The 106,286-nt window shown below is 43.2% G+C and overlaps 5 protein-coding genes across 9 annotated transcripts; 1 reads left to right on the forward strand and 4 right to left on the reverse strand.

Annotated features, from left to right (window-relative positions):
* Positions 1-33,094: 33,094 nt before the first annotated feature.
* On the reverse strand, positions 33,095-50,306 carry EOGT (EGF domain specific O-linked N-acetylglucosamine transferase). Of its 2 annotated transcripts, none has more exons than XM_084214395.1 (17): positions 49,930-50,306; positions 49,395-49,441; positions 48,341-48,565; positions 47,891-47,991; positions 47,223-47,331; positions 47,042-47,136; positions 45,834-45,938; positions 44,654-44,760; positions 43,376-43,479; positions 40,821-40,913; positions 40,130-40,201; positions 39,495-39,581; positions 38,355-38,423; positions 37,471-37,532; positions 36,327-36,446; positions 35,278-35,380; positions 33,095-34,909 (listed from the first exon to the last, which is right to left on the reverse strand). In XM_084214395.1, exons 3-17 carry the CDS (start codon positions 48,548-48,550, stop codon positions 34,763-34,765), a joined length of 1,584 nt encoding a protein of 527 aa, XP_084070521.1. In that variant the 5' UTR covers positions 48,551-48,565; positions 49,395-49,441; positions 49,930-50,306; the 3' UTR covers positions 33,095-34,762. The 2 variants fall into 2 exon arrangements, with proteins under 2 accessions (XP_084070521.1, XP_084070520.1); XM_084214394.1 differs by having other exon boundaries at positions 48,341-48,570.
* Positions 50,307-51,027: 721 nt separating this feature from the next.
* On the reverse strand, positions 51,028-68,174 carry TMF1 (TATA element modulatory factor 1). Its single transcript, XM_084214412.1, has 17 exons — positions 67,950-68,174; positions 64,740-65,980; positions 63,775-63,878; positions 62,779-62,905; positions 61,785-61,890; positions 61,003-61,145; positions 60,147-60,313; positions 59,835-59,991; positions 59,287-59,379; positions 58,489-58,645; positions 57,503-57,695; positions 57,183-57,252; positions 57,007-57,099; positions 56,022-56,132; positions 55,352-55,498; positions 54,917-55,042; positions 51,028-54,071 (listed from the first exon to the last, which is right to left on the reverse strand). Exons 1-17 carry the CDS (start codon positions 68,089-68,091, stop codon positions 53,928-53,930), a joined length of 3,321 nt encoding a protein of 1,106 aa, XP_084070538.1. The 5' UTR covers positions 68,092-68,174; the 3' UTR covers positions 51,028-53,927.
* Positions 68,175-68,778: 604 nt separating this feature from the next.
* On the reverse strand, positions 68,779-81,560 carry UBA3 (ubiquitin like modifier activating enzyme 3). 4 transcript variants are annotated; one of them, XM_084214495.1, is made up of 18 exons: positions 81,507-81,560; positions 81,359-81,400; positions 78,474-78,594; positions 77,444-77,524; positions 75,820-75,902; positions 75,195-75,275; positions 74,554-74,597; positions 74,199-74,263; positions 73,227-73,382; positions 73,006-73,108; positions 72,431-72,544; positions 71,586-71,639; positions 71,130-71,166; positions 70,969-71,050; positions 70,366-70,466; positions 70,161-70,224; positions 70,006-70,060; positions 68,779-69,553 (listed from the first exon to the last, which is right to left on the reverse strand). In XM_084214495.1, the coding sequence occupies exons 3-18, from the start codon at positions 78,591-78,593 to the stop codon at positions 69,465-69,467; spliced, it is 1,329 nt and encodes a 442-aa protein (XP_084070621.1). In that variant the 5' UTR covers position 78,594; positions 81,359-81,400; positions 81,507-81,560; the 3' UTR covers positions 68,779-69,464. The 4 variants fall into 4 exon arrangements, with proteins under 4 accessions (XP_084070621.1, XP_084070619.1, XP_084070620.1 ...); XM_084214493.1 differs by having other exon boundaries at positions 81,518-81,551; XM_084214494.1 differs by lacking the exon at positions 81,359-81,400 and having other exon boundaries at positions 81,518-81,547.
* A 2,359-nt stretch (positions 81,561-83,919) lies between these two features.
* On the forward strand, positions 83,920-94,086 carry ARL6IP5 (ARF like GTPase 6 interacting protein 5). The gene is made up of 3 exons (XM_084214187.1): positions 83,920-84,253; positions 91,810-92,027; positions 92,342-94,086. Exons 1-3 carry the CDS (start codon positions 84,078-84,080, stop codon positions 92,512-92,514), a joined length of 567 nt encoding a protein of 188 aa, XP_084070313.1. The 5' UTR covers positions 83,920-84,077; the 3' UTR covers positions 92,515-94,086.
* A 2,277-nt stretch (positions 94,087-96,363) lies between these two features.
* On the reverse strand, positions 96,364-102,067 carry LMOD3 (leiomodin 3; the record flags this gene model as incomplete). Its single annotated transcript, XM_084214417.1, has 3 exons — positions 96,364-96,390; positions 98,531-99,946; positions 101,771-102,067. The coding sequence occupies 3 exons, from the start codon at positions 102,065-102,067 to the stop codon at positions 96,364-96,366; spliced, it is 1,740 nt and encodes a 579-aa protein (XP_084070543.1).
* Positions 102,068-106,286: the final 4,219 nt, after the last annotated feature.

Below are 106,286 nucleotides of genomic sequence, written 5' to 3' on the forward strand. Positions count from 1 at the left end.
CTATGCTAGGACTGACTAAAAGAAAAAAAAAATCATTAACTTTATTAGCAAGCCTTAAGAAAATGCTATCGAGCACATTTTCATACTCCTAGAATCTGAATTATGAACCAAAAACTTAATAGTGTACAGTATGACTAAAAGAGGCATCATGATTTTTTTTAAAATGCTTATAAAGATAAAAGGAAAAGGTACAAAATTATTGAAACAGTCAATGAAATGTTTTAGAAAGTTCAGCCTTAATTCTGGATTATATTATAAAAACCACTAGCAAAAAAGCTTTATATTCTCAGGTTTATTATTTATTAATTATTATTCTGTATTTTTTTAATTACTGAGACTGGAAGCTCATCTGTAGCACTCGTTAGATGCAGTGTCTAAGTGCCTATCCACTACACAGTTCTGAAATATTTGCACATCAAAACAGACTCTGGTTTTATACTTGGGATTCTAAAGCTTTGTAAAAGACACTGAAAAGAGTAAACTTTGAATCTCAATTTCTGGAGGAAACAGACTTTTTCTAGTCATCTAGAGTGTCCTTTTCTTCTCAAGGTGACCTTAAGTTTCAGATTTGTGAAATGGTTTCCCCTTGTGTTCAATCCTACAGTGCAATAAGTTTTAAAAATGACTATTTATCTTCTTTAATATATTAGTCATATACAGCAGGAGAAGCCTCTGTGGGGATTTTTGCTATCGGGTTTGCTCAAGCCCAAGTCAATGCTGATTTACAAAACATAACTTACCCTTAGTAACAAACAATCATGGGTATATTTATTGGAATAACATCTTGCCGTTCTCCTCCAGCAGTGTGTTTTGTTTATCAGTTCCAGTGCTGCAGATTGGGGGATATTTACAGTGACCAAGGCAATTTGAAAGTAATGCTTTTATGTTGCCCATCTTATTACAATTTTACAAGCCTGAATCGCTGGCATTTGGCAAAACAAATAGATGGTTCTGAAAAATGTTAATGAAATGCAAATTAGCCGGGCAGGTATAAGTTATATTTATGTCAGAGAAGTGAGAATTAGTGCATTGCTCAGAAACTGCCCATTGCAGAAGTTCTATTTAATGAAGCTTAAATTTTTTTTAGGTTTTGCCTTGCTAATCATGACCTCGGCTGCCTGCACCATGTAATGACAATAATGAATAAACATGCTGTGCTTATGAAGAACTAGAACCTAACAAGCTGATCAATTGTTAATTCTATAAAGTGACTAAAACGTGTCTCCACTATCAATAAGTAAATCAGCTTCTATTTGCAGTACTAATGCACCTTGTACATATCCTCCAGCTATCCTGCCCTTCTCTGTAATAATGTAATTATCAGTTTGGTCATATTTAAGTACAACCTGAATGAGATTTGATGTTATTTTTGTCTTGAGGGTGGAAAAATAGGAGGAAAAATTGTTTGGGTATTTAAAGAGACACAATACATTTATTTGGAGGATGCAGATTTTCCACTTGCCCTCCAATTAGTTAGAGAAAATTATTCGTTTGAAAGCCAATTATTTTACAGCATTATTCTTAAATCATACAGGCTATTATCAGACAGATATTCCAGAGAAGAAGGCCTTTTTATTATTAAAGCCCTTTTGCTCTAAGCCTCTGTAACAAAGACTTTAAACAAAAGACAACAGTGCTCATTAACTGTAACAGAAGATGTTTCTTCTGTTGGGGAAAAAAAAGCATTTAAAATAAGACTAATTTGGCTTTATTCAGGCTTTCTTTTTCCTCTTACATGAGGAAAGCACAGAAGGTAGATCAGATCTTTAGCCATAATACAATTATGTATATTCCAAATAGGCTAATTGCAAAGAGCTGACTGTCTCCACTACATTTCCAAGCAAGATTTAGCAGTTATAGTTTATCCATTGCTGAAGAACATGTTCAAGAAAAAGGATGTTTAACACATGCAAAACCCAGGAGTTTTGCTTGAATTATCTGTTTTCCTTCCCATTCCTAGAGCTGTCTGCAAAGACACTGGGGGGAAGCAGCTCCCTGTTCATCCACCCAAAACCACTCCCCACCTCAGTCTGGGGTGCAAGCAGTGAGGAAACCTCACCTGGAGCATTTCACAGGTGAGTGATACACACTGGGGGGTGAGCAATTGCGTTTAAAGAGGCTGCACTAATTGTATTTGAAGTGGCTGCCCCTTTTTCAGAGTTATAAACAGTGATTATTCTTAATGTTCACAGATTCTGTGACTATTCTTCTGTTGTTAAACTGAAATATATGTCACAAAAATACATTAGAAACATTGCAAGGAGGAAATGTTCTGGAGGGAAATGCTCTTAAGTGTGTGGATAAACTCAATGCACCAATTAATTTCAAACACTTCACCAAGTATCATTTCTCAGGTGGAAGGTTACACTCATTCTGCCAGAAGTTGTCCCACTTCACCCCAGATACATCTCTCCATGACAATTTGGTGTAAAAAAGGAGGGATAGTCCTTTTTACCTGCTACTCTCTTAAATTAAACAATCAGCACAGGTTTTTAAAAGGTATCTGAATTAACAAAGTTTTGTGCCTTCAGTGGTCCCTGAACATTAAAAGATCTGTTAGTAAACAAAAGCAGAATTCATAATTTCAGCAGCACACCAAAAATACAGGGAGAGTTTAGTTACTAAAATAATTATTTTGCTTTTTCCTCCTTCAGCCCCATTTAAGCCCATACACCACATAACTGGCAGGTATTTCCACAGTTAAACTCTTACTCCAGTAGTACTTTGCAGTTAAATAACCCAATTTCAATTACTCTGTGATGTGCTTCCAAACAATGAGATTAACTCAGAGGTTCAGAGGCACTGTTTAAGTGGGAAGTGTAACAGGAGCACACACACATGACAATCCCCCTGTATTCCACAAAATAACTATTCCTTTTTGAGACTCAGTGGCCTGGTTTATGTGCAGGTCCTCTCACTGCTGTAGATCTGTGTTTGGGGAAATTTTCATAGCACTTGACTTCTAACCACGGTGCTTCAGAGCCACTAAACTGCAGTGCTCAGCACAAGCAGGGACACAGCCAACACCAGACAGCCAGGATCAGGCTTTTTCACCTGCCTGGATCCGAGCTGGACCAATTCCAGTTGCATCCCAGTTTTCCTTGGGGAGGGAGCAGTGCCCCAGAGCAAGGCAGCCACAACACTTCTGTCTTTATGATGATCTCCTTCACACTTCTCTTACTTTTTCTAGGAATAAAGCAAATGGGTATCCTGAGTACAGCCCTGGCATTGCCACAGACCCTGGCACTGGCCAGAGGAGGAGAAAGCAGCAAAGAGGAAGAAATAAGCCCTCCTTCCTCCCTAGTAACCCTGCCTGCTGAGCATTAGCCAGGAAATGGGAAGGGAACCAGCAAGGAACACGGGCTCCTGAGTGCCCAGTGAAGAGACCATCAGCAGCAACCAGAGCTTCTCTATTTTCTTTTCAGAATTATCCTAGAATCATGGAATGGTATGGGCTGAAAGGGACCTTGGAGTTCCAAACCCCATCCCAGCATGGGCAGGGACACCCTCCACTATCCCCGGGTGCTCCAAGCCCCATCCAGCCTGGTCTTGTACATTTCCAGGGATGGGGCAGCCACAGCTTCTCTGGGCACCCTGTGCCAGGGCTTCACCACCCTTACTGTGAGGAATTTCTTCTCAATATTCAAACTAAACCTGTTCTCTTTCATTTTAAAGCCATTCCCCCTTTCCCTGTCACTGCAAGCCCTTGTAAATTATAGGGAACAGAGTCCCAAAGACTGATTTAAGCAGGGCACATTCACCCCCCTACTTGTGTCATAGAACCATACTTCCATTAAAGAACCCAACCACACCTGTTTAATAGTTTAAACATAACAAGAAGTTTCATTTAGGAGTCCAAGCTAAGTTAATTTTCCCAGGAAATTGTAATACGGATGCATTACATTAAATTCTGAAACGTGGCATTTCTCTTCCTGTCTCCAGCATTATTAGCATCTTACAGTGGCTTGAATTAAAAAAGAAACATTTATTTTATCACCCTGATACCAGCCCGCTGCAATATAACATTTTTGAAACAGGGAAATATCACAGCTTGGCATCATAAATTCAAGACTGCAACAAGATAAATCCTTCCCATTAATGTAAACCACTGTACTTCCCAATATATCTGCATCTGCAACACACTTGTGTTTGCTGACTATCATAAACACACATAACTCTCGGTGAATAATGGAAGCAGCAGGAAAATCCGAGGGTAACTGCTCTCCAGACTGAGGCAGCCACAGCCTGGTCCTACAAAGAGATTCACTCATGCAGGGATGTTCCTGCTTGTGCTCAACAGCATAAAATACCATCATGCTCACCACTGGAATCCTCACAGCACAGCAAAGGACATCGAGGCACTGCCACTCCTTAATTACACATGCACAGAATGGATGCTGGAGGCTTTATTAACTTGCAGTATATACAAACCCCAGAGATGCACAAAGGAGAGGTTGGGTACTCTATCAATTAAGAATTTCTGGATTTCTCACTCAATACTTAAGGTGACAGTGAATTGACACAGGAAAAAAAATAAAAGAAGCTCACTTAATTTTGTTGAAAAGAAAAATCACTTAGTGCTTCCTACAACAGCTCAATTTCCACCTTTTCCCCTTTACACTGAGATCAACACTCTGAAACTTGCTCCAAATGGGAATTTGGCACGCAGTTTAGGAAATGCAAACACATGAATTAATAACCTGAATTATGCAAATACGAACCTGAAATTTGCAATTTGTTTTAAAAAGCTGAAAGAACTCCTCTTAATTGGTTTATCCATGTCTAGGCATTACTCAAATGATTTTGGTTTAGAAGTTAGCAGCCTCTTGCAGGCTCAGAAAAAAACCCTACAAATACTTTAAGAGCTAAAGCACTGAGTTCTGCTCTCTCCTCTATAAGAAAGAGGTTTGTTGCTTCCAGAACTAGAAAGTCCAAGCTGATTCCATGTTCCTCAGCTCAAAGGGATGTAACACATGACTGAGTCATGCTTGGCAAGAGCTGGAGAACAAAAAAGGGGCAAAAGCTCTGCACTGGGGGTTGAGGAGTAAATTCTTTAACCACCTTTTACCATCCTGTAACACCAAGTGTGGGATTGCTGCCCCTTCATGTATTTATCCTTGTTATACCTCACAGCACATGTAACAAAACTGCTGTGGAAGGGGGAAGGAAACTTGTACTGGTGCTGTGCAGAGGGAAATATCCTTCTAGGAGAAAGACCTGACCCCAGCAGAGTTTTTATTCACTGATGTTCCCTGTAAAGTGTAGCTGAAATTGAAACACCACAGAAAGGGGAATAAAAACAACGGGTCACCTTTGGAGTCACCGAGATACCCGGTGCTACTTTCCCTCATTTGAGCTTTACTCTGGCACTGTTGTATCAAGTCTGAGAAAATCAGCCTTTCAGCTCACAGCCTTTCCAAAATAACTGCTGGAAAATATAAAATAGAGCAAAACGGGTGAAATCCGCAGCGCTTTGTTCCTCCTTACAAGCCTCTTCAGAATAGCAAAGAGGCTCCGGTGCTGGAGTCTGAGAGAATCCTGTCCTTGCAAGCACTCAGGATGCTCTGGCACTGCAAAGCAGCTCAGCCTGACCCCAGGTGAGAGCGAGCTGTGATCTCCTGATCTGCAGGGCTGGCACCGGCTTCAAAGCAGCCGCCTGCGTGATGGTTATCACCTTTTCAAAGGGGAAAAGAGATGCTGAAGGAGTTCTACTAGACCTTGAGAAAAGGAGTCCCAGGGCCATAAACTCTGAGAGAGAGACAAGGAAAATCCAATACCTCGGCTGAAAAGTATTTGTATAGGAAAGATCTTTTTATTCTGAGTGCGCTTCCAAAATCCAGGACAAAACATTATGCTCAAGATTTTCCTCCAGAGACTGGAATGAGGCTTAGGACTCAAAGGTATCTTGCTGCTCCATATTCATATTGACAGCAAGTTTAAAGGAATAAAAGATTGGTCTTAAAGAGTTATAAAATATTGGTAATCCAAAGAAAACAGTGTTTTGCACTCACAAATTCAAGTTTAGTTCTAGATTTAGAGCTCATTTTTTCAGTGGCCGACTGAGGTAGGTGGAATTACAAAACCACAATAATTTCAAGACATCATAAGAAACTTGATTTTACACAAGGCTGAGAATTAATTCCTTTCCATGAAGTATTTTATTATTTACTTCTCCATGTACAATTTTTTCCTAACACTGGAGGAGTACTGGCCAAATTCTGCCCTTTTCACTCTCAGCCCAGTCCTTAATTGGGAAGCTTTGCCTGAGAGAGGACAGCAGGTGCTGGCCTTCAATTAATAAAAGATTGGCATGGGGAGATCAGGGGCTGCTCCCAAGTACCACCAACCAGTTGCCAATTCAGATCCAACCCAGAGCAATCACATCTGGAAGGCAGCACAGCTAACACCTGCACCTGAGCTGGGAGACCAGGAGAACTGGTGGATTCTCAGCAATTTATATAAAACTCAGGGAAGTCAAGGTGAATTTTTTTTAATGCAATTTAAATAATATTCCCTAATCACCAGAGCTGGAGCAGCCTTCTAAACAGCTGAAGAAAAGGATTGTGGAAAAAGTGGCATGAACCCAGACAATCTCTGCACCCTGGAAAGGCTCTTCAGTGTTGGACTAAAATCTATCACCAAGACTCTTATTTCCTTTTGCCTGGGTTTTTCTTCAATAATTGGGAGATTTTAGCCATCAGAGTACGTCAGACCTGTGCCTGCCACAAGCCCTGAAGTCACTCAGACAAATATATCAATCATCAATATGAAACTAGAATGGAAAAAAAAAATCTGCTACAGCATCATCTAAACATAAGACACTAAGTAATAGCATTTTAAAAAAATCTATTTCACACAGATGAAAATCATTACAGTTCTCTAGAGACCCTCTCTCTCTCTGCAGCTCCCCGTGTCATTTCCTAGCTGGTAAAAATGTGCCACAGGATATCAAAAGACGGTTACATTCTTCTAATTTTAATATTCCTCTAATCCAATAATGGCTTGTTTACTGCTTTCTAATTTAAAGGTAATTCATTAGATGTATCCTGTCACGTCTTATTGGCAGTGAAGGCGTAAGGATCTTGCACAGAGCTCTGAGGCATGTCAGTCATATTGCTAATATTCCGTCTGGGTCCCCCAATGCAAAGGGCTATCGATGCAATGGCACCGATGAGGGACTCTCTGTGTGTGTGTGCCTACATACAAAACACAACCAAAAATATTGAAAGACTTCAGGGGTGAAGTCTGGACCCAAAAATTTATGTTTTAGCATTGAGAATTCTAGCAAACAGAAATAGAAGTGATTTGAGCGCAAATATTTGTGGTAGTCACAAAAGGGTCTTGCACAGCCTGTGGGGAAGCCCCTGCCTGACCTGCAGGGGAATTGGATGAGTCTGCAGCAAATGATGAAGGTTAAGGAAACATTAGACAGAAGAGGCAGCCTGAGCTCCAAAATGAACGTTTCAGGAGCCAGACCATGCCAGGCAGCATCTGTTGTGATTCTCCAAAAGCTACCCCGAGTTTTTGAGCAGCCCTAAGGCAAAGGGACAGGAACCGAGGCCGAGGGCTTCAGACCTGCTGGACCTTGGCAGCACGGAGGCACCGAGGTGAGGGTGAGAGCACAGCAGGAGCCTTTGGCACAGAAGGGCAAGGCTCTTTCCTGCCTCACCCGCCACGGCAGCATCCCCCTGGCTGCACGGAGTCCCTCCTCACCAGGGACTCTGTGCCACCTCCCCGGGAGCAGCTCCTCTCCGAGCAATCAGGCAAAGGAGAGCGATTCACTCCAGGTGAAAGCTCTGCCCAGGCAGCTCTCCTGCCACACGGGCTGGGAACTCTTGGGCTGTTTACACTGCCAGCAACCAGCTCAGCCACACCAGCTCCCCCTGTGCCAGGGCACTGATATGCCCATTTCCAATATCTCTTCCCAAGAAGTGAAACCTTTCACCAACCAGACTAACCACACAGGTGTGGCTGCTTAACGAGTTGTTGAGTGCCTCGGAGGAGGACACAAGGCTGAGAAACACAGTGACACTGTGCCAGGAAGCCTCGCCGTTCGCACAGACTGGCGTTATTCCCCTGGAGCACGGCAGGATCACCACTTTGGAAGCCAGTTTGGGTCAGTACGTGCCCAAACCCATCCCCTCATTGGCTGTCGGTGATGTCATGCCCGTGCATTAATCCCCGGTGACTGCAGGTTTAACATCACACGTATCACCCCATCTCTGCTCACGACAATGACCACGCGCCTTGGAGGAAATTACTCGAGCAGAGGACAAAGCAACTTGTTGAAACAAGCAAAGTCGCATCTCTTAAGTGATTATTTCCAGCTTTTCTTTTGTCAGAGTGAAGTTGCTGGGGTCAGGAGATGACACGTGCCCCGCTGAAAGGAGTGAGCATTGTTAGAGCTCTGTTTTAAAGAAAGTAAATCCTCCCACTCAAAGAGGTGGAAGTGCCAGTGGTGGGAAACCAACTGCTCTGGGAAAGGAAGGTATCTCAGGAGCTATAAAATCGGTAGCTGAAATTATAAACACTTTTTAAAAGAAGAAGAAGAAGAAGAAGAAGAGTGACATTTTAAGAGCAAGCGTGTCCCTTTGCTAGCGGCGCCCTCATCCCCGGAGTAATGGGGGCAGTAAATTAATTTGGCGCACACACCCCAGCGCAGACAGATTGAACTCCAGGACCGATCCTTGGAGTGTTCCGGACCGGCACTCTCGCAGCCGCTCTCCCGGAGCCTGCCCAGCCCCAGGGCTCGCTGCAGGCGTTCTGGGCACCGCCAACCCCGCAGGCACTGCCGGCTCGGGGGTACCCAGCGGGGGGATCCCTCTGCCCCCGGCCGGGCAGCCCCCGGGGCCTCTTGGGGAACAGATAAACCCCTGTCAGCCCCACACTGCGCTCCGAAACACAAGTTACCTGCCAGCTGGAGCGGTGCTCCTCTCCCAGCTGCCTCCCCCGGCGCGCATCACGCATCCCCCGCCCGGGACGCGCAGCGCCCAGCCCCGGCCCCGACAGCCGCGGGAACCCCGGCTCCAGCCCGGCCCGGCACCTCCCGGAGGGCAGCCTCAGCCTCAGCTCGGTGTTCCCGGCACCGAGCACCAGCCCGGGCAGCCGGAGCGAGCCCCGGCCGCAGCCCAGCCCAGCCCAGCCCCGCGGTGCCCCAGCCCCGCTCACCTAGCCGCCGCCTCGCCCGGGAGCGGCTGCGGAGGCAGGAGCAGCGTGCGGGGAAGGGGAAATCACCCACGGGGGAGCGGGCACAGCACCCGGATCTCAGGCTGCCAGGAGGATGCTCCGCACAGACTCCCGCACGTAGCGGCGCAGCGCCCAAAGTGGCTTTGGAACTCCCCTCCCACTCCTCCTCCTCCTCCTCCGAGCCTGGGGAGGAAGCGCGGTGTTACCGCTTCGGCGTCTCTCCCACCTCGGCGGAGCATCCTCCCTCGGCTCCCCGCGGTCCCTGACCCCGCTGGGAGCGCAGAGCCGGAGCTGCTCGGGCGAGCTGCCCTCTCCTCCCTCCTCCTTCCCTCCGCCCCGGGCAGCCGCCGCCGGGGAGGATCGCGCTGCCTTCCGGAGACAGAGCCCTCGCTCAGCCCGGGCTTTTCATCGCCTGACGGAGCCCTGACCTTATTTCAGCATCCGAGTGGTCGCTGCTCAGCCGAGGGAAGAGGCGTGAGATGTTTCCGTGCTCGCAGCCGGGCCGGAGTTCGCAGCATCTTTCGGAAGCAGCTGCAACTTGAGAAGGGAGCGGGGGCTGAGGCCGTAACCTCCCCGCTCCTCTTACCGCATGTCCACAGTCCTGCGGGTTATCAATAAATCATCATCTTCACAAATTTGGTTTAAATGTTCAAAATGAAAGCTGGTGTTTCCCTGGCTACAAAGTCGGGGTCACTTTGCCTTTCCAGCAGCCACCGGGAAACGGAGTCTCTCCTCCTTGCTCTGCCACTGGCTCTGCACAACCTTTATCCCACCACTTTACACCCTCAGATTCTCCCGTGGCTCTGCTGCTCACCTAAACAGTGACGTCCAAATAAATGCTTCGGGGGCTGTCAGCATTTAAATATGTGTGGGATCGAGTCTCATTTCTGTGAGAGAGGGCAGTGTCTCACCGTAGGTAACCACAGGGCTCAGTGCAACAGTAGGTTGATCTCGGCTGTATTACCTAAATCCTGTTGTGATGCAAATCGTCATCCTCCTGGACAAACATTCCTTTAATTGGAAGAATCACTGAAAAAAATGCCTTGTGGAGCAGAGCAAACTACTCCTATCACAGGAAAACCCTCGCTGGCTACTGCTGTGGAATGGTAAACTGCCTTTGCAGTTGTCTTTGTGCAAGTTCTCTAGTCCACATGTGAAAAGCAGTAAAAATCCCAGCAGCTTCCTCACCACCGTTCACAGAAAATTAATAATCCAGGAGCAGACTCTCACATCCTGGAAAATTCACTTAGTCTGAAAGAAAGGGTCCAAATCCCCAGCCTCAGCTCTCCCTCATCTCACGTTAGCACAATTCAGCTATGCTCTTTTAATCAGCAGGACTTGCAATATAGTCAAAATAGGAGGGAGCAAGCCCACAGCACAAGACCACATCTCTCCATCTCATTCCTTACCTGAGGAGCTTCTTCACCTGTCACCTTCTTGCCTACTATTCCTGACACTTAACACCCCTCCAGACCTCTAGTGAGCCTAGAAAAGGGGAGAGAGAAAAGGCAGGAAGGAGCTCCAAGGTTGCATAAAGAAATGTGAGATGCAGATGTGGGTAAAAGGGAGGGAACTGGATGTACTGATGGGAAATGGAAAGATTTAGAGGACAGGAGACACAAATTAGCAGGAAGAAAGGTCTCATCATGCTGTCTGGGGTACAGTTTGTTGAAAGTAGGCTGGTCAGGACATCAGGCAGGGATTATGTAGGATCAACAGCCCCCTGATATGTGGATGGAGCTGTTTCCCAGCTCTGGGTGCTTTACTGGGCTGCTGAGCCACAGGAGACAGCTCTCCCTGGCCTGGTGCTGTCCTGCGTTCATAATTCCTTCCCATCTCTTAGCCTCAGTTTTCTCATCCAGGCAGCAGAGACAGCCCCATTTCTAGCACTGGGTTGCTGTCAAAATGAATTAAGAGGTCCAAGGAGTACTTTGAAATGCAGATATTATGCTCACTAGTTCTAATGTCTCCAAAGTGGCCCCCAGATATCTCTAAATCCTCAACATATCCCTGATCAATTCCTGTTTTGCATAGGAGGAGGGCAGAGGGACAGAGGCTTTAGTCCATCCCTTTTATGTTGTGTTCTAAGGGTCCCCCCGACCTTGCCTCAGCTCAGGTTCCAGTTTTTGTCTGATCCCACCCAAAGCCACGTTTTGCTGGTGACACAGAACAAGCTCCATACATGCAGAGCCTCCCCACCTGATTATTAATTACTACCCAATTAGTAATAAATTACTACCCCCCAGACAGCTATCTCCTCTGGCATGTCAACACCCAGGCTCGAGCTCCCATCCCCTCCCTCACCCTGGAGCTGCACCCAAAATTCTGCATCCCCTGTGCCCTGCAGGGCCCTCACACAAAGCCTGGGAGCTGTGGGGCTGGGCTGAATCTCCCCCTGTATTTTCCTTGCCTTTGCAGGTGCACAGGGAAGGAGCAGGACACGGGAGCTTCTGGTGCCCAGGCCTGTGATCAAATTATCTCTCCCTCTGTCACACATCCTAATCATCACAGCTGGCGGCCATGCCAACAATATTAACGCTGCTGAGTAGCTTTCAGTTTTGCAATTAGCAAGGTTTTCTGCTTCCCTCAAATAAAAAAAAATAGGCTGGTGCTTCTTAGCACTGCATAAATGATACAGAGACATTCAGGGCCCACGTTCCTGCCTTGTTGAGATGAACCGACATTAGAAGTGCTGGAGATATTTTAAGTCTTCTGAAGATTAAAATGGTTACAAAGCTTATTATTTCTAAACATGTTTATCCTGCCTCTCTTTTTTGTTTGCAAAATTAGGCAAAGCACAGTTTAAACAAACAACTATTGTACTATTAAACATTGATTAAAGAAAAGGGTTCCATTTAAATTATTAAGTGGTAAGATAAAAAGCATCCCTTCTCTTTTGTACGTTACTTTATTCAGAAGTCAAACTTCTGTAGTCTCACTGAATGCTAATGAGCAGCATAATAATGCACAAGGGCAAGAGGGGGCTGAGTAATTAAAAACAGAGGCCAGAAATCAAAGGGCTTGAAATACACTTAAGAAAATAATTCAATTATACATTAGAAACCTGGGATAATCAAGACACATCCCACAGTTTCATTCATCATTATGCCCCAATTTTAGATCTCTTCTCCTTTGCCGTACGCAGGAAGCAGCAATTGGGACTTTCATGTGTGATGCCTCAGCTGGAGAGACAAAGGCAACGTGCACTCAGGTCCCTTCCTCATCTCTGCTCCTTGAAAAAGGCTTCACTTGAGTGAGTAGATTCTCACTCATCTGATTTAGGGAAATATCTTTGGTCACAGGATAATTCTGTGTTGGTTCTAAATTCTCTGCAGCTTGGCAATTAATCAACAAATCTCTGCACCCACCATTTTATCTGCCCTTCAAATCCATCTCCCACCACTCTCCTTGGCTCCTTCACCTCTTCCCGTGGCTTCAGGCTTGCCTGGTCATCCACAAAAACCTCTGCCAAGCAAAGCAGTGGGTAGGTTTGTCCAGCAAACCCTGTATGTAGCTGGGGTGGCATCATGAGACTCTGGGGTTTTCACACGACACAAGCTGTGTCAAAAGTCCTGATGTGGCTTTGCAATGTCACTTTTACAGGCCAAGGAGTCCCAGCACAGCTCCTGCTCTCCAGGATAGCAAAGCAGACTGTAACATTTATAAGAAATTCCAGTGCCATGTAATAAAACAAGGAAAAAGGAGAGAGTTTAGTCTTGTTCAGTGACTTTGGAGGATTTAAGCGATCTTGCCTTGTGCAGTCTGAATGCAATAAGCAATTATCAAACTTAGACTCATTGCACTGACTCCAGCTTGAAGGAGGGAACTGTAAGTGATGCATTGTCAGGCACCATGGAAAAAAACCAGAAAAAGTGAAAACTAGAGTTTCCATCTGACAAAGAAGAGCACTGTGTTCACAAGCTTTGCAGATGCACAAATTGTTACCTCCTTTCGGTACATAATTAAGGCAATGACAGGAAAAAAATCTTGGAAACAACCCAGAAAAGAAAAAAAATCAGGAATTTTAGCAAAACCAACAGTGAATTGCATATCAGCTTCCTGAGAAATCGGAGTCTGTCTCATTAGAATTTTTAAAGGTTTAAGCATAGAGACAATGAGCTGTCTCTAATGAGCAAGGGAGTCAAAGCTGACACTGCTGTGCTCCACAAGGCCAGAGGAGCCCAGAGTCCAGCACAGGTCACAACTTTGAACAGTGAGAAAGGGAAACAAGAACCTCAGGTCGAGTTTTTCAAAACTAGGGGTCTCAAAATGAAAGTTCTCACTCAGCAAATGAGGACTGTTTAGTGTGGTTCCAGCTATTACTGAGCTTTGCTGCATCTTCCACTCAGGAAAAAACAAAAGGCTGCATGAGAAGGGCCAATTTCAACCAGTGTATGACAGCAGCTGATGTGGTTGTCCCAAGATTTCCCCAGCCTCATCAGCCACATCTTCCTCAATCAGAAATAAAGCTCTTTTTGAGATTATTCAGCTTCTCTACCGAAAAAGATGCACACTCACTTGTTAAATAGGAGATCATTAAGACAAACAAACCAGCTCATAATGTCAGTGGAGCAGTGTTTGCCAAAGGTGGAGAGGGAAATGTTAAGACAGACATTAAATTTCAACCTACAGGGAGCTAGAGAGCAAAATATGCACTTTCCCCCATTTTTCTAATGAGGAATTAATTTTTAGAAGAGAAGACATAGTCAGACACGTTGCTAGATTTTGCAGAGGGAGTGACTGGAAGAGGGGAGCTGCAGCCAAGGGCAGAGCCTGAGCCACAGAGGAGCCCCAGTGCTCAATATTTGTTTCTCAAGTTTGTGGTTGAAATACTCTAACAGATATCTTAGTGACATCCTTTTCCCAGAAACAGTCTGGGGCAGTAATTCTGACAGGACAAATCAGCTGTAATGAATCTCTTTCCTCAGCACAGATGGGGCCTCGCTTTACTCACATGCGTTGCTCCTTCCACTCCCTAAGACTACATGGAGACAAGAGAAAGCAGCTCTGGCCTCTTATCTTACCTGCCTGAAACAATATAGTGGCAATCAATAAATGAACTACATTTTCTTTAAATATGCAATTACATGGAATAGATTATAGAAGTGACAACACCCAGAACAACTCCACAAACACAGAGCTGGGCTCTGATTTCTATCAATACCAGATGAAAGTCATGTAGTTGCTCATTTACAGCTCAAAGCTGCATTATTTTCCCTAACTCAGGCTCCATTGGTAGTCAGCTGAACACTCTAAAGCAGAAATACCAACTCATCTTGATATTCCTTCCACAGTAAATAATGATTTACAAAGGAGGGGGGGAAATCTCCCTTCCCCTCTCTCTTTCAATTCATTAAGCTCAACTGTGATAACCAGTGAGGCATACAGGAAAGGGTTAGGTATCTCTGCCTCTGAATATTTAATTCAGGACTAAATGTAATGCACAGCATCCTTGCACCCTTGGGAGTTCAGCAGCCAATATGCCAATGAATATATCCTGACAATAGTGATTTTTTCTGCACTTTGGAGGCATGAGTGACATTTGCTCACCACATATGTTACATCGGATGCTGAGGTCTACACTTGTGAGAAATTAATCAGAATCCATCTGTTTCCTTCTCATCCTGGACAATTTCATTACAACTTAACCAAAGATTATAGGATTCCCATGTCTGTGTCCCCAGCCCCCAGCCCAGTCTTGGTGTTTCTATACCGAATGATTAAAGCTGCTTAGTTTAAGTAAGGGCAGAATCAATCTTCCTTCCTGTAGGGAAAGGCATAATGCTCATGGGCAGGGTCCAAAATCTGCTCTAAATTACATGTAGGTAAATCCAGAATATCCCTACTGAATCAAAGGGTGTTCAGATTTATCATGGAGCAGGTTGGGGACCTTGATCTACCAGCACAAATTTCTGTTGGCTGATTTTGGTGGACATCAGGCTCAAAAGGGCACAAAGTCAGTCACTGCAGGTCCCTCTGTTACATTTTCATTTACCTGACCAGGTGGTGAAGGGGGATGGCTCAGCCCTTCTGTGGGGCTTAGAGGTACCATGACACTGTTGGGAAAAGAACGTGCTTAAAGGGCTTAAAATACTGCCTGTACTTAGGGGGCTCAGAAAATTATTTTGTATTTACTGGTACCTCTTTAATTCATTGGAGTAGCAAGGGAGAACCGGACAAAAAGATTGCTTGGACCCTGATTTATAATGCTGACATTTGCACAATGATGGATGAAGAGCTTGAAAGTGGGAGATTCTAGGAGTTCTTTGGACAAGGCACAAATGGCTTAACAAGCCCAGAAGCAGAAATATCCATGAGATTCTGGTACCAAATCACTCCATGACAGTTCCAAACATGAGGCTTCCTGAATGACAGGGAAGCCAAAGCTGTGAACCAAAAACAGAGGTTTCCATGACAGAAACTGGGCAGAGAGACACAGAGTGGGAGGCCTGGGAAAGCCCGCAAGGAGGAAAAGGAGCTCCAGTGCCAGGGAGCTGAGAGGCAGCTGCAGCACCAGGGGTCTGCAGTGCAGGGAGGCCAGACTTGATAGAGAGGGGCCAGGCTGAAGGATGCTGGCTGCACACAGTCGTGGCAGGTCCCAAAACCTTTTTACCACTCACCTGTGACTGGGGCAGAGAGAGCTCCAGCAAAGGAACTCACCCAGCAGTGGGAGGCGGAGGCTGAAGGCAGGTGAGATGTGCAAAGCAAAACACCATCAGCAGCCTGAGAGGGAAGCAGGAGAAGCTCCCTGAGCTGCTGCCTCCCCCAGTGCTCCCAGCCATTATTCCAGCTGACTTGCAGATACCTGATGGTTATTTTTGAAACGAAGGTGTGCTCAGAGCAGACTGTCACAGCCTGTCTGCTCAATCAGGAGCTACTTGAGCAGGTGGTTTTTTGCTGTAACACAATCACAGGATAGCAGGGCTGGAAACAGGACCTCCATTCCAGCTCCAGGGCTGGATACTTCCTTGCCAATGAGATATTGACACATTGGGAGATAGCTGTAAAAGCAAAGGAAGATCTTGCATAAATTAACTTATGCTATTTATAGACATGGAGAGCAGCCTATCCATGGGACCATCTGCTAATCTATGTCCCATGGCAATTAAAGTCAACATTTCACTATATCTTCTCCATCAAGGGCTGAGATTATGCACTGAACTCTTTTTTTTAGTATAACACTAACCTTGCATCTGTGCTGTTTAGTGTCTCTTTCCTACTTTCCATGGCACTTTCCATGTCCATTCTCTGAGTGCCTGCTGCAAGAAAGAAAATCTCAGAAGAATTATTTTTATTAATTTATAATGAAGGGGGAATAGTTTTCTCATGTTTCTCAAGAACTTCTCTGTTTTGATAACAAGAAAACAGACATTATGTACTAAATTAATGAATTTATATATTTGATACAAAGTGATATTCACACAATCAAATTTTATCAACACTTCTTGTTGCAAAGAAACCACATAGATTTTCAGAAGTAACTTATGATTTTGGACATTATGTTTTTATCCTACCCAAGATGCTTCCAAAAATTATCAAAAACCTGAGAGCAGACCTTTTTTCTTCAGACCACTTCATTTTCTTCAAGGAAAGCTGGAAGCCTGGAAAGTATGGCATCCAAACATTCTGCTTTAGAAAAAATGTAAAGACAAAATCCAACTGCAGTTACTGTACCACTTGTCCAGATTATAGATACAGAGAATTTCCTGAAGTAACTTGAAAGCTTGAGTCCTACTGCCTTATTCTCTATCTTTTTATACACAACCCATTTTTATTACTCCATGTAATTTTAATAATTTATACTGGCACCATCACTTTAGCAATTGCATTCACTACATTTAGCAATAAGAGTTTCTATAACAGCAAGGAAGAAAATACATAAGATTTGATTAGCAGAAGGGTTTGCAGAAAGGCAAGCTTACAGCAGGACTAAAGGGCTCCTGCTCAGGCCAAAGATATTATTTTACAGAAATAATTACAGAAATACATGTTTCATGGACACTAATACATTTGGTTAATTAAAAAAAATAATAATAAAGGCTTTCTTAGCTAGTGAATTGATCAATTACACAAATAAAAACTCGAGTAATGCTCCAGCTCTGTCACAGCTGATGTTACAGAAAGCTTCTCTCTTCCATCTGTGTGGGGATGTGTGTGAGGGAGGGAAAGAAATGGAAACATTAAGCAGAGACACAACCAATCCTTATCTCATGTTGGGCTGAAACCTCACTGCAGTCACCAGACAATCAGAATTATGTGAGCACAGAGCTTTCCCCAGTTTGTGCTGGCTGAGCCCCTCTGTGAGGAATGATCCCTTCCCTCCCAAATCTCTGGTTTCCACTTTCCATCACAGGATACAAAACCTGAGCTTTACATCCCCAACTGTCCTCCCAAGGGTTCAAACCCTCTGCCCAAAGCCTAAAGGTTATTATGCACAGTCCTAGAGGAGAAAACTGGTGTCATGCCTTTCCTAGAGGAGAAAACTGGTGTAATGCCTTTCCTAGAGGAGAAAACTGGTGTAATGCCTTCCCCCAGCACCTAAAAAGACACAACAGACCATTACTGGCTATGGGTATAACTCATAGAGAATATACCAGGGCAGAGATGTAAGTATTTGTGGAGAGGCTTTAAAGCCATTGTTGTCCATTTTTGCACATTAAAACCCACAAAGAGTTTTATTTAGAGCACTAAATCCTTTCATTTCTCTCTGGCTAGATTTTTTTACTGTTAAAATATTCATCATGCACTCCAAGAATCTCGATGCCAAGTATTTGTTTTATTTTTTTATAACCTTTTAAAATAGTTTCTTTAAAATATCTTTAAAAACCCACTGAAAATAATGGTTAATTGTAAAACAGAAAAGAGAGAAATGAGACATCAGGCACTGCTGAGACCTTGGTACAACAAAGGGTGGATTCCACAAAGTTCAGTGCAAAGGGCAAACAGAAAGGGCATTTTTTCAAAGTTGGAAGTTTTCAAAGTTAATTTTTTTCAGGTTTCACATAAGTAAATGTAACTTTCTCTTGCCAGTGGGGGTGGGGGATGGAGGAAAGCTCCTTTAAAGGGGATATTTGTGTCAAAGACTTACATTTACATTTCCCTTCAGATGAACAATATATTTTGTGAGGTGGGTGGCTGGCACTGAGGAAAATCAGTATTTCCTGCCTGAAAATTCCCTTCTAATCTTGCTACCCTGTAGGCTGAGCCCAGCTGATCCTGTAGCTTTTGGGATGGTGGCAGATCCGGCACCTATTCCTGGGCAGACCCTTTGGGTGGAGCCTGACAGAGCTCAGCTCAGAGCTGCGCTGCCCCTCACCCTGCAGCCTCCTCAGCCAGGGCTGCTGCAAGTGATCAGATGCAGTCTGGCAGCTGTGCAGCTCGGTTACAAATGCCTGGGAAGCATTACCTTCAGCTTCCAGAACATTGCTTTTAGTCTGGGGAGGTTCAGACACCTCCCCTCTCCTCGCCGTGAGACTCTGCTTTGTGCGCGGAGTCAACCTCATTCTCAACACCACAATTTGAACCATCACCTTCCCTTCTCTGTTCCCATCTGGGATTTAAATACTTCCACACGGAAAAAAAAAATTAATTTAACCTTCCTTCTTTCTGTTTCTTCCCGCAGAGGAAGGAGTCAGAGTGAGGCATAAACCTGAGAAATTGTCCCACATTTTACCAACTGCTTTGGCACCTCTCTGGCCACTGGTGCTCCTTGGAGGACACAACAGCATCTCCATGTGATTTCATAGAGAATTTGTGCCACCGCTTCTCTGTCCAAAGGGCTTCCATTCTGCATCTATATAAACATAGAAAGCAGAAGTTAATATTTACCAGCGATCGCATCCCAGGAACAAGGGATGTGCTTGTACATTGCTATTCCACCTGCTTTGTTTTCTCTCCCAGACACTGAGATTAATGAAAAAAAGGCAAGGCTGCATTTATAGACACTGACTACACTGTTACTGAGCACAGAACTTAACACTGGACGTCTGGGTCATTTAAAAAGTGGCCTGAATTCGTGAGAAAAAGCATTTGGTTTATTTATGGACAACAGAGGGATTCACTATATCATAGGCTTCCCAAGCAAAATGCTCCAGTTAAGGCAAAGTAAAGACATCCCACAACTGGGGAGGGAGCTTGTTCTTTTTCAGCAGATTGCTGGGTCTGTGGCATATTAGGTACCATTAATGGATTAAATAACTTTTATGAAACATGACCTGCTATTTCCACAAACAAGTCTCTTAACTTTACCACAAATATTTCCTCCAAACTCTTTGATTTTCATTTAGTGTCTATCTAAAAGGCTAAAGACCCAGGCACTCCACTCAGTTGCACTGACATTATCTTTTAATTAGCAGAGGTCACTTAATGCTTTTAGTGCAATCAACAGTTGCTTTCTTTCCATGATCAACTACAAGAGCACCACAGTTAATGCAGACTGATTAAAACTTGAAAATCCTTTCGTGCAGAAGTATCTCAGGACAAATATAATCAAGCTACTGCCTGTAGATCATTTTCCTTGACAGCTTTGATTGCAGCACCACCAGGAAGAACAATCCAGGAGCTGTGGGTAAAAGGCCTCTCTTGTCCCATGGGTCTCACTGATAAAGCCATGGGTGAGATTAATCCCCAGGGTTATCTCCACCTGCATCTGTTGGACATCCATTGAGGGCACCTAAAACCTTGTCTCAGTAGGAGGAAAACTAAAATTAGTGCTCACAGGTGGTTGATAAATGATTAGTAAAGCTCACACTGGAGAGATTGACACGACTTGCTGCTTGGCACTGCAGGTGAAAGCACACATGGAAAATAAGGCCCAGCCTTATTTTGTCTTGCAAATGTAACTCAGAATCCCTCAAATGAAGACGAAGCTGGAAGCCTTGTCTGATTTCAGTGGAGAAAGACCTGTTGGGTATTTGGTAGTGAGGACCTGGTCTGAAGTGAACAAGGTTTTTGGGAGCAGGGACCATGTTCAGCTCAAGAGAGGGACAAGTCTTCTATTTCAGAGTCACCTGTTAAGGGACAGATTTTAAAAGCTAAAGGCAGACAGATTGAGCTATTGTTTCCAATATCTAATAATTTTGTTAATCCTTATTATTTTGACCTGTGCACAAAGAAAATTATTCCAGGAAACCAACGGTAACCATTCCTTTTTAATCCCAGCATTAGATCTGCTACAGAGGTCGCAAAATCAGTAAAATGAGAAGAGCTCTTCCTGTGCCAGTTATAAATTAACCAAGGATTTTAATCTTGGTAGCTTTTCATTGCTAGACAAGGAACATATGTCAGAATATATATCACAAACAACAAAACCAGGATCAGGCCAGACAAAAATAGAGCAAGCATGTCCATTTAAAAAACAATTACACAGAGCTCCCTTGGAATGGCCATATACATCCCCAGACCAGCCACTTTCATCTCCTCTGCTGCATTTAGGTTATGAAAGGATTTAGTTTCCCAAGAAAAGAATTTGAGACACAAGGAAGGCAGGGCAATTTTAAATTAAACAGCATGACTATGGTAACATCTGCAATAGATTGGATGCCCTAAACACAGTGCAGGAGAGATCTGTCGCCTTATCTACGGTTTGGTAAATAATTTCTCCTACTTCAAGGGTCATTACATCTTCAGCTCTTTCTGTCATCTGTGATTCCACTGAGGGGCTGGAGAATAAAGTCTCTACAGGTGCTTGTGGTGCAAGTGAGCAGCTATAAATAACATCCTGGAGTTCTCTGTGCAGGGTATAAAAACCTCATTCCCAGCCTGACGTGCCTTCATTAGGCACCGGCTCCCAGCCCCACAGATCTCAGCATCTCCCAGCATTGGATTTGGCAGGTGGTCACTAAGCAGAAATATGAGCCATTAGGGAAAAGGTTTTTCTGCTCCCCCACATCCCCACAGGGCTCTCCAGAGAGAAATGGGGGTTTGGGGCGGGAGGAAATCCTGCCGAGTGGCGTGTTCCCAAAAGGGTGATTCAGCACAGAAACCTCCCTGTCCAGGGCTAGAGCCTGGGCTCCTCAGGTGGGGGAGGACAGAGCGTGGGGTGGGGGCAGATCCCCACCGTGGGATTGCTCACCCACATCTCCCCAGCCACCCCCAGGCACTGGCTGCAGCCAAGTGGAGCTTGAGGCTCCCTGGGAGCCACCTGGCTGTGAGCTGCCCCAGAGCCACACACCAGGGCTCCAGGGCAGGCTGAGGGGAGCTAAAACAAACCCCATCCTCTGCCTGGAGTGCAGGGCTCCAGGGCAGGCTGAGGGGAGCTAAAACAAACCCCTCGCTCTGCCTGCAGACTGCTTCCATCACTGGGAAAGAGATTTAAGGCTGGGGCTGCTCTGCATCTCCCTGCTGATCCCCAGAGAGACACGAGCTTGGTGCTGTACCAGCACAAAGAGGAGTCATGAAGAAAATAAAGGCTGTGGAGGGGTTCTCATGGTAGGGGTACCGGTTTTTGGAGAGTGCCAAAAATAAGAGGGTCACCCTAATTAAAGAGAAGGGGGGGAAATCCCAACCTGATTTCATGCACAGGGTATTAAAACTAAAAGAGCTGAGGAGAAGGTGAAGGGGCAGGCAGAGCTAGACACGTAAGCAGTGCACAGAGACCTCGTGGGACAAGGTTAGGACAGAAGTGACAGCTGGTCTGAAGAAATAGCATTTTAAGATCCAAAACTCTGTCAGGAAAATCCAACCCGTGCGGCCGATAGAAGAGTTCAATAAAAAATGGGCAGGCAGAGAAAGGACACAAGGTACATAAATACATGCTTATTCAATAAAGCAAGAAATGGAACAGCAAAATTGAGCAAACAAGGCTGCCTGGTGGTGGGAGACAGCCTGATTTATTTGCCTTGCTGAGACACAGCAGCGTGGAAAACACAGCAGGGAAACTGTGTTGTCTCGGTAGGAATTATTCAGCAAAGGAGGGTTAGGTCATGGCTAGAGCATCACAAAAAGCCTCTGCAAGCCAAGTTTCCACAGGAAGAAAAATCACACAGACCATGCATAATTGATGCAGATGTACCAGGAGTGCTGAACGCTCTGGAGATGGGGAGGAAAATTATTTAAAAGGGAAAAAAAAGTCAACAAATAGTTAATAATAAAGCAGGAGTGACTTCTAATTACCTGTACAGAACTGCCTACAGCCTGTGCCACAGTGACAAGCTGTTTCTTAGCAACTCAGAGGCAGCTTTTGGAAGGGCCCCTTCCAAGGAGGGAAGCTCCCACCTTCTGGGGACCAAAGTTCAGCAGTGAACTCTGCTGCACCATTAGGTTTTAGGGGCTGTGGTAGATTGCAGGGATGTATTTTACCTCCTGCAGGAGGAGAGCAGGCATCAAAAATATAAGATCTGGGATTGTGGGCAGGAATCAAGCAGCCCTGTAAAGGAGGAAACTGAGCTAATGGGTTTGGCATGAGGGACACCCAGGAGTTTCTGGCAGAGGAGGGGTGCAGCATCACCTGAGTCAGCAGCACAGAGAAAAGTGCAGATTCTCAGGGCCAGATGGTTTCACCCAAAAGCTCTGCAAGGAGAGAGCAACAGAGCTGCTAGTGCAGAGATCCTTTCCCATTAACCCACTCTGAGAAATGCTCAAGACAAATCCATTTCCCAGCCATGATTTTTTTTTCCTTGCCAAAAAAGCTGATTATTTTGGGAAGTCAGCAAAAGTTACACACATCATGCTGAACAACACATTTCTACAGAGCAAAATTCCACCTTTCTACAAGCAAATCTGAAAATAATATAAGAAACTAAAAAAAAAAAATCACATGATCTTTAAAATCATCTCAGGCACAGGCACTGGCAAGGGTCTGTTGATGAGCCAAAATATCCAGGGGAGAGGGAATATTGGCATGGCTCAAGAACTGGAGGAGACAGGCATAGGTGGTTAATTTTTAAGTGGATCAAAGACCTGCATCACCATTGATGTTTAATAAATTAATGAGATGGAAAAGTACACAAAGAATAAATGTCAAATAGCAGAGAGAAGCTAGGAAAATTGCAGGGGTCCAGGAAATCTGCATGAGCAGACATATAGAAAAATAAACACACCCAGAGCAACCCTATTCCTCCATAGACATGAGGATCACTGCTTCCAGTGATAATTAATAGTGGAAAAGAACAAAATTAAATGGAGCTGCTTACAACAGCTGGGAGAGTGGTGAGCAGAGGTGTCCCCATCCCCAGTGCCATCAGACCCCTCCTCTCAGGTAATCCCTGTGCCACTGCAGTCCCAGGAGGGATGAGTTTCCGTGGGTTTCTGTGTGGGCAGCGCCAGCCACCACCCCACACCTCAGACTGCAGGCAAAAGCCCAAAGGATAACCAAAAAATAACATCCAAAATAAGCAGTTGGGGTCTGGTTAACTCTAAGAGTAACAGAATATACTGGAGGTTAATTGACACTTACCCTCAAAGGAGAGAAACTTGGGAATTCTTCTCAGTAATGAGAAAAAGGAAAATAAAAAATCATTTGGGTGTCAGGAGTCTGAAAGTGATGGAAAGCTATTCTGGGACACAAAAAAAGCTGCATGGAATGTGCTGTACTAACTTCACAACATGTCAGTGTCCAGCAAGACCTTGCCCATGGTGGGATTTGCACAAGGACCTAGCCAGGATCTGCAGTTCCTTTTATCCTCCTTCACCTAATTGTTCCAAGCACAAAATTTGATAAGGCAGTGACTGTACTGGTGCATTGAGGAGAAGCCCTTCTCACCCAGCAGTGCTCTGATGTGCAATGCAGTGCAAATATTCTCCTGAAAGACACTTTAATAAAGCACTCTATTAAAAATACTCTGCCAGCAGAAGGGTATTGACTGTGTAAATATGATATTGGAGAGCTGGGAGAAAGTAAATATGGGAACAAGCAAACACTATTTTGTCAGGAGGGGGCAAACCCCCAAAGCCACAGAAATAAGCAAAATTGTTTATTATTTGCGAAACATGAGGTAAAAGTGTTTAGCCAGGCACTGAGTCAGTGGGATCTGGGATGTCCTCAGCCAAGTCCCTCCTGCTGAACACAAGCTCCTGCCTTGCAGGGTTTGTGCTTCCTCCTGCTGTCCCCAAAGTGACAGCAGCATCTTCAGCTGGTGGCATTGCACAAAGCTAATATTTAATGCTTTCAAATCTGATCAAACGCTTTCAAATAAAATGGAACTTACATTAAATGGCCAGAAAGCTGTCAGTTCTGGTTTTTAGTCCTGGACTCTCTCCTGAGTTCCTGACTCAAAAAGAAAACATTGTGGCTATTAAGTAAGTAAAGCTTGGTTTATCACACAGCATTTGAAAGTGTTTTCTTTGAAGCATGCACTAACAGGTCAAATATTCCCAACTTTTTCATGGTAAAAACATGAAACAGATAATGTCCAGGGCACTTTTGCAACCAAGGCTGTCAGAAGGAGGTTTGGAACATCTGTGCTCCTCTCAATTTACTTAACCTTAATTTCTTTTTTCTTAAGGGAGTGTTATAATATTCTGAACAGAACTATCTGTCCAGTTTTCTTTTGTTAGAGAAAGGCAGTGCCAGGAATGAGACACCTTCCAGAGCCTTCGTTTGGGATGCAGGCATTACCCAAGGAATTGGGGGATCACACATTTGGCAGGAGGCAGGCATTACCCAGGAATTGGGGATCACACATTTGGCAGGATGCAGGGATTACCCAGGAATTGGGGATCACACATTTGGCAGGATGCAGGCATTACCCAGAAATTGGGGGGGGATCACACATTTGGCAGGATGCAGGCATTACCCAAGGAATCTGGGGGATCACACATTTGTCAGGATGCAGGCATTACCCAGGAATTGGGGATCACTCACTTGGCAGGAGGCAGGCATTACCCAGGAATTGGGGATCACTCACTTGGCAGGAGGCAGGCATTACCCAGGAATTGGGGATCACACATTTGGCAGGAGGCAGGCATTACCCAGGAATTGGGGAATCACACATTTGGCAGGATGCAGGCATTACCCAAAGAACTGGGGGATCACACATTTGGCAGGATGCAGGCATTACCCAGGAATTGGGGGGATCACACACTTGGCAGGATGCAGGCATTACCCAGGAATTGGGGATCACTCATTTGGCAGCGTTTCAAACGCCGCGCCCGGGGAGCAAACAGATTGCTGCAAGAATTCCAGTCAGAGCCTCACTCACACCTCACAGTGCACAGACTCGTTTTTCAGCTGCAAACGTTCCTGTTGACAGCTATCCAACTTTGTAATTAGTGACAAGACTTAGCACTCCAGGTGCCCCTCCATCCAAGGGGTCCCCTGGCTCTCACCAGACACTTCTGCAGGGTGGGATGTGCTGCCCAAATGGATTTTCAGAGTCCCAGGAGGGGGACTCCAGGTCCCAGCAGGAACAGGGGGTCCACCACAACAAGAGCTGCAGTGTCCCATTCTCCCACCCTCCCTAAAGTGCCACTGAGCCACTTTCCCTCTCAGGGGAGCTCTGAGGTCGCAAAACAGCACATGGGGCATCACTTCAGCACATCCTCAGGCTTTGCTGGAGCTCTGGCTGCTCTGCTCCTCTCACTGCCCAGCCCCTCTCCCTGCTCCTCTCTGCTCTCCCCCAGGCAGGGGAGCTGGGGTGGGTGCTCTTGTATTTGCAGGGTTCCCAGACAAAGGAAGGGATGATGAATCTGACTCTATCTTCTTAGAAGGCTAATTTATTATTTTACGATATAATATTAAAGAATACTATACTAAACTATACTAAAGAATAGAGAAAGGATACTTACAGAAGGCTAGAAGATAATAATGAAAACTCATTACTCCTTCCAGAGTCTTGACACAGCTTGGCTGCGATTGGCCATTAAGTGAAAACAATTCACATGAAACCAATGAAACAATCACCTGTGAGTAAACAATCTCCAAACACATTCCAAAGCAGCAAAACACAGGAGAAGCAAATGAGATAATTATTGTTTCCCTTTTTCTCTGAGGCCTCTCAGCTGCCCAGGAGCAAAATGCTGAGTGAAGGGATTTTTCCAGAAAATATGACAGTGAGGGCTGGGGGATCAGCATCCCACCCTGCCCCTTCCCCTTCCCTGCTGGAAAGCTGCTGACACAGATCCACAAATAACTGATGGCATGAAGGTACCAGGGAGGAGGGTGTTTTGTAGAGCAGAACACAGGCTACTTAAATAATGAATTAAGAGGCATCAAAAATGCCTATGTAAAAGGACAGAGAGGGAAAGGCTGATATTTTAGACTATGCTAGACCACAATGAATAAATTATAAGAAAGGCTGAATACTTTACTAAGTATAAAGACATCTAGCAAAAGAAACCACTCTTTTCATCCCCCACTGGGTCCCAAATGAAGACAGAGCTGAGCAGGCTCAGCTGGTCGGTGAGGTTTTCTTTCCATGTACATTTTCATCTGGACTGAGGCAGTTTCATTTAACAGCATCCACGCTGTCTTTAAGCCTTTCACACCAGAGACAGGCTTGCTTATTTTTCTGACGCCGCTGAAGTTCTCCCAGTCATAACAAACCAAGAACACCCAGGCAGTGTGACAGAGATGAAGTGATGGGTAGGAGGCACATTTCATTGTGCTATCAAGGCCTGGGTGCAGTAATTGGTGAGGAAACAATTGGGAGCTGTCAGCTCACAGCACACGCCCCGGTGCTGACTGCTGCGCACAGCGCTGGATGGGTAATGAGTGATGGCCACTGTGGTCACCGCTGCCCCCTGACTGTGCCAGGCTCCCCCCAGAGCCCTGAGCAGCACAGCCATCCCTCCCTGTCCCTCACAGCCCCCTCAGTCCCCTCCTGCCCGTCCCAAGGGCTGGGGCAGGTTCCTACACCTGACGCGTGAACATGATGAGGATTTTAATTGCCTGCAAGGTGCACAACAAATCAAATGCCGAACAGGCAGAGCTGCCCACACTTCACTACACGTTCAGGGTCTGTCCATGATCCTCACCTGGCACAGATCCATGGAGAATGGCCGAGAGATGATGAATTGCACAGTCATTTACTGACCTTCATCGTCCATGGCAGCCTTCCTCTTCCCCCAGGATCTGCCCACCAGACAGTTCTGAGCTGGTGTTAGTCAGCATGGAGCTCTGCAGGTTAGAAAAGACCTTTCACATCTCTGAGTCCAACCATTAACCCAGCAGGGCACTAGTGAAAGCAAAATGAGGGTTTAGGTGTTTCCTCACATGGGACTCAACCACCAAGGCTGACAAGGGACACCTTACATCGCACCAGCTTTATTTCAGTGCTTCCATCATGTTGAAAAACCTCACCTGCTTTCCACTCTTCTTGCATGGCAACACAAACAATTCCTACCCTCTATTAATGTTCACAGCTTGTTTATATTTTGCTCAGCTGCTGAAAGCTGAGGATCAGATGTCAGGCAGACAAATCATCTCCCCTGGCTTTAGCCAATGCAAAGGGATAATGCTGGACACCACAGCCCTCTGTCAGCTCAAAGCTGCAAAGAGAAGTCAACCAATCCCATCTTTAGTGACCAGTTGGGGTATACATTTGGAAAGGGGGCAATCTGCAAAGCTCAAATATTTTTCTTTAAAAACAACTGTCTTCCTGTTGGTTGCTTTTTAAAAATAAACAGAATAACAACTCCATCGTTTTTCAATATTTTCTTACTTTTCAATATTTTCTTATTTTTCAAGTGTCTGTGGCCCATATTTCCATGGCATCAGGTGCATGTGCATACAACCACCCTTCCTAGAGAACTATACTGGAAAAGTAATTAGGTAGTGGAAGGTGCAGGACATATTGCATGGCTGGGTGATGTGCTGCATGAGCGAAAATCCAGACTTTCCAGCAAAACAGGAATGGCATTAACAGCTCAAAGGTGACAGTCTGGCACAAAGTGGTTTTGGAACAAAACATGAAGCAGGATTTTGTTACAAAAGATTACCTGGAAATTATTTTCCTACTAAGTTGCTTAAAGAAAAACTGAAGAAAATTATACCAATATTACAGCATCTGAATCATCCTAGGCTAAAAGCTAAAATCTCCATGGATTAATTTTTTGCTTCTACAAACAGGAAGGAGGAAAAACAAGACCATGACTGCAGGAGCAGTTGCTTTGTCGTCGGTGAGTGGATTCTGCATGTGGAATGAGATTCCCTTTGAGCGTTGGGAAGGGCTCTAGTGACACCTACTGCACTCTGCCACCATCGGTGCAGGAAGCTCTCCTGCCTTACCTGCGAGTGAGAATACACTGGAACAGGGTGGCCCTGCCAGGCAAGGGGCATTTCCAGCCTGCAGGGACCCCCGAGGTGAAGCTGTCCCCTGCCAGCACGGCTCTGGGGCTGGGGTGAGCTTCTGCAAGCACCGAGACACCAACACAGCCCCAGCAGTGCCAGGGAGAATGTGGGCAGAGCCAGCAGATTTCAGCTCCTGAAATGGGGATGATCAGTGTGGAATTGTGCGGTCTGCAAGCCAGAAAAGAGCTTTTACATCCCGGCCAGCTGTACCCCGGCATTGCCAGGGCCACCACCAAGCCTGTCCCCCTGTGCCACACCTGTGTGTCTGTCCACCCCCCGGGATGGGGATCCATCACCTCCCTGCACAGCCCCTTCCAACATTTGACAACTTCTGGTGAAGAGATTTCCCCAATGTCCCTTCTAATCCTCCACTGGCACAACTGAAAGCTGTTCCCTCTCCTCCTGCCCCTGTTCCCTGGAGCAGAGCCTGTCTCCTCCTGTCAGGAGCTGTGCAGAACCAGAAGGTCCCTCCTGAGCCTCCTTTTCTCCAGGCTTTATCAGCAATGATTGATTTGGTAAATTTTTGGGGTTTTTTCCGTATGTTTTCTATAGTGAGACTGTTTCTATTCGACTTCGACTTTATTATCAGCTCAATCTAGAAAATAAGTGATGCATTCTCAACTTTCTCTTTTAAAATCCTGGTTGAACGTCATCTTTTGTTCAGTTTTCAACAAACCCAACCCTCAAACACCTGGCAACCAAAATTAACGTTCCTGACACTCTTTTGTTCCCAGGTGATGGGGGAGCTGAGCTCCAGACAATTGCTTTCTCACCCACTACTCAAAAGCTCTATGCACTCTGTATGCTACATAATTAAGTACTTTTCTAAAGGCCAAAACAAGGTCTGATAAAAAAAAAAAAAAAAAAAAACAAGTCAAAAGAACAATGCCACTGTAGAAGTTATACATATTCAAAACAAATTTATTCGCAATAATAGTGCAATTTACCTTTTTTTTTTTCTACTTCTCCTCCTTTTTGATTTGCCATGGAATGATTGGAAAGGGAAGGGAAATCAAGAAAACATAAAAGAAATTAAAAGACAGTTTGTTATTTGAGTTTTATTTACCTATCCAAAAGATAATGGTAATAACAAATACTTAATGTTATATCATATATATTATTTATTCTATTATGTTTTTATTAAAAGGTTATTTTTATACTTTATCTGCATTATATTTTTATATTATAAAAATATCTCAGTGTTCCAAGAGAGGACAGCAGCCAGTAAAATATTACACTTGTGAATGTGCTGTCAGCTCTACCCAAGCCTGGCAACACCCCCTTCCATCCTCCCCTGCCCTTTCCTTCATCTCTCCAGCCCAACTCCCAGGTCACCACCCAGTTTTCCAGCCCTGTCCCTTCTGCCACAGCCCCCCTGGTCAGGGATGCTGCTCCCCTCTCCTGGCTCAGACTCCAGGGAGTTCAGGACTTTCCTTTCCCCCTCCTGTACCTCCCTGCAGTTTGTGACATGAATATTTTCACTCCCCTCATTTTTGGCTCTGTCCCAACAAGGTTTCCACGCATTTCACTTGATTTCTAACCACATTCCCAGAAGGCTCCTGAGCTCCAAGCTTGAGAATGACTCTCTGCCTGTTTTACCCATCTGAAACCTTACACTTGGTCCTGTCTCATCCCCTGTGTGCATCTTTCTCCCCCCAAACACAAAATGCTGCTTTCAGCTGTGCTGTTGGCACAGCTCAAACTGCAGGGTTTGGGTGAGGTAACTGGACTGGGCTGAGCTCTGGCACTGACCCAGGAGGGACCTGACCCCTTCTGAGCAGGGCTTGGAGTGGTGTCTTAGTTTGAAAAGGCAGGTGTCTGCTGAGGAAGGCAGGGGCCTCTCTTGAAATGCAAAATGTAAACCCCCTCCCTCTGAATTATTATGATTTTGACATTAAGGAGCTCTCAGGCAAAGATATGGGAATAGGAATAACAGCTCTTTACTAGGAAAACTAAAAATATAAATGGAATAGTAGAAACATCAACAAAGAACCTCTGACAGAGTCAGAATACAACTTCACCCCCTGTGTGTCAGGCTGGGGGCACAGCCCCATCCCAGGGGGGCTCAGCCCTCCTGCAGTGCCAGCTGTGGTTCTGCTGCAGCAGGATCCTGCACAAGGGGGGAGTTTTCCTCTGCAGCTGCAGGGCTGCTGGAGATGGGCCTGCTCTCCCTCTGGGAATGCAGTGGGAAAGGCTGCTGTGGCTGCTGTGGTGCTCCAAGCCTCAGATTGTACCCAGGTAGGAATGCTTGGCTCCTCCCCTGGGCGGAGCATCTCCCAGTGGAATGATGGAATTTGATCAGCCCTGCAGGGACACTCACTGGCCATGGACAGAAGAGATCTGCTGGAGGGAGGATGGGCTGTGGGAGAGATAAAGCAAACTGCCCCATGGTTTTTACAGGCGGCCCATTGACAGCAGATAACTGCCCCAGCTCTAACAGAGCACACACCAACACACGCCCCCAGCCACACCTTGCATTTGCAACCCAAGATGAGTGACTCCCTGGAGCAGAGGCTAGGCAAGATTAAGGGAATAAAAGCAGGTATTTACCAAAGGTCTTCAGTAGCTGCACCCTGGGCAGTCCAAAGCCTCAGAGAGGGGCTACACCCAAGATGGACAACCAGTTTTTCAAATAATTATAGGTTTGGTCCATTTGCATATCAGGGGTTAATCCTCCACTTTCAAAAGTCACTCACCCCCATTTACTCCTTCCCAATTCACTTTTGCTGGTACTTTTCAGGGCCTGAGGCTGAAGGGTGTCCTTGAGTTTCAGGCCTAGATGGAGTTTTATCTGACCAAAACGTGAAGACAGTAGTTAACACTCTATATGGAGTTGAGAGTTATACACTAATGCAGTACAGGATTTAAAAAATATAAAACATAAAATCCTAAGGCATCAGTAGCACCTGCACACCCAGGCCTGAGGTGAGGACCTGAAAGGGAAGAATGAGGAGAGTTCATGGATGAGCAACAAACCCCAACCTGTGGCCATTTCAGAGCCAAAGCCAGAGGGGATTCTGTAGCAGTTCATTTATTTCAGGCAAAAAGCCCAATCCATGAGAAATGTGTGTTCAGAGGAGGGGAAGTAGGAGCTCAACTTAAGGCAAACACTGCAAATTGAAACAATTACTCAGGGTTGAAATCAAACACTTTACCCTTCTGAGCACATAAAAAGCTCTCAAGGAGAAAGTTTTCTTCAGTTTTTCTCCTTAAAAAAAATTTTAGGATTAAGAGATATGCTAAAGCCTGAGTTATCTCATTAATGGTACTGGTAAGATTAACAGCAAGAATTAAACAATTCCATTATTACTTAATGGCTTTTAAAAATGTATTGCCTTAATATTTATAATCAGACTCTTTAAGATTAATAATGCTGATTTGCCACCTTCCCATCACAAGCCATTTCTCACACTTACTCAACTTCCACGGAACCATCCAAAGGAAAAAACTGAAATTACATCTGACAAATTCTGAAGTAGAAAGGAAAGAAACCACGTGTATCCATAAATTATTTTTTTATTCCAAATCCAGCTCTTGGTTTACATTGTACAGGAAACACAGGCAATCCCAAAAGCATTCAGGACTTGCAACATTACACAAAGTCCCAAAACTGAATTCATCACCCTGATGCCAAGCTGCCCCTTAGACTCTAAACTTGGGTAAACTGGAGAGACCAAAAAAAATTTTTTTTTTAAAATCAGAACTAACAAGGAACAAGATTCCCATGATCTGTTAGGAAAACTTAACTCAGAGCTGTATCCTGCCTTAAAAGATCAAGTGGCCCAGAAGTCTCATGGATTCCCTGAAATTCCAACTTCCAGACACACCCAAGATGGTTCAGATGCTCTTCAAGCCACAATCCAGATTTCTGCTGCTGTCCAAACTCCCTCAGGATTTACTGGCAAAACCCAAAAATCCAACCAAATCTCCTTCTGCTGCCAAGAAGATTTTGTGCTATTTGAAAAGTTAATCAACACAAACAGTCTTTTCATCCTAGCAATATTAAACCATAAAGGCTGAATAACATGTTGGCTATCAACTGTTGACCCTGCACTCAAATTTGCTGAAACTGGTGAATGTTGGCAGGATATTTTGCCCTTGGATGAAGTCCCTGCAGCCTCTCCTCCACACATATGTTCAACCATTTGTTTTAGTGATGACTTGAAAGAGCAGCTCCTCATTAGCTGCTCCTGTGCAGGCTCCAGCACTCACCCACTGCCTTCAGCAGCATCACCTGCACCACAGGAAGTTAAATACACACAAAGATTTTCACAAGTCAAGCTTCAAATGCACTAAAGCCAGCAGTGCAGGATGGCAGCATCACCTCTGAATGATTCTTAAATAAACCTGAATATCTCTTTGGATCTCAGAACACCAGCCTGTCATGGCAGGAGAAAGCAGAGACATGTGACTCCATGCAATTAATTGTATTTAAAACATTTGCCTCTAAAACCTGGCAAACTACCAAAAATTTTACACTCTTTCTTTTTTTTTTTAGTTTAAAAAGCTTTTTATTAAAAAAAATTATGTGCACAGTTCATAATTAAATGTCTTCTTTCCTTTGACTTGGTTTCATTCAAACACAGACATTTTACTGGCTTTATACAAATCCCACAAGGTAGAAACCCAAACAGACACATACAAATACAGGAGATGGTATTGATCAAGGGATTCTTTCCACCCCCCCCCACCTCATATTAAGAAGTGCAATTTTGCTTCTATGGTCCTTTAAAGTGAAACAGTTTTTTACCCTCAATAAAACAACACTCTCCAGGAAGAATTGCACCACATACACAAAATACATGAGGGTCTCAGCTCTACCCAGCCTCCCCATGCACTGATTCAGGTCTGAGATCTATATAATAAATTGTGCTTACAGTAACTCATCCCTGGCAGCACAGGCAGGGCAGTAAATGCACCCACACTCTGTGAAATTGCTGGGGAAGGGAAGTCAATACCATCTACAATTAGAGCAGTGAAATGTTTGTATCCACCAGAACTCTCCTGCTTTTCCACACAAATGTGTGCATGGCCCGAGCCACCTGAACTGTGTGCCTGAACTGCAAGTCCAGCACGGGGATACATTCCCCAGAAATCCATAATTTAACACAGAACTCCAGGGTTTTATCTAACTGAACTTGTTTCTTCTAGACATCCTTCTGGCCCCACTTAAGACAAAAGAACTACTACCTTTATTTTCCTCTCTAGAACATCTCAGCTCCAGGGGGAATTTCAAAAAGAACTCAGCTTTGGTTTAATATTCCCTTCACTGAAAACAGTGAACTGTGCTACTGGCTTTGGAAAGATTTCATTTTAAAAGTTTTCTGGATTAACTCCTCAACATTTTGAGGAAACAAGAATATTAAAAATTAGGCTTTTAGTGACTCCAAGAAAAGGTTCCTCATCAGTTCCTTTCCTTTCAGCTAGAGCTGAAAGACACTCTACACATTTTATCATTTGTCCTTAAAAAAAACTAGAAGGCCATTCCCTTTAGAATCCTCAAAAAAATCAAGTTTTATTCCAATTTGCTCAAGTTTTCCAATGCAGTGTGCTGGTTTTTGTGAAAAAGTAGAAAATGCCCAGATCACCTGAAATTATAAGTACTCACTTAGGAAACTATTTACCTGCTCTGAGACAGAAAACTGACTGAACCTACTGTGCAGGCCTCTTGTATTGAAGCATTTATAACTACAGGGACAAGAGTCAAAGTTCATATTTAAATGCAAAACCATAAAACTGTGCTCTCTAATGTGAAAATGTTTCTAAATTTAAAGCAGAAGCTTGCAGTGTCTGTTGACCCTGGACCTACCCCAGAAAACCTTACATGAAATGGGTGGACATGTCTTTGTACAAAGAGCATTTCAGAATCTGGAATGTAGAAATACAGTGCAAAAAAACCCAGAAATAGTCTGAAAAATAGTTTTTACATATCAAAAGCTCCCAGGTTAGAAAGGAATTATAAATACAAGGTACAGTGCTAAGAAGTTGTCTGACAAGTTAACAATGGGTTATTTCCCTCACAGGGGGAAATTTATTTTTTATGGGCATGTAGTGACAGGATGGGGGGGATGGCTTCAAACTGAGAGGGAGTGGGTTTAGATTGAGTTCAAGGGATAAATTCTTCTCTGTGAGGGTGGGCAGCCCTGGCACAGGGTGCCCAGAGCAGCTGTGGCTGCCCCTGATCCCTGGAAGTGTCCAAGGCCAGGTTGGACAGGGCTTGGAGAACCTGGGATAGTGGAAGGTGTCCCTGGCCATGGCAGGGGGTGGGATGAGATGGGCTTTAAAATCCCTTCCAACCCAGGCCATTCTGTGATTAATTAAAAACAGTATTTCAGTCAGAAGTCTAATTTAGAATTCATCATGTTTTACCCTGAATGGCCACTTTGAATGCTGTGAAACATGATTTGCAGCCAGAAGCACCAAATACATAAATTCTTCCACATCAAAGGAGTAGTTTGTAAATTTTGGATGTTCTCCCAGTGTTGGGTGGTGTCCCTAGAAAAACAAGATAAGGACTTTTAGACAGAAAAGATCAATATATCTTCCATTCAAAAAAGAAAAAAAGAAATATTGAGGATCTGCCATTTTAATTTATTATTTCTGATCCACTGATCTGCTCTGAGGCAAAAGAATCAGCAAAGGAACTGCATAACAGCCATGCTATGAATGGTTCATGGCCAATTAATTTCATTTCTCCTCTTCCCTCAGCCATTAATACCAAATGATTTCTTAATCTTAACAGGGAAGTTAATTTGGCCTAAGGAATGAATATCATATTTCAAATACCAGAACACAGGGAAAGCAGGAGAGCTGTGAAGTCCTTCAGCTACAGCACCTCACCCTTCCAGTGTGGCCACCATTACCTGATCCTGAGGGAATACTTTATTCCTTTTCCTCCAAGTGATGTAATGAATGCCCCTCAGCCTTGCCAAATCCAGGTAACAACGTTCATCTTCACAATTGTACCTAGGCACAGGCAGGAAAAACATATTTACCTACAGAGGTTATGCTGAAGTTACCAGGGTGAAACAGGAAAAAATTGAAATGTCTGTTGTCCAGCTGTAAGGCACCAAAACCGTGGACAAATTCTGAAACAACAGCAAGGGCTGCCTTCTGCTCTCCAGATGTGGCCCTGGAGGCAGTTTGAGGCACATCTGCATGTCAGACATGTCCCTGTCCAGCTGCAGCAGCTCTTGGACATGTGAAAAACAACCCCTGAGTTTCTGAACTTATTTGGAGAGTGGACAAAACACTCTCGAGCCAAGCCCATGCTGCAAAACACCAGCTCTGCAGCCTTCCCACGGCAGAATTTCCCAGGATGGAGAACTCAGAGCTCTTCTAAGAAGCATTCTGCATTTCTGCTTTGTTCTGTAGATTGGAGTGTCTGCTAACACCCCTACTGTGTGACAAAATATGTTTAACAAGGAAGCTGCAAGAGAAACGAAGGCAAACGCAGGACTGACCTTGGCCAGCACACTGGTGCTCATGTCCTGAGCAGAAAAAGGAGGATACAAAAACCTCCAGGGGGGTGCTAGCACACAACCATATCAATAACAGCCCTGGACATGCACATAATCAGTTCACCTGGATCACTAAAACATCCTTAGACCTCAGACTCACCAGGCAGAGCCTGAGCAATGAGGTTTTCTCATTGTTTGCAATTTTCCATTATATTTGTACCATGGAAGATTAAGAAATCACAGGCTAAGCCTGTATGATATAATTACACTGCATTTTATAATGAAAGCTTTCTCTGTTTTGATCCCTAGGAGAAGAGGCTGCCAAATATGAAATCTAAACAAGGCTGCAAAACAAACATTGGTGGTCAAATACCAGGAAGGGAGAGGCTTCACTAACACACAGCAACTAACAGGGGCAGTTGTGTGTGGAAGGGAAGGACAGACAGACTTACAGCTCAAAGACAACAGCCCAGTCTGGCAGAAAGAGCAGGTGGGTCAGGCCAGCTCCATGGATCCCAATGAAAATATCAGAGTTGTGGGTAATTCTCAATTGCTCTGAAAATTCAAGCTCCCTGCAGACAACACAGCAAAAGTGGTTAAAAAAAAAAAAAGTAAAGATGATGTGGCAGCTCCCAGAAGAACATGGAGAAAGCACAAAATTGGCTGAAGGGAATAGTGGAAGAGAGAACTGATTTTTCAAGGAATAATACTGAGAACCACAAGGGCTGCAGCCAGCAGTAACTCAGCATGGAACTAAAAGAAATGCAGGCAGGGTTCAAAACTTCACAAGAATTTGTATCAAAAATACTTTGGTCAATTTAAAGTTTTTGTAAGTTTAAGGGTCTTTCTTTTTACTTGTTTTTTAAAAAAATGCATCACTTTGAAAAAAACCCCAAAACTAAGAACAGAATACTCCAAACAGGTCTTTTATGTTTCAGGGTTATTCCCCAAAACATAAAGACCCAGCATAAAAAATACCTGTTTCTGAACTGCACTCATTGTAATGTAAAATACACAAATAAACATCTTCCCACTGTCTCTGTTGGGTGAGAACATGAATGTTTCAGTGCTGCTTGTTTCTCACTCCTCCTGCATCATTCAGGACAGCTCCAGGTGGAGCTGCTGCCCTTTGGAACAGGCATGCATCGTTTGGGATCTTTGCCTTCAGTCCATTTCTTCCTGGCACAGTTCCTGCTACACCTGGCACCACAAACTGACCTCCAGTGCTGTCCTCAGGGGCCACCAGAGCAGCAAATAATTGGAGTTATTGATTGCCAAACTAAGGCTCATATAAAATAAGATACTGACATCATAGAAATCTCTTTTAGCACAGTTATTGCAGAGCAATATGCAAAAAGGTGATGGGAACACAGCTGGCTTTGGGAGAGGGAACAAAAGGGATTTCCAGCCTTGTTCATTCAGCTTTAACCTGAGCCTACCAACCCTAACTATGCATTTTGGAAGGGCTGTGCTCCACCTCCTCACCCAACATTTTCCTTCCCAGTGCCAGGTTTTGCCAGGTTGGCCCTGGGGGCAGGCACAGCTGGCAGCAGCACAGGCAGCAGGAGCTCTCACCAGCTGCCTCCACCAACTCACCTGTACTTGTAGTCCACCACTCTGACCTCCAGCGTTGACACTGTTTTCAAAGCATTCACAAGCTGGGGAGAATAATAAAAAGACAAGGATTTGGTGTCCTCCTTCACTTAATTGCTCCCTTGCACTCCTGACCCGGAGAAGATAAAACCAACTTCTGCCTTTGCCATTTTACCAGAACACAAACCATGAGCAGCACTGGAGGCATAACTGAGGACAGCCCAGCAGAAAAAGCTCAAATTCTTTGCTCTGTCTGCTCTGCCACCAACCTGCTGCAGCACACAAGCCTCAGTTGCTCCCTACATAAGGTGGGGATGATAATCCCAACTCATTTTTGTCAGGTTGTCACAGTAAAGAATGAAAGCAGGTTTGAAAACATTGAATAATTTCATTTTGCCATGAAAGAAGCCTTTACACAAGTCCATGAAGTTGCATGACTCAAAAACATAAACCAATATGGAAATTCATTATGCTCTGGGTGCACAAACCCTGATACCAGGGCTTGTGCATTCCAATCTGCAGGCATTACAAAGGGTTTTGTTAGACTTCAACACTGGAAACGCTATAAATAAAAGGAATAATTTGAAAGTGAAATAATTTAATTTTATCAGAAGATCTGCAGTGTCTGTTTGCTCAGAGGAAATACTTCTAGTATTACATTTGTAGTCTTCCACTGGATATTTGGAAAGGGCAGCAAGGTTCAGTGTCTGGGGTACAGAAATGGAGACTGCCGAGAAGACATTTCAGAACAAATTAATATAAACATTGGACATATTTGTCCAAGATTTGCCAGAAAATGGATGTCTTGGCTGGACTAAAAAAAAAATCAACCCAAAAAGCAAAATTTAACTTCTAATAAATATTTTGAAAGATACAAAGGACCACACCTCATTCTGGTTTAATATTTTCCGGTAGTCTGTGCTGCGGGCGAGGATGGTGACTCGAATTTTCCCATCCTAAAAAGAAAGAAGCAGCAGTGTATTAGCTAAGAGGCAGCCCTCACAAGAAAAATAATCAAAAAATCTTCCATATTTATTTCTGGCAATTATTTGAGCAACTAAATATGTTCCTTCCACACGTAATAAACAGATGGTGTAACCACCTTAAAATGCACATCGTATTTTCTGACAGATTCAAAGCATCAAAAACTTTGTGAAATTTGGATTATTAGAACTAAATATTTTCTAAAAGATTTCTTTTATTTAGAACAAAAGACCCTTTGTGTAATACATTATCTGGCAGTTTTTGAAGGCAGGAAAGCAGCATTCTGGATGGCTTGTGCACAAGTTCCTTGGGAAAAAAAAAATATTTTACTTCTATAACAGCTCCTCCTTTTACCTCTTTTAATTAATTGGACTCACAGGGGTGAGCGCTCCAAGTGAAATAAAGAGATTTAACTGCATGGCTCCCATTAGTGTCAGCAGGAGAAGCATAACTAAATGCCTGTGCAGAGCTCTGCATGTGCCCCTCAGCAATAATTCGTGGGCTACTCTCCAGCAGACACTTCAACTGGCCCAGAGCTGCCCTGGCCACCAAGGCAATGTGCAGAAGCCATCAGTGTGAGCAGCAGAGAAGCCCAGAGCAGAGAGATGGTGCTGGGCAAGAATGGAAGGAGCAGGTCCTCTGTTTCCAGCTCTGATCCCAGCCCAGCAGCATCCAAGGGGGTTGATAAAGGGCAAGCTCTGCTCTGTGGGATCCCCACTGCTGCCCCATGGAACTCTGAGTCAACTAGGAAGGACACAAAGGCCTCCAGCACAGAGAATGGACACAGGGATGAGACCCTAAGGTTGGAAGGAGAGCGCTCTCAAGTCTGTCCTACAGAAATAAGACATAAGGGCAACTTCCACAAACATACACAAATATTCTCTGACGGCCTTTACAGGGAAAAACCGAACCCTAAACATCACAGGAAAGGACAAAAAGCACACAGGCACACCCCCATTGCCCACTGGGTTCAGTTTGCTACTGCTGATCTCTGGCAAGAACCACCAGCTCCATATTGCAAGTGCTGTATGCAGTTATCACACCTTGGGTCCTTCCTGGGTGATGTTTAATCTGTGTAGCACATGCTGAGAAAAGGCTCTGAACAGCCCCGTGCCATGACAGCCAGAGATCTGAAATTAAAAAGGGAACTGTTAATATACAGGGTTATTTCACTCAGAACACTGAGCTTTGTGATCAGGTTTTTAACATTCTTGTGGAACAAAAGCCCAGTATCATGCTCTGTGCTATTCACTGCAGCACAAGTGGCACTTTCATTTTGAAGGAAATATAACTCCAGTGCTAGAGTGTGTGAGCTAATACCCTCAGGGAAGTCTGACTGTGTTTAAGCTCTTGTGCTCTGCAAAAATACCAGTTAGCTCACAGTGCCCACCCATTAAAGGGGAGTAATTTGCACCTCCTGAGCTGTGACATAGGAGACTGCACACAACCAGCTGGAATAACGTTAAAATCTCAATCTTTGGGGAAGATCATTCCATTTGGAGTTGGAACCTTCACTGCAGTGTATGTCATTATATTGGAGGGATTCCCCAGCTCAGATTCGACCCTCCAGGTGGGAATGGATGGATGGATGGATGGATGGATGGATGGATGGATGGATGGATGGATGGATGGAGGGAGGGATGGATGGATGGATGGAGGGATGGATGGAGGCACTCACCAGAGGGGTGTTATAGAACAATCCATAGCGCATCCGAGGCAGCAGAGAGAACACGGCTTCTTTAAAGCACACCTGGAAGGGGATCACGAGGAGTTACAGCCCACTGCTCCTCCCAGCCCTTTCACTGCCAGCCCCTCTCCTAACGAGGCAGCAATTACTGCTCCTGCCAAGGACAGCCCGGCTGTGCCAATGAACACAACAAAGATCCCCAAAGAGCCTCCTTTGGGACCAGCAAGTGTGGGAAGAGGTGATGAGAACACCCCCAGGCAGAACATGGACTAAAGAGCAGGAAACCAGTTAGGGAGTTTATGACTAGATTGAGGAGGCTAAAATGAGCTCTGAATAGACGCAATTTTTGGGTGTAAATTTTGGTTTTTTAATGATAAGCAGCAAGAATGCCAAGAATGCAAAGAAACATCTCAAGAGGAATCAGAAAACTCCAGAAAGACCCCTAACTTCAGTTAGGAGTCCTGGAGAAGGACACAAAAGTTAGGCCCATCTATATAAAGGATAGATACATCACAGAATCAGGCTACAGTCCTGTCTCTTGTTTCTAAGGTAGAATACTCATATTACACAAATTAAACATGAATGCTTTCCTCTGGAACACCCATAACTGCAAGAAGCTTGAGGTGTTGTCATATTTGCTCCCTAGTGACCATGAATTAAAACAAAATATAGAATTTCATACCCTTTTAGAGTCGAAAGTTTTCAAGTGGATTATTTCATAGTCAGTAAATGCCTTCCATGTCTCACTGAACAGGTCACCATAGCCATATGAGCTCTAGGAGGAATGCAAAAAGAACGAGGGTACAACAATTACAAAAATGCATATTGGAACCTCTCTTCATGATTTACAGGCTCTGTCTATGAGTTTTAATACAGTTAATATGTGCAACACCACCACAGGACCCAAGGCAGCCTAGCAAAGGCATTACACAGCACCAAACTCTGTGTTTGCACTGGCAGGTAACTCAAGTTACCTCTCAGGTGGTTAATTTTTAATTAAAATTTCTACAAATTAGCAAAGTAGACAATTTCTTCAGTAGCAGATGATAATTTCTGAGTCAGGAGTGAGAACTACTTACTACTTTTCACAAGTTAAATTTGAAGCAACACAAACATGGGGACGGTAGGAGGCCTGAATCTCACCTTCTGAGATTTAACAAAAAAACACCTGGAAATTCAAGTGCAGCACTGAATTTTGAGGTAACAAGTCACAACAAGCTTGTTTGGCATTTGCCTGTCTGGGGATTGTCACTTGTGTATGGCACGTGTATCACAAAGTGAAGGCAATGATCTGATTTGATGGAACCAACACCTGGGGGGCTTCTATACAGAGCAATAAAAACTTTCATTCTGTGAGGAGCTTTCAAAGAGCCATCTACTCCCTCCAAAGTCATCCCAGCAGCAGGGGCTCCTGCCTTCCATCTGTCACCTTTCCTACACATCCCAGGGCCGAGTCACCACCTCTGGCTCTTGGAATGCAATTAAATGTGCCCTCAGCAGCCCTGGTGCAGACTCTCACTAAAGCTTCCTTTCAACTCTGGGGCTAGCTCAGGCTGCTTGGAAGGTGGAAACATTCTAAATAAGAAATTTGAAAATAGGACTGAAAATACAAATGATAGCAGGAGAGAAGAGGTATCTGGTGAAATGTAAAAGAATCTAAAGGGCACCAGATTTCCTTTGGTTCCTCTTGCTCTGCCATTAGGCATTAATAAATTTTACAATCCAGACTCCCTTCTGCCCATGTATTACAAGAACTGCCCTGCCAGATTAGAAGTGGAGAACTGATGAAAGCACCACTTTCTAACCCTCTCTGCTCCCCTTAAAAGTGCTTTATAAACATTTCTTCCCTGCATTCACAGATGATCTGCACCCCAACACCCAGTGGAATTCCTGCTCATTTTCTGCTTTGTTTAACCTACATCTAAGGGCATTACTCTTTAATAAGAGCAGTAGGTAGGAAGTATGGCCAAATCTAATTACATCAAGTAAAAGGAAAAAAAAAAAAAGAGAGAATGAATAATAAGCTCAAATCCACCTTTTGATGGGCACAGACAGTTCATCAGCAGTTGACTGGTGCCATCACCTGGTTTTACATAGCAATAAACTCCAGCTGCCTGAGCAGGTGATGCTCATTTAAATTGATAACAGTGTGGCTCTACTTTGAATGGTACATCTGAAAGAGTTATTTAATTCTGCGACATAAGACAAAGAGTTGCTTTTCAAAGTAATTTGCAACGCTGTCTGACACCTGATCTTTTCAGAAAGCCAGCAGAGCTGGATTAGCAGGTGCTGTGCAACACCTAGAGAGCTCACTTATCTGACAGATGGCACTGGTTTTAGCTTTAAAATACAATAGAACTAGAAAAAAAGAGTTTCTTCTAGCCAAACGGGTTCCTAATTGAGCAGCAAGCAGGGGATATTTGCACTTCTCTTTTGGACTTTAGTTGTCCTGGCACTAAATGCTCAGAGAGAAAACTCAGCACTTTATGATCACAAAACAGGTGTGGGACAGCAACATATTCAAGAACTGTTATTTCTGGACCTAATTATGCACTTTATCTGGCATATTACAAATTGCCCCGTTGTTTTCTATTTGGTTTAATACCTTCCTCCACAAGTTAAATGCTGTCCAATAAAACTAATATTACTCAAACACAGTAATGGTTTCAACTCAGCAGTACAGCAGAAACAGCCCCACTTAAAAACCTGTTTTATGTGATCATGACAATGTGAGAGGTGACTGAGGCAAGTAACTGCAAGAGGGCTGCTTAAAGGAATTAAATATTAAACTCTGTTTTAATATATATATCAGGATTTAATTTAGCTGTTTTCTTTGCTACAGGCTGCACTTTACTGATTTACAAACATGCAAGACTGCATTTCTTTTTAAACATGGAACAAACAGTTGAGCAAATCTACTTCAATATTCCAAGAGAAAAAAACCTTAAAAAACCAGTTAAAACTTCTGATTAGACATGCTGATCAGATTATTTTTGAAGTCACACCAAAAAAAAAAAGGGCTAGCATAGATGAGTGTTCCAACAGCACCGTGGTTTATCATAGAAAATCTGCTCTCTAACTATTGCTCATGCACCTGCATTAAAAGCATCCAGAATTTATCAGTTCCACATGGCTGTGGCCACAAGAGAGCTAAGGATTGGCTACCAAAACCTTCAGAGCCTCTATAAAGCAGAAATACAACCCATCAGAAATACGTTAAAAGCAGAGCAGACTTACAGTGTCCCACATGACAATGTTGACATCAGTACTGAAGGAATTATTGATATGCTGGGTAATGTAGAGATTGACAAAATCACAGAAGTGATGGTACATATTAACACCTGAGAAAGAAAGACAGAATTGTTAGCAAAACTCTGCATTACTTGCTCCACTTTTATTGGTTTATGCATTTTTTCCTGGTCGGCATCCTGCATTTTATATTAGCTTCTCCTTGAATCCTCTTAATACACCCTGAAAAAGAACCTCTTAAAGGAATGAATCAAGGAAAGAAATCTGATGTAAAATGTGTTTAAAAAAAAAAAACAGAGTTAGAAGAGTGGCCAAAAGAAAGAATAAGATGAGCTTCATGTGCCATTTCTCTTTACAGTCTGCAGCTGGTTTCTGAAGGATGTGAAAGGGTCTCCTGCTTTAGCACAGCCCAGTCAGACAGGGAAACATGAGAACTGGCCTCCAGCACAGCTCTGGTTCTGCTCTAGAGGGGCTGAGGGAAGCTCTGTCCCTGGCACCACAGGACACAACTTGTACCTTCACCCCAGCCACAGCCCAAGGCACCCCTCAGGTCCTCTCCTGTTCATTCCTGGTGCACAAAAACCTCCCCCAAAACAGAGGAGGGAACACAAAGGAGGCAACACAGCCCAGTCCCTGCAGCAGCTTTGCTGGCAGTGGCAGGGGGAGAGCAGGAGCTGGGGTCACGCTGCTGTGTGTGACAGGGACAGAGCCCAGCTCAGGAGCACACACACTCTGCTCTCCCCACTGCAGCTGCTGCTGTCCGCATCCTCAACACCCTTCCCTGCCAACAGAAAGGCTCCAAAAATGTGTGAAGCTCCAAAAATGTCTGAAGGTGCCTGGGTGCTGCCCCTCCTGGGCACCACTTCTGTTCCCCACCCTCCAAAGCACACGGATCCTGCTGCAGGACACAGACACCCACACTTGGTGTTCCATGGTGTGGAACCTGCCAGGCAGAAGCACAGCCTTTGGCACAGAGTCACACCCTGCCAAACCACAGTCCAGAGAACAGCCCTGCAAGGAAAACAACAGGAAATCGTTCGATTTTTTAAAAAAATCATCTGTGGGAAATCATAAGATTTTCAAATTTCAGTTTCCAAGATTGTTGCTGGAACTACATCAAAAAAAGTAACTAAAAATTCACATAATTTTTCATAATCCGAGTGAACTTAACTGTCACAAAGGCATAATGTAGATGGGGAAGTTGAATATGAGCTTTTTTTACTGCAGTACAAAAAAGAACCCAAAAAAACTAAAGGTACCAATTACCTGCATCTAATTTCATGAAATATGTTGGCTTTTCAATAACAATGTCACACTTCCCATCTTCTAGAGGCCTGAAGTCTAGTGCAGTGAATGTCTGGAGTTCTGCAAACCTAGAAAGATTCAATCACACAGAATATGCTTTGACATCAACACACTCAAACAAATGCACTTCCTATGTCTCAGATTTAGTAACTGTCCTTCCAGTCCATTTCAGTTAGCAGGACTGCTGAAAACTGATGGAGTCTGACAATTAAAATTATTTGAAATTATAATGGGATGTTCTTCAGGGCTTCTAGAGGTTAAACACTGCCTTTGATCTCAGGAGTGAACAGCACCTTTGATCTCCAAATCAAGGCAGCAGGGATGTAACAAAGACCCTCAGATCCTGGATCTGTGGCTCCACCAACTTGATCTGCCTTGCCAGAGACACTTAAGTGAGATTTCCGTGCTTTGGTTGGAATAATGAATGTAGAGGCAGTATTTATTGCTCCTGCATCTAAACAAGGATGAGCAGCTGTGCTGACAATAGCAGGTAGAGGAGAAAAGTCTTCCTCCTCTGCAGCAGTTCTTGACTTAAATTAAACCTCAATGAAAAATGGGAGAAGAAAAAGAAAATACGAGCAAAGCATAAGAATGAATTATTATATGGACCTTAATGGCTCCATTTCCTTCATCAATTAACTGGCAAGGCAGCTTTGAAGTGCTAACATGCAAACTGGGATGCTCTGCACTTCCTACTCAGCCTGTGGACTCAGCCCACCTCACATTCCCAGCCAGGCTCCCTGGGAACACCAGCACACATCCCCACCATCCTCACCGAGGGCTGTGGGAACTCACACAGGGGCCAGCCTCAGGCATCTCAGCAGAAAACCATCACACAGAGGAGGCACAGCACCAGCACCTGGCCCAGAAAACACCTGAGGGTTACAACTTCCAATCCAAGGTGTTTTCACATCTTTTGCTGCTGCAAATGAGGCAGGACACAGTCACACACAGCCTGGCTCAGACTTTCTGCAGAGATGTCGTTACCTGAGGTTTCTAATATCAACTCTCAAATTGACCCCAAAAGGAGCAAGTGTTTCCTCAGTATGAAATCCCCTACACACAGCTGGTAATGGCAATGATAAAAATAAAAACTAATTAGCAAATTAACCTGGAAGCAGCCCTGACAAGAGATTCTTACCAAGACTGCAGAGGGCTCTTGCGTTGACCTTCAGCCAAAAATGCTTGAACATCGAGGGTACAATGACCACCAATTTCTCCCTTCTGGAAAAAGTCTTCTTTGAATCTAATGCAAATTAGAAAAAGTCTATCAGCTTTTGTGCAACAGGGCTAGCAGTGCCCTGCAAGCTCAATTACATACTCAAGCCAGTGGTACTTAGTCTCAGTTCAGCAAGACTCTTCACACAAATTTAAACCTTGAGTATTTTCCTCAGTGTAAATCAAGAATTTCCCACAAGCCCCAAATAACCTTGAAGGTGTAGGCATCATCTTAGAAAGCAGCACTAATCCACCCAGAATGTTATTAAGAATTATTTACACATACTCACATGAGTAATTTAATCAAATTTTGTTTCATGACAGTGATGCTTCACCGTCATGACAGGACCATCCTTGGTTGGAGCTCTTGTTTGTTTCTAACAATTTCTTACTGAATTTTGCCTCAGATTTCACAACCCACTTTGCTACCCAAGGATTTCACATTACATATGAAGAGTGAGATGTAACAACAAACTTCCTGAAAACAAGTTACCAGCTAAAAGCACTGTCTAAATCAGCTTTCAGGACAGGCTGTGATGATGACAAAACCCATTCTGAAGGGTAATATCAGTCTCAGGCATGAATCAGATCAAGACACTGACTTCAAAGACAAGTCAGAGGGTCATGCCAGCACCACTGGTACGGTTTTTTCATCCAGTTTCCAACATGAAGCTTTTTAATTCAGGATGCAGAAGATCCGGGTTCAGATCTCTCCTCAGCCACTTGGTATCTAAAAATGCAGCTCCTGGATCTGGTATAAGGGCACAGGAAATGTCTTGGTTCCTCAGACAAAAGCAAGTGTATTTCGCACATCATCTGATCAAGGAAGGACATGACTGAAGACATAGAAACGTCTTCCTCTCTTCCACCAGGGAGGATTTCAGTCACCCATCATCACTCCATAAAAGTGACAGCTTGGGTTTTTACACCACCAGCAGCAGCTAGCAATGAGGAGGGGCAAACCTTTACAAGGCTTCAGCAAACAAGCATCTGATCAGCAGTAAAACTGCTGGCAGTAAAAAGTAAAAAAAGTAAAACCCATAGCAACAAGCAATCCAGCTTTGTTAAACCAATTCTCAAATCCTTTTCCCTGCCATCCCATTTTTGCTATAGCTCAGGCATATCAGAGACCTGTCATGGTTTCTCTTCACAGCTCGTAAATCAATGTACAGGTTTGTTGCTCTGCAATGCTGAAGGTACTGGGAGCAGGTCAGAGATGAATCCCCCTGTTAAGAACAAGTAGAATCCTGTCAACAACAAAAATTATTTTTAAAAGCAAGTGCAAAGTATCAGATCTATCAGAAATACCTACTGTGGCTGCAGGCTTGCAATGGGTTTTCACTTCACTGAGCCTCTCTTGAACATACCCAAAGTCTGCTTGTTTCCAGAATATCTGCTGGGCTGTCTCAATGTCACTTGCCCTGGTGTGTGAAGGAGAGAGGAAACAAGTCAAGGCTCTGTTGCTCAATTCTAGTAATAACTTCAACAGATCACATTTTCCCACTGAAAGTGGAAGAGAGGAACCAGCCAGTTATTTTTTTGGCATTTAAGATGCCAAAACAGGAAGCACTTATCAGCTTCATGTAAGTAAAAACATCAATGACAATTTAATTTAAAGCTATTCTCCCCTAAAAGGGTACACATTTTTTTCTACATTTTTCCTCTGTTTTTAAAGCTAAGAAAGGAAATACAGCTATTTTAGGACTCTGAATTCAAGGCTACATCAGAATAATGAAAACATTCTGGCAGGAAGCATTTCTAGCAGTATTTTCTTCCTTAAAAAGTTAAATTTTTTAAATCATGTTGAAAGGCTCATTATACATAAATACACACATTATATACATACACACAGGTGTCCACAAAGAAATCACACTTTAAATTCTAAATATTACAATAATGCTTGCTTCACTGCTATATCAAAGTGAGCACTACACTATTTTTTTACCATAATGTAGAGTAGACATTTAAAATTAAACTTACCACCCAGTTTCAACATAATCACACACTGGGTAACTGAACCTGTTCTCTGATCTGCAAGATTTCTCATAACCCCAGCAGGATTTCAGTTTTTTCAAGTGTTTCTGCAACACAGAATGACTGAATCAGGTTTTGCAACAAGAAAATGGGAAATGACTTAAGTAAGTTGTTAGCTTTTAAATGACATCTTGCTCATAAATCTTGCATAAAAGGCTTTTGGTGTGGTCTGTTTTCAAACAGAGTTTGAGAAACAACACCCAGATTCCTCATGCACAGCAGAGGTTCCAAAGAGGATACACATGCACATCAATGTTACTCTTGTCTTTTACAGGTTCTAAGACAAATCCTTTCCCTAATTGGCAAGGAGACTAATTAAGCACCATCTTTAACTGCTGCAACAAACCACCCCAACAGGATATTTGAACAAATAAACAGAAAAAACCCCAAACTTACTTTATATGGGCAAAGAGCATCCTGCTTACAGATGTCAGCAACATGCTGGTTATTGTGCAGAAAGTAGGGGATGTGCTCATCTGGCAAGTTGATGGCTTTGTAGCTGTAGAATGACTCTTCTGGAATGTTTGGGAATTCAGTAGGATTTTCAGCTTGGGAATTAGCCAGAATTTCTTGCAGTAGCAATCCAAACACAAGCAACATAAACATGGCAACCTGTGAGTTCTGTGCTTTATAAATAAAATAGAAAACAAAAAGAAATTAACATATCTGCAGCATTTCAAGCACAGAGGACAAAATTCAGTCAGAGTCAGACATACAGTCAAAGAATTCGTGCTTGCATTTCTGGGGTGGTTTCTTTTTCCTGTGAAGATCAAACTTTCACTGAGAGGCCAGACTGCTCAACCTCAGGATTATCTTTGAATCATTAGTCATTGAGTGTTATTATGCACTACAAACTCCCAGTCAAGCTAAAATGGGTGTGTTTACTTTAGCTAAATGCCAAGGGATCCTGAGAGTTCAGTGTGGAAACCAAGTATAGAGCATGAAACATCCAGTGAGAAGGGAAAAAAAGTAGAAGAGCTGGGGGGAGGGGTGAGAAAAGAAGGATTTTTAGTTTTAAAATAAGTATGAAAACAACACATTCTCCATTTTGAACTAATAACTGGCTGAGGGAAAAATAGGGAGACACAGAGGGTCATAGCTAAGTCTTACAGGATGCCTGTTTTTAGTGCTTAACATCATGTTAAAGAAACTTGACTACTGAGTATATTCTATATATAATTTTATATATAATAGAAGTGTATTTATATATACACTTGTACACACACAGAGGCCCACACATCTGTATACCCTAAAGCTGATTGCATTCCTTCCTGCTAATACAACCTTCTCATCTAACAGCCCTGCTTTGAACAATTAAATTTCCTGAGGAAAAGAAATGTATGGCCTGTATCTAAACTCCACCTTTTTTGGCCTTATAATTTGCTAAAATTTGCATGCTTGCTTTCAACTGAAGCCTTTAGCAAAATTCCTACGATACAAGTAGTTTTACCTGTTTGGTTTGAGAGGAACCACTTCAGCTTTCCCAGGTACAGAAGCCTAGAGGGGGGGAGGAAGGTGGAGTTAGGTATGTCCTGCAAAAGGAGATTTCCTCGGGACACTGTCCTGCGCCTTGGGACACGTTCCCAGCACTGAGAGCAGCTGCCACAGCCCGGGCACTGCGCTGACCGGCGCTCGGGTCCCTTTCCCCGCACACAGCGCGGGGCACGGGCTGTTTCCCACGGATCACACCTCTCCCATCACAAACCGGGCCGTGGCCCCAAAACACGCGGCCCTTCCCCACCCCCGGGCGCTGTCACTTGGGGAACGTGCCCGGCATCCTGTGCCAGGCCGTGCTGGATTCCACGATAGACCCAGAACCGGACCCAGACCTGGACCCAGCCTCCGGCCCGGTCGGACCTGATGCTTGACCCACGCTTGTCATACCCGCGCTAGACCCGGCACGGCCGCCCTGCCCCGCGCTCCCTGCCCCGGCCAGCATCGCATCTCACCGCGTATCGCACCGCGTGTTTTACCGCGAATCTCACCGCTTATCTCAGCCCCGCCGGCCCCGAGGAGCCCCGCGGCCCACGGACCGGCCGCTCCTCCTGTTCGGCGCTCGCCGCCGGCCTCAATCCTCATGTCCGGGGGCAGCGCTCGGCGCGGCCCCGCCGGGCTCCGTGCGGTGCGAGGGAGGGGCGGGCGGCACCGCCGCGCCCGCCCCGGGACCGCCGCCGGCAGCAGCCGGGACCGCCCCGCCCGGGGCGGCGGGAGCCGGGGAAGGAGGCAGGGAGGGAAGGCAGCGAGGGAAGGCAGACGGGGAAGGAGGAGCCGCCGGGCCGGGGCGGAGGCGCAGCGCCGGGCGCGGGTCGGGCTCCGGCGGCGCGGCTCAGGTGGGGCCCGCAGCGAAGGCACCTGCCCGCGGGGAGCGGCGGCGGAGCAGCCGCGTCTTCCTTCTGCTGCCGGAAATTAAGCGCTGCCGCCCCGGGAGCGGCGAGCGCAGGATGCGGAGGAAAAGGGCCTTTTCCTGCCGCGGCCCGGCAGGAAGCGCAGGCTCCGGCACCCCATTGTTCCACGAGTCCCCCCCGAGCGCAGGCCGGCAGCAGCGGCGCCGGGGCCGGCCCGGGACGGCCGCGCTCTCCAGCACCGCCCGGCGCACGGGCAGAGGCTCAGCGACGCCGTCCCTGCTGTCCCTGACACACGGCAGCGCTCCTGCCGGCACCCCGCACCCTCCTCCGGTGTGACCCAATTCCCGCAGTGACGAGCGCCGGGGGAGGCACAGGCACCAACACTGAAGAGCTTTGAATCCTCCCGCACGGCCCAGACCGCCTCTCCCCTGGTTCCCAGGTGGGAAACGAGGAACAAACGCTCAGCCCGAGCCAAGGTGCTGACCCCGCAGGGACACCGCTTACCTGAATAAAGGAAATTAGTCTGAATTTCACTTTATCCACAACCCCATCGCTGCGGTGCATTTAGAAATAAACCAGCCCCTCGCGCATAAATGCCGCAAGCCTTCAACTGGCTTCTGTACCTGTAGTCCAACTATATCTGATATCTTCTACCTTAAGTAATATTTTCCTTTCACACCCATCCACCCACCCTCCCCAGAATTATTTTTAAGTCTTTTCTCAAAGAGAACCAGAGCACACTGTTAGCGGAAAATTTTATTTTATGCTGACCCGTGCTTTTTACAGTTTATACATATTTTACAACTAGAAACCAAAGGGTTTAATTTCACTGTGATAACCATTTCACCTCATATTAAGGATCATTCTAGCCCTTAGTAAAATGTAAGCACATAAATTACAACAAACGAGTAGCAGAAAAAAAAAATAACCCTTTTCTCATATGAATTTGACATGGGATTTTGAACATGGGCTCTTGAGCTCCTAAAGGAAGTGAGCACCAGAGTAATCAATTCCTCATCCAAACCCACCCACATCCACAGAGGCTTTTCCATCAGCAATTCAGCTGCCTCTGAACACTACACTGAGTAAGCTTTACATAACACTTCTTCATACTTGCATATCCAGTGAAAATGAGAGCTAAATTAGTTGCTTTCAGAAGGAATGTTCTAAATTAATAAATTTAGACAAAAGTAAGTACTAGAATTCTAACCTAATTCCTTTCATTTTGCACGTTACTCTTCTAGGCAATCTCAGTAAGAGCAATGAATTAAGTGTGTTCAAGCAGACATTAATGTTTCTTCAAAACAAGCATACAGTTAGATCAAAGATGAGCAAACCAGGATATTTTAAAATCGATGTTACCTTCCAACAGCCATTTTGTTTTCTAAGGCTTTGATGATTAAGACACAGAAGGCCATCTGATTCTCAGGTGATATTAAAGATTGCACTACAAGGGAATATAGAATCCAAAAATAATCAATACAAATATTTACATCTACTTTAGTAAAATTTAAAAATCTAATACCTTTTGTGTTTTTACATCTAAAACAGTTAATGCTGATTGCATGTTAAAATTTCCCTTTTACCTAAGCTTTTGTAAACAAGATAGCCCAAGACATTCTCAGAACTGTCAATCCTTCAGGAGTGTAAAATAATTTATTTTTCTTTGCTGCATTTGTCTGACAAGAACATTAAAAAACGGTGAAAACCAGGAAGTAATTGATTCACTGTAGTAGATAAAAGCTGAACAGAATTTCTAATCTTTGACCATCACAAAGAGTTGTCTTCTTAAGAAAAGGCTCAACTAACCCTTGTACATCATAATTCTAAATCAGTAAAATTCCACCAAGTGTTTTAATACAGCCTGATTTTTGCTTAGGTTTGATTGGTCTGGGGTTTTCCAGAATAAATTTAGAGTAACCAACCATGTTTTAATATGAAGGTATAATGTTAAATTCTGAGGTTTTTAGAAGGAAAATCGTGCCACCATGGTTTCCCAAAACTGAAATGAAGACAAGAGGGTAATTCCCTCCCACCTCCCAGTAAAAAAAAAAAAAAAAAAAAAAAAAGGAAGGGAGAAAAGTATTTTTATTAAAGCAGTTAGAAGTTTCTATGACAGATGGGGAGTTACAACAAATTTAAGTGTTCTGGCTCTATGCCTTGATGAATGGTCTGGCTCTATGCCTTAATGAAATCCTCACAGAGTAACTGCCTGAATCTCAAATCAGACTAGGATTTTTCCATGAACATTCCCTTGCTTGCATAACTTCAGTGAGGAATAAACCCTGTTCTCACCCTGCTCTCCCAGTGAGGAATAAATCCTTAACACCCATACTAAAATCATATTACCAAGAGGCATTCCTGCAGAAGCAACTCCTCATCCTTCACATCCTTAGTGTGTCAGGCCACCAAATACCCAAGCAGGAAAAGAGTTCCCAAATTACAATATGCACTGGTCTAGGGAAAAAAAACCTCTCCCAACAGAGGCACTGGTCTGATAAGCAAAGAATTTCAACTGCCCAGTATTTCACACGAGTAGGTTCTGAGATGCAGCAAAATATTTGCTCTCTGGAATGCAGAGAGGAAGACACAGCTCCTTCTCAGCATTCCCAAGGGTCCCATTCAAACATTCCCTCTGACATTACCAAAAATGCAGCTCAGCTCCAAGTCACATGAGTGCTGTTTGACCAATACCTTGCTGAAGGAATGGCATGAGAAATACTCTGCAGCCACTGGAGACTTGCTCTATTATTAAGCCATAGTTCAGTTTTACAATATGTCTAACCCTTGCTACTTACATAAAAGGAACCATGAGATCTGCAGCAATTTATTTTTAAAAAATCAGTTTCCTGCATTCTTCTGAACTGTTCTAGCTACTGGTAAAAATCAGCTACTAAACCTAGAACTGGTATTTAACAGCTGAGATTTCTGGTGTTAAAAGTTGAACACATTTATCACTACAAGCAGAGCTCCTGTCTCCAGCCTGCTCATGAGAACACAAGCAATATACAAGATGAAGCTGTAATTTGAAGTCTCATCTGAGTCTCACACTCTGCTTTAGAGGACTTAGTGTTAAGTAGTCAGACTAATCTGATTTGTCTAAGAATAATCATACCCTGACATGTTCAGATGTTGTGAGCACAAATCTAAGATTTTCCTGTCATAAAAACATCTACCAGGTATGCTTCAGACAGCAAGTCCCTGCTGCTTAGTTATTAAAAATTACCTGATGAGATTTTAGAAAAACTCATATAAACACTTGAGACACACTTCTAATGTGATTTTCACAGGTTTACAAAGAATATGAATCAAGAGCTGCTTTAGTACTACTCATGCCTTCCAGTGCTGTCTCACAAGGTAACAACCATAATTTCTGCTGTTTATGTAAAATGGCCCACCATTTAGCAAAAACTTAAATAAAGGGATGACTGAAGAAATTAAATATTGCACAAATAATTTAACTGCAGACAGAACAGGACACTTAAAGCATTGATTCTTCTGTCAACATATGAACTCTATTATATAGTCACATTTTCTATAATACAGGGTTTTTTTACAAGACATTTAAATTCAGCATTTACATAAACAATTATCTTTACAGTCTGTCACCATACAATGCTAACAGTTCCACGAGGAAATTAATTTTGTCTTTGCTTTAAAAGTTCATCTATCTGAGTCTTGTACATGTTTTTCACATCTTCCAGATCCAGTCGGAGCTCCTCAGCCTCCTCTGCCTTCTCCCCATACATCTGGAGAATGGTGTTGTACCTCTGATCCAAATCCTGCAAGGATTTTAACACGGTGTTATCTCACTGCTTGCTGTTCTCAGCTTCAAACAAGCTGCTGCTGGGACAGTGTTTGACACTGCCAGGGGAAATAAGGGCAGCATCACCTCATCAAAGTGTAACCACAGTGAAGCACACAGTAAACTCTTCAAAAGTACTTTGTGCTTTGAATACAGCTAGATTTATATTCCACATGTTAAAGGAAGATATTCCAAAGATGATAAAAAGAATTAGTGCTGGCTTCAGAGGACATACTGAAGCACCTTGAAGTGCAGTTGCTATAGGCATTAAAAACAGTTAGAAAACTGCATTGTTTTACTACAGGAGTGACAAGTTTGGGAAATGTTTCATGAGAAAACTGAACATTCTGTATTCATAAATTATTCCAAAATTTTTCAAATATTTCAATTTAAATTCTTAAACATTAGGATGCAATTGTTTGTCCTATTTCCTGTAACTCTACTGGACACATGTTCAGCTTCTGCATCAACCTCATAAACCCATGGTATTTATCAAAACCCTTCCTCTACTAAAAAATCCAGTTCCAGAAAAGTTCCTAAATGATAGAAACAAAAATGGTTTCTCCTTGATTTAGCACACAGTCTTATGCACAGCACATGTTTCCAACAACAGTGTTTTGAAGTGACTCCCTAACCATGGAGTGGGCATTTTTATATTCTATTATATATAAAAGAAAATGTTAAAAGACCACCAAAAACCAAGCTCTTCAGTGACTTATGCTTAGAGACAGATTTGAGTATATTCCTAAACTGATAGGACTACTCCTAAAGAAATGCAATTATCTACATTTTATGATGGATTTACACCAGAAATGCACATACCTTTAACTGTGTGCGTAATTTGGGTATTTCCTTCACTTTTTCTTCAAGTTCATCATTTTGATTTGTTAATTTAACCAGCTCTTCTGCCATTATTGATCGAGTTTTCTCCAGGTTTCCAATTTCCAGCTAGGGTAAACACACATAACGAGGAGGAGAAGGAAAGAATTCACTGTATTTATAAAACACCATATCAAAATACAAGTAATTAAGGCAAATTCTTAACCAGACTGTGAAACAGCACATCTCAGATCCACTCTCACTTTCTCCTCAAATCTCAGTGTCCTGGATATTTTACTTTTCAGACAGATAGGTTTTCTGGATAGGTCCTTGCCAAAACAAAAAAGAAACCAACAAATTCTTCTTGTGCTCATCCCTACACAGCTGTGCTGGTTCACAGAATTCTTGTAACACACACCAAGCTTTCTGGAAAGATACCTGTAGATGTGAAATCTCTCCTTCTCTTAGTTTTAGCTGTGACTGAAGGTTTTCAATTATACTTGAACCTGATCCCATCCTTATTGCATCATAGAGATTGCTGCCACTGGTAGTTATTGGTCCAAACGAGTGATCATGAGGATCATCCTACAAACAGAAGGTTAGAGAAGCTGAAAATTAGACAAAAACATGGCCATTTTGGAATCTTCCCTCTCCTAAACATGACAACTTAAGATTTAAAATACCCTGTGCTAGGCAAGCATTTCAATGCTTAAAGCTTGTTTTCAAAACAAAAGCTTGAGATGAATGGGTACAATTTAGGACAGCTCCCTACTGCCACTTCTACAGGTGCCATTTAACGCTGACAGCATGAACTGGACTGACAGGGGAGGAGCAGCAGTAGCAGACAGCAGAGCACAGCAGTCAGTGATGCTGCCTAGGGAGCAGGGGCATGCCCTAAACCAGGAGTGCAAGTAAAAATAAATCAATTGTATGTTTTACAGTCACAGACATCTTGTAAGCAGATTTTAGATGTTTCTGCACAGGATGTTATCTTGTCTAAGGCCAATACACTCTTGAAAAGTCATTTTCTATGTTATTAGACGTTCTTGAGGAGGAAAGTAAGTGGTCTGTCAAGAAGAAAAAAGCCATCATAGGTGATCTGTCCTACCTGTGAAAGGAACGAGGTCTGAAGACCTGCCATTTCCACCCCACTTATGGAACTGGAGCGGGACATTGATGGTGTACTTGACACAGTTTCAACTGTGAATGACTTTCGGTCCTTAAAAAAAAACAAAGAAAGATATCCAATATCACCAGCTGGAAACAGAAAAAACCTTCACAACATGCTAAAAGAGATTCTATAAAGAGCATCCCTTTTTCCACCAACAACTACAGAACACAATGTGAGAGATTTTCTACTTGCCCCACACCTAAAACATGCAAAAAAAGGTTCTCTTTTAAGTAGTCAAGAGAGACTCACAGGCAGTCTTGTATAGCCAAATGTATCACAGAAAAAACACCTCACACCCAGAAGAATGTCTCCTAGAATGAATGTTAAGGCCTTTTTCTTCTTTTTAAATAAAGTGCATAGATTAAATTTCAGGATTTTTCACATGCTAATAATTTACTGATACCTCTTCAAGACTAGCCCCTTTTTCCAGGCAGCAGCATGCTAACCTGAAGGGGAAAGCACTTAGATTTTAGGACTGGAGACAGTAACAAACAAACAACTGAAATAGTTTTACTGAATACTAACTGCTAATTAGTGGTAATGAATTTAATGACTATTGAGGATTGCTCTGTGACTTGTGACTTCAGCTGGAAAGCATGTGGAACATTACACACAGTCAACAAAGCAGGAATTCAGTGGAAGCAATGCTGGTAGTTTAAGCAAAGGAAACCAGTAGCTTCAGAAGAAAAAGGATCCAAGAGTACTCAAAGAACACAGAGGATTAGGAAAACAATCCATATTTTATCTCTTCTCAGGTTAAGTAGACTATTACTCAAAACTTATTTCAGTGAGTCTAACACAACACCTATTTCACTGGAAAGATACTGCCAGGCACTAAAAGTTTCAGGTATAGATGTCTACTAAAATAAAGATAATAAAATAAAAAATATCAGTCAGACTTATAAATGTGAGGTTTTGGCACCTTCTCCTTTGCTGCTTCTTGGACAAGAACAGCTTTCTTTCTCTCCTGTTCAACCTTCATCTTCTCCATTTCTAACTGAGTAGCCAGCAGTGCCTGCAAAGAGAAATACAAGCTGTTAATCTCCTGCTAGCTCAGATTTCAAGCATGACAGAGATTAAAGCTGAACTAGGCAATACCTTTTCTTTCTTTGCATCTTCCAAGGTTTTTGCATACTCATCCTTGAGGCCTTCTAGTTCAACTTCATACCTACACAGAGGAAGAAAAGAGGTAAAGTTAATAAGCAAGTCTTCTCCATTCTATTCCATGTAGATGTGCTTTAAAAACTAACACAGCTGCAAGGCTACAAAATGTTATCAATGTAACACTGTTTAATCTTTAAAATGAAACAAAGCATCCTCAATATTTTTGTAACATTCTGCCAACACGTTGCACAGTCATATCAACACTCCATTTCACTACATTAAAAAGAAATGCTGTTAACCAAAAATGAACTCACCTGCTGTTCTCATTTTCCATTTTCTTCAATTTGTTTCTCTCCACTTCCAGCTGAGCCTGAAGACGGGTATTTTCTTGCCTTAAAAGACTATTTTGAGATTCAGAAGAAGACATCTGAATTTTATTAGCAAGAAGTTCCTCTGTAGCAGCCCGTTCTCTCTCAGCAGCTGCAGCTAGAAGAGTTTGAGACTCACCTAATAGTAAGAAAAACCACAGAATTTAACCTTTTCTGATCAAACATCTAAAATATGAGTCATTTACTTATCAAAGTTGACTTTGAGATTTTTTTATATGCAACTAATCTTTCTTTAAAAATACATCTTGCTTTCTTTTGTAAAAGAAATGAAACATTTTCCACACACAGAGGATCAAAGCAATGCAGAATGAAGAGATTTCAGACTCCTTCTGAATGCAATATACCACTACAGATTGCTTCCAGAAAGGAAATAATTTCTTTGGGTCCACCTTTGGGCTTTTAATGTATTTTTCATTTAAAACAATAGGTTACTACAGTATCAAATAATATATGTATCATCACCTATGCAGGTAAGTGATATGTATCATCATAGCATATATGTACGTATATTGATAATATAATACAATATAATATCATCATAATATGATGATACAATACATGTATCATCACCTAGTCAGGTAAGTGATTCCAAACTTTACAACTGGGAATCTCAGCATCAGGCTCCATACTGGAATACTTTGAGTGTCTCAATGCCCTTAGGTGCTGTCAGGACATGTACCTTACAATCTTATGTTACAGACTGTTTTACAGAGAACCAGTGCATTACCTGTCCAAGAACCTCAGCATTACCCCCCAGACCATTTCCTTACAGGAAAGCATTTGGTGCTCATGGCTCCTGATCCACCATGTACACTTTGGGCAAGCGTTCAGCCCTTTACATTTACCTTCATCTCACATTCTCACATCTTCACCCAGAGCCTCCCAGCTCAGCAGAAGCTAAACCATCTTACCCAGCCTGTCAGAAAGGTTCTTCTCCAGTTTCTCCCAAGCAGAGGTCTGTGCTCCCAGCGTGGCCTGCAGGTTCTCTATCTGCCTCAGGAGGGGCCGTGTAGCAGAGGTTACACTTTGGCTCAGCTCTTGGTTCCTGCTCTCTGCTTCTTGGAGTCTCTGAAATCACAAATTAAATATAATTTAAATCATATGATGGGTTGAAAGATTCGTACACAATTCATCTAAATACACAGCAGCTGCTTTACATTCTAAGATTATTGCTTTACAATCTGATGTTCATGTGGTTCAAACTCAAAGTGTGAAAGAGAGAAGTTAAATGTTCTTCGATACATAACAGAGCAAGGGCCCAGAAATTCCAGAGTTCTGGGCATCATTTGAAACATTTTGACAACAATCTATATTCTGGCTCTTAAGAACAATAAAAATATTCTTAAGTAGCAGATAAAAGTTATTCAGAAGTGCATTTGCCAGCATTTTACACAACAATCACAAAATTAATGTCTGTATTTTGTCTCGTATTAAAAAAGGACAGCATTCTATTTAAGAGGCATCATAAAAAACTAAATTTTGTCCACTATGTGATTTAAAAAACCATTTCCATTAATATTTTTATTGCTCCTCTGTAAAGGACAACCATTGCAGGCAACAAGGAAAATAAAGCCTCTCTTTCAGGCTGTTCATGTAGCATTTTAGCATTTTTTTCACGTAGCATTTTTAGCACTTTTTTCATTTTATTTTTGGGTTTTTAGAAGTCCTCCCTGCAGATGCAAGTCAGCATCATCTGTTTGTTATAGTACCTGCTGTAGTTCACCAATTTCCTGCCGTAAATAATCTTCTTTTCTTGCTGCCTGCTGCTCTGCACGTTGCAGTGCCAGCCTCAGGTCTGCCACCTAAATAAACAAGAAATTGTTACTAAATTCTTGCCAAAAGTTCTATCATCACCTATTCATTGCCACAGTCCCACACCATTTTAAAACAGTGATATGTTTGTTTACAAGTAAAAGCTTCATTTTTGCATGCACACAAATAGTTTTATTTATACAAATAGATTTATTTATCACTAAAAATTCTAACAGGTAAGAGTACCCCAAACTTAACCTAGAGTCTGTCAAAGTAATTTCATCTAGATAAGTAAAATTATAAGTACTTTTAAATAAAAGTAGTATTTTAAAGGATAGCACAATCACCTCTTAATATGGAACAAGTTCCACGGTGAAGAAATTCTGTGGGTATTTGCTAAGTACACAAAAACGAGTTCCACCTGGTCCATTACATCAAGTGTACACAGCAGCTCAGTGCAGTCACTTGTTGAATCAAAGAGTTTATTACTGCCTTTCAGACCCACCTGAATTGCCAAAGCTTCCTGCTGCTGCCGAGCCTCCTCCTGGGCCTTTTCCAGTGCTAACCCAAGCTCTTCCTTTGCCTTCATCTCCCGACTCAGGGCTGCTTCCTGAGCCTCACTGTCCTTTGTAGCATTAGCTTTATGAAGATCTGCAAGTTCCCTGGGGAGAAAGAACCAAACAAAGAAATAAACAAACCCCAGTTTGTGTATTTAAATGCCAACAGCAACTTGGAAAGTAACTTTGCTGCATTTAAATATTTCACAAGCATTGCACAAGAAAGAGCCACAATCTGAAGGTGTGATTGCTTTGCTTACTTGTAGGCACTGTCGAGTGCTGCCTGCACACTCCTGTTCCTTTCTTCAAGTTCCTCCACTTCTGCCTGAAGTTTAGTAAGGTCCTTTTCTTGTCTCTCCACAACACTGTTCAGTTGTTTAATGCTGTCTCGATGCTGCTTCTCAAGGTCTTCCTTGCCATCAAGCACCTGTCAGTGCAGACAAGTAAAATGAAACAAACCCCAGGACATGGGGCAGACAACACTGCCTGAGGACAGTGACAACAGTGGCAACCAATTTGGTATAAAGTGGCTATACCCATCTAACACTTGGCAGAAAGAGAAAGGTTTTGCTTCCCTGCCTTGCCCAGAGGAGGGAGCTGCTCTTCACCACAGCTTCATGCAACTCTGCATCCTGGGTCTGAAATTTGTCAGGTCTTGACTCAATCACTAACTGTCCAAATTTTAGTGTTTTCCAGCCCTAACAGCAGTGCAAGCACAAACAAGGAGCTGAGAAGATCCCTCACTGCAGTTTTACAAGGAGTACACACAAAAATCACAACTCAGTGCTCCAATAATGTGAGATGGTGAGATCATGGCACAGGTTGCCCAGAGAAACTGTGACTACCCCATCCCTGGCAGTGTCCAAGGCCAGGCTGCATGAGGCTTGGAGTCTCTGAAATATCCAAGCCTGGGACAGTGGAAGGTGTCCCTGCCCATGGCAGGAGATGGAACTAGATGGGCTTAAGAGTCCCTTCCAACCCAAACCATTCTAGGATTCTGTGAAATAGAGAAGTCTCCAGAAAACAAAAAAATGTCAATTTATCAAGAGCTCTCCCAAAAGGCAATTTTGCAGCTAACATAAAAAGCTTTAAAAAAAATTTCAACAAATATCTCACCTGTTTTAAATGCTGCAACTCCTCTTCCAATTCCTTAATTTTCTTGCTCTGTTTTGTGTTAATATTTTCTCTCTCTTTCTCTTTGGCTCTTAATTTCTTAATAATGTTGGAATTCTGCAGCTGCTGTTTGGAAAGCTTTTCTCCTGTGAAGAAATTGAACATGAAGGCAGAGCATATTAGTGATATTCTTTAGATTCTCTCTATTCACACCAGCCTTGCTCTTTAGTCCCATGAAAATAATACTCCAGGAAATATGGAAATATTTATTCTTACAATTTTTCATGCAAGTTCTTATATTTAAATCTTTCTTATCCTGAGATGCCCTTGCTACACTGAGCTACAGTGAGAGAGGATAGGATGTAAAAGGCTTTGAAAATAAAGCAAGTGAGCTCATCATGTTAGGAAAAAAAAATCTTCTCATTTAGTATCTATATTTCCATATCAAAATTAAAAAGTATTAAAGCAGACACTGTAGAAATGCCATGAACAATGCCCTCATTAGATTTCTTCTGAATGGAACGTGGAATGCTGTTCTGCACATGCTGGTTTTATCTCTCAGCACCTTTTAATGCATCTTGCAGGAATCACCTCTCCAGCCACCTGTACCTGCCTGACCCCTCCTGTCACACTTTGCTACTTGCTAAATACTTAAAACATTCAGAAACACCCAACATGCTTCAAATTTAGCACTTTTTCCCCACACAAAGAAGGCTTGTGTGCAAGTCCATTACATTTCAAACTATTCTACACATTTTTACTCCCAAAAAAAAGTTAATTCTCACCTTCCTCCATTAATCCTTTGATTTGCTCTTCTTTTTCCTTCAATAATTCAGCAGTTTCATTTGTATTAAGTCTAGTAGCCAATTCCTCTTTAACAGTCTTTACTTCCTAAATAATAGGATAAAATACTTAGGACTGTTTATTAAAATACATGGAGGGAAAAACACTGAGTGAGTTACACTGATCACCTTTTTCTTCTGCCCTTCTTCTCACAAGACTTTGCTTGGAAAACAATTTAGGTTGGAAGGGAACTCTGGAGATTATCTGATCAAAACAGATTGCTCAGAGCCTTATTGCATCAATGTTTAAAAACCTCCAAGGATTGAAACTCTGTAAATCCTCTGTACAATTTGTTCTAACTTCCCCATCCATTCAATTTTCTTGAAATAGAGGAAAACCAACCTGTCCTATTCACACGTAGCTACTGAATAATTTTTATAATTCAACTCACTGCTGTGTCAACACAGTGACAAACAGCTGAAAAATATTTGTTTTTCAGTCAGATTTGAGTTTCCTTTCTGCATTAAGCTAGAGGAATGAAATGCTGTGACACCAGGTCAAGAACATTTAAACCCCATAAACTTTGCTGCTGTAGATTTCTTTGCTTGTTCCAAACCAATCTGCCATCAGCCCTTAATTTTCCTCCCAGCTAATCCTCTAAAGAAGCCATTCCCATTCTTCACCCCCTCCTCACATCCCCAGGCCATTCTCCCTCACCAATGCAAATACTTGGTACAATGCAAATATTTGGTACAAGGTGAAAGAGAGCACACATTAAATCTCTTTTTTTCCCAATTAAATGAGTTCCCCAAGCTGGTTCACAGCACAGGTGCAAGGACACAGATTTGAACACCAAGCAGCCTGGATGGTTGGAAACAGCTCATGCTGGTCAATAACAGCCTCATGCTTCTCCCTGGTTTAATATTGTTTTTCCTCAAGAAATTCAATTGTGTCATAAACTAATAAATATTAATTTCATTAAAAAAGCCAAATCACCTTTTTAGCTGCATCTCTCTCTTTGCAGGCTAGTTGGAGCTTCTTCTCAGCATCTGCAATTCGCTGAGCAAACTCCTCTTTTAGAGATGAAAGGCTGCTGCTCTCCTCTTTCATTCTAAACATTTCACTGCATTTAAAATGAACATTTCAGAACAGTTGCATGGGTATGTGACACTCCAAACAGTTTGCAACAAGTTGTCTTAAATGCTTTTAAGAAGTATTTTACTTTTATTACATGATAAGCTAAAGTCAAAAACCTCACATCTGTATCAGAAGTCCTAATCAAAGATCTTTATCAATTCAGTAGTTTAGCCATGAAAACAACTAAATGCTTGATTTATCTTAAATGTTTCGCTCCTTGAAAAAGTTCTTTTTAATTAACCATACTCTGTATCATATAAAGGGTAAATTATTTCATCTATTTTTAAAGTTAGGATCAATTTAGTCATTAAACAACAGCATCATATATATGTAAGTTTTAAAACCAATATTTGATCAATGAGCTGGTAAATACAACTTTACACTTTTCCCCCTTTCAACTTTAACCAAATTAAATAATAATTTCAGGTTTCTCCCTGCAACCAGCCCTTCTTCCATACCTTCACTGCCTACATTTTAGTCAACAAAGTTGACTATCTACTTAATAAAACAGGTTCCTCCCTCTATATCAGGAAAGTCAGTCTCTCTTAATAGCTGTATCTAGTCTTATAATAAAGATCCTTATTAGTAACCAAGACTGATTCTCCACATTTGTCATTCTTACTGCTTGCTTACTGAAAACTCTTTCGCCAGCCCCCTCTCAAAAGAGATTTTGGCTTCAAAAAATAACATATCTTTAAAAAAATCCCATCACAGCACATGCCATCACTATTGCCACCTTTCACAAACAGTGCACATCCCCTGTAACCTTTGTTCCAGTCACAAAGCTCCTTGTTTGATCTAAGATTTTATTAAGCAAAGTCACAGTTACAACACTGAGAGTATTTTCATACTTACTCTTTGAGGTTATCATAAGCTTCTTCCAAGCGAGCCCTTTCTTTACTAGTGCTTAATAACTGTATTTCCCTCTTCTCCAGCTTCTCAGTTAATGAATCAATCATCTGGACAAGGTTTTATAAATAAAGATCAGATGAATGGGACAATTAAAACACAATAGGGGCAGGCTTTCTGTTTTCCCCACCCCATTCCCTCACAAGACTATTTAAAATTGAACTGGTCAATGTTTCAGGAGTTTGGGGCAGAAGTCAGTGAGGATTATCATGTTTCTGCCACACACCTGAACCAAAAGACAACTGTTTCCTACAGATGTAGAAATCCTACTAAATCAGCACATGTGGCTCAAGTAAGTTCCTCGAAAAAGTCATCAACTGTGATATAGTTTAATTATACATGAAGATATATTATAACTAGAGCTGATAGTCTATAAAACTATAGTTTACATTAAGCATTAAGGCTCCCAATGTTCTTTACAGAACAGTTTCTATAGGAACGTCTCCTCTGTGAAACATTAGCACAAAGCAGCAGAAGAGCCTCAGATGAGGGAGGGAAACTTTCACTCAGGGTCAAAAGCTCTTTGCTCACATCCCAAAAATAGTTTCTTAATACCATGTTTTGGAAAGTTGAACATAGATAACAAAAATACAAGAAAATATACAAATGTAAACACCAAAGAACTAAAATAACACATTTGATTTAGTAGCCTTCCTGTTTGCCACCCTTACTCACAATTCACAACAATGACAACCAGGTGGGTCAGGTGAAACCCACAACTATCTGGTCAGAAATTTTACCAGTACAGTTCCACTGCAGGGTATCAGGGACAGTTTTGTACAGGGTCAGATAATTCAGCATCAGTTAATTCATTCAAATAAGCTGATGTAAGAGATATAGGACAATGTAAGGAAATGTCAGGAGTCTCATTTGCAATTAAAAGGTGTGTTTGCAATACATGTTTTATTTACCTTTTTAAGCTCTTGCTTTTCACTGTCCTCTTCTACCAATTGCTCCCCAGCATCCTGCTGGGGCTCGGCCTCCTCCTCCACAACCTGTCCTTCAGCAGTTTGCACAGCAGCAACCAAAACAACATCAGGCTGCTCAGAATTAACAGGGGTTGCACTTCTCCCACTCTCTTCCATCTCAGCTTCCTCAGCATGTAGCACAGGAGCATCATTCAAGTTTTCAGATTTATTTTTCAGGGCATCAACCGTTTCTGTCTTTGGCACGGAAGGACTGACAGCGACAGACGCTGAAGCAGAAGCCCTGCCTGATAACTCATCATCTGAATTTATTTCACTGACACTCCTGCTATCCAAGGACTGCACACTGAATGAATCAATTCTTTCAAAAGCATCCGAGGAGCCACAGCTCTCTGTCATTTTCTGGAAGTCGTCTAAGCGATTATAATCCGCACAGGCAGACGTGGACAAGAGCTGGAACGACGTCTGCATGAGGTGAAGGCTGGATTTGGAATCTGCAGCTTCTTGTCTGGAACTTACTGAGCTCTCACTTATCACACTTTCGTGGTCCAGAACTTCAATATCACTGGTTGTGGAAGTGCCTGAGGAGAAGGTGCTGATGGGAGGTGATGGGGTATTGCTTTGTCTGTCCTCTGTCTTTCTCTCCTTCCCTTCCAAACCCAGGTCTTTCGTGCCTGCTCCAAGGGGCTGAGAAGTGCCCTCGGGTGCACCTGCTGCTCCATCCCCTCCCACACTGGATTTTTCAGTAGGAGAATCTTCAGGTTGTTCAAAATTTAGAGCAGACACCTTTTTGTCAGTAACTTCATTTGTGCTTGCTTCATGCTGGGCATCTGATTTAAGCACAGCATTCTCGTCTAATTGCTCCTTGGGAATATCAAGGCTTTTCAAGTCCAGGACAGCTCCGGAGGAATCCTTGACCTCTGCCTCTGCTGTCACTGGCCCTTCCAGCTGACTAGAGTGTTGAGACTCCTTTAAAGTGCTTTTCACCTCCTCTTTGGGTCGCTGTGATTTGGCTGGAGGTTTGGACACCACTGGGTTTTTCTGTATACTCTGAACGTCTGTTGGGGAGAGAAAGGCACTGAAGAAGTTTTCAGATTCATCCACTACCGTCCTCCTCACAGGCTTTGTGATAGCTGTGGGTGATACTGGCTGATTCTGGGGTTCTGTAGTTGAGTTCAAGCCCCAGGATGATGTGTCCCATCCTCCACTTATAAGAGAATTTGTTCCTAAAAAAACAGGAAAAAGGGAGATAGGCAAAAAAATTCCACTTTGAAGGCTACAAGCAAAAGCAAATGTGGCCTCCTGTTTCCCTACAGTGAAAGGAGTCCAGGCAAAACAACATGAAAAGCTGTAGTTAGGAGAATTACACTGATTAAAAACGGAGGAAAAAATTACAAGGTCTTAAAAGTTATCTGCAAGTAGCACATAAACACTTCACACACCATTACAGAAAACAGAGAGGAAAAGCTTTAAGTATTTGCAACATTTACAGTGTAAGAAGGATTCCTGCCTTCAGTTTCTGACAAGATTCCATTTTTCCTCATACACCAAGCATCAGCATGGAGCTGACAATAAAAATCAGCAGCAGCCCAGCTGAGAATTTTTTTCTTCTGTAGAGAAATACTGAACTGTTCAGCTCTGAAGCTGCCCCAAAACAACATCAACAATTCCAATTATCGTATTTCTTGCAGGTTTTCCAGGACTTGTCAACAGCAAGAACAAGAATTTCAGCATCAAATTTCAGAAGCATCTGAAGTAAGAAAGAGAAATCAAAAAACAGTATCCAATTTTGTACCTACAAACATAATCTGGACAACCTAACTCTTTCAGGCTACTTAAAAACAAACTCACTCTATACAGCAGCATCTATTAAAAATGCTGAGTTACAGTATTTAAAGCTGCCTTCTACTTTCAGAACAGTTGATAGGTGTTGGTCTCAAATCTCAAATCCATATAATTACTGTTTTCATTGCCCAAAATACTACTAACATGTGATTTGTTACTACAAGCATCTGACTTATTGCTACCTTGTCCATGATTCAACAGCTTCAGAAAAAGCTCTGAGTTAACTGTAACATTCAGAACATATTTTGACATCTCTTAAAAACAGGAAGGTTTTCCCTGAAAACCAGATGCAGGCTGATCTTTACTGCTCTTCTTATGAATTACAGAACTACCATAAATACTAAGATAGGAATAAAATTTTAAAAATTTGGACAAGTCTAAAGCTTTGAGAAATTAAGTATGACAGAGTTTTCTGTAAACAATTTCTGGCAACCAACCTGGAAAACATTTCCAGTCGCTACAGCTTTCAGTTTTCAGAAATCTCACTCTGCTGTGGCTTCACCTGGAAACAACCTCCTCCTCCTCCAAATACACATAGTTTTTCTAGATATAGTTGTAGCAATGACACTGATTCCAGATTACTTCATTTCCCATATGTATTATTATTATTGTTGTTGTTATTATTATTGTTATTATTATTATTAATAATAATAACAACAACAACAATAACAACAATAACAATATCATCATCTGGGGGGAGTTTCTAATAAGAGGGCTCCTTTTTTTTGCTCTCTCCCTTCCAAACAGCAGCTTAGGGCTGACCATTCCTTCAGGCTCTCCATTAGCATACGCACAGGGGAGACACTTCCTCATAGCCATGACAACTTTTCACCAGCACATTCCTTTCGACAGATGTTGGGCGATTATGAACTGGAAGCCACGAAAAGTGGAAATTTAATTTGGTTCACATGGACCAGACTTTCAGCTTTTACTCTGCCCTCCCTGTTGCAAAGGGCGAATCCATGCAAGACTCTGAAAAGAGCATGTTTTTCCCTTTTATATTACTGAGTTTTTACCAATTATTAATTCCTCAGAAAACAAATAGAAATAAACCACGCCTCGAGAAGCAGGGATATGAAGCTCCGCGCTACCCATGCGATAAAAGCAGGACACTGGTGACACCAGCCAAGCTCTGAGCTGAGCCTGCCCCGGCTTCGTGTCGGTGTCCCCCGGCACGGGAGGGAGCGGAATGTGGATTATTAAACCAGAGGGGGCTCTGAATTATAAAACCTGGGGCGGCTTTGGGCGAGGGGGCGGTTAAACCTCCCCAGGGTAAGGGGGAGACAGCGGAGGAGGCGGCCGAGGCTCGGGGCCGCGAGGCTCGGCACGGCGGCCGGGCCGAGCCCTTACCGTCACCGTAGTCGGGGATGACGGCGTCGGGCCAGGGGGTCTCCTCGGCCTGGATGTCCAGCACCCGGTCGATGGACTTCTGCGCCTGCGACAGCGCCTGCTTGGCGAAGCTGGACAGCTGCGAGGCGTTGAACCAGCTCATCCTCGGCGGCTCCGCAGCGCCCGTTCCCCGCGGCTGCCCCCGCTGCCGGCGGGGCCGGCGGGCTGGGCCGGGCGCGGCGCTGAGGGAGCGGAGCGGAGCGGAGCGAGGGCCCCGCGCAGGCGCCGCCGGATCCACGTCGCACCCGGGCCCGGCGCAGCCGCGTCCGGCCCGACACGTCCGGGAGGAGGGGCCGGGGCACCGCGCCCGCCCTCACAGCGCCTCCGGAGCTTCAGCTCGGAGCTGAAGGGACTTACAGAGCGTCCGGCTGCAGTCCCTGCCGTGGGCACGGACACCTTCCGCTCCCAGCTGACCCGGCCTGGAGCACTTCCAGGGGTGGAGCAGCCACAGCTCCTCTGGGCACCCTGTGCCAGCCCCTCTCAACCCTCACAGGGAAGAATTTCTTCCGAGTATCAGGCCTAAATTTACCCCTTTCCAGTTTGTACCCATTACTCCTTGTCCTATCCCTGTCTTTCCCGCCTCGTTCAATTTGTACCCATTAATCCTCATCCTTTTAAACCACACAGTTCATAGTTAAAAAATTGTGAACTTCAAACACAGCTAACACATCAGACTAGAATTCACTAGCACTCCTTAAGTCTCTGACTAAAGCAGCCAAATGATGCCCCAGATTTTTTAATGGAGGTTATAAATGCTCTTGAATGTCCACAGAAAAACCACGGTCTCAGGTGTCTTTCTGATTTTTTTTATTAATAAATACCTTAACAGCACCAATGATATTTGAACATAATTTTGCAATGCTGTGCAGGGTGGCTGCTTGGGGACATGAATACATCTGTATTTTCATGTACAGTTGATAATTTTCTCCTTTTATGTTTCTTGTAAACAAAGCCATCTCTTCCATATTTAACACCTTCCATAAAATTGATAAAATCAATACCAAATAAGAGGGGAAATCCTCATTTTAGTCAACTGCCTCCTTTGGTTTAAGGTGACTCAGTAAGTCTTAGGAGTGCTACAACTTACAACCAGATTGCTGTGGGTTCCTTTTAAAAACATCTTTTCTTTGCATATTTGTGTGCACACATGTTGAAAACAAGACTTTTGGCCACCTTGACGTTCCATGTGTTTGAAAGTACATTAGCATGAACATTTTGACAACAAAACCCAGGAAAAGTGTATTTCTATACATCAGAAGTCTGTACATGAATAAGCATTTATACAAATATAATCCACCAAATATTGGCTTCTACATACAATTCTGAAATATGGTGATTCATTTAGATTGCCTAACCTTCAACCATGCTGGCACTAACAGGAACATTCCAGGCTGCCTTAACACCCACAGAGTATGTTTGTTTTATAAGGTGGGCATAGATTTCTCTTGCTGTATTTGCACTTTACTTATGAATAAATTAAGTGGTAAAGTGAAGTTTGAACAACATAGTCTGTGGTGTAGTAACATCAGCAACTGCAAGTTCCTGGCCATCCACAAGCCCCAGTTCTGAAACAGAAAGAAAAGCTTAATTAGTTTAATTAAACCCATGTACTTTGCCTTTTTAAAAAGCCCCAAAAAAATGAGAAATGCTATCCCCACAAACCATAAATATGATTAAATAAAGCTGCAAACAGCTCACTGGCTAAATTAATATTAATCTAATTTAACCAGGAAACAGACCTTGTTGAGATATATATATAAAACTCTATTGGAGAGTGTGTAATTTACAGCAGATGTTTGGTTGCTTTGTTGCAATGTTCTGTGCATCTGCCTGCCCTTCACCTTTAAACAATTGCTATACCTGAGCAATGTGAAACTAAAATTGAATGTGTATTGAATGTACAAGGACAACGAAGCAAATTCTACTGCATAATGCAAGACAAAGCTAAATATCCACACAGAGGGGTAAAACTGACTTTCTCTAACTTTAAAATCAACACCTGACAGCTCCATGATACCTTTTAGTGTCTTGGAAAGATTTGGCCTTGTTCGTTCTTCAATTGAAGCTACTGTCTGCAAATAAAAAAAAAAAAAAAAAGGCCAATTTTTTTTTTAATTCAGTAAATTTAAGTAAATTCAGAATATTAAAGTCAATTTTGTATGTTCAGATTACCTGTAAATAAAGTGTTTTATTTCCCCCATACATAGTTGCTGTGATTGCAGGAGATTTCATCTGCCTATATATAAAAGATTTAAAAACAAATAAACAAAAGAAACAAAACAAAACCAGGCAATCAGGTTAAAAATACATTTTAAAATTACCCTTATAAGCAATAAACCAACAAATAATCAAATTACTCAGAATGGTTGCAACTTACAATGAAGCATTATTTGTTAAGTAGTCCAGGATCTCCTGCAATTTAGCTGATGGGGAAATCTCTATGTTTTGGGGAAGCTGGCTGCAGGCTGGACAGTTCTCCTACCACAAAACAACAGAAGAATACATATTATGTTAAAGATGATTTTAGAAAGGCTGCTAGTAGGGTCTCAAAAGTGTTTGTGTTGTGTTTTTTTGAAATTTTAGCTCTAGAAACATTAATAGTTGTAAATATTAATGACAAAACCCATTTCCTTCTGAAGTCTGTCACTGACTGGCTCCCAACAGCACCTAAGTATTTATGAATGACAAATTTCATCTGAGATAAAATCCAATACTACAAACTTTCAGATCAATTTTTGCCATAAACGCTTTTTGAGAAGATCTGCCCATGAGTCGTCTTAGGTTTGAGGATCTTATTTTGTAGCTCTGCTTTGCAGAAATAGCAGACCAGTAACACTGTAGTTTCCCCTTTAAAAAACTTCAGAAATATTATTATTCAGTGCCAGGGGCCAATTGATTCAATACTGAGGTTCAGAAATACACACAAAGTGCATAAACACAAATGAAGGAAACAACCCTTCAAGCCTTTAATGGCACTAACCTTTCTTTCAGCTTCAAAAGTGTATGTATATAATCCATCCACATCATTGAACACCAAGTAGTTGTTAAGAGGAACATATGCACTGTAATGACAAATATGTCAGTGTTGATACATGGCATTCTGCTGGAAATCATGTCTGTTATTAATAAGAAATTAAATACCTTGTGGCTATCTTAAAAACTTCCGTGGCGCAAACAGCTGGAATGAGAAAAAAGAATTTTTTCACCTAGCACTACCAGACAAGCAGACACACACAGTTGTACAACAAGTGACAGAAACAATCAAGTATAACAATCTATAAAGAGAAAAACAAACATCTGAAGGCAGCTGGTAGTTCTGTGCATTAACACCACAGATTTGGCACTAATCTATGTCAAGCCTATGTACTGCGTTTTTCAATTTTTCTCCCCAGTCTTAAATGCTTTTGCTCCCTCACAGAGTCGTAACATTTATCCAGTCACTTAGTTTCTCTATGGAAAACAGAAATACGATTGTAAGAATAAATCAGACACATTTAAAATTTACTATTATCCTCTCCAGGTTCTCAATTCCAAACTGTTGTCCCACAAAACTCTCAAGTCAGTAAAGTAGAAGTGAAATGAGTTCTTACAGCATACCTGCAATTACTGCATTTGTAGAAGCTACTGCTGGAATAATTCGTTTAATCACCCCTGTAAAAACAAAACATACAGCTCTGGGTTTTCTAGGAAACTCTATTGAGAGAGTACTTTTAGACAGAATAATTTCAAAGGGTGGGTCCAAAGGTACTTTTAAGTGTCCAGGAATTTCTGTAACAGGTATAATGGGATGCTGCTGCAGTACTCAGGCACTTTTTTATTTTAGGAATGGATCAAGCACATTGAAAAAAAGCAAACAAAGAGAACTATTGAACAAACTCTGAAAGCAAGTATTCTGCATTTAGTACGGGAAGTTAAAATTCTCTTCTTTTCCTGTTAAACTGGGGAAAGGCACAAAGGAAAGATAGTTGAGTTTTCTATTTGATTAGTGTTTGAAATGCTGATTAAATGAGTGTCAGCATACTGCACTCTCATGTGAACAGAGGCAGGGACAGCAGAGAGGAACAGATGCCATAGACTTAACCAGCCTGAACTGGCACAAAATGTTGCTTAAAAAGACAATCACGTCCTTTTGTTTCTACTCTTTAACCCAGAGCAGTCACCATGTAATGTAAACTGTGGAGCTGCTCCAAGTTAAAAATAAAATACCAAAAAGAATGTTCAGCTTTATCCCAGATAAGTTCCTCTGATTCATCATGAATGCCTGAACATCTGATTTGTCATAAAAATATTTGTGCTGGCACAGGAAACAAGCTGCTTGTTTCTGTTTTAAGGGTGAGGAGAACTATCCCAGCACAGCTGCCAGCTTAGTCATAACAAATACAAAGAATGCCAATCCAGTCGAGGTACAAATGCTACAACTTGGTGAAATGCCATCCCCTTACCTTGGGTGAGTCTGTAGGTAACACCTTTAATATTAAATTGTGATGCTCTTTCTAAAGACTTCTGGTAAATCCACTGTATATGTTCAGGGTCATCTCCATCCAATGCAATACCTTCTACAGTAAAGAATTTACAGATAAATTGCAATTTTAAAAGTTCTTCTGAAACACAGCATTCTTTTGGTCTAAAAAATCCCTGATTTAATCTAAAATGAATACCCCATGAAGCTATTGAAATTTGACATTTTAAATAACCAAAGTATTATTTTTACAAACATCTTTAGTTTTAACACATCCTATACACAAACTATCATCACTGCACAATTTATAGAGCTGTTACAGGTTACATTTCAACTCAGGAAAGACACCGTGCAGTGTGAGAAACATGAGCAAATATGGAACTGGAGAGTGAGTTCAAGAAGAGAAAATCCATCTCCAGCTCAGAGGAGGCTTAGATTCAATATGACAATAACCACACGAGGTTAAGAGGCAGGACTGTTTTATTAGAAGTATACACCCAACTCAAGTTAATTAAAAGGAGAAATGTTCATTTAGCAACATTACAATACATTAATTACCTCCAAAAGGCTGTTCCTTTGGCCACTGCAATATCCTGACATACTCAATGCAATGCTCTGGCAGTCTGGGCATGGATGCAATGGTGCACATGGGAAAATTGACCTGGTTGGGCGGGGGATGGAAACCAGAAGAAACAATGACACATTAGGTGTAGTACTAAGAAAAGAAACCAGCAAAGCAGAGGAATATAAAAAGATGGCAATTTCACTGGAGGAATTACCTGTGGTGGGTAAAGTGCAAGCGTGCATTCAACACACGCTGTCATCCCAGGAATGATCACACGGACATTGCCTTTGAAACCTTCTGTCCCTCCATCTATCAGAGGTATGATGGAACTTGGATCCAGGACACCATCTTCATAATGCAAAAATGACATCTAACAAATAAAGGGGGTGGGGGTTGGTTTTTGTTTGATTTGAGTTTCTAAACAAGTTGCAGGAAGAAAAAAAAAACCCTAAAATTTTATTCTTAAAGGTACACCCAACTACTAAGTGCTTAATGTACAGTTTATTTTAAGGTTATATAAAACACTACTTATTTGTCAGTGCACAACTTTATCAGTCACCTTCACCCTCTACCTTCTCCCCTTATTCCCCTGAAAAATGCTATTATTTACTATATATATTCTTATAGTTCATCAGAACAAATGGTTTGTCAGTTGAAGGTTTGATTCTTGACTTGTTGCTTTGCTTTTGTCTTTCCTTTTTTTTTTAATACAGGTAGATACTCCAGGTCATTGTTTTACAAACAAATTCACAATGATAAAATTACCAGCTTTCTGGTCACTGAATTCTGTAACAGAGCAGCTCCAAATAATGGCATTTACAAGTTGCAGCATAATAAATATTGTTTGGGTAATGAAGAAAAAATTCACAATGGGAGCATCCAGAACAGCTCTGGAGCTTTCTTTCTTGATTTCAAAAGCTGACTGCAGGAGACCACAAGCAATGTAACCTATGACATTATACCTGCAGGGCACTGCACAGATGTTGGCTAACACTCTCAAGAAAAGGGCAGGTAAGAGAACCTGCATTTCATCCTGCTCACAGAAAGAAAACAGAAATAGGTATACAGAAAGCTGTGGTTTTCAACAGCCCTCATTCATTTTCATGACACATTCTATGCAAGTATGTTTCATTTAGTCACCTAAACTCAAGCAATAATCAGACATTAAGAAGACTGAAAACTTTACCAGCATGCCATTTATCCATCTTCTTGCAATTATAGAGTCCAGCCCACAAACAATAATATGGAACTCTGGGGAGAAAAAAACATTATTCAAAATCTACACTAATGCAGACTTCCTAAGACAAGCCAAGTATTCTGTCCACAACAGGGACAGCACAGTAGTTTAGCTATCTCCCCTAGACTGCCTGTATCACAGGTGTATTTAAATTTTGTCTACGTGTTACTTCTACTTCCAGTATACTGTGGAAGAGTAAAATAATTAGCAAGCAAAGTACCAGGAAAAGCAGTGAGCAGCAACATCTGCAAGGGTCCCCAAAGCATCAGTGGGTGTTTGTTAGGAAAAAACAAATGCCACTTACGTCGATAGAAGCTTTCATCCATGTCTTGAATCTTTTTAAAATATCTGAATGCAAGCCCAGTAAAGGAATATATTTATAGTTAAGTTTACTGTTTTCTATTTGCTAACCTAAAGCCAAAATATTATCTAATTTATTACTGTAATTCTATACAACACCTTCTAAAAAACTATGTGATCTGAGATTAAATTCCCACAGCTGAAGCTGTAACATCTCACAAAACTAATAAAGGGCACAATGGAATAGTCAGCAAAGTTAAGCAGGTGAAATATTTAGGAAGCTCGAAACTTGTGCTCTCACAAAGTCCTTGATCAGGAAGTGCTGCTCTGTATTTATAAACTAATGCCTCCTACCAGAGCTTACTCAAAACTCTCTGGTGAATAATTCCAGTATCTCAGTGAAAATTACAATATTGCACTTGAATAAAAAGACTCAGTGGAAAAATACAAAATAATTCCTGAGCCTTTCCCATGCAGATTCCTGTATGTTAATGGCACAGAGAAAGAATTCTCAACTCACCAGCTGAATGAATGTGTTCTTTACTGTATGAGAAACAGGATGGCAGCAAAATACTTCAGATACTCTTACCACCCACAGAGTTTTCTAGGATACAGAAGCCTTCAGGCTTCTCTGTGAAAGGATACGGTACCACAGCACAGTTGGGAATGCGGCTGTTCAGGAATTCTGCTGCAACTTCTGCTTTCGGTCGCCCCACATCCTTCGGTCTGGGAAAAACCAAAGCAACCCCAAAAGCCTAATTTTAGCAGATTTTGTCTTTCCAATCTCTATGAATTGCAATACCGAATTAAGTGGCTAATTGTTACTTTAGGACAATTTATTTAAGGCATCCAACCCAAACCATTCCATGATCCCTGTAAAACATCAGATGTGAAAGTCTTAGAATTAACTACAGTTATCAGCACCAAAAACACGCAGTGATTGTTCACTGTACTTGGATGTAAAAAGTACCAGAAAATCTGAGATATCAATCTGTGTGCATTTATTCTTTGGTATCACCTTTTCCAATAGTCATTAGCTGTAGTGGAATGGCAAGGAACATAGGCTGATTTTCTTCATGCCACAGAGCCCAAAATAAGAAGAAATCACATGTAATTTTTAGTTAATTCTGAGTACTATTGTGAAATGAAGGTCCAGTAATCTTTAATGACCTCTTGTCCAACCAAAATAATGAACAGATTTACATGTTTTATTTAGGTACATTTAAAAAAACCCAGAAGTTAAACTGCGAAAATGTAAAATATCACTCACCGAAACAAAAACTGTCGATTAAGGTTAGAAACATCTATAGTATCCATGTCAATAACATGGATCTGTCTGAAGCCAGACAGTGCCTGGGAAAAGAGAAGGTCAGCTTCATTTAACAGGAAATTAAATGCTCACAAAGCTTCAGAATTCACTCCCCATGCCAAAACAGCAACATTTGGAGTAACAAATGTATTTGCTGTCATTGACCGTGCAAACAGGTACATGGCCATTCTTGGTTCAAAGGGGTTTTGTTGGGCTGCTAATGCTGCTAATCAGACAGATGGAATTAATAACATTCCAACAGTCAAAGACAATGCTCTCCTGAAGGCAATATTACTTTGGCCTACCTAATGCTAACACAGGGAAGCCAACAGTAGGCTGATCTACGTGGGGAACTGCAGCATTCCTTCATGGCTGGAGTCAATTAAAAGAGTCCCTCCCCTTCTCAAGAGAGGGGGGAAAAACCACAGAATTTAAACAAATACCATAAGCACTTCCATGCTTGGCAGAAATAGGAAAGTTTACTTCCTTTAAAAGGCTTTTTTAAAATTCCTGTTGAGGTTTGGGACATTAACCATTTTCACATAAATGGCATAAATGAGTCTGGCATATTCACCCAGATATCACACTTCAAAACAAGGCAGCATTCCTCATGGCATTCAGTGCTGAAGCAGATGGCAAGGACAAAAATCACCTCCCTACCTAAGAACACAGTGAACCTCTGACAGAAGCTCTGCCTCATCTCCATTTGCATGCAGGCCATCACTACATCTGGCAAACAACTTTACAGTAAAATTGCCTTAAAACTGTATTGTGGGTCTGATCTGGTAAAGTAGCAACATCAGTCACGCACAAAGAAATAATGTGCACCGCAGTTAAAGGGAAATATATGCTGTAAAACATGGGGTTTAGAGAAAAGAGTTGTGATGTTCTGAAGTGACTCTAAAAAATTTGAGTCATATACAAAATATGGCTTACATTTTCCTTTAAGATTTCATCTTTTTATATGTAAAGACTTGGAAACTCTTCCCTTTACATTTTCTGAACAAACATAGCTATCCCATGCAACAGAAATCCTTGCTTTTAAATAGAAACATGGAGAAGTAGAGTAATAGTCCAAACTACCAAACACAAATATGATCATAACACTGATACACTGACATAAATAAGAGTGCTTGTGAGGATAAAACCACAGTAACAGGATAATTAAACTTTTGCATTTCAAACAACACTTTGTAGCATTATGAGCATGATTTGTCCTTAGTTGATTTCACTTTCCTAGATCTGGCAATTAGGGAAAATCACCAATATCAGACTGGATATAAGGCTGCACATAAACTTTTGGCTACTCTTCATACAAAGCAGCCTGTTGTACCTCAAGACTAGCTTTGAGATAGCTGAAGAAGTAACATGCAACATATGAAAATACCACCTTACAAGTGCATTCTTCATCTTTATTGTCTGCATCAACATGTATTTTACACACGTTGATTAGAATTTAAAATTCTAGTAGCTATATACAACCAGAACTGCAAAATTAGCTAATTAAAAAAGACAGTTTTGTGAAAGGAAAAAAGAAAAGGAAACAGAGAAGATTCTAAGAAAAGGGTTAAAACACAGTAATTACCAGGTTTTTCAGGAGTTCACATCCTAATCCTCCTGCTCCAATAACTAGCACTTTACATGTGCTTAACAAAAAATCAAGGGCCTGCAAAAAACATAAAGCAAAAAATTAATACAATTTGTGCTTTACTTCATAACCCTTACAAACATGTTACCATAAATTTTCAGTGCCTAGTGAGTTACAGATAAAGCAGCTTTGTATTTGCAGGAGTAATTACATATTGGACTTTAATCAGTTGTTGAGTTCATGCAGTTCTTGTATCCCCACTTAGAGAGAATCAAGACCTTTGCTGATATCAGTATATTACTTTTATATTACTTTTGACCATGAAAAAAGCAAGGTCCACTCTTATTATTATTTGGTTTAAAGTGATAATGCTTTCCTTCTTCAGATATTTCACATATATATTATACAAAATAAATCTAAACAGATAGACAACATTGCTGGACAGAAAGAATTCAAAATGTTAAGTATATAACTACTTTCTGTGAACTGTTCTACTTCACCCCAGTCTCCAGCTAGTAAGTAATGTAACAGTACATTTAAAAGGTAACTGGAAAATGCTTTCAACCAAAAGCTCTGAAACAAAATATACAACAAAAGAAGAAAAGCAGAAGAAATATTTAAAACAGTCTATCCTACTACACACCTTATCCAGTTCTCAAAGTATTCATATTAACACTAATTTCTTCTTTAAGTACAATAAATTCCTCACTGTATCAAATTACTTAAAAATGGAGATTTAAATGCTGCTGTTTTTCATGTGAAATTCAAAAACAGCATAATTCATACATTGCTATATATTTATATATGATGACAGCAAGGTTGAAGTTGACAGTGTACAACTTAAAAATACAAACTTATAAAAAAAACTACAACACGTTCTCCTAGGACCATAATGTTCAATTAATAAAAACACAAGCTTTTCATGCTGCTTTAGTACTCACACATTGCTGGTGGTAATTAATGAACCTGTTTACAATAATTTGCAACACACTCTACAGATATTTGATTGAAATTAAGTCTTTCTCACTTGAGTGCCTGGCTCGAAATCAGGATGTGTGAATGGTCCAGATCGCTCGAGGAACTTCTTTACATGGTTCCAGCGACCTTCCCAGTCTCCAGAGTCCCCACACCCACCATCAACAGCCATTCTGCACAGAACACAGTAAATTCAGCTGCAACATCAGACAGGAAAAGCCACACCTCCAACTTTCTATGCAAAGAACACCTAAATTATTGATCATTCCTACAGGTGCATCTGCATATTCTTTATGCCTGTAAGTTATGCACATGAGCATTTGCATAAGTGGGTTTTATTTGTGGAACTAGAAAGCAGTAATATAAATATGTAGAGAGGGGAAGAACAACCCAGGCATTTCAATGAACCCCCTGATTTAACTGTTACTAGTAAAAGCTGACCTGCAGTTTAAAAAAGGGCCCAGTCTTATTACTTTTATTTCCATCAAATTTGAAGAAGACACAGAAGAACAACTTGTTCCTTTCGATTTTGAGGGTGACTGGTTTTTTATCAGTCAAGTTGTGTATCTTTTTTTGACAGACATCAGTCTGTAACTGCAATTGTGAGGCTCTGAATAAATTACAGTAACGTGCCCCAACATCATTCTCTGAATCTTCAGCATAGTTCATTTAGACAAGTATTTTTTAAAGACATGAATCTTGAATGTTCTTCACCCTCAAGTGGTTCTGTGGAATTAGAATTGCCACATTTTTCAGGCATCCTCGAGCCTGTCTGCAGTAACAGTCTCACTTGAAAAAAAAAGAATATTTGCAGTTATCTTCCTTTAAAATTTCAAGGCAGAATTTTAAATCAAATACTCCAACACCCTTTTCTCCTTTTGCAGGTCACTTTTAATAGTACATAAGTAGAGATTTAAATTTTTAAGAGACTTACAGGAATAGTTCAAAATCAGCTCTCAAGTAATTTTCTACTATATGATCAACACCTACTTCCCTATTAAATAGAGTTCTACTCAATAAATATGATTATGTTCTACGTTAATATAAAACTAAGCTTGTTATAAAAGAGCCAATCCTGAGTAGCAAAGGATGTGTCACCACTGATAAAGTGTTACCTGCTTTATCCTATGAAGCACTATAAAAAGCACGTGTATAATAACTCTTGGGTAATGTTTAGAATTTATTATAACTTCCTCGTAACTCATCTCAAAATCAAAGGTAAATGTGGTGAAAACATCTGGAGTTAGTTCCTTTATCTTCACAGAATTCAGAACTAGGACAACACAGTATGCCAATAGTAACTGAACTTACAGGCAACAGATTCTGCAAAAGATTTTCAGTAACAGGGAAAAACTTCCCTAAACTGCAGGAATAAATAAATCAAATTCACCTGCGATGTCCCTGCTTATGGCAGCGGGTTGGAACGAGATGATCTTTAAGGTCCCTTCCAACCCAAACCATTCCAGGATTCTATGATAATTTGATTGCAGACTGAACTCCTCTCATTAACTCTTGAGGGAAGTTACTATATGAGCAGTTAAATAAAACCTACAAAAATTACTTGAATTCATAAGGGTCTTTCGACCTCAGATGCACTTTTGTATCTCCTCTAGTTTTCACAATAATGTGAAAATACACATATTTCACATAATGGAAAATGGTGCAAATAAACAAAACACCCCCTCTGCAGAATTCCTCTTCTGCTGTAAAAGAGATTTCAGGAGGTGCACTAAGCACTGACTTAAGCAAATAAGATGGGTCAGCAGACATCACAAAACCTGCTTCTATGGATATTATAGTTTTTAACGTTTCTGGAAATGAGTGTAGAAGCTGTGTTTGGTGACATTAATAACAATTTTTTAAGTTATTTTATATAGTCCCTATAAACAGCTACTAAACAGCAGCATTCCTTTTCTGTTTAGATGTGTATTTCTGTTTAGATGCGTATTTTCCTTCCTAATTGATAAAAATGCTAAGATGTAGTTTCACTTTTGCAATTAGACTACAGTTCATTTTTGAGAGGGTTGGACATTGTGGAGATCTGAAAAACACCCGTAACTCAACCTGAGATTTTATGTTTTATTTCAGAGACAGTTTTCTCAAGTGTTTATTTTTTGTGCTGTTACAGCACGACCAGGTATAAGAGTTCAACAACATTCTTATTTATTTCATTGAGTAATTTTCATATTCAATTTTGTTTGAAATATCAGAGCACCACAGTCCTTATATTGCTTTAAGCTCAGACTTTTTTCCCCTGCCACCTTCACATCTCCAAAGCTCCATGCTTTTGGGGGACTTGGCATGCAGCCCTCCCATCCCACATGCCCCGGGAATGCTGTGGCCCCATCCCGACACACATGCACTGCCAGTGCCCAGGCAGGCCTGCCTGGTGACCCAGGGTAGAGGGACACAAGCACATGGAATGGAATAGTCAAGGGATGGAAGCAGATGATAAAAGATTTCTCAACATTCGTTTTCACGGCCTTTAAGGCAGGTGCGTAGATTTTTAGGAGTTTTAATGTGCAGAGACAACTGTTCTGCAGTCTGAATTTTTAATTTTCAGCCAAAAAACTTAAGTCACCTGCTTCTAGCCTAGAGGCCCTCGCAGGTCCCTGACCGGCAAGGCAGCTTCTCCCCCTCTCGTCACCAAGCTCTTCAGCACACCATGCCAAGCTGCGAGCCCACCACTCCCGCCCCGCTCCGGGGCAGCCCTCGCTCCTCTCCCCGGGGGCTTCCTCTGCCCCAGCCCTCGCTGCTCAAGGGCCCTGCCCCACCTACGCCAGCTCTCCTGGGGCTCCCTCCTCCCTGCCCGCGCCTCCCGCGGGCCCCGCAGCCTCCTCCCAGCCCTCAGCTCCTGCGGGGCTGCGGCTCGCCCTCACCTACGCCCGCCCCAGCAAGCGCTGCCCCTGCCCCGCTCGCCCGCAGCCCCGCACTAACCCATCCGCCAGCAGCTCCTCTAGCCTCCTTCTTTTCTTCTCCCTAAAAGAGAGAGAATAAAAGAAGGGTCAGTATCGCGCTACAGAGACCGGGGAGGAGGGAGAGGGGACCCCGGGCCCGGGGCAGGGCCGGCCGAGCACACACATACAGGGCACTTACGGTTCCTCACCATCCGCCATAGTTCCCTCTGCTTCCCACAGTGCCCCGCGAGCGGCGGGGCGGGCCCGGGCCCGGCGGGCTGAGCGCGGCCCGGGCAGCCGCGACTGTGGCGATAGCGGCGACAGCGGCGATAGCGGCGATAACCGGACACACGGCGGGGACACCCCCGATCCCTGACACAGAGGCTCCCTCCCGTCCTGCCTGCCCGCACCCGAGGGATCTCTCTGCGCCCGCCTCTCTGATGGTCACGGAGTCCAGTGTTTTGGCTTCAAAGGGCCCTCAAAGCCCATCCAGTTTCACCCCTGCCATGCCAGGGACACCTTCAGCCACCCCAGATCGCTCCAAGCCCCGTCCAACCTGGCCTTGAACACTTCAAGGGATGCAACAGCCACAGCTTCTCTGGGTAACCTGTGCCCGGGCCTCACCACCCTCAGAGGGAAGCATTTCTTACTAATATTTAATCTAAACCTACTGTCAATCAGTTTGAAGCCATTCCCCTTTGTCCTCTCACTTGCAGATAGTCTGTCTCCATCTTTGTTGCAGCCTCCTTTCAGGTACTGGAAGGTCACAATTAGGTCACCCCAGAGCCTCCTCTTCACAGGCTGAACCATCCCAATTCTCTCATCCCAATTCCCTCACAGCAGAGCTGCTCTGGCCTCCTCCCCACTCAGAACTTCTGGGAGCCATGGAGGGCATCCTTAGGGACAAAGTGTGGAGATCATGGTGCCTTAAAGCCTTCAGGAAGGCTGGAGCCCAAATGTGATCACTGGGCTGGTCGCTGCCTGCCACAATGGCTTTTGTCTTATCAGCACTCCCTGGGTGTGAAAAATGCATATTTTATACATGGCTTTTCACAAATATTAAAATGAATATTATATGTGTTGTGTTAGAAAGTAATGCTGTATTAATTCTCTTAAGTAGTGTGTTAAATATAGTTTTGGGTTATAACAAAATGTTAAAATAGAAACTATGCTATGTAGGATACTTTTTTTTAAAGAAAGGACTTGCAGCGAGCTAGCAGACACAGGACACCTAAATCTTTCAGAGAAAAAGAATTTATTGCCCTCTTATCGGAAGAAACTAACTTCTTCCAGCCTCAAAGACGCTGTTAGGATTAGGAAGAAGAAGGTGACAATGACCAGACCGAATCCTTTATTTGAATGGAATTTATGCACCATGTATGAAGTGTATGAATATGCAACAGGCTATTGTTTTTAAGGGTTACTCCTTTGTTAACAGGTGTCCTTTTTCGGGCTTGTGCTCGCCAGAAAAAGGTACCTGGACGTCCATAACTCTTTGTTTTTGTTGTCTCATATTGTCCTAATTCAAATTGTCCAAATTATTATTACTCTAATTGTATTGCTATTTTTAATAACCATTTTATTACTATTAAACCTTTAAAGTTTTAAAAACAAGTGATTGCCTATGCCTTATGGTGTACAAGATATGGGTTTTTCACACTGGGCAGGGCCTGGACAGGGACCACACATAAACCAGAACAGTGCAGGCCAGGAAGCTGACGAGCAGGACTAACTTGGGCTGTGCTCAAATCTTGGGCTCCCAAACTTCAGGGATGTAAATCCTTCAGGGATGCAGCTGTGAGAAGCAAGTGCCAGCCTGCTTACACTTGGAGAAGGATTTTGATGCACGGTAGCACAGCAAACCCTGGGTGCTGTGTGATGCACAAATGGGCCCTGCTCAAGCCGTGGTAGCTGAAGTGTGAAAACACAAGTGTTCCAACATGGACTTGGGGTCAAAACACTGCGGCTGCTGGCACCAACCTTTTCCACCAAAGACACGGTCACCCTGTTGCCCATTTTAGGAGCTCTCTAAACACAGAGTCTGGTTTAGTAAGGAGACGTTGTTTAATCTGCACAGGCGGAAGTTTCCACAAATCAAGCACCCCAAGGGGTAAAAAGTTCTATCTATTATATAGTAAAATTTACATGAACCCGCCTACATACTACATATTCTCCGCCCTCCTAATGCATATTTATTTAGGTGATGTAATCTGACGCAATGCCTGAAATCCAAAGTTCTTTTTTTCATTAGGCAAATTCTATTGTCGAAATTATCAGGCGGCATCAGTTACTTTGCAAAAGGTGAGAAAATTCAGCGCGAAGACAGAAAATTCAGCTTGAAGACATCAACCCCACTAGCAAAGCCCCCCTGCCATGGGACACCCCGCAGTGCCTCCTTGGCTGGGGCTGACACTTCTCGTGGTGCCCTCCCCACTCATCCCTTGTTTCACAGACGATGCCAAATGGCTTCGCCACGTGAATGCCCAACGCGCATCACCACTCGCTGAAGGAACAATGAATTTACAGCGATTATTGACAGCAGCCCCTGTCAGCTGCCAGCCCTGGGCGGTGACACACGCCTGTCGCTTGTGCTGCTGCTCCTTCGCTGGCGGGTTCAGCGGCGCGGAGCGGCGGGGCCGGACCGGAGCGGGGCCGCTGTCGGTGCCGGTGCCGCCCCGGTACCGCTGTCGCTGTCGGTGCCGGAGCCGCCCCGGGGCGGTGCCCGGCGCTCCCGAGCCTGCGCGGCGGCGGCGGCGGCCATGGAGGTGCAGGTGGCCCCGCTGCGGGCCTGGGACGATTTCTTCCCCGGCTCGGACCGCTTCGCCCTGCCCGACCTCAAGGACATCTCGAAATGGAACAACCGCGTGGTCAGCAACCTGCTCTACTACCAGACCAACTACCTGATGGTGGCCGCCGCGCTCGTCTCCATCGTGGGGTCAGTGCGCGGCCTCGCGGTGCGGCCGCAGGGCCGGGGCTGGCGGTGGGGTGGCCCCGGTCCCCGGGCGGGGGCTCTGCGACCCGGCCCGGTGCCACGGGAAAGGGCCCGGCCGGCCCCGGGCGGGACGTGAGAGTACAGGGGCGGGGGAGCTGCCTTTTCCCTTCCTGCTTTTCCCCTATTTCCCCTTACCCTCTTCCACTCCCCTTTCCCCTTCCCTCCCCTCCTGGTGTCATTTAAAAATGTAGAGGCCTGGTTACAGCCTCCCTCGGCGGGGGGACTCGGTAGCAGTGGGGTTTGTGATGTGTCGGTGGGGTGTGACCGGCCTGAGGGCTCCCTGTGTGTTATCTCCCGTTCCCACGGGCCGCTCCTCCAGCCCTGTGCCCGAGGCGGAGGCTGCGGACACCGCGCCCGGCGGAAGGCAGCGATGCTCGGGGTGCGGGATGTCGCTGCTCGCGGAGCCGCATCCTGCGCAGCGATCTGTGCTTCCTCCTGTACCTGCCCAGCAGGGCTGCTCAGGCTGAGACACGCTCAGCTTTGAATTTTAAAAATGCATCGATAAATTCTGCTCTCTGTTACTGTCCTAAAGTAATGTTCAGGGCAAGGCGTTCTTATTTCTGATCTAGCTCATACAGAAAAACTTCACTGTAAAATAAATAAGGTACTCCTTCATTTCGTTCTGGTGGGCAAGATTCAGACCCTTCGAAGCAGGACCATCTGCTGGTACAATGTTGTGTCACACCCAGCATTCCTGAAGGGAATCAGGAAATAACCGTATAATCACCTTCTGAATCAAAGGCTATGTGACTCTGTTTCAGGTACTGCTCTAGGATCTTTGGTCAGAAAGCTCTTAAGCAAGACATGCAGCAGAAATGATGATTAAGCTTTTAATATGGAAACTGAAATACTCCACTCTTCTCAACAAGCAACTCACAAATGCTTAAATTGGAGAACTGCCCAGCCACCAGACCAGAGTGGCTTTGGCTGAAGTACATCTTATCTCTTATGTTGCAGAGGCTTAAAGTGATTCCCCTAAATCAATTTTTTTTTTTGCGGGGGGTAAGCATTCTGCAGCCTGTCAGGGCTTCTGAAGCTGTTGACCCAGCATCTAAGTTGATAAAGATTCTCTGGCTCACAGAGGACTTTGACCTGTGCTCTGTGGAAGGATAGGCTCAGAAATCCTGCATTTTCTTCTTGATGCATATGATGGTTTTAGGTTCAGTATAGTGACATAGGCCTTGTTCTTGTGTATTTTGGTGGGGATATGTTGCAGTGATCTTTACAGACTGCTAGGCTGGCAAAATGAGACTTCCGTGGTCTTGCTGTTCTTCTGACACTTCATTCTAGACTTGTGTGTTTATAACCCTCATTAGCATCACGATGCTGTAGCCAGCTCTCGATGAACAGATAAATCACAGTGTCCCTGAAAAGTAGGGGGACAGCTCTTCTAGCCAAGAAGGTGGGAAAAGACTGTAAATAATTTTGGTATCTCCAAACAGGGTATCTCCCTGTAAAACAGGGACGGCAGCAGCTTTTACTCACCCTCCTAAATTTCTGCTTTTGAACTCTGATTGCTTTTCTTCAGCTCAAGGGAGGTTTGTCTCCCACTTATTTCCTACTAATGTGCTGAGGTGGGAGGTGGAAGAGGAAGAGGGCCACAGAAGATGGAAACTAATATCAGAACTGCAATTATAATATCTTAATATTGAATGATAACCCTCTTTGTGGAAAACTTATGGGTGAACAAGACCTGAAGTGGGATCTTTTATCTCACTTTTTTTTTTATTGCATGTCTTAGAGTCTTTGATATATGATGAACCTGATTCTTCTAACATAGAATTAAAATCAGATGGGAGAATAATTCTAAAGGAGATGGGATAATACCTCAAGAGAGAAAAAGTATCAATTTCTTTTAATAAAAATATTTTTCATTTGGCCAGACTGTGGCTTTGGAAGAAAGGTAAAGAAAGTTCTCCTGATAAATTTAAATCGATGACTAAGTTGTCTTTCACTTCATTCTGTAATGGGCAGGAACCCCTGATAAATGATGAATCATGGCTTTTTAGGAACTCCAGGGCTGTGTTCAGGCCTAAGGGCAGGATTATTGGAACCACTAATAAAGTGGTCTTCCTGTGATCAAAACTAAACTTAACCTATAACCAACTCTACCTGCTCATAAGCCATCTAATTATATAGACAGACTTGAAATGGAAAGATAATATTTTCAGCTGTTGCAGTACTGTGGTTGTGCTGGAGTGACACAGAAATTGTAGCCCAGAGCTTCCTTGATACTGGAAATACTTTGTGCTTTGTGCCACAGCTTTAGTTTATTGCCCCTCCTACAACAAAGCTGACCTCTCCAGCCTTTTACCTTCTCTCCACAAGGTGTGGAATAACCTTACCATGAGCACAGTGGAATTGTAATGATCTTTTCTGCATTGAGTCCCTGCCTTCCTCCCTCCATTTGCCTTCTCCCATAGCTACTGTTACCTGTAAATTAAGTTGTGCTTTGCAGTAATGCAGGCTTTACTTTCAGCCTACAGGACTGGGTAGAAAATAGTAAACCAGTGAACAAGAAACTAAAATTTGTGAATTAGTGCCACTCACAAATACAGGCTGGTGGTAGTGGCCACACTCCCTCCCTGCAAATTCCTTTAAGAAGGACTCTGGACTCTCTTTTTCTTTTTTTTCCCCCCTATAACTCTGTTGCAGTAGAGCGCTGATAAAAAACTGGCTCTTGACAAAATTCTGCCCTTTCTCCTAGTTATAGAAGAACTGGACTCCCTGTTCTTACCCTGGGCCAGGGCCCTGTCATTGTGAGTCCTGTATGAATTTTCATTAAAATACGGGCCTTCAGTGCCTCCCACATCTTGCAACTTCCCTCAAACAGTCAATTTAGTTAATAAGTGAAATTTGTCTGTTCTTCCACCTACTCCAACAAGGCCTCTCTTATCATGTAGTTCAAACTTAACTACTTTAAATTCATGTGATTTCATCTAGGCTTTTGTTGCCATGTACTTGCTAAAAATTAGCTTCAAAATCTGACAGTTTTAAAAAAGCGTGCTGAATTTCAGAATGCTGCATCAGAGTGCTCATTCTGTCCTAGAATAATATTCTCGTTGCAGCCTGAGTTTTGATGTCTCTTTCCTTTGCCACTTCTTCAAAACATCTACTGTCCATCTGTACAACCACAGCAGTCAACAACTGTGTCATATTTTTTTCCATGTTTCTTCTCCATTTCACTGCCTTAGCTGATGTACTTGTAGGGATTCCCTTTCCTGGAACAAAGACTCCAGGGCAGCAAAATATTTGGTTTCTCTCATGCTTGATGAAAGACTGAGTGAGCAAAACACAATTTTAAATCATGTTGCATAATAATATTGGTGCATAACTTCATAAAGGTCTGGCAGTTCTGCAGGCAGGAATCTGTCTCCTGTTCTCAAAGCCATGCAAGTGAGCAACAGTAGGTGCAGAAGCATTGCTAAATCCATGGATGCTGAGGACTATCCCTCGAGACAATGTGCTATTTATAGTTTTGTGTGCTACCCGTAGTTACAGCTGTATAACCTCAGTGAAGCTCAAAGTATGGGGAGAGAGGAGGCAGAACTTCATCTTTCAAATTATTCAAATGAATAGAAATGAGCACATTTTAGTGCTCTAACCTGTCCATTGCTTGGGCCATGGTGGAGCAAAAACACTTCTAAGAAGGAATTTTTTTGCTTATTTCAGCCTAACTGAACCGCTCTAAATTAAAAAATGTTCTCAGTGACTGCCAGTCTCCCACTCAGCCCCTTTGTTCAGACTTGCCTGGTCACATGTGAAAGAAACAGATGTGACAGCAACTGCTGAATAATCACCCCAAGACAGTCATCTAAAATGGAGATGATATGAGGATGGAGCTATCTTGCTTTTGCTCTTTATGTGGCCTATCCTATTTCTGGGCTTGGGCTGCTGGAGGCTACTTGCCTTACACAAAGAATGTGCCTTGCCAAGCTGTTTTTTCCCTTTGCTACAGCTGTTTGTCCTCCCCCTCTCCTGCTGTAAGGCTGTGCACATGTGTGCAGGTATGAAACAACCTGACAAGAAGAGGTGATGTGATAACTCACTGAAAGCAGAGCTTTTTGTGTTTTCCTGCTCCTGTGTGAGAATTCTGACCTGTTTTGTGATGCATTTAGGGCAGTGCCTAGAAATATGAATCTAATTTTTTTAAAAAAGAAGGTATTTCATCTTCGTCTGTTTCTGCTGGCCAGGGGTAGCTGCCAGTACTTCTTCCCACACAACTGCACCCCCAGCATCTCAGCTCTCCTGAGGCTGCTTCTACCAGTACAAAGTGTTCTGTGGTCCTACTTGACACAGGACAATGCCCCTCTCCCTGCAGCCGGCCAGGATGTTTCTCTTCATTGTTTGTTTTCCTTGTCTCTACTTTGTATCTAGGTGGATGCTGAAGGAAACCTGGTATCTGCAGGGCAGCAGGAAACTGAATCTGGGTGATGGCTTTTCCTTGTCACCTTGTCCCAGCTGTACTGGAGGTCACAGCATCCCACCAGGGTTGTATCTTGTCACCACAAAAAACAAAGGAGATCATCCAGCTGGGGTGCTCTGGGCTGTTGGCACCCCCAAATGCTGCCAGTCCTGCCACACTCACTGCTTGCAGGGTCAGAGAAATTAGTGGATTTTATGTCCAACCCTAAAAGGATTTTTCTTCCCCTAAGACCTCTGAGCAGTATAAACTCAAGTCATCTTACCCTTGCCATGCTGGTAGTTCTGTGCATTACATTTTTAGGTATTTGAGGGCTCATAAATCCCTGCTAAAGGGAATTATATTTAGAAAGTATCTTGTAACATACTTAATGGCTGGTCACTTACCTTTCCTCTGCATCTCTGAAAGACATCCAGCCTCCTTGCCTGAGCACAAATTTGTCCTCTTGTGTTCTGACCTCAGTATAAATAAGGCCAGTATCAGTGTTGGTGGTTCAACAGTAAGGTGACTTCTAGAGCTGTTACACAGCTCTCTTATTCCCAAGTCTCTGTTGTTCTAAAATGGCATATCCCTGTTTTTTCCTTTTTAGTTTTAGCTATTGTGCTATTGAGAGCAGCGTGCCAACAGATCTGAGTGAAACTGGACAATGAAGTTCTGCCTTCCTTAATACTGCCATTGTTGTAGAAGAATTTTCTATATATGAATTTCTAGGATAATCTTAGAGAGTGCTGTAAGTTATGCTGTGGGTGAGTCAAGCAGTAAAGGGTGGCTTTGGCGTATGACACCCTATCCAGCACTGTAATCACCAGTAGTGAAGTCTGTGGACACATGGCTGATAATGTGAATACTGGTTTTCAGTGGCAACTGTGATCCCCATCTGTGTTCATGTGGCTCTGAATGCCTTCACTTGATACTTCTGTTCACTGTTCCCTTGTACACGTTGGAATGCAGCCCACTTCAGAAAACATGTGATTCAAATCACTCTCCTCAGAAAAGAGGGATCTTCTGAATGCATTCTCCCCTCACCCCTCTTCATATCCCTTACAGCCAGGCAGTTACACAGAACCTGGGTAATACCAGAAGGAAATGTAGAGCAGAGAAGTCTTTGTCTCTTCCTCATAAATATGGAGGGATGGTTCTTCACCACAAGTTTCTGAAGTTGTAATAAGAGTAACAGGAAGCGTAGGGGTGATAAGGCTTTGAGAGTATTTTCCAGGCACATGGAAAGTGTAGAGTAGAGCTCTACCTAGATCTTTATTGCTTCCAGGATTATCTTGTCCATGGATTTTTAGCAACAGAAAAAAGATTGCTGTGAGTTGTGTAATTTTGGCCATTTCTGCTCCAAGACAGCTGAGGTGTGGAGGTGAATCCTACTTTAAGAACCTCACATGTCCAGTGGTACATATATAACCCGGGCACCAGTGTGGTCCAGTCATGAGTCACCCTCTTCCTGCTGCAGAGGAGCACAGATGAAACTGATTTCTTTCCAGAGCAATGCTGTTCACTTTTTCCAGCCTGGAAACTTTAGATTGACAATTCAGAGCTAAATATAATCTGGCTGGCTACAGGGAGTGACTCAATTGCAACAAGCAAGTCTGGCCTGTCACCACTTCCAAAGAGTCCCATTGGCTTTTCAGCATGAGTAGCAGAAGCAGGTGGGGAACTACTCTGAATTTTAATCTTTTTCTGTCCAGCTGTCCCATCCCCTGTTGGCACAACTGACTTGAAGAATCAAGAGCCGTTCCTTGCTGTGAAATAATTCTTGGGGGTTCTTCCTGCTCCAGGAAAATGCTCCCTAGCACTGCAGGTAGAGTGTTGGTAGTACCAGCAGCAGATTTCTTCTGCCTGGGCCGGATGTGAAGCACAGACCACAAACCATAATATCCTCCTTGGCAGGGGGGAGGAGTGGTGAGTCACTGGGCTTGGTAGCTTTGGAGCAGCAGGATGAGCTGCAAAGTCTGCAAGAGTAAACCTTGAGTATGTCTTCCTTTATTGGGCGCTGTCATGCTGCTGCCATAGTTGTAATAGCCCGGAGGCCTCAGCTGCTGTGTAATCAGATCAGTGCATGTCAAAGCCAGAAAATCAGAATGCACACGAATTCACATAACTTAATACTACTTAAGTGAAATACCATAGAGCCTGGACTCTGGGTGAATACAGAAACAAGCTCAGCAAAGTCATTGCTGAACACTTGATTCTGAGCAAGCTCTAAATACCTGGGGAAGTGGTTTGAGCAGGAGACGTTTCTGCCTTCGTCCAAAAAGGGACTTGCTGTTTATAGTCCAGAGCTGATCCACTCCATGGCTTGGTTTGCTTGGAAACTCTGATAACAATAACAGAACACAAACCTCAGCAGTGACTCTCTTGCTAGCCTGGCTCTTCTTCCTGTAAGACCTTTATCACAAACTCCAGCTCCTTCTGACTCTCAGGCATGCTTGCTTGGGACTGGACTTCTATCTGTTGTGCTAACAGTGGTGAGCTACTTTTGCAGGTTCATACAATTCTTTTGTTTGAATGTAAACCAATGAGGAGGTTTATTAAGAAATGAGAAGTAGTGAAGTAACTTCCTTTACTCAGTGTTCTACCTTTCCCATTTTGCAAACCTAGACAAGATAGCATGAAGAGTTAGTTCATCTGAAGGCCTAGCCCTGAGCCTGGTTTTGGTCATGTGAAGGGAGAAGATCAGTCAATGTTGTCTCCATCTGCTGTCTGGATATGCTGACTCTGGGTGTGATATCAAATGAGTGGATTGCAGAGGTAGGAGGGGTCCTGGTGGGCAGTGCTTCTAAGATGATGTGCTGCAGAAACTCATCATCCTGAGCTAAGCTCAGGAAGAGAACATAAAGACAAAGATTATCCAAATTCAGCACTAAGGGTTTCTTCTTCAGTTGTACTTTTTACTTTATTTAGCTCCTGCTAAAGACCTTGGTGAAGGTCTTCACACCACCAACTTCCTTTTCTCAATGCCTTACCTCCATGGTAAACATTACCACTGACCTGGCTGATCCTCTATGGACACACAAGTCATGAAGGTTCTGAAACTGAGCTCTTTGGTTGTTGTTCCTCTTCTCTCCAGGTTTCTGAGTCCCCTGAACATGCTCATTGGTGGCACTGTGGTGGTGCTGGTTTTCCTGGGCTTCGTGTGGATGTCACACAACAAGGATGTCCTCCGCAAGCTGAAGAAGCAGTACCCAACCACGTTTGTCCTGGCCATCATGCTGTCTAGCTACTTCCTGATCTCCTACCTGGGAGATGTCATGGTGTTCATGTTTGGGATCACACTTCCTCTCCTCTGTAAGTATTTGCTCTCTTCTCTGGGGGCTGGAGGTGTGTGACCTGAGCTTTCTCAACCAAGTCTGCAGAGTCTAAGTCAGCTGTTAGCTTTATCTGTGTTTAAGTGGTCCCAAAGCAGAACTGGGGGAGGGGACACAAAGCAGCACAAACCATCTTTAATGTTACTATTAAATGGGTACCTGTGGTTACTTCAGCAGTCATTAATACATCATCATCTTCCAGTGATGTCACAGTGCTGGGACGTGTCTTAAGTGCTGCAAGAACTATGCATTCCTTGGGCATTAGCAATTAATGAGGGTGTTTTTGTCATGCAGTGATGTTTGTCCATGCTTCCCTGAGGCTCAGGAACATACAGAACAAGCTGCAGAACAAGATGGAGGGGATAGGCTTGAAGAAGACCCCGATGGGCTTCATACTGGATGCTCTAGAACAGCAAGAGGATAGTATCAACAAACTGGCTGACTACATATCTAAAGTGAAGGAGTAAGCAGCTGCAACGTGGCATTTCTGCCTGTTGCAGGAGTGTAGTTGCTATTTACTATTGTTCAAGCTTGCTTTCAGTTTATGTACAAAACAGGAAATGCATGTGGTACAGGTTAATAGTTGCAGGATACAGGTATTCCAAGGTCTTCAGGGCTCCTCTAAGAACATAAAAACAGCAACTTTTTTTCTATTGTATAGCAAAATGTTCTGGTGTTTACACAAATACATACTAACTTAACCATGTTTGCTTGTCTCTTCTTCTGGGGGTAGAGGAGGAAGAGGTAGAAACCTATGGAATGCAGTCTCTCAAACTGTCTTGTAGCAAATTGGTCTATTAAAGCAACATCCCTTTCATCTCAGTTCTAAAATATTGCAGTTTAGCCAGGTCATGCTGGGTAGCACCTTTGAGGCTGGTGATGCTCAGATGAGCTGGAATGTATCACAAGCAGGTGTCTCTTGCATCCTCCAAATCCCTCCCTTGAGTGCTCTGTATTCCAGAGACCACGTTACCAGCTTAACTGGCATGTGGTAAATCTGTGCAGTGCTTGTACCCAGTCTGGGTTCCTGTCCTCACCTCACAGCCCTCCTTTAGCAGCCCTGAAAAAATCTAAATAGCTGTAAGCATGAAGAATATACATGGCACTGCCTGCCAGTCCCAGTAACATTTATCTTCAGGCTCTGCAAAATCCTCATCCATAATGCTGCTCCCCTCTGTAGGAGAGCCAGACTTCCTTGTGTACCAGCTAAACTCTGGCCAAGCATGGGAGAAAAAGAAATAGGGTGGATGAGCTGAGTTTCTACTCCATAAATGTTTTAAATACTGCTATTTTAGGACTTACCTGCTTTAGTCTGCACAAGCTGTTTGTAGATGGAGGTGTATGTGTGTTCTTGAGCGTGGATCATCTTTTTCTTTCTTCTCACCCAGAATGCAAAGATACAGGTCAAACATGCATCTGTTGACTCTGTACTTCCAACACTCCTCTCAAAGGAATAAACTGGATTTCAGGTTTACAAGTAAAAGCAATAAATGTCAAGATACAATTTTTGAAAACCCATTCCAAATTCATGAAGATATTTGCCTGTTAAAACTCCTGATGTTGAAAGCAGTGTGGGGGATTCTTTTATATATATACAACTTAACTGCCAGCTCTGGTGGAATCATCTTGATAACAGGAGCTTACCAACAACAGGGGGGGAAAGTTGTCCAGGTGAGACTCCATTTCAAATATTCTTGCATTTCTCTTTTCTAACCAAGTAATTAATTTAACAAAAAAGCAAGGATCCTTGAAGTTGAAGCTTTTATGTAACTTGCCATGCTGTTTTCATAGTGAACTGTGTAGAACTCTGAACATGTCATTCCATTTAAGTGTTAAGGTGATCAGTATTTATCAAAAATGTCTGTATATTCCAGCTGAAGAGTCAATGGCCTGTTCCTCACTTGTAGCGCATGGTCTTTGTTTTCAAAAACTGTTTCCACACCTAAAGAACATAGTAGCCTATGACTTCATCATTACAGTAGCATTTTGAAAACTGCACAGTTATGAAGAAAAATAAATTCTAATGGTTGGAAACTTGACCTTGTGCATGTGTCTGTGGTTGGGGTAGTGGGAGATCTGCTGTCACACTGTGGTTCGTGCCACAAGCCTGTGCTGGGGATTAAGCTGCTGGTTCTAACTGCTCTGTGTCAGCTTTGTTGAGGCCCAGGGGACCTCTGAGCTGAAATGTTCCAGCCTTGCTCTTGCATCCTTAAAACGGCTGCTCTACAAAGGTGGAATACTTAGGGTATTTCTTCATGCAGCTTTGGTCTCTTATATAACTCAACTCTACTTAACTGGGATTTCACGTTTCTGTTAATTACCTGAGAGGGATTTCTGCTTCTAGGATTACTGAGAGCTGTGCCTTGAGCAGTACTGGTACCAGCTCTGCTGCAGTCAAGCTAATGGTGTGATGTCTGTGGCTGCCTCCCTCCTCCTGTGATCGCTGAGAAGCTGCTCGGTGGAGAGCATGGATCAGAGCAGAGTTTCACAGGTCATGCTCTATCCACCCTGGAAATTCATGTTTGGCAGCTTCTGGGTGTAGCAGTAATTGGTGCCTGGCAGCTTGAATTGGAGATTGTCAAGCACTATATTATATATTCCTTTGTGCTTCCCTGTCCCAACTGCTGCAGTCTGAGCCTGGCCTTGAAGCCAGTCTGGAGAGCAGTGTGCTCCAGGAGCTTTCCTGGGCAGTTACTTGGTGCATTTGTCACTTGCTGCTGTGCTCTGTGCAAGGGCTTGGTTGGAAGTACCAAGCTACTTCCTTTCCTGCTCTTCACCTTTACAAAAAGAGAGGGCTGCAATGAAAATTACTTTCTGTTTTATGTCACTTCCCTGTTATGTGATGCTTTAAAGCTACTTGCTCTCTCTTGGGCAATACAGAAACCAGCTTTCCCAAGTTTGGGGCATTACCTTGGAGTTTGGAAGGTGGAGATTGGAAAGAGATCACATGATAGGTACTAAAAGGACAAGACCAAATGAAAATTTGAACAAGTGGCAGTAGAGACTACCTTGGATTCAAGAGGTCTTGGACATTGCTGATACTACAGGACTATGAAAATAAAGGTGGGAAGGGGGAGCAGGGTGGGACTGGGATTTAGCTGCCAGGGGAAGGTTGCTAAGAATTACTGCTCAGAGATGAACTCACCTGAAGGAAATCCTGCCAGGAGCTACAAAGCTGTGCCTTTGGACCAAGCAGCCACAGGAAGGTGCATTTTAGCACAGGGAAAGCCTTTGTTCTTTCCCTGTGCCTTATAGTTTTAAAAAACAAAATACCCTCTAAAACAATTGGTCTCTTGTGGATGTATTTCACAAGAATGTGACTTACCTGTAGCTGCTGTACAAGAAATACAGCAGAAGAACTTAGTGTGATCATAAAGAGGGAGGAGGAAAAAAGAAATCACAAAAATATTAAGGAAAAACTGAGTTGTGTTTATGCAGGTTTTACCCCTTCAAATCCAGCCCTGCCAAGATGAGACATGCTATTCACACGTCATACTAGGAGGAATTAGGAGTTTCTTAAACCCCTGGAATAGTGGTGAGGCTCATCCTCCTGCCACAAACAGTGTGAAGAGAGACCTAACCTGGCATTTCAGTGCTCTCCAAGGTGGCTGCAATTAAGGATTGCAGTAAGAGTGGTGAATCACAGGGAATGAACATCACAGTTCTCAAAGCAGAGCGTGGCATCATCTTTTAAATGCTGATCAGGTAAATACCCACCAGACATTTTCTGAAATAGAGGAAGCTTGGAAGGTGTTCATTGTACCAGAGCAGTCGTTCTGTGAGTGCTTTGTTAGCAATGGAAGTGCTGCACACTTCTTACAGAGAGAGCTTTATTTCATTTCTGTTTCCTTAGCCTAAAAAATGAAGCTGTATATATAGAAACCAAATACATTTCTCATGGACAAGAGAGTAATAAAGTAGCATGTGTGTGAAAAGAAAGATAAGATAAAGCACGGAGTGTTCCTGCAGAATCTGGCAGCAGAAGGACAACGTGGAAGCAAAATAGTTTGCTGACAAACTAGAAAGACAAGGTTATTGATGCCGCTGAGAAAATACTCCCACAACAAACTGAAGCCTCAAATCCACTTGGCAGACAGATGGCAGCTGATTGTTTGATACCTGATGGAAACACTTAGCACTGACTTTTCCCATGCCAGCCGTTTTCAGCACACTTAAACAAGTGTGTATCACAAGCTTTGTTCCCAAAGAGTTGAATACACCACCTGGGTTCTGCAGAAAACATCTGCCGAAACAGTTGTAAGCAAAACTTGAGTAGTCCTTATTCCAAGTTGTTTTCTTCAGGTCAGTCTGGTCTCTCACTCCAGCTGCTTTGGCAACGGCACCTGAACAAGGACATGAAGTATTAGGAGGAGGAAATTTCTCAGCCTTATTTACCAGGCCCGTTTAGTCTAATACAAACCCCCAGGAACTAAAATATAACAGCTGGGAACTCCAAGGAGCTCTGGTTGGGAGCTCTCTTTTGTTTGGAATGCCCCACTTGATGTTTGCAATGCTTAAGGTCCAGGAAATCAATCTGAAGGCCTTGAGTCCCACCACAGAGAGAACAAACACCCAGCTCAGCTCAAGCAGCAAAACTCCATTTCAGAAAAGAAGTTGAGGGAATTGAGGCAAAAAGGAGTTACCAAGATCACGGAGGATGGGCAGAATAACACCCTAATGCCCCAAATCCAAGCCAGGTGGCCTGATGACAGAGGCCAAAAAAGAGCCAACTCAAAAAATCCCCAAACAATCCACCAAAACAAACCACCCCAAGCCCCCAGTATGGGTCCATTGTTTCATCTTTCCATGGGCTGTGATAGCAATTGTTATCTGGCATATTTAGGATGCAACATGAATTGATCTGTCTATTTTTAACCCCACAACTCTCATGGATAAAATCCTCCTGATCCTTTTGGGGGGAATGGCTGGAGTTCAGTATCACCCCTGGCACATGGCAGTACCCAGGTTTTTCAACCACAGCTGTCCAGAACAAGGGCTGTGCCTGGCAGAGAATGAGTTCCCTTGTCCTCCAGCCTCCTGAGAGCTGGGCAGGCAGCAGCTCCCACGGCCATGAAGGACCAGCCTGCTGTCACCAGCACAGTCTGTGAGCTTTCCACAAGCAGGTCTGGGATGTGAAACCAAAATGCAAACCCTAGACTGGCCTAGAAAGGCCAGAAATGCCCTGGGGAGAGGCCTTGGCTGCAGCCAAGTTGGACTGGCCAGCAGAACCCCAGACCTTGCCTATGGGACAGAATGTTCAGGGTAATCCTGGACCAGAATCTGAGGTCACTGCAGAACCTACGCCTGCCAAAATATCAAGACAAACTACTCTGTCTGGAATTACTGAAGAAATAATTATTTCTTTGTAGGTATAAATGAAAGAAAAATTAGTCCCACTATATTAAAATGTCAATATTGAAAGAAATTATAATTACAAAATACTACTTGACTATTTTTAACTACAAGGGATTTTCTGTCCTCTTCCTCAAGCCTTGGCAACACAAACAAGCATCAAGCTACAAACACATCATCCAGCTATTAGGATGTCTTGAATTAATGCAAGGGAATGTAACAGGTTAGGAGAGCAAGAGGTTAAATCTGGTGGCCAGCATTTTGAGAAGAAGCCCATGAATTTGGTACCCAAGTGAGACCATACCCAAGAGGCAGTTTTCAGTTTTGGACTGGCATTCTTAAAACAGGATGATCTTGAGCTCACTCAAGTTGACCACTGAGCCAATTTTCAGTGACAAAGTTTTACTTGAAAACAAATATAAAATCCTCTACAGTACCACTACTTTCTTCCCACAACCTTGTTCCATCTTCACTGCTGGTGGATCTAATTTCTTTTTTTCCTGTTAGCACTAGAATTTTACAATTTATCTACATAAGGACAGACAGAAGAATGAGCAGCAAAGGACCATTAAATAATACACTCCTTGTTACTGAGTGAGGCAGACAGGAGCAGGGCTGCAGAATGTGAGTCCAGGCTGGATTTCAGTGTGTGCCAAGTGACAGTGCTCTCTTGTGTAAAGTGAGAGCTAAGAAAAAACACAGCTATTGAGGAGAGAAACATGGGGTTTGTGGGGGACTGATGTGAAAAACAATACCTGTTGTACTCCTGAAACACCAGTCTTACAATAGCCCTGGTCTGTCATAAGTAATACACTGTTAGGAGCATAGAAAGGTTGAGCTTCTGTGGGTTTGTTCACTTACTGAGTGAATTTCCTTTCTTTTACCTTGTGGATGCAGCCAGGGATGCACAAGGCTGCAGCCTTGGTGTGAGTTCCCTGTGCAAGCCGTACCTCAGTGCTGCTGGAAAACAACCACCTGCACGCCAGGAGTGGCAGCCTGACACAAAAGGGTGACAATGCCACGTGCAGGTGCATTTGCCAGCCCTGCCAAAGCCCAGCATTTCCAGCCAGAGCTCAGAGCACAGCAGGTGAGTGCCATTCCCTCCCCTCGGAGGCAGCGCTCCGCACTCACCGGTTTGAGGTAGGCGACGTTGCTCTGGCGGATGTCGTTGAGGAGCTGATCTCTGGGGGTTATTTCCACCAGGGGAGGGGGTCTTCTCCTGGGAACTGGTTTAAGTGTTTTGATGACGTCCTTGAGGTTGGTTTTCTCAGCGGGCTCCACGTACTCTGGCACGGGGGGTTTGCGCTGAGTTTTCTTCAGCTTGACCACTTTGAAGCTGATGGGTTTCTCCCTGCACGGCTGCTCGGGTGCCGGTGGCCTCGTGTTCTCCTGCCTTTTGCTCAGTGACACAGCTGCAGGGATGGGGGGTTTGGGGGCTTGTGGGGGCTCCTGCATCCTCAGCTGGGGCAGTGGTACCCCCAGCATTTCCCACATCCCAGGAGGCAACCCAAGTCCATTCTCCAGCATCGCTATCAACTCCTTCTGCTCTTTCATCTGCTGCTGCCTCTGCCCCTCCTGCCTCTTTTGCCTCTGCTTGTCCAGGTTCCTGCTGAGCAGGTTGGTCACCACCATCCTGGGCCCCGGCAGCTCGAAGTGATAGCCCAATTTGAGGAGGGTGTTGTTGGCTTTCAGCAGCCTGGCAATCTCCATCTCTGCCTGGTGGCCGAGGAGGCCGCGCTGGTTGTGGAAGCGGAGCTCCGTCAGCGTCTCGTTGTACTGCAGGCAGCGCATGATGGCCACGATGCCTTTGCCAGAGATGAAGTTGGAATCAATGTTCAGGGTGGTGATGCTCCTGTTCTCCCTCAGCATGTTGGCCAGCGCGAACGCCACGTTGTCGTCGGCCCCCACGTTGGCCAGGCTGAACGTTTTTATGTTCTTGTTCTTTTTCATGGCGTTGACAAAATCGATCAGCATTTCCTTGGGGACGTTTTCTATGTTGTTCAGGTTGAGCTCCTTCACGTCTGGGTTATTTTTTCGGACTTTCTCCAAACTGTCCTCTAAATTGGTTTGATTTCCTGAGGGCCTGGCACTTAGCTTCATGAAGCTGGTATCCAGCGCTAACTTCTGGGGGATGTTCAATTTTGATATTTTCTTTTCATTTTCCTTAGGCTTTTCTTTGATTTCTCCCGGTTCTCTACCTGGCTTCTGATTTATCTGGTTGATATGACTGCTCTCATTGGTGTAATTCTTCTTCGTTTCCAATACAGTCTCATTTTCTTCTTGTTCTTCTTCTTCTTGTTCTTCTTGTTCTTCTTCTTCTTCCTCTTCATCATCTTCCTCTTCCTCCTCTGCTTCTTCTTTCTCATCCTCCTCCATCACTCTCTCCTTTTCACTTCTATCTTTCTTTGTGTCCCCAGGTTGTGTTCTTGACTCAGACACGTGCTCATTTTGGTAATGTCTCTCTTTTCCCTCTGTTCCTGGAATCCTCCCTCCAGCCACCTCGCCACTGCTGCCGGCCTCTCCTTCCATCTCCTCTGCAGCACTTCTCTGAGGAAGACAAAACCTCACAGCTGAAATAGTTGCAAAACATCTTTGCTACAATAACTTTCTGCTCAAACATGTAGCAGCTGGATTTAGATCCTCCTATGCCCATACAATAGAGAATAATCCTTAAAAGTGCCACTGCTGTAAATTCAGGCTGCACCAGCTTGCTTGGGAGCACAGGAATCACTTGTTCCTAAAGAGGCTGCAAACCAGTTTCTCATCTTTGCCTACTAAATTAAGCACTAACAATTAAATCCTGAACATTTTAATGTTATGTTAAGATGGTCTTTGAACCCTTTTGAGGCTTGAGGGTTTCTGATCCAAAGTCTCTTTCTGGATTTAGTGTAATCTTTTTAATTTCTTTGACAAGGAAATTTCCTTTGTATGCCACAAAGCACTGGACATCAGGGTGACCCCCTGATGGTTTGCTCAGCCCAGGGAGGAGTGAAGAGGGCACATTGTGACCACTGTGGAATCATCCAGCACAAGGCACAACAAGGCCACCTGCCCTGGCAGTCCCAGAGCATCTCACCTAAGGCAGCACCCCACTGAAGATAAAATACTAGCTCAGTTTGGATAAGAAACCAGAGATAAGAAACCAGGCCCTGCACAAAGCAGTTGCAGGGCAGTGAGGCTTCTATCACACAAATGAATCAGTTGCAAACATCCACCAATTCCAGAGGCACTCCTTGCTGAGATTTTTCTTTGTCAAGCATCTTTTTGCAATCGCTCCCTCCATCACAGAGACATGCTAATAAAGCACTAATAAAATCAAGCTATTTCCCTGAGATTTTCACTCTTCAGGCAGGACAGGGCCATGGCTTGTGCTGCACCCAAAGTCAGACAAAATGGTCCCAGGCACTTCTGCCCTCGGGGCTGTGGTAGTGAATGGGTTTGGATGGGGATTTTTTTGACCAGCTGTGAATGTGGCAGCCAGCTCCACACCCAGGTTTCAGATTTAACCTCTGAAGTGTTTACAAAATTGTTTCTTTGAGTGTAAGAGTGTTGCAGGAGGAGAAAAATTCCCCGATTTCCCCTGGTCTCCAAAGGTAGCCCATGAAACCTGCCTGGGGAAATCTGGGATGTGCCACACTGGTGTGTATTCGCAAACCACTGATATTTAAAGCAAAAGCAAAATAAATCAGTTACCTCAAATTCACTTCTAGTGAACTTCACATTCAAGTATGGATGTGTTTCATCTGGCCAAGTTTCAATTCTATTAACCTATTTTTAAGTGTAGCCCTCATCCTGAAAGATATCTAAGTACGACCTTAACTTTATTTCAAAGTCATGGGGATAGTCAAATAAATTTAAGCATTGTATTGAGTATGGTTGAACTAGTTCAAGAGTTGGCATGCTTGCTTTTTAATGTTTCTTCCTGTTAAAATACAGTGGTTTGGGATTTTTCTCCAGTATATCATTAATTTCTGTCAATTAATAGTTTAATTAGTATGATTAATATAATCTTCCATGGAAAAAGCAACATGGTGTTCTTCCACATGCAAAATCAAACTAATTAGAGTTACATCCTCCAAAACTGATCTTGTGACAGTTTCTCAGTGATTTGCTTTACTCAAGTCAGAATTTTTTTTTTTTTTTCTATTAAAAAGCTTAAGTAAATATTTGGGAAAAGCAATTAAAAAATTAATAACCCTGACATAAGTCCAAGCTGGATTCTATCACTGATGAGGCTTTTAGGATTAATCTGCATTTGTTTGTACTCTACCTTACGTAAGGGACAGAAGCAGAGGCAGGTTAAGGTATTAAAGCTACAAAACAGATCCCGCTGCTGATGCACGATAAATATTTGTGATTTTTTGTTGTTACCTCAGAGGGCAAGAGGGTGACAGGAACTCTCTCATCCTCGAGCATGCGTCTGGACGCCTTCTGCCAGTACAGGTAGTCAACCAGGGACCTGTGGTCAAAGCTCCCCGTGGGGGGTTTCTCTGTCTGATCCCTCTGTATCATTCCAGTCGGGATTTCAGGGTCTGGGGCCATGACTTCCATCTCACTCTGCAGCTCCTTCAGCTCCTCAGGGGACAGGTTAGCCAGGATTTCATCTTCATCAATGTCCTCAGGACACACGTCTTCATCGGAGTTTTGGCCAAGCTCAGACATGTTCATTCTTCCCTCCTTCCTCTAACACTTTTTAAACCTAAAGAGAAAGATAAATTTCAAAGGATTTTCTTTTTTTTCCCCCTCACTAGCAGCAGTTGATCTGGTTAAAACAACAAGTTCATGTTTTGGTCCTGAGCTGTGGCAGCTCCTGGGCTCAGTGTGGGACACAGCCCGTGCAGCTAAGTCTATATTAAGCTGCACTTGGCTGGATAAAGAGAATTTATGGCGATGCTCCATTTTCAGCAACCTGTCAGCTGTGCAAACCCTTCTGACATTTCAGTGCAGCTGGTGTGTCCCCCACTGAGGGAGGCAGAAGACAGACATGTTCCAGAGGATTCCTGGGACACTGCACCGCTCAGGGCATCACCCTGGAATGGCCAGAGCAGGATGAAGGGACATCAGTGGCACTGTGAGATGTGCAGGTGAAATCTGGCCTCTGGGAAGAATCTGAAAGGTCTCTGTGTCCATAACATCTCCAAATTATCTCAAAAGAACCAGAGACCACAGGCCCTGCACTGTGTCTGGCCAGGTCTAAGCCCTAGCTGACTGTCACAGGGGGTTTGGTGTGAGTGCAGCCATCCTCTGCTGCTGACCTCTCCCAAGCCTCACATCCTGCTCAGGGGAAAGTCCTCCAAGGTGGAAAAAGGCAGGTAGAGCTGGTACAACATGCACCTTGTGCCTGGGGACAGAGCTCCATGCAAGGACAGGCACCAGCCCCTTGAGGCAGCCTGAGTGCTCCCAGGGAAGCATTTCCCATGGCACATCCCTGCTCCCATCCAGGGGCAATGCCACTGCCTGCTTCTCAACTGGCCTGGCCCTGTCATGAACATCATTTGCACTGTCAGCTCTTCTTGGCTGACAGCTCATCTCCAGATCATCCTTCTCTTACTTTTTACCTTTTTTTTTTTTTTTTTTTAAATTAATAAGCAACTACAAAGATTTACTTTGTTGTATTTGTAGACCTGATGTAACTTCCCAAACTTCTCTTTTTGTTAGGTGCCCATTTCATCCAAGTGCCTCCTCCTTTCTTCAGAATATTTTATAGGCTGCTAAATTCACACAGCAAACCTCCAACATCACGGCATGCATGGTTTCTTTGTAACAGTAGAGTAGCAAGGGTGGCCAATTTTGCTATTCACAATTTGGGCTGTTCATTGGATTAGGAAGATTTCCTCTCATAATTTCAAATTTTCTTTGCAGGGGTATCAAATCAAATCCTCACCCTGCAAATGCAGCTTCCATAGGAGCAAAACAATGGGGGAGAGGCTATGAAACCATGCCCTACCAATTTTTAAGCCATATTTCTCATCACAGCCTCAGCCATGCTCTGCTGGAGTCTGCCACCAGCAAAATAGGCTCTGCATGATGATAGTGATTTTTTTTGCGGTGTTTTGTAACATGAAACATGGAGTTCTAAGCCCTGTTAACCTCTATTAAGAGTCCATTATCCAAAGGTCCTCATTTGATTCATGCTGTTACACAGCAGGGAAGAGGGCAAAAATTTAAGAACAGCATAAGTGGCAAAGGAAAAGGTAATAAAAGCCCGAGCCAAGAATGCAATGGCTCCATTTGCCCCTTTGGTATTTCAGGGATGTTCCTTCTCCTTGTTTTATATCATGCAGTGGCAAGCACAACAACAGACCCACACATCAATCTATCTGCTCCAGCAGCTCCAGCCCCCAGTGATTGCTGCCCACAATAGAACCCATAAATGGTTTCCTGGTGCTCTCAAATAAATCAGTGCTCCTCAGCAGCCAGTATGCTGCTCTCCCAAACCATGCAGTTTGGGCCCCAGAAGCTCTCTATTCAGTGCTTACTTCTCACTTGCTAATTTCTTGCCTGTAAATAAAGCCCCATGCCACCTTCTTGGGTTTCCATGATCTTCAGCCAGGCCATCTTGGGCCATGGTCTTGTCAGATCATCTAAGTTAAGCAGGGTCAAACCCATGAAGTCCTCTTGAGAAGGAAAACAGGGGTACTGAGAACACTATCAGGTGTTTGAAAACCACATTTTCTCTTAAGCAGAAATATATCACTTGTCAATACCACCATTAGGAAACTCTAGACTGGCAATGATGCCTTCCCCATCAGATGCAGAGCAAGGGGCTGCCTGGTGACACCTCTCCTGGTGACATGGGTGCTAATCCCACAGATTTCCAAGGTAGATATCATATTTTGCCTACCTTAGGTCTCTCCTCCATAAATTATGTTTCCAGGATGTACTTCCTTTCCTAACACACTGCTTAGTGTTTTGGTGTTCTGGTAACAACACATTAGAGCAACAAACAACACCCTGGAGGTGAGGACACGCTCACAGTGGGTCTAAAACACTTTTAAAGGCTAAACTTTCCTCTTCTTCCCAAAAACATTTGTTGGTATTCCCTTCAGAGCTTTCCAAAACAATTACACATTTCTCAACCTTCATTAAGACAGGGAAACCACTTCCACTGGTGACACTTGCTATTTCCACACCAATCTGTCACTTGTTCAGGAATCCCTGGACTAACAAGCTGCTGCACTGCTACCAGAGGGCAGAGCAGGCTGTGCCAGAGTGCACTCAAAGCCCCAGCAGAAGACAAGAGGGACCTGCAGCAATCACAGAGCAATTCCTACAGGTAGTAGCAGCTCAAAACTCGCACTAAGCAGGTGCTCAACAAGCATTAAACAGAAGCACTCCAGGAGCACCCTGACAGAAGAAGAGGTCTGCCCTTGGTAAGGAACCATCCTGACTCACAGCTCACTGTTTGTGAGGCAGGTACTCACATATGGATGAACTCTGCAATGAAACCAGAAGCCTCTCCTGCAGGATTGCTTTGCCTCGTTGATTTTTTTTTCCTCATTTAAACATTCTCTTCAAAATTTCCAACCTATCCTTCATGAAAGCCAAAAGTCTGACAAGTTCTTAGCTTGAATATCAGCAAGGCCTGACTGCTGTGTCACCATTTGTCAGGAGGCAGCCCATGTTTCAAGTGCCTAAAACTGTTCTATTTTTAAGGTAATTGATGGGACACATGCTGTGGCCAGATATTGGAGAGCCATTTCTATAATGTTGGCTTTCTTTTTTTTTTTTGTTATAAATCCCCCCCATTCACTCCCCTCTATTACCAATCCATGGCATTTCCAACTGCAGCTGGAAGGAGTCAGGGAATGTGCCCATGTAACATAACCTTGCATTACTTTGAAGAAACTCACAGGCTGATGGGAGTCTAAAATTGACAATCAGTAGCATACACCAAGCATGTCCAGCAATGCAGTGTAACCCAATACAGGGATTATAAAGGGTCAGATGATGGGATCTGAACAATAACAACCACTGTGCAATGGGAGCAATCATAGAGAGACACCCTGTGGGAAAAACACCAAGGGGAAAAAAATCACCCACCACACCCCCAAACTCTTCCAGATATAAATATATCAGACTAAGTTTGTGGCTTAAATAGAGTAAGGAGATCTGACTTTGGAAGTATTTGCCCAAGTCGCTTGACAGGGAGCTGCAAAGTCAAACCCTGTGAGAAGCAGCAGGCACAGCAGGCTGGGCCAGGGCAGGAGGGAGCAGAGGGATGGGATGGGAGCCCTCCACTGCTGCCCCAGCTCAACCAGCCACATGTCACTGTGCTGAGATCCCTCATCATCTCCCATGATCCCTCCCATCATCACTGTGTTGATGTCTTGTGATTTCCTCTGCCTCCAGAGAAACAAGCAGAGCTGCATCTCCTGTTTCAGCAGGACCTGGATGCTTCTAATTTGCTCCCCCCAAAAAGAACTTGGTGATCTATTTATTTATTTTTAGTTTCCATTTTTAGAGAAATCTGAGAGCAGCTACCTGTGCAGTAGGAAACAACCTCTGTCATCATCCATCTTCTTCATTACATGGAAAAGAAAACATTAATAAGTATAGGGAGAAAAGGGGAGCATGAAGAAGAGTTTGGTCATGACAGAAATCAAGGACAGAACATTTCAGCCTGGGGAAGGGCACTGACCACCCACAGTGGCCTGTCCAAAGCAATCCTGTAGGGAAATGCATTGGCAAGTCAGATGTGTACGCCTGGTTTGTATCAAAAAGGTTTAAATAATCAGCAAATAGATTTCTAAATAATTGCAACTGTTTTAAACCATTTCAAAATATCAAAACCCCCATAATTTTGGGGTAGGAGATAGCCCCACATATGAATGTTGACACTGAGATTTTGCTGGTGGGGGTCTGGAGATGACACACAAGGCAACTG

This window comes from Fringilla coelebs, assembly GCF_963513975.1.
Source record: "Fringilla coelebs genome assembly, chromosome: 13".
Lineage (NCBI taxonomy): Eukaryota > Metazoa > Chordata > Aves > Passeriformes > Fringillidae > Fringilla > Fringilla coelebs.

Coding starts and splice junctions, on each gene's coding strand:
- UBA3 (XM_084214493.1), bottom strand. CDS start 81,537: ATGGCGGATGGTGAGGAACC. Junction 81,401..81,517: donor ATGGCGGATGGTGAGGAACC/GTAAGTGCCCTG, acceptor TCTCTCTTTTAG/GGAGAAGAAAAGAAGGAGGC. Junction 70,467..70,968: donor CTTTTGAAGCTGAAAGAAAG/GTTAGTGCCATT, acceptor GTTTTGTGGTAG/GAGAACTGTCCAGCCTGCAG.
- ARL6IP5 (XM_084214187.1), top strand. CDS start 84,078: ATGGAGGTGCAGGTGGCCCCGCTGCGGGCCTGGGACGATTTCTTCCCC. Junction 84,254..91,809: donor GCGCTCGTCTCCATCGTGGG/GTCAGTGCGCGG, acceptor TCTTCTCTCCAG/GTTTCTGAGTCCCCTGAACA. Junction 92,028..92,341: donor GATCACACTTCCTCTCCTCT/GTAAGTATTTGC, acceptor TTTGTCATGCAG/TGATGTTTGTCCATGCTTCC.
- EOGT (XM_084214395.1), bottom strand. CDS start 48,550: ATGTTTATGTTGCTTGTGTTTGGATTGCTACTGCAAGAAATTCTGGCT. Junction 43,480..44,653: donor TTTCATGAAATTAGATGCAG/GTAATTGGTACC, acceptor TTTCTTTCTCAG/GTGTTAATATGTACCATCAC. Junction 37,533..38,354: donor AAATATTAAACCAGAATGAG/GTGTGGTCCTTT, acceptor TATTCTCCCCAG/CTTGTGAATGCTTTGAAAAC.
- TMF1 (XM_084214412.1), bottom strand. CDS start 68,091: ATGAGCTGGTTCAACGCCTCGCAGCTGTCCAGCTTCGCCAAGCAGGCG. Junction 61,146..61,784: donor CAAAGGATTAATGGAGGAAG/GTGAGAATTAAC, acceptor ATTTCTTCACAG/GAGAAAAGCTTTCCAAACAG. Junction 55,043..55,351: donor GAGAGATTTCACATCTACAG/GTATCTTTCCAG, acceptor TGTTTACCCTAG/CTGGAAATTGGAAACCTGGA.